This window comes from Sturnira hondurensis, unplaced genomic scaffold (assembly GCF_014824575.4).
Source record: "Sturnira hondurensis isolate 20B ecotype Veracruz unplaced genomic scaffold, ASM1482457v3 Scaffold0022542, whole genome shotgun sequence".
In the NCBI taxonomy this organism is placed as follows: domain Eukaryota; kingdom Metazoa; phylum Chordata; class Mammalia; order Chiroptera; family Phyllostomidae; genus Sturnira; species Sturnira hondurensis.
The window spans coordinates 182,453-326,631 of NW_028095173.1; the positions used below are offsets into that span (position 1 = coordinate 182,453).

General features: G+C 37.9%; 3 protein-coding genes, 1 long non-coding RNA gene, 1 other non-coding gene and 1 pseudogene across 9 annotated transcripts; 2 read left to right on the plus strand and 4 right to left on the minus strand.

The window, feature by feature from the left end:
* Window positions 1–15,362: 15,362 nt before the first annotated feature.
* On the minus strand, window positions 15,363–21,186 carry LOC118979526 (uncharacterized). The gene is made up of 3 exons (XR_005064935.1): window positions 20,891–21,186; window positions 19,402–19,407; window positions 15,363–15,372 (listed from the first exon to the last, which is right to left on the minus strand). It is a non-coding gene; the product is annotated as an uncharacterized LOC118979526 (long non-coding RNA).
* A 114-nt stretch (window positions 21,187–21,300) lies between these two features.
* Window positions 21,301–49,362, plus strand: ABRAXAS1 (abraxas 1, BRCA1 A complex subunit). Of its 2 annotated transcripts, XM_037035627.1 has the most exons (9): window positions 21,301–21,485; window positions 23,579–23,669; window positions 27,425–27,461; window positions 33,976–34,042; window positions 36,000–36,193; window positions 38,060–38,179; window positions 40,898–40,982; window positions 47,722–47,836; window positions 48,200–49,362. In XM_037035627.1, exons 1-9 carry the CDS (start codon window positions 21,399–21,401, stop codon window positions 48,628–48,630), a joined length of 1,227 nt encoding a protein of 408 aa, XP_036891522.1. In that variant the 5' UTR covers window positions 21,301–21,398; the 3' UTR covers window positions 48,631–49,362. The 2 variants fall into 2 exon arrangements, with proteins under 2 accessions (XP_036891522.1, XP_036891524.1); XM_037035629.1 differs by lacking the exons at window positions 21,301–21,485; window positions 27,425–27,461 and having other exon boundaries at window positions 23,588–23,669.
* LOC118979543 (ferritin heavy chain-like) lies at window positions 37,114–37,709 on the minus strand (annotated as a pseudogene).
* A 2,042-nt stretch (window positions 49,363–51,404) lies between the features above and the next one.
* MRPS18C (mitochondrial ribosomal protein S18C) lies at window positions 51,405–57,454 on the minus strand. Of its 2 annotated transcripts, XM_037035599.1 has the most exons (6): window positions 57,253–57,454; window positions 56,412–56,464; window positions 54,179–54,262; window positions 53,188–53,245; window positions 51,604–51,663; window positions 51,405–51,519 (listed from the first exon to the last, which is right to left on the minus strand). In XM_037035599.1, the coding sequence occupies exons 1-6, from the start codon at window positions 57,350–57,352 to the stop codon at window positions 51,443–51,445; spliced, it is 432 nt and encodes a 143-aa protein (XP_036891494.1). In that variant the 5' UTR covers window positions 57,353–57,454; the 3' UTR covers window positions 51,405–51,442. The 2 variants fall into 2 exon arrangements, with proteins under 2 accessions (XP_036891494.1, XP_036891495.1); XM_037035600.1 differs by lacking the exon at window positions 53,188–53,245 and having other exon boundaries at window positions 51,427–51,519.
* Window positions 57,455–57,514: 60 nt separating this feature from the next.
* On the plus strand, window positions 57,515–111,940 carry HELQ (helicase, POLQ like). Of its 3 annotated transcripts, none has more exons than XM_037035596.1 (18): window positions 57,515–57,936; window positions 59,189–59,906; window positions 65,610–65,788; window positions 66,433–66,633; window positions 67,058–67,130; window positions 72,713–72,810; window positions 73,940–74,038; window positions 75,317–75,462; window positions 81,908–82,147; window positions 85,929–86,070; window positions 86,780–86,884; window positions 88,911–89,169; window positions 91,344–91,501; window positions 94,235–94,333; window positions 99,183–99,356; window positions 101,704–101,817; window positions 104,238–104,372; window positions 110,868–111,940. In XM_037035596.1, exons 1-18 carry the CDS (start codon window positions 57,751–57,753, stop codon window positions 110,958–110,960), a joined length of 3,219 nt encoding a protein of 1,072 aa, XP_036891491.1. In that variant the 5' UTR covers window positions 57,515–57,750; the 3' UTR covers window positions 110,961–111,940. The 3 variants fall into 3 exon arrangements, with proteins under 3 accessions (XP_036891491.1, XP_036891492.1, XP_036891493.1); XM_037035597.1 differs by having other exon boundaries at window positions 99,246–99,356; XM_037035598.1 differs by lacking the exons at window positions 57,515–57,936; window positions 59,189–59,906 and adding an exon at window positions 60,297–61,646.
* LOC118979570 (U6 spliceosomal RNA) lies at window positions 66,167–66,273 on the minus strand. Its single transcript, XR_005064942.1, has one exon. It is a non-coding gene; the product is annotated as a U6 spliceosomal RNA (small nuclear RNA).
* Window positions 111,941–144,179: the final 32,239 nt, after the last annotated feature.

Sequence of the window (144,179 nt, forward strand, 5' to 3'; positions counted from 1 at the left end):
TGCTCTCTCCTTGGGGTAAATTCCAACCACAGATCCCTCCCCGCCCCTCCCCCGTTCACCTAACACTCAAGCGCACTGAAAGCTGCAGAAAAACGCCAGGCAAGCTTTGAGTAAGCTGACAGAGCCTCCTGGATATTATCACACCTTGTTAGCGCGGATTAGAACAATGAAGGGCAAAACTCTATCTATGCAGGTATTTACTTCACTGTGGAGTCCATGTCTCTTAGAGAAGTGATCTGACTTTAAGAATGAGCATGAGAATTGGGATGTTGGGAGTGAAGCAGACAAGAAAATTACCGCCAAGGTTTTCCAGATCACCACTGAATGGAACCAAAATTTCATACGGGTCCTTTTCAGGAATTATTTCAAGGTGGAAAAACTAGGAGGGCCAGCTAACTGAATGGAAACTGTTGATGGCAAATAATGCAAAGAAAGTGACCCCTGGCCAGTGTGTGGAGAAAGTGGGAAGCAGAAAGGATGAGAAGCCCAACTTCAAAGATTGTAAATGATTGTCCTCTGCACCTCCTGCCAGCTAGGTATCACAAACCCCCTTTCCCACGGAGGAGAAAAAAGGTAGCTTGGTCATAAAAAAACAAGTAATGAATGAAGAAGTTCAAGCACTTGGTTTCTCAAAATTTAACTTCCGCCAGTTTACAAAAACAAGGACAGCACAATTGCCAAAATCTTTTGAAAGTCCTTGCCGAAAATAAACATGGATTTAACACAAAATCTCAAAAATTATACTGACTCACTTAACACAATACGTTCAGGCCCTCTTTTACTTGCTAAGGAATGCTGAATGACTGTACCAAAGTTTACCCAACCAAGTCCCCATATAGGCAACTTCCTGTAAGGGCAGCCTCTTTCTGCCCATCCAGACACAGGTGCTGAGTGCCCACAATCTCCATTGATTACTGTTGCTCACAACCAAACTCCATGAAGTAGTTTTGGGTTTTTTGTTTATTTGTTTTTGTTTTTCTATTTTGGAGGAATATTGTCCAACAGAATGGTAGAATAGTAATAGTGTAGAATTTGGAGTCTTAGATTGACTCTAGCACAGACACACAAATTTGAGCAATTCAGTCCTGTGCTTCCGCCTTCTCATCAGTAAAATGGATTTTTTTTAGGGTCAAATGTAATTGTGTTTTAATTGCTTTGTGAACAACAAAGCTCTGTGCAGAGATCAGAAGGCAGCTGTACCTTCACTGTGGGTAGGTACAAGTTCAAAGGGTCTCCATCTTTTTCTCACCTAAAACTCAGGAAAGCCAAGATAGGTTCACTTTTGCAGTGACCATGAAGGGAGGGGAAAAGAGAAGGAATGCCGGAGATCCCACTGCTCCCTTTCACTCACCTCACTCCTCCCCCTCCTTGTTTCCCTGAAGCTCTTTCAATCAAACCTAAGTAGGATCCTCCCTGCCTTCTGGCTGTATTCCCTTTATTTACTGTATTCATTTCCTAAGGTTGCCTTAACAAATTACCACATATTTAGTAAATTAAAACAATAGAAACTTATTCTCTCAGTTCTGAAGGCCAGAAGTCTGAAATCAAGGTATCTGCTGAGTCAGGTTCCCACCAAGGGCCCTAGCAGAAAACCTTTCCTTGCTTCCCTCCAGCTTCTGGTGGCTCCCAGAAAGCATCTGGTGGCTTGGGTTTGCATAACTCCACTCACTGCCTCAGTCTTCACACGGCCTTCTTCCTATGTCTTTTCTTCCTTCCTCTTTAAAGACATTTATCATCTTATACTGAAGGCCCTCCCTTATCTGGAATAAACTCTGTTGGAGATTCTTGCTTACTCTACACAAACCTTTTTGTTAGGGTGGGCAGGGATAGGAGGAAGCTCCGGCTGGACTTTCCCAAGACGAACATCCTCATAGTAACCTGAAGTCCGAGGAAGAGACCACCAATGCTGTATTGCTTCTTTGTTTAGAGGACACCAATCCCCACCTCCCACAGGGAGCCAATGAAAATAAAACCCCACTACATTGCCTGCTTGGGCGCGACTTCTCTGGGCCTCATCCTGCATACCGGGGAACCTCGCCCAGGTGCACAAACCACAATAAAGCTCTTTATTGCCTACTTTATGGCTGATTGGCATTTCTTTCTCAGCGGAGCCTAAGAAAACCTCTCACTTTTTTCGAAATGTCACATTTACAGGTACAGGCATTAGGATCTGGGCATACCTTTTAGGAGGATACAATTCAACCCACTACTCTTAACATCTCTGTAAACTAAGATTAATACACCTACCTGAAAAGGTTCTTATTAGGGTTGGAGGTTATATATTTAAATTTTAGCTCACAGTAAACATTCAGCAATGAGGTTTTTCATTTTCAGTATGTTATTGAACCAAAGTTCATGAGCCTGACATTTCAAAGGGCAAAAACAAAAAATTTAAGAGTTTGGAGGAAGGAGAGATTTATTGATAGAGAAGGTGCCAACTGAGGAGATGGGAGATCTAATGGTGCCTCACATCCACCTTGCTTGATAGATCAGATTAAGGGATTTTTTAAATTTATTTTTTATATATTTTGTTTGGTTTTTTTTTAAGATTTTACTTATTTTTAGAGAGGATGAAAAGGAGGAGAAAGAGAGGGAGAGAAATAGCAACATGCAAGAGAAACGTTTATGGGTTGCTCTCACATGCTCCTGACAGGGAACTGGCCCGCAGTGCCCTGACTAGGAATCAAACTGGCAACCTTTTAGTTTGCAGGCTGGCACTCAATCCACTGAGCCACATCAGCTAGGGTTGGTTAAAGGATTTTATGGGGTCAGAGGAAACAGGTATGCAGAAGGTAGGGAAATTTTAACTGGAAATCCTTGGAACATGGCCATTTATGGTAAATGGGCATCCACTTCACGTGTTTCTAGACAATAGGACCTTGCCTTCTAAAAGGGTTCTAGTGTTCAAGTTACCTGCTGGTCTTTTGGTTCCATATGGTGTATGTGGGGGCAGGGGGTGGGGTGGGTGGAAACTTCTGTTTAAGGTGCAGCCAGAGGTCAAAATTCTCTACTCTACACAAGCTTTAGCTTCATGTATGACTTGCGGTTTTGGTGTGTTATCTCTAAAAAGCAACTCAGTATCTTGTCAAACAGGACAGGACCACTGGTTGTATGGTTACAAGTAAAATCCTGTTTTTCACCAGTTGTCCTAATATATATTTTAGTAACATTTCCTTTCACTCTAAAAAAATGTCCTGGTTTGAGTAACAAATCACATGGTTCCTTTATGCTTACGTAATTTCTAAGATCCCTTCCAGTCCTAAAATATTAGATTCTTTGACAAAACTCACTGTCAAGTCCATGCATGACCCCTTGTCAATATGTGAGGCAAAATGTAGTTGTATTGAAGAATGACAAAAAGGACTCAACATCTAGTCCATAACTTCTCAAACTTCACTGTGGGTAGGTATGCCTGGGGCTTTTGTTAAATGCAGATACTTAGTCAGTAGGGTTGCAAGGGGGATGAGATTCTGTATTTCAGTGAACTCCCAGTTAATGCTGATGTTGGTCTGCAGACCCCACCTTGAATAACAAGCCTGTAGAGCATGTACAAAGAGGGGAGTGTTACATTTAACTGATATCAAAAGTCCATGGGGTCTTGGTAAGTTTCTGGGAGGCCAACATAAAAAAGAATTGATTCCAAAGAGTTGGGCCTTACCCAAGGACTGATATTTGCATTTTCTTTCTTCTTTTGCTGTGATAGCAAGTGTGGGCAATGGGAACAAAGATGCTTAGGATAAAAAACTTTAAGCAAATATCAGTACTTTCATGAATAGATATGCCAATGGCAAATAAGATATAATAATTTGAGCCAAGTTACAAATATTGATTTAATTTAAGAGGTCAAACAGAGAAATCCAGGGGAAGCAGGTTGCTGAAGCATTTCTTGCTTCCCTTCTCTCTTTGACACCCCTCTTTTCTCGAACTTCACAACTTACTTGGGTCTTCATCATATCCTGCCTTGATTTATGTATTTGCTTCATCAGGAAAAACATACTCACCTACAACTCCCTGCCTATATTCCACTCCTTCTCTATCTACCTGCATGGAATTTTACTTCATGCTACACTATTGTTCAAAGGTTCCCTAATAGTCAAAAATTAAAGTCCAAATATCAAATATCTTAGGTTAAACCTTAAAGCACTCCAACTTTAACTTCTATCACAGTCCAACAAAACCTTTCTCACCTCCCCTGGTTTCTGCAAGATATCTTCTTCTCTGGGTCTTTGATCACATCACAGTGCTCTCCCTTTAACCCCCACTTTCTGCACACCTTTCTCCTGGTCTCTCATTCAAATATTCCTCACTCCAGGTCTTAGGGATCCAGCATGGGGACCATGCAACATCTGCAACATCATGCAACCGCAAGTTGCTGAGATGTCTATTCTGATGATGCATTCCAGAACTGGGGAAATAACCACAAGACAGATTTGGGGACTCACTGGGCCCACTGTTAGATGAACCTGAGCTAAAACTCTACTGTTTCCCATAGGCTCCTACTTTCACTGATAGAGCAAAATGATACTTTGGGTCTCAGGGAGTTAGTGTCAATTTAGAAACAGTGTCCAGTATTCCCTGGAAAGTCTGATTATTTCCCTTTATTCAAAGTACAGTAACTTTGGTAAATGGCCATTTGTCCTGTGGACGAAAAATGGGCTACACACCAAACCCGACAAGCTCAGGAAAGGTTAGCATGGCAAGCATGACAGACTCAGAGACCTAAAGTAACCACAAAGGACAATCTGAAATTAAAACTTCCTAACTAAAAGTGAGTCTTGGTGGGTAGTCTGCACCTAGGCTAGTATTTTCCTTGACAAAGGTCAAACTTTGCCTTCATTGAGCCTATTATCTTTTTGCATCTATGACAACATACCTTTGGAATGTCAAGGTGTGCAGACCCCTCCAGGCGGTCACTGAAACTGAGCCGAAGACCACAAAAACCCGTCATTGTTATTGTTCTTTTAAATACGAACTGTTAACTATCCTATACCCACTTATATAAAAGAAGTATGTGTCTATTCCTTTTACTTTTTATACAGTCCCAGAGATTCTGCCCCACCTTTGCTTTCTCCCACCTCCCTAATTTATCACCAGTGGATTTCATGTTACCCCCATACGTCTCCTCCTTTTATTATAATGTATAAAATACATTAAAGATTTCTGGCCAAGATGGAGGCATAGGTAGACATACCGTGCCTCCTCGCACAAACAAAACTAAGGACAACGAAAATTTAGAAACAAAAAAACAACCATACTGACAGAAAATTGAACTGTACGGAAGTCTGACAACCATTCATCCAGACCAGTAAGAGAGGTGGTGTCAGCGGCCAATGGAGAGAGTACTCAGAAGGAAAAAGTTGTAGCTGGCAACCCGGGCGCTCAGGTGGCAACTGGCAGACCCAATGAGGCATGCAAAGCAGCTGGCTGACCATGGTCCCACATTTGCACACAGATAAACCAGGTGAAAACTGGCAGTGAGACAGACCGCACAACCCAGGGCCCAGTACCAGGAAATAAAGCCTTAAAACACCAATTTAAAACACCTGTGGGGGTTGAGGTGCCAGGAGAGACTTCCAGCCTCACAGGAGAGTCTGTTGGAGAGACCCACAGGGTCCTAGAATGTACACAAGCCCACCCACCCAGGAACCAGCACCAGAAGGGCCCAATTTGCTTGTGGGAAGCAGCAGAAGGGATTGAAATCCAAGAGAAAGCAGAGCAAGTGCCATTGTTCCCTCTCTGACCCTACCCCCACATACAGCGTCACAACTCAGCAACTGGGTTGCCCCACACTAGTGAACACTGAAGGCTCCACCCCTCATTACATAACAGGCCCAACCAGACCAAAAAAAAAACCCAAAAAACAAACAAATAAACAAAAACCCCTCAAATGGAAGAGTAGATCAAAGCCCCAAAGCCAATACTTTTAAGTGACCAAGAGATAGCCAACCTATCAAACGCACAGTTCAAAACACCGGTGATCAGGATGCTCACAGAATTGATTGATTTTGGTCACAAATTAGATTTAAAAAATGAAGGCTACACTAAGTGAAATGAAGGAAAATGCACAGGGAACCAATAGTGATGGGAAGGAAATGGGACTCAAATCAATGGAGTGGACCAGAAGGGAGAAAGAAACAACCAAACTGAAAAGAATGAAGAAACAAGATTTCAAAAATATGAGGAGAGGCTTAGAAACTTCCAGGACATCTTTAAACGTTTCAACATTTGAATTATAGGGGTACCAAAAGGAGAAGAGGAAGAGCAACAAGTGGAAAACTTATTTGAACAAATAATAAAGGAGAACTTCCCCAATTTGGCAAAGGAAATAGACTACCAGGAAGTCCAGGAAGCTCAGAGAGTCCCAAAAAAGATGTACCCAAAGAGGAGCACACCAAAGCATATCATAATTACATCACCCATGATTAAAATGAAGGAGAGAATTCTAGAAGCAGCAAGAGATAAGGAGACAGTCGCCTACGAAGAAGTTCCCATCAGACTGTCAGCTAATTTCTCCAAAGAGACCTTATAGGCAAGAAGGGGATGAAAAGAAGTATTCCAAGTCATGAAAGTCAAGGACCTACATCCAAGATAGCTCTATCCAGCAAAGTTTTCATTTAGAATGGAAGGGCAGATAAAGTGCTTCTCAGATAAGGTCAAATTCAAGGAGTTCATCATCACCAAGCCCTTATTATATGAAACATTAAAGGGACTTATCTAAGAAAAAGAAGATAAAAAATATGAACAGTGAAAGGATAGCAAACTCACAGTGATTAACAACCACACCTAAAATAAAAGCAAACAACTAGAACAGGAGTGGAGCCACAGAAATGGAGATCACATGGAGGCTCCACAACAGGGGAGTGGGAGGAGAGGAGGGGGAGAAGGTACAGAGAATAAGTGGCATAGACCTTGGGGAGAAAAGAGACAGGGGGACGGCAAGAGTAGTATGGGAAATGTAGAAGCTAAGGAACTTACAACACATGGACATGAACTAAAGTGGGGAATGTGGGCAGGAGGGGGTGTGCAGGGTGGAGGGGAATGAAGGGGGGAATGGGACAACTGTAATAACATAATCAATAAAATATATTTTAAAAATAAATAAAATAAGGTGCAAAACTGCCATTCTCTGCAGCATTTTCTAAATTTGTTGAGATTTTGCTTCCCAGCAATTGCCATCAGTTTGGCTTAAATAAACTAAAAAATTCATACAGGTTTGGATGTTCCTTATTTTGACAGTCCCTTTAAGGAAGACTGGGAGACTGATTAACAATATAAAACTTTAGCAGTCCTGGTGGAGTGGTCCTGGGTCAAGTTTGGAAATTCACTGATGGACCACAACTATCTGTTTAGTAGTGATTCAAGTTAGACTTTCTTTACTAACCTAGAACTCTTCCACTGCTATAGAATACAAGTGAGAATCTGCTAAACTGCCCATCTACTTACTTTGATCACCTAGACAATGCCACAGGTTTCTTTGAATCAGACTATCTGAATTACTACTTTGACTCTGCTATTCATTACAGTCATCATACTCACCTTGTCTTTGGCATTCAGTGCATTCACTTGGCCCCTGCCTTCCAGGAGGCCCATTATCCTTATTACATGTAGGGATCTCAGTTCAATGGTGGCAGTTGCCACTGTAAATCCTGACCTAGGAAGAAGAGCAACCACAGAGATATTCAAGGAAACTGGGGCTTGCCTCACAAATTTATTTCTCACAGTGGAGATAAAAGGTATATGTCTTTGGACCTTCCCAGGGTGAGTGAGCAGATCTTACATGATACATATTCCACTGTAACATCCAATTTCCCTAAGCCTTTGTCTGCTTTCCTCTATAGTGCACCAAGGCAGTTCTAGCATCTCAACTAATTTAGTGTAGAACATCACAAAACTGATAACTATTCTACTGAGATCCTCTGCTAAGACCTCCCTTAAGCTCCCAGCCTCTAAATCCCTCAAGACATAGTCATGAACATGAACAGTAGCATGGTGGTTGTTGGGAGTAAGGGGTTGGGGCAGTGGGTGGAGGTGGAAGAAAGTATAGGAGAAATAAATGATAATTTTAAAAAACTTAAAAAAAAACCCTTTGCCCTGACTGATATGGCTCAGTTGGTTGGGTGTCACACTGCTAAGTGTAAGGTCACCAGGTGGATTCCGGGTCAGGGCACATGACTGGGTTGTGGGTCTGGTCCCCAGTTGGGATGCATGCAAGAGGCAACCAATCAATGTTTCTCTTCCTCTCTTCCTCCCCCTCCCCCTCTCTAAAAAATAAATAATTTTTTTAAAATAAATAAACCATCTGGCGCCCTTCCCCTTCCCCTCATCTTCCCCACAGGCATGTTACCTTTGCCTTTCTCCTAAGCTCCAAGGGCCCTACTTTTGCTTCTGTAACTTGTTCCCTGAGCCTATGCAGCCCAGCTGGCTCACTTCTACTATTGCCGTAACTTTCTAAATACACTTTTTCTTACAATTTGAGTTCTTGGCTCTGAAATCTTTCTTTGCCAAACTCAAGAGGTGAGGTCCAACTTTGCCACCAACACTGCCGATAGCACATTTGCAGCATAGCACATCTCCTCATGGGTCACACTTTGTACCTAACCTTTCAAAACCTGCTGGGACTTGAATTTAGTTACAGGTTGAGATGCAAAGAGTGGTGAAGGCAGGTTCTGAGGAGAATCTGAAGTGTCTTATAGGGCAAGTACTTGCAAGTTCTTCAAGCAGAGGTAGAAGGCTGCTTCTACTGGCAAAAAGGATTCAGCAGAATTTAGGGGTTCAATGTCCTCATTTCATTAAGGTCTGCCCATATGCCCCCATGTCAATGTTCAGGATCCTGTTCTTTCTCAATCAATGCCCTCACTTTTGTGTTGAAATTCAGCCACCCATAGAATAAGACTCTAGGGTTCTGGCTTTCAGAAATCTTGGTCCACGTCTATAGGAGATCAGGTTTCTTTCAAGGAAGATATAAATCTCAGGTCATTTATATAGACTCGACCTCAACCTGAGAATCTGAAGACCTGAGTTACCTTTCCTTTCCATACTACTGGAATGCAGTTAGAAACAACCAGCTAATCTCAATATATTCCTTAGATTGAACAAAATGCTCTAAAATAGCAAATAGATGGTCACCCAGAATCTTGTTCTCTATTGATATTAATTAGGAGTATCCAATCACTGTATTTGGCATATCTCTTACCATTTAATAAGGACTACCAGTGTCCTGATTACCACTGAACAGAGAATCATTAGTGCCTTTAAATCTAATCAGATTAGACCAGCTCCAGAAAACTCACCCTTAAGATTCAGTTTCTCTATAGCCAGTTCCACTAGCAAAATGTCAGAACTATAACAGAGAAGTGAAAGAGTGGGAGATATATGCTATATTAAGAGATTTACTGCAAAGAATCACTTCTATGATTGTGGGGGCTAGCTAGGCATGTCTGAAATCCATAGAACAGGCTACCAGGAAGGGCAGGCACAAGTAGTTTCAGTCCACAGGTGGAATTTCTTCTTTTTCAGAGAATCCTCAGATCTGCTCTCAATGGGCTTTTGGACTGATTAACTCAGGCCCACCCAGATGATCTAGAATAATTTCCCTTACTTAAAGTCAACTGAATATGGACTTTAATTACATCTACAAAAATAACTTTATCTAGATTAGTGTTCCACTGAATAACTGAGGACTGTAGCCTGGCCAGGTGCACACATCAGAAAGATGATCAATCACATGTGTGAGAGAATACAAGTGAAAAGGGAAAGTAACATCCTAATATTAGTATAAAATTAGTTGCAACTTCATGCACCCTCTAGAGGGTCTTGGGACCTCCAGGAGTCCCTGGGATATACTTTGACAACTACTGATCTATATAAAAGGTTTGCATAAAACTATTTCTCTGATAAAAATACCATTGTGTTTAGGAGCACATTATTTATAGTAGATTCTCTCACACCTTATACATTTGATTTATGTGAATCAAATTATATGACTAGAAAAGTAAAAGAGCAAAAATGAAATGGTGGCCATTCTACTCATGAAGCATTGGGAGACAGGGAACATAAATCTGCTTTTCTTGAGACATCTCAGTTCTTGTGAGGAGGAGGGGGAGGTCTCAAAGTGTGGACATCTCCCCTGCTGAGTATCATACTGGTGTTTAAAGCTACAGTGCATATTCTCAAACTGCTTAGCCTTTAAAGTCAAACAACAACATCATCTGTGCTCAGCCCAAGAAGCAATACTACAGAGAAAATTGACATGCTGAGGGGGAGCCTACTGGTCTCCAGGATGGAGAGTTCCTAGGAAACTTTTTAAGAATGACTTTGACATACTCAAGTTTGACTTTATGGATGGGCTTGCAGCCTGACTCTTGGACCCAAGATGTGACCACATGGATTCTAATTTACAGTCTGTCATAGGATCTGATATCTGATGCTACTCTATCAAGTCTCCAAAAGTAATAGTGAGAATAATGGTGAAAATTTTTCATCCCAAGGCAAATTATTATGATATAATGATATATCTTTTTATTGAATTTATTGAGGTGACATTGGTTAATAAAATTATATAGGTTTCAAGTATATAACTCTATAATACAATATCTATTATATTATACAATATCTAATATATTATTATATTATATTATCTACTATATTATATATCTATTATGCATATTGTAATGTGTTTATAGTAAGTAAACAAGTCTCCTTCCATCACTATTTATGTCTCCTTTATCCTCTACTTCTTCTGATATAGTGATATATTCAATGCATACTTGCTGAATTGTACAGAATGTCCCAAAGCAGCAAGAATGCATCTTCAAGAAGGTTTTACACACAGGGAAGGGAAGCTTATGACTAGAAAGCCCAGGCTCTTTTCCCAATCTACTTATTCACCAATTATGTGTAAATCAGCAGTCCGAAATGAGGGGGTCTTTACAAAGACCCATTCAATTTGTTAGAAAACTTGAATAGATTGTCCCCATACTAAAATATTCACACTAAAATTAGAATTCCTGGATTCTTGTTATCAGGCAACACTGAGCTCACATTCCTATAGGGCATAACCTCTCCAGTGTGCTCTGTCTCCATTCCTCTCGTGGTCTTTGTCATCACCATGGCATTGATGGATTTCTTATGGTAGAGTTGAGAGAAAAGTGACATTTACTTTGCACTTAAGTACTTATTAAAATTTTGTTTAATCCCAGCCTACTTCTTCATTTTCATTACCATATTTTTTGGACTATAATACACACTCCCCCCGCCGCCTCCCCCCACCCCGCAAATTTGGGAGGAAAAGAGGGTGCATCTTATCGTCCGAATGCCGTGTACCTGGCTCACAGGGTGGAGGAGGTGGCCTATGTTATTTGTGTTATTAAAGATTTTACCACATTTTTTGCTTCAAAAAAATTTCCCCTATTTTCCTCCTCTAAAACCTAGGCACCCCTTATGGTCTCAGTCTGAAAAAGTCAGTACCTGCTTAGACTCTTGCAGTACATTTTAATTTGAATGTAGATAAACTTCAGCGAGCCCTGGTTAGTGAGAATTTCTTCTACTAGGAATTCTATCACCCATCACTACCAAAGCTTTAGATTCTCAGTATTCCTAAGAACTGGATTTTATGAAAAAGTAGGTGTTCTTTTTTTTCTCTTCTTCCTTCTTTTATTTTTAATTTTTGTTAGAAACATTAGAGAAGGAGTTTGATGGCAAAGTTCCCTGTGTCCCCAGGACAATACTAAGACAGAAGACCCTACTATAGAGTTTGGTATCTCTGGGGAAGGCGGGGAGATGATGACAAAGGAGGGTCAACTGGAGAATAATAAAAATGTTGGCATAATTTTCCACTTACTTGGAAAATTATGAGAAACTACTTACTTGGGGAGGGTATTCCTCACGTAGTTGTAATCACTTTATCCCTAGTAATATCCACTTTTATATAATTTACCCCCTTCCCAAAGTATTCCTCCAGTTTTAAAAAATCTTTACATTATTATAATAATCACTAAAACGTTTAACAGATTGCTTAAATTGACTTTATATTTGAATTTCCTGGATAATACCAATATTTTGCTCTGATGCTGTTACTATATGTAGTCTTCTGACCTTACCTGAAAATGGGTAAAGCCCTCATCTCTCTTGGAAAAGTACTGTATTGTATCTACACACACATATACATGCATGTACACAGGTCTTTGTGGTTTGGTGATTTGAGGCATGGTTTCATGATTTATAATTCTCTAACGGCATAACCAATCACACACCAAAATTTATTCATAATTGGAAAACTTGTCATAGAGATTGATTTTCTGCCCTTAGTATTCACATTTCAGGGAAAATTTTAAAAGTTTTAAAAGTAAAAAATTTTAAAGACCAACTGCAGCTGACCATATATTAGGAAGAGTGGCAATATGTGAAAACTAGGATTTTAAATATTATTTGGAGCATACCTTCCCTAACGAAAGCAGTATAAAAATAAGTAAATTAACAGTTAAAGAGAATAGTCAAATTTATCCCAGGATTAGTTTTGGAGTCTTTCATTCTGGAAGTTCCTAAGTTAAAAACCTTTTCAAATTATGAGTTGTCTTTGATTAATGGTTGCTGTCACTACCCTGTAATATGTAGTGCTAAAGTTCACTTCTGCATTTTGAGCACAGAGCAACTAACTGAAACCAATAATTAAAAAGAAAACAACCTGGTGACTGATTTATACCTCAGTGTACTCTGGCCTCTGAAACAAAATCTCTTCAATTATCATGATGACTGTAATAATACACTCACTATTTATACTGCTTCACTAATTATTCTTATTTGTCCCCTCCTGGTGTCTCCTCCATGGAGTCTTGGGGGGAAAAACACTCCCCTCATCAAACCATCGTTATACTGAGCAAAGTTTGAAATAGGTAATGGTGTCAAGCACTTCCCAGTGTGACTTCTATGCTTCAGTTATTTCCACTATTTTTCTAGCAAACAAAAACTTTTTTGTTTTACTTATATTTAAGTCCACCAGGTACTGTTCTCAGTAGAAGACTAACAATATTTTGGGTAGGACCTCAATATTAGTGAAAAGAGAAATGGTAATCCAACCATATGCATGAGTAAAGACAGGTGAAGGCTTCTCCCCAGTGCTACTCAAAGTGGAGTCCCTGGAACCATGGGAAACACGGACATGTTTCAAGGGTACATAAGTACTCTGTGAGTAAGCAGTGGCCACCCATTCTTTAAATTCAGTATTTCTTAGGTTAGAGTACATAAGCATCTTCTTAGATATCTGAGAATTCTCTGGGTTGAGCATCCCAGAAAGGTGGTGCTATTGTTCTGAATATGATGAATTTAAGACTATAGGAAACATTCTTTAGAACCAGGAAAATCCCAACCTGATTCTATGACTAAAGGCCATACAAAGCAGATGGTTCACAAACACATATACAACGAATCAATTAAAAACATCAGGTTGTTGACTTCTGACTGAAGTCTCAATCTCTTATATTTTTCTACTGACTTACCTTTACAAAGTGTCTGGGGAGCATTTTCTCTGTCACTCCTACCTTGAAAACATGGTGACCCAGTCTCCCCCAGCACCCCTAAAGCCAAAGTCATGCAAGTGACTGCACCGAAGAGGTTCTGCAAGATTGCCTGGGAGTGAGCTATTCCAATGAGACATGTCCCGCCTGTAAAATTACTATGCAGTGAGAGGTGGTGAGACAAAATATCAAAAATGGGGACCCACCACTTCCTTCGTGTGATCACCTCCATTTGAGATAGCTGAAACAGCCCTTGGTTTTAAGATTTCTAAACTTGATTTGGACAAGCTTTTGTGGTCAGTTCAAACTAAATAAATTCACAGGAGACTATAATGTATATACTTTTCTTTTTATTTTTAATATGTATTATTGATTATGCCATTACAGTTGTCCCATTTCCCCACCCTTCATTCCCCTCCCCCCTGCACACCCTCTCCCCTACCATTCCCCCTTTCATTTATGTCCATGTGTCACAAGTTCTTTAGATTCTATATTTCCCATAGTATTCTTGCCCTCCCCTGTCTATTTTCTACCTACTGTCTATGTTACTTATTCTCTGTACCTTCTCCCCTCTTCTCCTCCCACTCCCCTGTTGCTGACCCTCCATGTGATCTCCATTTCTATGGTTCTGCTCCTGATCTATCTGTCCTCTTAGTTTGCTTTGTTTTAGGTGTGGTTGTTAATAGCTGTGAGTTTGCTGTCCTTTCACCGTTCATATTTTTTATCTTCTTTTTCTTAAATAAGTCCCTTTAACATTTCATATAATAAGGGCTTGGTGATGATGAACTCCTTGAACTTGACCTTATCTGAGAAGCACTTTATCTGTCCTTCCATTCTAAATGAAAGTTTTGCTGGATAAAGCAATCTTGGCTGTAGGTCTTTGGATTTCATGACTTGGAATACTTCTTTCCAGCCCCTTCTTGCCTGTAAGGTCTCTTTTGAGAAATCCGCTGACAGTCTGATGGGTACTCCTTTGTAGGTGACTGTCCCCTTATCTCTTGCTGCTTCTAGGATTCTCTCCTTCATTTTAGTCTTGGCTAATGTAATTATGATGTGCCTTGGTGTGTTCCTTCTTGGGTCCAACTTCTTTGGCACTCTCTGAGCTTCCTGGATTTCCTGGAAGTCTATTTCCTTTGCCAGACTGGGGAAGTTCTCCTTTATTATTTGTTCAAATAAGTTTTCCACTCGTGGCTGTTTCTTTCCCCCTTCTGGTACCCCTATAATTCAGATGTTGGAACATTTAAAGATGTCCTGGAGGTTCCTAAGCCTCTCCTCATTTTTTTGAAATCTTGTTTCTTCATTCTTTTCTGTTTGGTCATTTTTTTCTTCCTTCTGGCCCACTCTCTTGATTTGAGTCCCAATTTCCTTTCCATCATTATTGGTTTCCTGTGCATTTCCCTTCATTTCAATTAGTTTAGCCTTCATTTGTTCCTCTAATTTGTGACTAAAATCAACCAGTTCTGTGAGCATCCTGATCACCAGTGTCTTGAACTGTGCATCTGAAAGTTTGGCTATCTCTTGGTCCCTTAGAATTATTGGCTCTGGGGCTTTGATTTGTTCTTCTGTTTGAGCCATAACATTTTTGTCTGTCCACGCCTGTTATGTATGAAGGGGGGAGCCTTAGGTGTTCACCAGGGCTGGGTGACCCAGTTGCTGGGTTGTGATGATGTGGGGGCGGGGTCAGAGAGGGACAATGGTGTTTGTTCTGTTCTCTCTCAGATTTCGGTCCCCTCTGCTGCTTCCCGCAAGCAAACCTAGCCCCCCTGGTACCAGCTTCCAATTGTGTGGGCCTATGAACCCTCCAGTAGCCTGTGGGTCTCTCCAATGAACTCTCTGCGAGCCTGGGAGCTTCTCCCAGCACCTCAACCCAGAGAGTTTTTCCAATTGGTGCTTTTAGGCTTTAATTCCTGGTGCTGGGACGTAGCCTGTGCAGTCTGTCTCACTGCTTGCTCCTTTGCCTGGTTTATCTGCGTGTGAATGTGTGACCACAGTCAACCAGCCGCCTTGCACCCTCACTGGGTCCGCCCATTGCCACTCCATGCCTGGGATCTGCCAACTGCAGCCTGGGTTGGTCCAGTACAGCCACTTTTTCCTGGGAGACCCCACTCCCCCAGCTGTTGACTCTGCCCCTCTTACTGGTCTGGATGAATGGTTCGTTGTTGTCAGACTTCCATACAGTTCGATTTTCTGTGTTTTGGTTGCATTTTTGTTACTAAAACTTTGTTGTCTTTAAACTTGGCTGTGCGAGGAGGCACAGTGTTTCCCCCTATGCCTCCATCTTGGCTGGAAGTCTGTATATATCTTTCTAGTGGCCAGGATATCTTTAAAATATACTGTTAAGGTAAAAGATATTATAAGGCCAAACTTATAATCAAAAGAAATGAGAGCAAGAGACATGCATAGTGTGAAGGGTTCTTTCACCCAGGACCAGTAGAAACCTGGAACAGAATGATTGCTATGTGACTAAAGCATTAGTTACCACTGCCTGGCCTCTCCTGATCAAGTTACAGGATAACCACCCAAATCAGCTTCTCTGCTTTCTCTCTTTTTCCTGACTTTACTTGGAATCCTGGCCTTTATTCTTTAAACAGGTTTCTTGAGAGTCAGTGAGGTCACCAGTTACTTTCATGTAAGTCACATTCTGATAACTCTTCTGGAAAATTTATTCTAGTCATGTTTATGTGTGTTCCTTACATCTCTTTGGTACCTACATTTACTAGTCTTTTTCTCATGGGTTTTTTTTTTTTTCACTATGAATAACTCATTACGTAGTTTCTTTCATTCCTTAAATCAGTTTTGGAGAAATGTGAGAATTCTCATTAGGGGAGAAAATGATGCACAAAGAAATAAATATACTGGGGGAGGAGATATAAGGGGACTAAATGATTATGAAAACACACAATACAAATTATTAAATAAAAAAGAAATAGCCCTGGCTGGTGTAGCTCAGTGGATTGAGCACAGGCCTGTGAACCAAAAGGTCGCTGGTTCAATTCCCAGTCAGGGCACATGTCTGTCTCTGTCCTTTCCTTCTCTTGTGTCTAAAAATAAAAAAATAAAATCTAAAAAAAAAAAAGAAAGAAAGAACTAGCCCTGGCTGGTGTGACTCAGTGGATAGAGTGCCAGCCTGTGAACCAAAGGGTTGCCAATTCGATTCCCAGTCGGGGCACATGCCTGGGTTGCAAGCTGGGTGCCCAGTAGGGGGAGCATAAGAGGCAACCACACATTGGTGTTTCTCTCCCTCTTTCTCCCTCCCTTTCCTTCTCTAAAAATAAATAAATAAAACCTTTAAAAAAAGAAATAAATACATATATTATTTTCATTCTTAAAGGTTGTTCTTATTTCCAAATTCTGGTGACTTTGGGCTCTCTATATAATTACTTCAAATAATTATTTACCTATTCATTTATTGTTAGAGAGAGGAGAAGGGAAGGAGAAAGAGGAGAGAAACATCAATGGGTAAGAGAAACATTGATCAGTTACCTCTGATATGCACCCTGACTGGGGACCAAAACCACAACCCAGGCATGTGCCCTGACTGGGAATCAAACCTGAGACCTTTCACTCTACAGAACAATGCCCAACCAACTGCACTACACCAGTCAGGCCATATAATGACTTTAAAAAAAATAATATTAAAAATCCATTCATTCGATAAGCAAATATGGAAAACATACTATGTATATGCCAGATATTATAATAAATCTTGGGAATTTAAAAAAGAATTAAATAATCAAGAAGAAATTATGTGAAGAAATTAACTGGAGTCCATAAATTCGGAATTACTTAGAATGAATCCACTCTTTTTCCTTCTAGTCCATTTTCCACTCTGCTACTGGAGCAATCATTTTGAAAGCAAGCATCAGCATATTTTGGTTTACTCTGCCTTACAGTCACATGCAACACATCAACATTCCAGCATAGACTGGGTTGTGCCAAGTTGAGTCCCATTCCTCTTTACTGTGTCTTCTAGCAGAAGATGAAGACTTGGGTCCCTGGCTCTGGAGCAAAAACTCTGGATCTCCCACAAGTAATTCTTGAATAAGCCCACAACCACCTCCCCAAGGGTAAGCCTCTTTTGCTATAAACTCCAGGTATAAATGAAGGCATTTCTCACCATAGAAGCAAAGGAGTCTCAGTGTGCAATAATGACTCAACTATATACAACTATTCAGAGATCAAACATAGCACTAAGGTTTGTGTCTAAAGCAACTACACTCTTTTTAAAAGACTTTATGTATATGTATATGTATATGTATGACCTGTTAGAGACAGGGGAAGGGAGGGAGAAATAGAGAGAGAGAAACATCTATGTGTGAGAGAAACATCGATCAGGTGCTTCTCCCAGGCCACCAACTGGGAACCTGGCCCACAACCCAGGCATGTGCTGTGACTGGGAATTGAACCTGAGAATTTTCTCTTTGTGGGATTATGCCCAACCCACTGAGCCACACCAGTCAGGGCAACTTCTACATTCTTATTTTTCTCCTAAAAACAAACAGTAAGTAACTTGCTTCTAAGTAACTAAAAACAAAAATAAGTAACTTTATTTTTATAATTAAAGGGTCGGTTCAGGTAATTTCCCAGAACAAAGAACCACTTCACAGTTAACTCAAAATAAGAATCCAAAATATATTTTAGTTTTTTTCCTCAGCTCAGGCAACCCTTTCCTTAAGTTTTGGTTGGATCTTCCACACATGATGTTCCTTTCGATGGGCAGTCTTTGTTTCCACTCTTTTCCATTTAGATCCTTGGGAAGACCTTCCCTAATCCCAACACTAGGGGGAGGAAGTACCTTAGTTATATCCTTGCTGCTAGCTTTATTTTTCCTACAAGGCATTGATCAGAATCGTGATATGAGAGATTTTGTGGGGAGGGGTTGAGAGAAAATACAGAAAACTGTAATTGAAAAATAAAATAATCTAAATAAAAAAAAAGAGACTTTGTCCTTAATGTTTCTGTCTCTATCTAGATAACAAATCATTTCTTATTCAACGAAACGTCAGTAGCTAGCATGGTTACCTGATTCAACAGTTGTGAATTCATGAATTCAAGGAAAGCATCCCTGGCCTCCAAAATTTATTCATTCCACATATATTGAATGTCAACTTTGACCTAGACACGATTTTAGGATTTTTTTTAAGATATATTAAAAGAGTTCTCTAAGTTGGAAAAATAAAATCCATACCTTTTCTTAAGTAAAATTGAGAGCAGCACAAGGAAAAGTTGTAATCTAACCAAAAAATTTATAAAGCATTATTCAAACATATTCAAAACTTTGAAATTTGGGTAACTGAAGGAAATCTATTTCTAATTTTAAAGAAAATTTTTAAAAGACTTTTTATTTATTTATCTTTAGAGGGGAAGGGAAGGAGAGAGGGAGAGAAATATCAATGTATGGTTGCCTCTCATCCATCCCCTACTGGGAACTGGCCTGCAACCCAGGCATGTGCCCTGACTTGGAATCCAACCACAGTTGTTTGGTCTGCAGGCCCACGCTCAATCCGCTAAGCTACACCAGCCAGGGCCCTATTTGTAATTTTTCAAAAATAGTTCTTGAGGTGAAGATTCCAGAGTTGCTCTATTTTTCGGGTTTTTCTGAGTTATCCTATGCTAATTATAGATAAGGCAAAGTAAAACCAAGGAAAAATTGTTTTCACCAATACTTTAGTATTATTTGAACCAATTTATCCATGTTATTGTAGATTATTCCTTGCAGCATTCAGATGTCCTGTTTCTTTAGTTTCCTTTCATCTAGAACAGTTCCTTAGTCTCTTTGTTTTATGCCATTGCCATTTATGAAGAATACAGGAATTATCTAAGAGAAAATCTGTGACCCATAAAATTGGCAGAGATTCCATTTTATGATATTTCATTTTTTTCAAGGCACTCATTTCTTATCAAATTGAAAAATTAGGCCCTGGCTGGTGTAGCTCAGTGGATTGAGCGCGGGCCTGCGAACCAGACGATTGCGGTTCGATTCCCAGTCAGGGCACATGCTTGGGTTGCAGACCAGTTTCCCTCAGGGAATGCACGAGAAGCAACCATACATTGATGTTTCTTTCCTCTCTCCTTCCCTTCCCCTCTATAAAGATAAATAAATAAAATATTAAAAAAAAGAAAAATTAGAGCAATTTTACTATAGGACAATTGGATGATATAAATTATATAAAAAGCTTGACAGATTTCAGTTTTATGGTTCTAGGTGGAGGAAGTGTTCCCAATCAGATATAATATCTATTCTCATAAAGGATTCAGATAAAGGAAACACAATTTCTTTACATAAAGCCTGTTTAAACATTACAATTTTCATTCAAATTTTTACCTTAATCCTATTGTCAATAGTAAGACTATTATCGTTATCAATAATCTTACACATTTCTATATTCACTCATACTAATTGTAGCCCATATTGGAGCTTCACCAACAGGTTTGGTACAAGGCATGAGGCTCCTGTATCAAGAAATCTCAGAAACTTTTCTTCATCTCCCTGACCATTTTACCCTCTACTGTATGTTAGGTTTTGGGTTGAAAGCCACAGAGCACCGACACTTTTGTTAGTCTTTATCTTAATTTAACTGAGTATTGGCCTATCAGGGGTGTCCAACTTTTTGGCATCTCTGGGCCACACTAGAAGAAGAGCTGTCTGGAGCCACACATTAAATGTATCATGCCATGTAATCACAAAAAACCCTCAAGTTTTAAGTGAAGTTCTGATTTTGTGTTGGGCCTCATTCTTACCTGGTAGATGATTCCTGGTCAGGTATTGATTATTTTCCAGTTTTTAAAATTTCTCCAAAGTGGGGAAATAGAGCATGACTTGTTTGGGGCATTTTAATGTTGAGGGAACAACAGGGGGTCCATTTGGCCCACCCAAGCTTTCACAGTGCTGTATTAGGACCTTTAAAAAAATCACATCACGTAAGCTAGGTTAAGCTATGATATTGTAAAAATTAGGTGTATTAAATGCATTTTCACCTTAGGATGTTTTCAATTTACAATGGTTTTATCTATTTGGATGTACGGTAATTCCATCGTATGTGAAGGGGCACCCGTAGTCTGATACTTCACTCTTACAATCATTTAAAAAACATATCTTTGCATATCGTGTGTGCATAAATTATTAAGCCCTGCTCTTCACATTCCCCTTATAATTTATATCAAGTGCTCCAACACTGTATGGTTAATACCTGTCATTAATCTGTCAGAACAATGTTTAAAAGTCTATGTTTTCTTTAAATTAACCGGGGTCCATAACTTTCTAAAATAGCAAGCACTCAGCGAAATCCAAATTCTCTCCCCCTCCCCACCCCCCACGAATATCACTGGAGAGTTCTTTGGAAAGACAATCCCTAACACTCGAATTAGTATTCCAGTACCTCCGTTAGGTAAACAGCACCATCGTGCAGTTTGAAAACCATAAACGCGGCATATCCGTTGTGATACTGCAATGTCACTAAGCCATGCTTCCCTTATACCATGGGTCCCTCAGAGCAGCTGGCCACCAAAACGCGTTCAGTACGTTCCCAAGAGGTGCCAACCAAGCAGCCTAAAGGCCTAAGTTGTCAGAGAAGCGAGGATACGACCCGAGCTCGAAGAGGGGTAAAGAAGAGCAAGCTGCAAGCCCCACCCTCCATTGCCACCAAGCAGCACACTCCCCAACACTACGCGCCCGCCCCTCCCCGGCGTGACCCAACGCGGAGAGCGCCGCGCCAGTGCGCCGCGCGTGCCCCGCCCCTGGCTCGGCCCCGCCTCCTCGCCTCTTAGCCCGCTCGCCTCTTCGCCACCTCTCTGCGGGTTTCTTTGCTGAGGAGCCGCTTCGCTGATAAAGTTCCCGGCCTGCGGCGCTCCGTCGTTCTGCTTGTGCCTCGCCACGGTCGCCTAAGCATGGAGGGCGAGAGTACGTCGGCGGTGCTCTCCGGCTTCGTGCTCGGCGCGCTGTCCTTCCAGCACCTCAATACCGACTCGGACACGGTGAGCCCAGGGGCGAGGCGGCGTCCAGGGTCTCCACAAAGAGGCGCCTTGCCCCCGCCCTCCGGGCCCGCTAGCTCCCTAGCGGCCGCCGTAGCCCCGGCCTCAGCCCTCTGGACTTTTGCCTACTTCTGCACTCTGGCGGCGCGAAATGTCCCTCCTGCCCGCTAGGTCTTTTGCAGGATTAGCCCTCCCTTTTAAAAAAATTATTATTTTTATTACGTTTACTGGGGTGACAGTTAATAAAACTATGTAGGTTTCAGGGGTACAGTTCTATAGTGCATCATTTCTGTGTTGTATTGTGTGTTCTCCACCCCAAGTCATGTCTGCTTCCATCACCATGTAACCTCCCCATGCCCGTTTCCACTTCCCTCCACTCCCTTAGCCTGCCCTCTTCCGAGCAGTGTTTGTCTCCGTGCCCCTCCCTATTCCAGTGACCCACATGCGCTCCCATGTCTCACCTTCAACAGCCCTTCTTTTCTGTTTCACCTTAGTTGTGAAAGAGTAGAAACTTCACAGAGCATTATTAGCCTGCTACCGCCAGAAGGTGGCCGGTTTACTGGTTTACTTTCCGTTGCTTCTAACTACCTACAGTACTTCCAAAGACAACTGAATTTTTTTATGCAGAGCAGCTACTGTGCATGTTTGTTCAAGTGGTAGTGTGGTTAAAGGAATGAGAGATGTTGCATCCAGTGACTATTTGGGGGGAATTCTTAGTGGATGAAAAAGTTCAGTTTGGTATCAGATAACTGACTTTTGCATTAGTGTTTAACTTATTAATTTGTAAGGCTACAGCCAGGTCCTTTTCTGATGCTTTCAGTTATGATTTAAACATTTATGCTCAAATATTAAATGTTTAAATGTTTATTTTATACTGATTGTTCAAGTTCAAAACCACTGGATAAAGTAGTGAGGTACTTTTTTAAATATAGTGCCTACTTTTAAAAACTTGTACTTTTATTAAATTAAACAGCATAAAACTTTGAGCCTAAGAAATAGTGCCTTAGAGTGTTTAGTAACTTGCGAATACCATGCTGAATAAACTCTAGTAATTTCTTAAATAACCTTGTAGATTATACCTAGAAGGGAGCAAATATATATGACAATTTTAAATGTATATAGCTGTGGAAATTATTTGGGGATATCTTATTGTAAATATAAACAGAATGGGTCCTGTAGTGTAAAACTTAGCTGTTGGAAAGTACCGTACGTAATGTTAGGCCTTTGTCTCTCAAATCTTTTCCCTATAGTCTTGAAAGGTGATTTTTTAGATAGTTATACTTGCATTGTCCCTGCTTCCTTTCCCAGGATTTGTCTAGAGTGCGGAGTTCTGGATTGATCTTTTTTGTCTAGTAAACACTCATATTTTGGAAACATCCTTTTTGCGCTCTTATTTAATGAAATGGGGGGGCGGGGGGTGGCATTCATAATTATAAAGAAGACAAAATCTTCCTTGTCTGTCAAACACAATGGGTCTTTAAATGTATCAAGAGAAAGAATGGAATTCTCCCAAACTCAAAAAAATCTCCACTGGTAAAAATGCATGTATTTTTTAAAGAATTCAAGGACTGCAGCTCCCCTTTTAGAAAGCAGATTGGTACTGAATTTCAAGTCTTTAATATTTTGCATGGTTTTTAATCTAGAAGCATTGATCATTGCATCATTTCATAGCTCCAAAGCCCCCATTGGCTCACAGAAGTATGTGCCATTAATTTAGAGTCCTTGGCTAATCATTTGGGGTGTCCCATTATTGGAGTTATCCGTATCTATGATTTCCTTACAAGTGGGATCCTTCAGGTCCAAGGCAAACTGCTCTGCTCTTAGATCCTCAGGCATTGTGTCCTCATTTCTGGCTTTAAGCCTTTCATGCTTCCAAATGTGCCAAAGTCAAAGTGGTTTACAATCTCTTCTGCTCATTGGTATTTGACTGTTAATGTTTCCCAGCCAACCTGGAAGTGTACCTGGTCTTTTCTGTGCCCCCAAGTTAGAAGCACATACTGTATACATTAAGTATCAGTACTCAAGATATTGGTTAAGTGACTATCTGTACTATCAGTATATTTCATATACTTACTGCTTCTTATTTTTATCCATAGGAAGGTTTTCTTCTTGGGGAAGTGAAAGGTGAAGCCAAGAATAGCATTACTGATTCCCAAATGGATGATGTTGAAGTTATTTATACCATAGGTGAGTCACTTATTTCTGTGTCTCCTATTTTTGATGGTTTGTGGTGAAAGAGATCAACATAAGTTACTTTTTAATTTGATAGGAAAAAAAGCTACAAAATTTAAAAAGCAGACTTTAAAAGAACATATTGCCCCCATGTCTCAGTTAAAGTTGTGGCAATGGCCTAGTCTGAAGTAGGAAACAATATAGGACATAAGCAGATAAGATCACTGTGGAGGAGCAGGGATGAAATAGCACCTGCATATATTTAAGTGGCAGAAAGATGGCCAAGCAAAAGGAGACGGAACCAAATTTCAAAATCAAGAAAAAAGGTAAAAGCTTGGACAAAAATGTTAAACATTACCGAAAAGTTGGAAGATGAGAACTGAAAAAACTCCGACTACGAACTTTAAAACCTTATGTAATTTCTAGAGTGTAATGGGGGAAAAAGAGATTGCAAGGGTTTGAGGAGTAAGTAGTGAAGTAGCTATATCTGGTGGCAGCTGTTTTTTCAGGGGAAAAAGGAGAAAGAGAGTTTTAAAACATATAAGGAGTTTTCAGATTAATATATACAGTTTTGTTTTGTTTTGTTTTTTTTATTTTCTTTGTCCTCACCGAAGATAAGGGTTTTTTTGTGTGTGTTGAGGGGAGGGTTGTTTGTTTGTTTGTTTGTTTTAGAGATCGAGGAAGGGGGAAAGAAAGAGAAACATCAGTATAAGAGAGGAAAATAGATGGGTTGCCCCCCATACATGCCCCGACTAAGGATTGAACCTGCAACTTCAGTATGTGCCCTGACCAGGAATCAAACCCTCAACCTTCTGGTGTACAGGATGATACTCTAACAAACTGAGCCACATGGCCAGAGTTGATTAACATATACAATTTTTTAAATCATTTAAAAAACAAAATTGGTGTACTTTATAAAAAATTTGGCATGACATTATGCTATGGTATGACCATTTTTCCATGTTCAGTTATTCTCTAAATATCATTTTTATAACTATATTGTATTCTCTGTGGCTGTACTCTCATGGCACTATATAATTTCAGTAGTCCTTTAAATAAGTAAATTATGATCAGAATTACTTTCAGTTTTTTAGTATCATAAGTTACACTACAGAAAACATTCTTGTCCATATCTATTATAGACATTTTCCTGGGAATGTGATTATAATGTTGAAGGATATGAACCTTTTTAAGGCTCTTGATCTGCACTCACAAATTGCTCTCTGAAAAGAAAGATATCAGTTCATTTTAAAACTACCCATGTTATTTTGTTTGCCATTTTAAAAGATTAAAATGGGAGTACATGTATATGTGTATAAATGTAGTATATATGTGTAAAGTAAATATATAAAGTAAATTTAAACTTACTAGTCTCTGTGGCAACCACTGTTGGTTTCATGAGTATTTTACTCATTAGCAATACACATAACACGTGTGTGTGTATTTTTATTTGCATAAATAGGATCATACTGTACATCGATAAATACCTCTAATATGTCAGTAGTGCATTATATTATAGTATCATAATCTTTGCCAATTTGATAAGTAAAAAAAATAAGTCATTTTAATTTGTATTACTTAATTACAAATAAGGTTAAGAGTTTATGTATTTGATCTGGAGAGGTGCTTTTTCTTTTAATTGGCATGCTACTCGGAGTATGTAACATATTTTGAGGAGTCTAATTAAGCAATCATTTATTGAGCAACTTCATTGCACCACAAACAGTGCTTAGCTTTAAGGTGTCAGGGGAGTGCTGTAGACACACTTAAGTATTTGCTCAAATTATGTTAAAATGTTAGATTACTTTTTTTAAAAAATATTTTATTTATTTATCTTTAGGGGGGAAGGGAAGGAGAGAAGGAGAGAAATATCAATGTATGGTTGCCTTTTGTGCATCCCCTACTGGGAGTTGGCCTGCAGGGAACTGGCCTGCAACCCAGGCATGTGCCCTGACTGGGAATCGAACCGCGATCGTGTGGTTCGCAGGCCCGCACTCAATCCACTGAGCTACACCAGCCAGGGCTTTAGATTACTTTTTTTTTTAAGTTTTATTTATTAATTTTTAGAGAGAGGAGAAGGGAGGGAGAAAGAGAAACATCGATGTGAGAGAAACAGCAATTGGTAGCCGCCTTCGTGCCCCAATTAGGGACCAAACCTGCAAACCAGCCATGTGCTTTGACCGGGAATCAGACCAGCAGCCTTTTGGTCTGTGGGATGATGCTCATCCAACTAAGCCACACCAGCCAGGGCAAATGCTAGATTACTTTAAGATACATGGTAACAGATAAAATCCAAGATATACTTGGATTTTTAGAGTTACTACATTGCTTTGGTTAATCATATTTTCATTTTTTAAAGATTTTATTTATTTATTTTTAAGGAGGGGAGCAGAAAGAGATAGAGGGAGAGAAACATCAGTGTGTGGGGACTTGGCCTGCAGCCCTTTGGTTCACAGGCTGGCACTCAGTCCACTGAGCCACACCAGCCAGGGCAGATTTTCATTTTATATGTTTCCTATCTACACCAGAAAGAGAATGTTTGGCTGTTAACAGTTACAAAGATTTTTTGTGTTCAGTGTTTTTTCATACAGAGGAATTTATCTGAGGGTAGTATACATTTGCTAGAAGAAAAATGTCTAAAGAAGATGATCACTTTTCCTATTTAATTTATTTTTATTTTTTTATTTTTTAAAGATTTTCTTTATTTATCTTAGAGGGGAAGGGAAGGAGAGAGAGAGACAAATATCAATGTACGGTTGCCTCTCATTCGTCCCCTGCCGGGAACCGGGAACTGGGAACTGAGAACTGGCCTACAACCTAGGCATGTGCCCTGACTGGGGATCGAACCGCGATCGTGTAGTTTGCAGGCCCACGCTCAATCCACTGAGCTACACCAGCCAGGGCTAGATTTATTTTTAATGATGAGAATAAAACTAACCTCATAAAAAGATGTTTTGGCCCTGGCTAGGTAGTTCAGTTGGTTAAAGCATTATCCTAGTATGCCAAGGTTTCTGTTAGATCCTGGGTCAGGGCACATGCAAGAATCAACCAATGAAGCCCTGGCTGGGTCGCTCAGTTGATTAGACGTCCCAGTATGCTGAAGTGGTGGGTTCAGTCCCTGCTCAGGATACATATGAGAAGTCAACCAGTCAATGTGTAAATAAGTGGGACAGCCAATCAGTCTTTTACTCCCTCTCCCTCCCTCTCTTCTCTCTCTCAAATCAATAAATTTAAAAAAATAATTTTAAGAATCAACCGATGAATGCATGAGTGGGTGGAATAACAAATCTATATTTCTCTAAAATCACTTTTTTAAAAAACAGATGTTTTGTTTTCTTTCCTTGATAGTTTGTAGTTAACATTAACAAATCCTTTGAGAGGCAGCTACTTGGGATAACAAAAGATAATTCCATTAACAGCTGTTATTATCAATAGGGGAAAATTAGAACATACCTCTTTTTAGAATTTAAATGAAAATGTAGCAGCTTTGAAATGGTCTATTGTGTTATTGTTAGTAACATGTAGGAGTATACCACTCTAGTTAGGAGTGAGGCTCTTTGAATATTGGTCCTACACTGGTTTGGGAGAGCCATTTAATATCTCTGCCTGTTACCTCATCTTGAAAATGAAAGGAATGATAACATCTGTCTCATAGGTTTGTTGTGAGGTTTAAATGAAGTAATAGTAATGTACTTCTCAACGCAAGGTGTTCAACAAATGTTACTTAAATGACAATTAATGTGATTATAACTAAAATTTCTTTTTTCCAGACATTCAGAAATATATTCCATGTTACCAGCTTTTTAGGTGAGTAGTAAGAACAAGTAAGTAATCCTCTGTGAAAATTACTTTCTGCAAGTGAAGTAATTTTTAAAACTAACAAAGTATCATTGGTACACATGGTGGTACCAATTAAAATGAAAAGACTTTTTAAAAAATACAGGAAAATTCACTTGTTCATTTCAACTCTGTAGATTAGTTCATTCTCTGTATTTTTAAAAACTTTTTATTTAAAAGATTTTATTTACATGGATCTGTTGTTCCTCTCATGCCCTGAACTGGGGACCCTGCTCACAACCTAGGCATGTGCCTTAACTAGGAATCAAACTGATGACCTTATCATTCGTAGGCTGGCACTTAATCCACTAAGCCATAGATGCCTATGTTGTTCCCTGTATTTACATGTTTGCTTTACCTAGTCTCGACTACCTCTCCCAGTACCAGTTTAAAATGAAGATTGCTTTTGCTTCTCATGCCCACTCACCTCATTGCATATTATAACCTAGTGACACATTCTCATACATCAACAAAAAAAGCAAGCTTTGTTTTATGCCTTTTTATTCCAGTTTATCATCTATTTCCTCATTTATATAATTTATATTTTTCATTGTTATCTTTTGTCTGTTAAGCAGTTAGTTTCTTTTTTTAACATTTCAGCAATTGCATTTTTAAAAATATATTTTATTGATAGATTACAGTTGTCCCATTTCCCCCCCTTTAATTCCCCTCCACCCTGCACACCCCCTCCCACCCACATTCCCCTGTTTAGTTCATGTCCATGTGTCATAAGTTCTTTAGCTTCTACATTTCCCACACTACTATTGCCTTCCTCCTGTCTATTTTCTCCCCACTGTCTATGCTACTTGTTCTCTGTACCTTCTCCCTCCTTCTCCTTCCACTCCCCTGTTGCTAACCCTCCATATGATCTCCATTTCTGTGGCTCTGCTCCTGTTTTAGGTGTCCGCTTAGTTTGCTTTTGTTTTAGTGTGGTTGTTAGTAACTGAGTTTGCTGTCCTTTCACTGTTCATATTTTTTATCTTCTTTTTCTTAGATAAGTCCCTTTAATGTTTCATATAATAAGGGCTTGGTGATGATGAACTCCTTTAACTTGACCTTATCTGAGAAGCACTTTATCTGCCCTTCCATTCTAAATGAAAGCTTTGCTGGATAGAGTAATCTTGAATGTAAGTCCTTGCTTTCATTACTAGGAAATACTTCTTTCCAGCCCCTTCTTGCCTGTAAGGTCTCTTTTGAGAAATCACCTGACAGTGTGATGGGAACTCCTTTGTAGGTGACTGTCCCCTTATCTCTTGCTGCTTCTACGATTCTCTCCTTCATTTTAACTTTGGGTAATGTAATTATGATGTGCCTTGGTATGTTCCTTCTTGGGTCCAACTTCTTTGGGACTCTCTGAGCTTCTTGGATTTCCTGGAAGTCTATTTCCTTTGCCAGGCTGGGGAAGTTCTTCTTTATTATTTGTTCAAATAAGTTTTCCACTTGTTGCTCTTCCTCTTCCCCTTCTGGTACCCCTATAATTTGAATATTGGAACATTAAAGATGTCCTGGAAGTTTCTAAGCCTCTCCTCATATTTTTGAAATCTTGTTTCTTCATTCTTTTCAGTTTGGTTGTTTCTTTCTCCCTTCTGGTCCACTCCATTGATTTGAGTCCCATTTCCTTCCCATCACTATTGGTTCCCTGTGCATTTTCCTTCATTTCACTTAGTGTAGCCTTCATTTTTTTAATCTAATTTGCGACCAAAATCAACCAATTCTGTGAGCATCCTGATCTCCGGTGTTTTGAACTCTGCATCTGATAGGTTGGCTATCTCTTGGTCACTTAAAAGTATTGGCTCTGGGGCTTTGATTTGCTCTTCTATTTGAGCCATTTTTGGTCAGAGCCTGTTATGTATGAGTGGTGGACCCTTAGGTGTTCACGAGGGTGGGGCATCCCAGTTGCTGAGTTGTGACCCTATATGTGGGGGTGGGGTCAGAGAGGGAACAATGGCACTTCTTCCACTCTCTCTTCAATTTCAGTCCCCTCTGCTGCTTCCCACAAGCAAATTGAGCCCTTCTGGTGCTGGTTCCTGGGGGGTGGGCTTGTGTACTTCTAGGACCCTGTGGGTCTCTCCAACAAACTCTCCTGTGAGGCAGGAGAGATTCCCTCTCCTGGGAATCTCTCCTGGCACTTTTTCAATTGGTGCTTTTAGGCTTTATTTCCTGTCACTGGAGCCCTGGGTTGCACAGTCTGTCTTGCTGCCCATTTTTGCCTAGTTTATCTGCACACAAATGTGTGACTGGTCAGCCAACCACCTTGGGTGCTCTGCTTGTTTCTTCCCCTTGCTGGGGTCTGGCAGCCACTGCCTTTTTCTGCTGGGACCCCTCTTTGCTGGCCACTGACTCCGCCCCTCTTACAAGTCTGGTTGAATGGTTGTCAGACTTCTGTACAGTTCAGTTTTCTTTCAGTTCTGGTTGTGTTTTTGTTTCTAAATCTTTGTTGTCCTTAATTTTGGTTGTGCGAGGAGGCACAGTGTTTCTACCTACACCTCCTTCCTGGCTGGAAGTCCAACAGTTACTTTCTTTAACCTGATTTCTGTTGCTTCTCCAGGGTGGAAACTTGTGCTCTTAGTCCTACAGATAGCAGTTGATTCAGACACCAGCCAGCACTGTCCACAGCATTATGGATGAGATGAGAAATTCACATGGACTACAGAGTCCTGTGGAGGAAAAGGGACGTCATGGCCACTCTCAAGGGGAGAGTGCCCCAATCCTTGCCTTGACAGGCTTTTATTGCTTTTCTGGGTACATTACATTGAGGATGGTCCTCATTTACTATGCACAGATTCGATTTAGGTGGTTACCTTTTACAGAAAACAAAGGAGAGGATGCCACTAATCACATCACAGAAGAAGGATATTTGCAAATGCAAAGGGAAAAGTGGTTGAACTCATTACACTCATCCTTAGAAGGCTTAGCATAGATTTTAGGAAGTCACTTTAAAGATATGCAGTAAACATTTACTGCCTCAATTCAGGGTGAGGGAGTTTTAGCAAAAAGCAAATCTCAACGTGGTGTAGGTACAATGCAGGCCTGATTCCCCATGGGAGAACCTACCCATGGGTGTGGGTCCTGTGCAGCAGACCTCGCTTTCCACTAGGAGCTGGGCCCACACCACACAGAATGGTCTCCTATAAGTAGTAGCACTATTTTTAAAAATAGGCTGTGATATTTTTAAAAACTTTTTATTGAGATGTTGTTACATATAGAAAACTACACAAATGAATTTTCATAAAGCACACATCTATAACCACAACCTGGTGTAGTTTTAACAGAATAGCTTTATGGTTTATGTAAACCATACATGAAAAATCAGCATTATCTTACAGTCATGCTGGATGTACTCGTCACTAAGGTTGCGTAAGGGTTGCAGTGGAGCATGTTTAAGGTGAGAGATTTATGGTAGAGCATGATGGAAATAAAGGCTTAGTAGAGCCTTAAACTGCTGTACCAAAAGAGGTACAGCTCCTATAGTGCCTTATCTACAATGACAAAAATAATTGTTGAATGACTAAGGTATTCTTGGTGGAGATTCATTAAAAACCAACAAACTCCAAAAGGTTATGGGTTCAATTCTCAGGGCACATATCTAGGTTGTGTGTTCTATGGTCAGGCTGCATACAGGAGACAACGAATCACTGTTTCTCTCCCCACTTTCCTTTCTCTCTAAAAGCAAAGAAGATATAATGTCCTCAGGTAAGGATTAAAAAAATAAACCCAGCAAACAATTAAGAGAGTTAAAAGTGATTCATATCTTCTGGTGACTATCTTAAATAAATAGACCAACTTAATAAAGTCTTCGACCTGGGGAAACCATCTGACCCAGTGACCAGAAACCTGTGCCTCAAGGGCATAAGGAGAACCACCTAAAATGGCTCTCATTCAAAAAAGTTTATCACACATTTTGTTTGTCCTTAGCAACAAAATGATAGGCGTAAAAAGTCTGTGATGTAACTAATGCCATAGGACTAATTAGTGGTAGAGCAAAAACTAGAAGAATTAGGATTTCTTGAGTTCTAGTCTAATATTACACCACAGTTTTCCCTTATTTTAAAATAAGTGAACATGTGAAAAATAGAGTCTTCTGTTACCATAATTCTGGGACTCCAAACTGGATAAACTTTAACACCCAGTTTTATGTTCTAGCACATAAACTGTGTGGCAAAGTTATGGCCCCATGACCTGTTCTTTATTTGGCACTCTATCTATGAATCATTAGTATATTAAAGATTGTAAAAACAAACAAACCACAAAAAAATGGAGGGATATGCAGCAGAGACTATGTGTCCAGCAGAGCCTAAAATATTTACACTCTGGCCATTTACAGAAAGTTCAACACTGCTCTAATAGATTGCTTATCAGAATTTTCCATTGAAATATACCGATTCACCTCAGGAATCTGGAAGAAGTTCTTGGAAAACAGCTCATTGAAGCCTAAAACTTAGTCACTTAAAAAAAAGCTTACACAATTTTTTAAAATTTTATTTATTTATTTTTTAGATTTTATTTATCTTTAGAAGAGAAGGGAAAGAGAGAGGGAGAGAAATATCAATGTATGGTTGCATCTCTTATGTCCCCTGCTGGGAACTGTACCCTGCTGGGGGATTGTCTTGCAACCCAGGCATGTGCCCTGACTGGGAATCAAACCATGATCCTTTGGTTTGCAGGCCCATGCTCAATCCACTGAGCTACACCAGCCAGGGTAGCTTACACAATTTAACATGAATTCTGCACAATACAGGATAGGGCAAAAGTAGGTTTACCGGTTTCAGTATGCAAAACAGAGTTTGTTCTTGTATTATTACTTATTAATTATTGTATTATTTCACATATTAATAACTGTAAACCTACTTTTGCCCCACCCTGTGTATCTGTGTCTATCTTAAAATGCCCCCTTCCCAAAAATGTCATTTAAAATCGGTGCTGGCATAGATAAGATGTACACTTATCCTATTGTTTCCTGTATACCCTGGTGTATTGCCTATGTCCCACTTTGAGAAGCTCAGAAGCAGACCATCCTAGAGAAATACAGGAAAAAACTCTTGTATTTAGAGCTTTCATGTTGGGATAATAGTAAACTACAGGGATCTGGGATCTGTTTGATGAACTGACTAGCCCCCCCACTTTGGTAGGTGGAACACTTTATTTTTCCAGTAAAAAATTTTAATGTAAGCCTTTGTAAGTTAAAAAGAAAAAATAATAGCCCTGGCTAGGTGGCTTAGTTGGTTGGAGCCTCATCTCATACACCAGAAGGAGGCAACCAGATGATGTTTCTCATATTGATGTTTTCTGTCTCATACTGATGTTTTTTCTCTCTCTCTCTCTTTCTAAAAATTAATAAACATATCGTCAGATGAGTATTTAAAAAAGAAAAACATATCGCCTGTTAGGATATACAGGGTCTGGCACAAAGAACACCCCTTGTGTTATTACAAAGTCTTTTATTACAAAATCAGAAGCATGTAATTCTATAACGTAACAATATCACACTCAAGCACACCTTATGACATTTTAGGTGAAATGTTCAAATTAAAACTATAAATTATACCCATTTTACTGCCCTACCAACAACCACACTCAAGCAGGCTTTACTTCTGCTAGACCTTGTATCTTCAGTTCTATGTAACTTAAGTTTTTTAGTGTAAGATTACTATTAAAAGCCTATTACAGTGACTTATTTAAAAGGGTTACTATTAAAAGTTTATTACAGTAACTATTATTTGTAAAGGATTTTACATAACAGTTATTGCACCATCATAGAAAAGAATATTGTTTATCTCAGTAAATGTTAGTAGGAAAATATTACTTATATTCTGTTATTATTGGAAGGGAAAGACAGCTGGAAGTAAATGCTTTAGAATTTTTTGGAATTATCTTTGAATTCTTTTTACATCTTTGACTTTCCAACTACAGAACAAAGACCTCTAAACTAAACCAGTTCTTTGTCCCTCCCTCCCTCCCCTTCAAAAAACCCGCAAACCAACCAACTCCTGAAACACCTGAAACACTTCTCTTAATTTAATGCAAGTTTTGCTTTTGGAATTAACAATGAATAAATTGCCTTTTTATTATTGTGCTTCATTACTCATTTTACACATTTTTATATGTACCTATATATTTTTTAAGTTGTCATAAGTAAATTATGAATGAATTTTGAACCGGTTATGTGAACTTATAAATACTTGTATTTAATGAATAGTTTGTTTTGTTTAAAAAATGTGATATGCAAACTTACCTCTTGAGATAAGAGAAGTTAGAGAAGTTACTCCACTCCTTTTCCTTTTTCATGGCTTATGAACTCTATCACTTTAAGTCTGTCACTTTGAGAACTTTCTCTACTATTTATTTTAGAACTTCATCTGACATACCAGTGGGTATATGGATTTTGGTTGAGTAGTTAGCTTAGGAGAAACTAAAATTAAAGGTTACAATAAAATCATTCACATTTTTAGTTTATTTGAGATGCCTTTAATTTTGGCTTTTACAGCTTTTACAATTCCTCTGGCGAATTAAATGAACAAGCCCTGAAGAGAATACTATCAAGTGTCAAAAAGGTACTCCCTTGTTTACTTTGTCTTTTTTATAGTATTATTTTTCAGTTCCTAAAAATGTGTAATATGTTGACAGAACTTTTTTGCAGCATGTTTCTTTACAACGTCCTCCTAAAACACAGGTAAACCTTCCTCCCACCCCAGAAATTTAAAAGGGCTGCTGTGAAAGCAAAACTAGTCATTAAAAGTATTATTCTTGTTTTCATCCTTCCCTTGACTATTCTGATGAACGTTGATCTCTTCCTCTTCTGTCTTCCCACCATATCCCTTCCCAGTACTATTTATTCTAGGATTTAATCCATTACTGTTTTTACATAGCTATAGTTACTAGTTTTTATATTGCAGGAACAATTTTCTATGCAGCGCCTTATTTGAATCCTCTACAGCATTCTTGGTGTTCAGTTAAAACTTGAATGATCAAAGTATATTTTTCTTTTCCAAATACAAAATTATTTCTGGGTCCTATTTTTCTCTTAAAATTTTTTGATGCCTGAGTTCAAAATAAAAGTAAATTCAATAGAAGTTTCTTTCAAAAAAAATCATTTGATGAAAATGCATGGGCTTTCCCCTAGTTATATTTGGGTAATATTTAAAATTTTACCTGTAGCCCTGGCCATGTGGCTCAGTGAGATGAGTGTTGGACTATAAACCAAAAGTTTGCCAGTTTGATTCCTGATCTGGGCAAATGCCTGGGTTGCGAGCCAGGTTTCCAGTTGGGGGTATATAAGAGGCAAATGATCGATTTCTCTCCCACATCAATGTTTCTCTCCCTCTCTTTCAACCTTCTATCTATAAAAATAAATCAAATTTAAAAAAGGAAAATTTACCTGTAAAAAGTTTCAGTTTTTTTAAAGTCATTTTAATTTCCTCAATTTAAAAGAGCAAATGTAAAATTTAGTTGCTAAAACTGTCACAGTGAGATCTCTAGGCAAAGTATTTATTTTTCTTTTTTTTTTATAATTACTAAGTTTTCAGCAAATGAAATTCTATTTTTAGTTTAAAAAAATACAGGCTTAGTAATACTAAAAATACACTTCTTTAGCATGTTATAGATTCCAAAACCTCAACTTTGTGGGATAGGTGATACCATTCCCATACAGACTTCAGTTTTAAAGTTATTGGGTTTAGCAAACCAAGTGTCTAGATAGGAAACTAACTTGTTTTTTTTGACTGTGTTAATCTAAATTTTGACTGAAGATGAAGATTTTAAGATAGCAAATGCCATTAAAGAAGTTAATCTTTTTTCCCCCACCCTCTAATCTATATTGAATAAAATAGGCCCTGGCTAGGTAGGTCTGTTGGTTGGAGCACTGTCCTGATACACCAAGGTTGCAGGTTCAATCCCTAGGCAGGGCACATAAAAGAAGCAAACAATGAATTCATAAGTAAGTAGAACAACAACTCATTGTTTGTCTCTCTTTCTCTCTTCCTCTGTCGCTCTCTGTCTCTCTTCCCCTTCCTCTAAAAATCAATTAAATAAAAAATAATAATTAAAAGAAATAGAGAATAGCCCTGGCTGGTGTAGCTCAGTGGATTGAGGGGGCCTGCGAAACACACGATCACGGTTCAATTCCCAGTCAGGACACATGCCTGGGTTGCAGGCCAGTTCCCAGCAGGGGACTCATGAGAGGCAACCATACATTGATATTTTTCTCCTTCTCTCCTTCCCTTCCCCTCTAAAGGTAAATAAATAAATCTTAAAAAAAAAGAAATAGAGAATAAAATTTAGTCCTTAAACTGAATGGAAAGTAAGTTAATTGCAAGACAGTTTGCATAGTTTACAAAGTGTAAAGTGTATATTTAAGTGTAAGTTTTGTTTACTAAAATTTAGCAAAATATTGCTAAATATTAAGAAAACCATTTTAAGGCCATCAATTTTATTGCTTAATTATGACAGTAAGATACAATAATTGTAACTATTAGTTACACACCTGATATTTTTTTCTATATTTCCTTCCAGGATGTGGTGGGTTGGTACAAATTTCGACGCCATTCAGACCAGATCATGACATTTAGAGAGAGACTACTTCACAAAAACTTACAGAAGCATCTTTCAAGCGGGGAACTTGTTTTTCTGCTATTAACACCAACTATAATAACAGAAAGCTGCTCTACTCATCGGCTGGAGCATGCCTTATATAAACCTCAGAAAGGGTAAATGTTGGCCAGTCACTGGCAATCCTCAGCTAATGAAAAAATATACCCAATATTTTCATAACATTTTTTTGTAGCTTACCAGGTGTTTTCATACATTGCTGCATTAGATTGTCATATAAATGCTCTGAAGTCTATATTAACCATCTGGTTTTTATAGATGGAAAAATGAAGGTCAGATAAGGAAATTAGAAGCTCAGTATGAAATGTTGACTTATGTTTCTGGCAGTGAGGGTTTGCTATTAGTTAACATAGGGTGGAAAAAATATGTATGCAAAATATTGGTTGCTGAAGGATATACTGTAGAACTTGAACCTACGTACTTGAGCTGGTAACCTCGGCCAGGAAGCAAGGTAGTTCTTTTTTTTTTTTAAGAGAGATTCTTTATTTTTAGAGAGAGGGGAAGGGAGGGAGAGAGATAAGGAGTGAAACATCCATGTGTGAGAGAAATATGGATCAATTGCCTCTTCCGTGCCCCCACCTGAGGATCTGGCCCACAATCTAGGTATGTTTCCTAACTAGGAATGGAACTGGCAACCTTTCAGTTTGTAGGTGGGTGTTCAATCCACTGAGCCACACCAGCCAGGATGAATGTAGTTCTTGATGATATACCAAAAGGAGTTAATAGGGACTTCCCAAAGGTCATATAAACAGTGTCTTCATGGAACCTGAGAATTAAGTTAAAAGAGTATCAACTAAGGTTAATTTCATTCATAGAAGATAGGACAAATCTCAACAACATTGCCTTATTTGGGGGGGAGAAGGGGTACCAAATTATTTGAAGGAATGGAACAAATGAAGGATGTAAGTGGATGATTGGTACAAGTTATAGAAAAGGCAAAGGTAACTCCAGCATGCACATACTGCTTTGGTGACCAGGATGTCATGCAGGTGGCTGTGGGAAGGCAGCCTGAGGTTTATTAGCCCTCTTTACTGTCTCCCAGAGTATACTTGTCAGAGAGACAGTCCCATGTCAGATGCCCCCAACCTGAACAAGTTGGCCACATGGTCCCCCAATTCTATAATGGATTTCACCTACTCATTCAAGTTGTGAGTCTCAATGAAGTCACACAGATGAAGATCTTTTTTTTCAGTGGCCAGTTTGTGCAAGTCCAGTAGTGACTGATTCACACTTTTTTCCAAGTGTAATGCACACTCCATTGCATTCAGCCCATTCTCCCAGTCATTGGGTTTTGGTTTCTTGATATCCTGGAGGAAGATTTGACCACCTCATTGGTTCTGCACCTTCATCAGTTTCTCAGTATGTTCCCTCTCCTCATGAGATTGATGAAGAAAGTACTCGGCAAAGTTCTTCAAAGTCACATCATCACAGTCAAAGTAGTAAGACATGGACAGGTAGACGTAGGAAGCCTAGGGCTCTAGGTGGTTGATGGTGGCCTCCAAGCCCTTGTGGTAGTTGTGCTAATTAGTTAAAATAGCCATGAATATTTTTTTACGTAATTATTTTGCACTATATACATTTCACAACTTTTCGCCCCTCCTCCACACACCACATTTCACAACTTTTTTTTTTAAGATCTTATTTATTTTTAGAGTGGGGAAGGGAGGGAAAAAGAGGAGAGAAACATCAATGTGTGATTGCCTCTCGAGCACCCCCTATTGGGGACCTGGCCAGCAACTCTGGTTCTCAGGCCAGTGCTCAACCCACTGAGTCACACCAGCCAGGGCTACATTTCACAATTCTTAGAAACCATTTTCAAGTAAGTAAATTCTGTCTTGGGTAAATAGTAAGGAATGAGATTTTTTGTTTTTTAGTCTTCTAGGAGAAAAGTAATCTATACTAATAAGTAGATGCTAATCTTTTACTTTGTTCTAAGTTTATATTTTAATGTTTTATTTTCTCAGACTTTTTCATAGGATACCTTTAGTGGTGGCCAACCTGGGCATGTCTGAACAACTAGGTTATAAAACTGTATCAGGTTCCTGTATGTCCACTGGTTTTCGCCGAGCAGTAAAAACACACAGGTGAGATTCTTCAATTGCTTCCCCATTGAACTTATTCCTGTTCTCTTAACTGAAATTACTTTTTTGTTACACAACAGCAAAATAAAAATAACAGGAAAACTGACTAATTATCACATCACTCAAATAAACTAGACTGTTTTTATTTTTTCTATATTCCTTTCTAGTATTTGTCTATTTATAAAATACATAATGGGGGATTGCATTTTTAAAAAAGATTTTACTTGTAGAGAGAGGGGACGGGAGGGAGAAAGTGAGAGAAATATCTGTGTGGTTGCCTTTCATGTGTCCCTCACTGGAGACCCAGACTGCAACCCAGGCATGTGCCCTGACTGGAAATCTAACTGGCAACCCTTTGGTTCACAGGCCAGCACTTAATCCACTGAGCCACACCAGCCAGGGCAGGGGATTACATATTTTAAAATATTTTCTAAGAATAAGTAGGTAGCCTCAAAATAATAATTTCCTAAGGCAGCATTTCATATTAAAGAGATGAAATTAGACTACATAATAAAGACAAAAAATGAAGCTTTTCCCAAGACTCACAAACACTATAGGCTTCTAAGTTAAACATTTTCTGGTCTTAAAGGAATAATTTTCAGAAATAACACTGATACCATAGGATACTTCTGGAGTATAAGCATTATGAGAAACTGTATTTTATGTTCCCACAGTGCTTAACAGCATCTTACAGAAATTAAATACCACATTTCATTGATTCTAAGATGTACACTTTTTAATATATTTTATTGATTATACCATTACAGTTGTTCTATCTCCCCCTTCATTTGCCTCCACCTGCACACTCCCTCCCCCACCATTCTTCCCCCCTTAGTTTATAACCACGTGTCTCAAGTTTTTTAGATTCTGTATTTCCCCCACTATTCTTGCCCTCCCCCCTATCTATTTTCTACCTACTGTCTATGCTATTTTCTGTACCTTCTCCCCCCTTCTCCTCCTCCCACTCCCCTGTTGCTAACCCTCCATGCATTCTTCATTTCTATGGTTCCACTCCTCATCTAGCTGTCCTCTTGGTTTGCTTTTGTTTTAGGTGTGCTTGTTAATAACTGTGAGTTTGCTGTCCTTTCAGTGTTAATATTTTTCATCTTCTTTTTCTTAAATAAGTCCCTTTAACATTTCATATAATAAGGGCTTGGTGATGATGAACTCCTTGAACTTGACCTTATCTGAGAAGCACTTTATCTGTCCTTCCATTCTAAATGAAAGTTTTGCTGGATAAAGCAATCTTGGCTGTAGGTCTTTGGATTTCATGACTTGGAATACTTCTTTCCAGCCCCTTCTTGCCTGTAAGGTCTCTTTGGAGAAATCCGCTGATATTCTGATGGGCACTCCTTTGTAAGTGACTGTCCCCTGATCTCTTGCTGCTTCTAGGATTCTCTCCTTCATTTTAGTCTTGGCTAATGTAATGATGATGTGCCTTGGTGTGTTCCTTCTTGGGTCCAACTTCTTTGGGACTCTCTGAGCTTCCTGGACTTCCTAGGAGTCTATTTCCTTTGTCAGACTGGGGAAGTTCTTCTTTATTATTTGTTCAAATAAGTTTTCCACTTGTGGCTGTTTCTTTCCCCCTTCTGGTACCCCTATAATCAAGATGTTGGAACATTTAAAGATGTCCTGGAGGTTCCTAAGCCTCTCCTCATTTTTTTGAATTCTCATTTCTTCCTTTCTTTCTGGTTGAATGTTCTTCCTTCTGGTCCATTCCATTGATTTGAGTCCCAGTTTCCTTTCCATCACTATTGGTTTCCTGTGCATATCCCTTCATTTCAATTAGTTTAGCCTTCATATGTTCCTCTAATTTGTGACTATAATCAACCAGTTCTGTGAGCATCCTGATAAATAGTGTCTTGAATTGTGCTTCTGAGAGGCTGGCACTTTCTCGGTCGCTTAGAGTTATCGGCTCTGGGACTTTGAGTTCTTCTTGCGCCATCTTTTGGGCTGTTCGTGCCTGTTACTTAGCAGGATCGGGGCCCTAGGTGTTCACCAGAGCAGGGCAACTCAGTCGCTGGGTTGTGAAGCTGTATGTGGGGGCGGGGTCAACGAGGAGCAATGGCGTCCTGTCTGCAGCCTCCCGCCGTGGCCCCCACAGGTCCCGCAGCTGCCACCGTCACCGGGGCCTCTGCGTTTCATCCCACTGCACGCGAGTATGCCACCGCCATCAGCCCTCACCCCCTGGGGCCTGCGTGGTCCATCTCACTACACACGAATGTGCGACCATGGTCTGCCCCACACCCTGACTAGGTCCTGGCCAATTGCGTGCCTAGGTCGGGGGATCTGTCCTGCCCGACCCTGCTCCGCTGCTGGCTCCGCCCCTCTTAATGTCCCAGTTGAATGGTTCGTTGTTGTCAGACTTCCGTATAATTCAATTTTCTGTTCTTTGGCTGTGTCTTTGTTCTCCAAACCTTTGTTGTATTCAAACTTGGTTGTGGGAGAAGGCACAGTGTTTCCACCTATGCCTCTATCTTGGCGGAAGTCCCCTAAGATGTACATTTTTAAATTTACCACAACTTGGGGTGCTTTAATAACAATGTCTTAGAATTTTTTTATTCATGCTATATAAAATAATACTTCCTCTTTCAACAAATGATGCCTTAAAGTCAGTAAAATATGATTGTGATTCTTCCATAGCTCAACTACAGGTAAGTTTTTCATCGTATCATTTAATGAATTCTGTACACTTACCTGAGGAACTGGTAATTTTTACAGCCCTGAATTCTTTAAAGCAGATGGATCTTTAAAAGAAGTACACAAGATAAATGAAATGTATACTTCTTTACAAGAGGAACTAAAGGTAAGTTAATTTTTCAACATTTAAAGACCACCTCTAGAATTCATATTAATTTGATCACTGAAATTTTTTAAGGATATCCAGACATTTGACTAGATTTATATTGTAATTTTTAGTTTAGCTTCAGTAACAAAGACCTCAATCTCAGTGGCCTACAAATACAAAACTGTATCTCACACACATTGTTTTGGGTCCCACTCTGCTCCTGTTTTAAATGTCACCTTAATTCTGAAACCAGAAAAGTTGGCATTCGTGTTGCCTATCACTACCAGAACAAATAAGTTCAGATAAGGATTGAATCTTAATATTACTTTATTTAGATGCCATCGATCTGAGAAGATGGTGGATTATGTACCTTAAAAACCATCTTAACATTTTACCTCAAGCTGACTGTTTTTCTAGGGAGAAGGAAAATGTACATAAGGGGATGAGTCCTACTTGATCATGTGTATGATCTTTTTAATGTATTGCTTGGTGGGGTTTGCCAATATTTTGTTGGGGATTTTAGTGTCTATGTTTATTGGTGATACTGGCCTCTAGTTTTCTTCTGTTGTGTCTTTATCTGTTTTTGGGATTAGGATGATGCTGGCCTCATAAAAAGAGTTTGGTAGTCTTCCCTCCTCTTGGATTTTCTGGAATACTCTGAGAAGAATAATGGTTAGCTCTTCTTTAAATGTTGTGTAAATTCTCCTGTGAAGCCATCCAGTCCAGGACTTTTCTGTGCCAGTTTTTTTATTACTTCTTTGATTTCACCAGCTGTTTTTGGCCTGTTCAGGCTTTCCACTTATCCATTCAGTTTTGGAAGGTTGTATATTTTTTAGAGATTTGTCCATTTCACCCAGGTATTCAAATTTCTTGGCATATAGTTGTGCATAGTAATTTCTTACAATCCTTTGTATTTCTGTGGTATCTGTTGTAATATCTCCTCTTTCATTTCTTCTTTTTTAAGTATATTTTATTGACTGTGTTATTAGAGTTGTCCCATTTTTTCTTTCCTTATTCACCTCTGACCTGTACCACCCCCCACCAGCATTCCCCTACCTTAGTTCATGTCCATGGGTTGTACAGATGAGTTCTTTCATTTCTCCATTTTCTATATTATTCTTAGCCTCCCCTTGTCTATTTTGTACATACCAGTTACTCTTATTCCCTGTATCTTTCCCCCCATCCCCCTCTCCCTGCCAATAACCCTCCATATGATTTCTATTTTTGTGAATCTGTTCCTGTTGTAATTGTTTGCTTAGTTTGTTTTTGTTTTTAGGTACAGTTGTTAATAGTTGTGTTTATTGTCATTTTACTCTTTATAGTTTTGATCTTTTTCTTATCTAAGTCCCTTTAACATTTCATATAATAAGAGCTTGCTGATAATGAACTCCTTTCATTTGACCTTATCTGGAAGCACTTTATCTGCCCTTCCATTCTAAATGATAGCTTAACTGGATAGAGTGAACTTGGATGAAGGTCCTTGCCTTTCATGACTTTGGATACTTCCTTCAAGCTCCTTATTCCCTTTTTGAGAAATCAGCTGATAGACTTATGGGTATTCCTTTGTAGGTAACTATCTCCTTTTCTCTTGCTTTTAAGATGCTCTTATCTTGAATCTTGAGTAATGTGATTATGATGTGCCTTGGTGTATGCTTCCTTGGGTCCAACTTCTTAGGGCCTCTTTGGGCTTCCGGGATTTCTGGAAGTCTATTTCCTTGCTAGATTGGGGAAATTCTCCTTCCTTATTTTTTCAAATACCTTTCAGTTTCTTGCTGTTGTTCTCCTCTTTCTGGTACCCCTATGATTCAGATGTTGGAATGTTTACAGTTGTCCCAAAGGTTCCTAAGCTTCTCCTCATTTTTTGAATTCTTGTTTCTTCATTCTTTTCCAGATGAATGCTTTATTTTTTCCTTCTGCTCCAAAACATGGATTTTAGTGCCAGTTTCCTTCCCTTCACTGTTGGTTCCCTGTATATTTTTCTTTATTTCACCTTGCATAGCCTTCATATTTTCCTCCATTTTGCAACCATACTCAGCCACTTCTGTAAGCATCCTGATTACCAGAGTTTTGAACTCTGCATCTGATAGGTTGGCTGTCTCTTCATCTCTTCTATTTTTAAAGTTTTGATCTGTTCTTTCATTTGGGCCACATTTCTTTGTCTTGGCACACTTGTTATGTTGCAAAGGGCAGAGCCTTAGCTATTCACCAGGGTGGGGCAACTCACGTCGCCACAGGTTGTGGTGCTGTATGTCGAGTAGGAGTCAGAGGGAACAATGCTGCTTACTTGCAACTCAGCCAGTTTTCAGTCACTTCCCCTGCTACCGACAAGCAAATTGGGCCCCTCTGGTGCTGATTCCTAGGTGGGTTGTTTTGTGTATGTTCTAAGACCCTGTTGGTCTCTCCAGTGAGCTCTCCTATGAGGCTAGGAGTTTCTCCTGCTACCACAACCCCCCACAGGTCTTTACAGTCAGAGGTTTTGAGGCTTTATTTCCCTCACTGGACCCCTGGATTAGGCAGTCTGTCTCGGTCCCGTTATTCCTCCCAGTTTATCTGCATGCAAATGTGGGCCTCCAGCCACTCTGGCTGCCCAGGCCTCCAACCGCCACCTTGCCTCGAGTGTTCTCTCTGCCGTGGGAGAGAACGGGCTGACTGCCCATCTCCACCCCTCCTACTGGTCTGGGTGAATGTTTCTTCTTTAACTCCTTGGTCGTCAAGACTTCCATACAGTTCGATTTTCTGGCAGATCAGCATGATTTTTCATTTTTAAATTTGTCATCATCCTTTTGGTTGTGCAAGGAGGCAAACTATGATACCTACACCTCCATCTTGGCTGGAAGTTCTAGTGCCATCTGTCTCTTTCCTTTCTATGCAATCTTGTTTTCTTCCCCTGTCCTTTGTCTCCAGGCATACAGCAGCCATTTTGTGCCTAGATTCTCCCCACACCCCACCCACTCTTCGTTTCTGATTTTGTTTGAGTCACCTCTTTTTTCTTGATGAGTCTGCTTAAAGGCTTGTCAATTTTGTTTATCTTTTCAAAGACCCAGATCCTGGATTTATTGATCTTTTGAATTGCTTTTTTAGTCTGTGTTATTTAATTCTGCTCTGACCTTGATTATTTCCTTCCTTCTGTTCACTCTGGGCTTTTTTTGTTGTTATTCCTCCAGTTCTTGTAGGTGTAGGGTTAGGTTGTTTATTTGAAATGTTTATATCTTTTGTAGGTAGTCCTGTGTCGCTATGAACTTCCCTTTAAGGACTGCCTTTGCTGTGTCCCAGCTGCCTTCGACTGTTGTGTGTTCATTTTCATTTGTTTCCAGAAACTTAGTGATTTCTTCCTTATTATTGACCCATTCATTGTTTAATAGCATGCTAGTCAGTTTCCATGAATTTGAGTGTTTTTTTTCCTTTGACGTTGGTTTCTAGTTTCAGTCCCTTGTAGTTATGAGAAAATGCTTGATATGATTTCAATTTTCTTGAATTTGTTGAGGCTTGTTTTGTGTCCTACCCTGTGGCCTATCTTTAAAAATACTCCATATGCCTTTGAAAAGAAATGTGTATTTTGCTTCTTTGGGGGAAAAGGTTTTATAAATATAAGTCTGTTTGATCTAGGGCATTGTTCAATGCTGCAATATCCTTGTTGATTTGTTGTTTGGAAGATCTATCCATTTTGACAGTGGGGTGTTAAAATCCCTTGCTATAAATGTGTTGCTGTCAATATCTTTCCTGAAGTCCTCCAGTATTTTCCTTATACATTTGGGTGCTCCTGTGTTGGGTGCATATATGTTTACAATATTTGTCTTCTCAATGGATTGTTCTATTCAGTATTATGAAGTGTCCTTCTGGGTCTCTTTTTATCACCTTTGTTTTGAAGTCTATTTTGTCTGATACAAGTTTTGCTACCCCAGCTTTTTTTTCCTGTCCATTTGCTTGGAATATTTGTTTCCAGCCCTTCACTTTCAGTCTGTGTGGGACTTTTGTTCTGGGGTGGGTCTCTTTTAGGCAGCATGTGTGCAGGTCATGTTTTCTTATCCATTCAGCTATGCTATGTGTTTTGATTGGAGTATTTATCCATTTACATTTAGGGTTATTATTGATAGGTATTTATTCATTGCCATTTTACCCTCTTTGTACCTGTGTTCCCCTCTCTCTTTTTCTTCCTCTCCTTAAAGCAGTCTCTTTAGCATATCTTATAGTGCTGGTTGGGTGGAGGTGTATTCTTTTAGCCTTCTTTTATCTGGGAAACTCCTTTATTCGTCTTCCAATTTAATTGAGAGTCTCACTGGGTAGTCTTGGTTACAGGCCTTTGCTTTTCATTACTTGGAATATTTCTTGCCATTCCCTTCTGGTTTGTAGTGTTTAAGAAGTCAGCTGCTAGCCTTATCAGGGCTCCCTTGTGTGTTACTTCTTGTTTCTACCTTGCTGCCTTTGAGAGTCTCTCTTTGTCTTTGAATTTTGTCATTTTATGATGTGTCTTAGAGTAGGCCTCTTTAGGTTCCTCTTGATTGGGACCCTCTCTGCTTCCTGGACTTGTGTGACTTTTTCTCATCAAATTAGGGAAATTTTCCATCATTTATTTTTCATGCAGGTTTTCTATCCCTTGCTCCTCTTCCCTTTCTAGTATCTATATCATATGGGTATTATTATGTTTCATGTTGTTCTGCATTTCTGTTACCCCTCTTCATTCTGAGTCTTTTTTCCTTTTCTTGCTCTTTCTGGGAGTTTATCTACCTTGTCATCCAGCTCACTGAGTTCAATCCTCTGCTTCATCTAGTCTGCTTTTGATTCCTTCTACCTTGTTTTTCCATTCAGAAATTGTATTCTTCATTTCCTCCTGGCTCTTACTGATAGTTTTTATGTCCTTTTTAGTGCTGTTATAGTTTGAAGTTACTTTCTTGTAGCTTCCCTATAGTTTTGGTTATTCTCACTGAATTCATTCAGCTTCCTTATAACCATTTATTTGAATGCATTATCTGGTAGTTGACTTGCCTCTATTTCATTTAGCATTCTTTCTGAGGATTCCTCCTTTCCTTTTGATTAGGGGTTGTTTCTTTGTCTTCTCATTATTTTATTAGACTCTTCTTGTTTGCTTCTGCTTCTTACTCTGTTTTGATTCCCTGACTTTGTAGTATGGACTTCTACGGTAGGAGACCTGTGAGATTCAGTGGTGCATTCTCCTTGATCTCTTGAACTTGATGCTCTCAGATGCCCTTTATGCCATTTATGTTGGCTCTCTGGGTGTAACTGGGTTTTGATTGTTGTTGCGTTGTTCTTAGATGGGTCCTTCCCTCCAGCTGGTTGACCGAGGATCACTCCACCCACCACATCTTATATGTTGTTGTGCAGTTGCAGTCAGGTTGTGCTGAAGCTGATTCTTCTGTCTGTGCTAGGTTATAAGGCTTCTTTCTCACCATTATAGTTAGTTGTTTTGTTCAGGTTGATTTCTCCACAATTTAGTTGTAATTCAGTTGGTCCTGGGAGGAGGCTAGCGTGGCTTTTGTCACTCCTCCTCCATCTTGCCTCCATATTTTGTTCTTTTTAATGGCATATTTCAAAGAATAGTACATTAGAACTCTTATGTTAAAAGTATAACTTGAGCTACAATAGGGAATGTAGGGAGGTATGTTACAGTAACTGTAGGCAGAAAACAGCTGAGTTTCCAGAAGGAATTGGAACCAGGATCTAGAGTGTCATCACAACCTTCTCTCTCCCCGTGTCTGCACATTGGGTCCCTTCAAAGTATCTACAGATCTTTGTTTATTCATCCACTGGCTGACCAGAGAATGGCTAACTCACAACTATAGTTAGATCTCTTGTATTCAAGAGATTAGGGTTTCCTGATCTGCTGTGTATTATCTCTGCTTGGGTAAGCTAGGATGAAGTTGGTGAAAGGGTTATTTGTGAACCCCTATGGCAGGGTGAACAGGTTCATGATAAATATGCTGAGCAGACATCTCTAAAAGTATCCACTAAAACTGGCTATACCAACCTTTTACCCCACAATTGGAAAGTAGTTACTTTTGATTTGATATTATATTAAAAAGCATTTTATTATTTATATTTTATTATTAAGTTACATTCCCAAAATGAAATCACTGAGTCAAAGGGCATTAGTACTTCAAACTGATTACATATGAGATTAGTGTACTTTTCAAAAGTAATTTCTTTTATAGGAATTATGAAATTCCTGTATGAAAATTCTTTCATAACAGTAAAATGTAGTCACTTTTCTTTAAGGTTAAATATCTGCATTAACTGTGCACCTCTCAAAATAGTATAATGATTTTTGTTTCAAACCAAGTTAAATATTTGTGTATTATCAAGGAAAAAAATTGATATGATAAAGCTATTATATAAATGGGAAGTTATATCTAGAAAACATTTTATACCCATTAAGCACCATACAAATGCTCTGTAGGTATAAAATAGCAAAATTAGTTTTATAAAGAGCAAATAGCCCTGGTTGATGGCTCACGGGATTGAGCTCCGGCCTGAGAACCAAAAGGTCACCGGTTTGATTTTGAGTCAAGGCACATGCCTGAGTTGCAGGCCAGGTCCCTAATAGGGGGGACACAAGAGGCAACCAAACATTGATGTTTTTCTCTCTTTCTCCCTCTCTTCCCCTCTCTAAAACTAAAATCTTTTTTAAAGCAAGTAATAATTGATATTGTGTACCATGAAGAATTTTATATTATTCTTGAATCCAGATGGTAGTACAGAACTTGGAATTTTATATATACCCTTAAATTATTTTATTTTGCAGAGGATATGTAAAAAAGTAGAACACAGTGAAGAAGCAGTAGAGAAACTGCTAAAGGATGTGAACAGATTAAAACGAGAAATTAAGAAAAGGAAACAAGCACAGAATCAAGCAGCACGTAAGTAAAAATTTTATACATCACTACTTTCTGTGCCTAAAAAAAATTCTGATTTGTATTATAGATGAGCAAACTGCACTGATGAACTTGTCCACCTTAAGACTAAAAGTAATTATTTTATATACTCTTAAATCCCACTGAACAAGGAACATTATAGGTGTACTCTGTTGTTATTAAAGAAATTATAATATTCTCAGAATATTATGGCATATAAATTATAATTTGGGATTATGCAAATTATTTTTCTCAGGTTAGAGAATTTGACAAAATTAACTGTTTTTGACTCAACTTTACTAGCAAATACATAATTGTAAAAGCTTTGTAGAAATACTGTATGTTGAACTGTTATTTTATTTTGTTTAGGAGAGAAGAATGTCCAAAAAGACCCTCAGGAGAACATTTTTCTTTGTCAAGCTTTACGGACATTTTTTCCAGATTGTGAATTTCTTCATTCATGTGTTATCTCCTTGAAAAATAGACATATTTTGGAAAGTAGCTGTAATACCAACCACCAACTCAGTGTGGTAGACAGCCTGACCCTAATGGTAAAATACACCGACATTCCTGAAGCTAGTCCAGCTAGTAGTGCACAGCAAATGACGAAGCGCAAAGCTTTAGATACAGATGACAGATGGCAATTCAAGAAGTCACGGCTATTAGAGATAGAAAACAAACCATCTAAAACAGATACTGATAGTAGTAACCAAGAAAAAGCATCCACAAGCAGCCCAGACACAGATGAGATTGAGAAAATGAAGGATTCTGATGACTATCCACAGTCTCCTACATTCTGATCCTTTTATGCCAAAAGATTTTGATTGGCTGAAGGGTAAAGCCAAATATTTCTATTGTTCTATGTACAGCTGTTTGCACTCATACATAAATTTCTAGTGCATTTATTTTATAAAGGACTTTTAAAACCAAAACCTTTTTTGTCCCTTTTACTAAACTGTTGAAGGAAAGTCTAGATAGATGTCTTTTAAACTTGTACAGCAATCTTTAGAATTGGTAAAGTTAATATGAATACTTCTTTTATTTTTTCTAAGTCATTGCGATTCCAACTTATAAATAATTATGACTAGGGTTGTCAGATAAAATTCTGGACTATACAATGCTAGGGACATAACTTGTAGTTAAAAGTTATTGTTTACGTGAATATGTCCCAAGTAAGTAGTTTTACTTGTGAAATCTGGCAGTTCTAATTATGCCGTGACTATAATGCAGCACAAATAGTGTGGATTCTGTAAAGTGAAGTACAAAATGCTTTTGTGTTTTTTACATTTCACAGCAGCCTCTCATTTCCCATATTACTCAGTTGTCCTAACTACACCTAATTTGACAACTATTTTTAAAGCTATTTTTATTGTCCTTCCAAAGCATTTAATTTAGTTTTTATTGCAACAGTAGCTTACTTTTCAATGCTCATTTTCATCAATACAATAACAAATACAAATATGGGAACAAAATAGCTGCTGCTTGGCAGTGCAAACTCAACACGTAGGAAAGTCATGGGCTTGAGTTTTAGGGATAATGTTTAATGTAGTTTAACCCAGTTTAATCTAATGAGTTGGTTAAGTGGAGCTTACATAAGAGCTCTTTGTGTTTTTGTGTATTTCTTTTTTTCATAATTGTGAGAATCTTAACATGAAGCCTTCACTTTGCACTCACTGGATGAAATGCTGAACACACTGACTACTGCTTTTCCATCTGTTTCTTCCAAATAGAGCAAATTTGTAGCTACTATAAAAAATTATCATCTTTTATCTATGTTAGCATGCATTAGTTACCATGGGGTGCTTATTGAAGCCCATGTAATATCAGGGACAATTTTACAATGAATTTCTTCTGGGACTGTCTGGTTACATAAGCAGCAGTTTGATGCTGGTGGAGGGCAGGAGGGGAAATAGGTCGTCAGTGTGAACCCTATTAAAAAGTAACAGCAAACATCACCAGAGCATATAAAACATAATGACTAAATGTAACTAACAAATGAACAAAACTGGGCACATGGGCTAGATTAGGAATGTTAGAGGCAATAGATAGGCAACATACATGCACATGTCTTCTTTAGCTTGAGATTTTTCAACAATCCTACATATTTACTCAGACGAAGTCTAAATGTGTCTCCGTGTAAAGTTAAACTGGCTAAAATGCCAGAGGTACAAAAGCATTTAGCTTATACTGTTGCACAATACATCTCCTTTGAAGAAAGCAATACTACACTTTCGATGAAAGGAGCTTGCTCAGATCATTACACAGCTGAACTTCCACAATTGAGTTTGATGATCCAACATTTAGGGTATTTAATGAAAAGGGGGAAGAGTCCATACAGGAAGGACTCCAGTTTTTCTCAATCTTTTGGCAATGACATAATAGATTGCCTTTAGATCAGTTTATTTAAAGGACTCTACCAGTTTAAGGACAGACTAGTTCAGGAAAAAATGTTAGGTCCTGTGACAGCACCACTATCTAACTAATGTAACATCTTTACAAAGGGAAGATGTACTGTGCTAGACATATATCTGTATTTGCTAGTTACAAAATCTCCCTGAACAATTTAAGGTCCAAACCCTGTCACGTTGGAATTGTACATTATATAAGCATTCAACTTTCCTGTACCCAAATCCCTAAAATCCCACTTACAAGACAGAACCTGTACCTAAAGTAAAATTCCAATACAAGTCATCCCTTCCACATTTAACATCCCATTATCAACACGTAGGGGACTGGTTTGTTTTGGCCTGGCAAATATGACTCAGCTCTGTATGGAAAACCTAAGTGAAATGGTGGGCAGGAGCCAGACCTTCAAACTGAGTTTTCCTGTGGGAATGGGACCTAGAAAATGCATAGATTGTTATGGCTTGCTCTTGCTAAAACTCCATCAACCTGGTCTAAAACAAATGTGTGTTGTCTATCTTAAAGGTAATTTCCAAAGCCTGTATGAATTCTCCCAAGGACAGAGTTAATCCGCTTATCACCATTCCCCTCTGCATGTTATTTTCATTTTCTTGACTGTACCTAAAATGTAGACAATAATATTCTATGTAATAGATAATAAATCTTTTTCTTATGTAAGACCCCAGGAAAACAATAAAAGCCTGTCTATGCAAGGGTCAAGGTGCTCCCCTCTTGAGGGAGTGGCCGAGGCACCCATAGGCACTCTCCCCTTGAGAGAGTAGCCATGCCATTCACTTTTTCTCCACAGGATTGTTGTCGCCTGTGCATTCATTCTCACCATATGCCACAACAGGTGGACTCTGCTGGCCAGGGTCCACCACATTAGCAGTCTATTATTTTATAGGCTATTTGTAGACCAGATATAAGTGACAGTGCTACAGTACCAATCTTTTTATTCATGTGTATGTAAATGTAACCAGTATTAACACTTCAAATAACCTGGTTTTATTTATGAAGATTCATTTGAGTGGATAGGAAGTACCTCTTTACTCCTAAAACACTTTTTCCTTGTAAGATTTCGCATTAAGAGCTAGAGACTACAGTTGGATAAGACTTACTTTAGCGTACTAATTTTCTAAAGGTTATTAAATCTTACAGTTTGAGTCAACAATTTATTTTAAAATAAGTTTATTGATAACTTTATACAATTTACTCCCGATATTTGATGTTACAAACTTTAGGATCTTTGAGGTACACAGGATCCTTGTATGTAACTGGCATAAACCCTGTAAAAAGATAATTAAAGTTCTTTACTAAAGAAAACAGGCAAAATTTTGATTAGCTCAAGTCACTTTTCCAGATGCTCTTACCCATTATTTGAGCTCTCTTAATTGCTTTTGTGATTTCTTTTTGTTTCTTCCCACAAAGACCTATAAAATAAAATGCTTTCTTATTCATATAAAAATGCCAATATTCAAAATGTATAACAATTGTCTAAGTAAAGGAAGGGTTGGGAAACCTGTAAAGAGCCAGATAATAAATATTTTTAGCTTTGCGTGCAATACAGTCTCTATCATAACTTCTCTATTCTTTTATTGCACAAAGGAGCCAGCTATGGGTGCCATGTAAACTGAGCTACTTGCAAAAATAAGTGGCAGATCCAATGTAGCCTAGCCTATGGGAAATAGGCCCGTGTTTATAAATAGTCTTTAGGAGTAATTATAGTATACACCAAAATACCAACACAACTTTTTAAGCCCAGGTTTTCTACACATTGTCAGTTCATAGTTACCTGTGATAAGAAGGCATGTAAAATAATACCCTTTTGGACTAAGATGCTTTCTTAAATAGTAAGCTTTCTAATAGTGATTTATAGCACTATTTGAAAATTTGCCTTTTTTCCCCCAACTCTCCTTAGGGTTATCTATACATTTAATGTGATTTCAAAGAAAAGATTGGCTCCCCCCCCCTGCCCCTGTCAAAAGTGTAAATGCCAATTCTCAACTTTATACATAATAATAAACAAGCAAGAACAGCCAGGAAAACTCTGAAAAAGAATGAGGGTTATAACACCTAGCAGATACTAAAAATTAAAGAGAATATTTTTATTAACAGTAAGGATGGCTTTCATAAATTTGATAATACTCAAGGAAGTCATTAAATAAGTAGAACACAAAATCTATGCCAAGAAATAATTTTTCACCAATTACATCACACAAAACTAAAAAGTCACCCTAGTGAAGAAAAGCAAGGGCACAGGTACTGACCAGTCTATGCTGAGTGGGGAATACTTCTGTGAGCCCTATGGGGAACAATATGGCAACACCTATCAAAATTCTGAATACATATTCCTCAAACTTGAGTCCACTTCAGAGCCCCTTTTCATACTCTCTCAATTACAGCACTCTGTATATACAAAAATAGTTTACACACCTTGTTTCTAAATGAGAAAAACTGAAAAACACCTGGATGCCCATCAATAAAGAAGTGATAAAAGACATTAGGGAATATCTCTACAATGACATATTATACAGCTATTAAAAAGACTAAGGCCCCTTTGTACTGATTTGAAAAGCTCTCTAAGTTTACAAAGCAAGGCATGGAGTAGTATGTGTGATATGTCTCATTTATATAAAATCAGGAAATATCTCTGTCATTGCTTCCTTATGCAATAAATTATCTGGAAGGATGTATGAGACACTGAACACTGGTTGCCTCTGAAGAGGAAAATAGCATCTGCCTTGTTTCCTTGGAACAAATCTTTCTACATTTCTTGGAAGACACTGAGCAAAAAGAGATGGCTAGATTTCAGGAAATTTATAAGTTATCCTCGTATCACTGCTGAAACGAAAGAACCAATCTATAAATCAAAGTTATAGAACTGGATAGAACACTAACTTGCCAGTTTTCTTAAATAAAATTATTTAAGTTAACTGTAAGACAAAACAAAATACCTGTTATGTGCCTTCCATGAATGCATCCAGTAAATGGAGAAATAAACTGAGATAAAAGCTGTTGGAGTTTCATTTGGAGAGGAAAACAAATTTACATTAATACATGTGTTACTCAGCCTTGACTGTACACATTTCAAAAAGCATAGCTCATGTCAACTTCAAGTTATAGAAAGTTTATTAATTCCAGTCAAATGTCATATGAAAAATATTGAACTATGCTCATCCTATTAATAGGTCATCTTTCAAAATAACTAATATAATTATTAAAGTTAATATCTTACCCAGTCTGTTCAAAAGTCTGTACAACAGATTAACGAACATATTCTTTCAGTGATAAAACTTTTCTTGACTCTTTTTAGAGACACTTTTCTAATATACTGCTGCTTACAACAAAGTACTAAACATTTCATCTATCACGATAGGCTGTCACATAATACCGAATTACAGTGAGGTACTTAAGAGGTATAGGTATATCAGGTAATTTGCTGTAATTACATTTCATTAATATAAATTCTTTAGCATTTCTCAGGATCCAGGCAGTGTTCTTGGCACTATGCATAATCCTCCTAATATGCTGCTTTTTTAAATGTCTTGGCTTTTCTGCCTTTAAGTCAGCTATCACTTTATTCTGTTGTCAGTATACTTAACTCCACCATCATTCTCTACCCCAGATTTGCCACTTAACTTGCTGAGAGCTGTAGAACAGATAAAATTGTATTTGAAGCAGTGATGTCAGTGAGGTACAGTAATCAACTTCACCAGAGGAGCTTTCTCCCAACTACTCACCTCCACATGCCATAGTGAGGTATTATTAGAATAAAATAGAGATGCCTTATATGTAGAAATATAACCAGATTTGCAATTACAATGTTGCTAAAACAGCTGCCCCTGCACAAAGTCTGTTATAAAACTGACCTGATTCTCTTTAATTAAGACTAATAAAGAAGCAAAATCCTAGAATGAAGTATAGTGAAGTAAAACCAGATCTCACCTGTACATTCTTATAATCTACACGTTTTCCACACAAGATACATTTTTTAAGAGGCTCCTTATAAGGATTTTCCATTGGAACGGGCTAGGATAAAGGAAAAAAATCTGGTAACAAAAGTTTAATGTGTGAAACTTGAATATATATAAAAAAACCCCTAAACCTTAAGGCTACCACATTTAAATCTATCCAAAGGATTAGTTCTGTCTTTCTTACTATGAAAAGGAATAAATACAACAATTTGGCTTGCAAAAGAAAAAACAAGTACTTCTGAAAAGGATTCACCATTATAAAGATTTCACTGCTTGTCCAAGTTTTGTCCAAGTTATCTTGTTTTGGTTTGGCTAAGGAGGAATCAAGTCATGGAGGTTCTAGGATAAAATACAATCTTTGGAGGAAAAAAAGGGTTCAAGGGAGAAAAAAAAATCAAATCTGCACTGATTCTCTCCTCAAATGTTCGTCCAGGTTGTAGGTAACTAAAAATTCTTTTTTAAAAATTGAGTTTGAGAGAGAGAAACACATCAATTTGATGTTCCACTCACTGATACATTCATTGGTTGCTTGTATGTGCCCTTATGGAGATCAAACCTACAACCCTGGTATGTTGGCATGATATTCTAACCAACTGAGCTACCAGGTCAGTGCTAAAAATTCTTAACTTAGATTTAAATTTGAAAGATCTTATAGCAAAACATTCCATATGCAATGGTTAAGTTAGTATTAATTCCCAAATCCATCCCCATATTCCTCTATCAGATGTTTTATTATTACTTTTGTTACAAAAAAATAATGAGCTGCCCCTGGCTGGTGTAGCTCAGTGGGTTGAGCGCGGGCCTGCGAACCAGACGATCAAGGTTCGATTCCCAGTCTGGGCGCATGCCTAGGTTGCAGGCCAGTTCCCAGCAGGGGATGCACGAGAAGCAACCATACATTGATGTTTCTCTTCCTCTCTCCTTCCCTTCTCCTCTAAAGATAAATAAATACTTTTTTTAAAAAATAATGAGCTCTGGGGGTTATGGCTCAGTGGATTGAGTGCCCACCTAGGAATTAAAAGGTCACCAGTTGACTCTCAGGACACATTTCTGGGTGCGGGCCAGGTTCCTAGTTGGGGCCGTGTGAGAGGCAACCGATTGATGTACCTCTCACTCATGGATGTTTTTCTCCCTCTCTTTCTCCCTCCTCTCCCCCATCTCTAAAAATAAATGAATAAAATCTTTAAAAAAAAAAGACAGTGAACCCATGGCTTAATATAATAAGGCCCACTGATTATAATTTTATGGCTCCCAGACTTCTTTATAAGTTTGTGTCAGCATTAGGTTCTTCCTTTTCTTTACCACTGTCTCTATCTATCACAATGCTTCCCCCCTACAATGAGTATTGGCATCTCCAGTCTAGAGATTCTTAATCTAGAAACAGCTTTGAAATCTTTGAACCCCTGTAGTTATAGGTAAAATTTCAAATGAGTGGGACTGTATGCCTTTTTCTGAAAGAGCCCATAGCTTTCATTAGTGTCTCGGTGGGGTTTATAACCTAAAAAGAAGTTCTAGTAATTCCTTTCCTCCCTTGAAGTATGGTGTGAATTGAATAACCAAGACAGAAGCTCAAAAGACTAGTTATTTTTTTTCAAATCCTCATACTTTCTTAAACCAATTTATATTCAGCTCATGTGTACTGACCAACTATAATCCTTCCTTACACTGTACTAAGTGCTTTGTATGGTCTGATTAGTGTCGAAATATCTTGGCAAGTAGTAAGGCCCAAATCCAGTTCCTAGTACTTAAAATCCATAAAACTACATCTACATGTACAGGTATGAAGCTTTCATTTTGATCCCTCATTTATTAAGATACCCTTCCCCCAAAAGTGATGAATGGAGCAAAAATAAAATTGAATTTGATATGGGGAAGAGATCCAATCTGTAAGTAAGCTTTTGTACAATGCCTTTGTTGGATTTTCACCACCCACCCCTCCACTACAACCTGTTTTATTTCCCAAAGCACATATCCTTAAATTTAAGATCTAGGAAGAAAAATGTGGTATTACAGAAGCCATGCTTCTTGCTAGGAATCTAAGAATTCTCTTCAAAACTCAAGTGACTTCTCAGCAATGAACTGTAACTTTCAAACTCCGACTCATTAATTGTTTTGTCCCCTAGTTGAAATCTTCAAATAGCTAAAATATAAGAATTTGGTCATATCTGCAAATGTTTTATAAAAAGGAAGAAAAAAATTCTTACCAGGTCCTCATTGCTGGTTACCTGTTGATACTGTGAACAACTTCTCCATACCACTGCAATTAAACAAAAACAGCAACAAACTAATTCTTTTTGTTACTTGAGTAACAAATAAATTGTTTTTACGGAGGTAAAATGAATCAAGGGACATAAAATTAAAGATACCGGAATATAAAAGACAGGTTTTATATTCATTACACACACAGTATTTGGATAAAAACCTTTAGATTTGAGGCAGAGGAAGGCAATATGGATGTGCTTTCCAGAGCTTTGGAAAAAAGGGAACATACACCATTTCCCCACACATACAATCTCTCATGTGTTCTCTTCCAATATTTATTTTCCTTCACTCCATGGTTAGAAATAGACTTTTCATGAAATACTTAGGGAGAAAGCAAGAGAAACGCACTGTCATACCAAAAAGAAAATGAGTAACCGACCCTCCAGAGAGTAGTTATTGATAGAGAAGCACACAGAAGATAAAAGTGCAGAAATGACAAATTCGATGGCCTATGTCACAATTTCGCCCTGATTTGGGGCCTCTGTCATCTGGAATTTGCTGCTGCTGGAAAAGTCCCTTCCCTACCAAGCTTACCCGGAGATCTTGGGCAAGTTCCTGCCTCTTTTTAATAATAACTCCATTACTCTCCAGCACGGAAACACCTCACGCCCCTTAAACTTTAAAGTACTAGTCAAGGGCTACTACATATCCCCACCTATCTTGGAGAGACTTACATAGTCTGGAAACCAGCGTCGCTTAGCTAACGGTGGCGACTCCACCGACCTAATTCGCGCTAAGGCAACGGCTACAGTGCTACACCGAACACAGGATATGGGGACTTACCGGCGTGAGTTTCGGGATTTGGGAGGCTGACAGAGGCTGTTAAGAAGTGCGTCAATTTTTTCCTCCCTAGACCACTGCAAACAGCAACCACAGACACCATGGTTCCCACGTCCTCCTCTTCCTTTCCTCTTTCTAAACCGTCCTCACAAGTCCTTTCCGGTGCCCTTCCCCAGCAGGCTAGAGGACTCCCGTCAAAGGTTCCGCCAGTAGACGCCCGGGATTCGAAAAAAGAGTTTTCAATGCGTTTGCGCAACCCCTTTACGTTCCCATTCTCAGCGCGCCGAAAGCCCGCGACACTTACGATTGGACGACCAGAAGGCGCGCTGCTCCGTCTGTTCCTCCGCTTCCGGCCCGAGAGCAATCCTTTTGTCTCTCTCCAAGGTGGATGGAGAAGGTAGTGACCTTAGTCGCTGTTGCTGCCGTTGCCCTGTCCTCAACTACCCCCTCCACTGGTTTGGCTGCCGGGGCACGGAACGTCGTTCGGGCAGAGCCCCTGCCATGGATGAAGATGGTTCCCGCATCCGCCGGCGGGTGTCAGTACGCAAAAGGAACCGTCCTAGCCTAGAGATCCTTTTTGCCGTGCCCACCGCTACGGAGCTCAGTCCCGGCGTTGAGGAGGAGAAGGAGGAGGAGATGGTGGCTGGGAGCCTGCGAAGGAAAACTGTGGGCGTGCAACCGGTCGAGGTACAGACCCACTGGCTCTCACATTACCCCGAGTTTCTCATCCCATTTCCCACCTTTGGGGCAGTGATACAAACCCAGCTCTCCTACTACTCATACCCAGGGAAAAAGGAATGGGAGACCAGGTATAGAAGGCATGAAACTTGAAACTCCAAAATTTTGACAGCTTCCTTCTCAGGTGCAAACAATTGCTCAGTTTTGTTAACCCTGTTAATTCTCACTTGTGAGGCATTGCCTTGTTATCCCTGTTTTATATATATATATATATATATATATATTATATATATATGAAACTTAGATCCCTAAGACATAAGTGGCATGACTGACGCAAAGTTGGACTTCGAAGTCTCCTTTGCTTCTGCTTTACCAATAAAATCTCCCACGTATTGCAGACCAATTATGTGCTAGGTACTTTAAGCTAGTTACATTAACCAGATTTTACTGCAGAAATCAGGCTCTGAGAGGTTAAACTACTTTTCTGACTCCAAATCCTGTTTTTAATCACTGCACTGTATTGCTACCTTTGAGTTTACAACTCTTCTATTTAGTAGACGACCTTAAGTCAATATACAGACTCTCCCTCTTGATTCCAAATTTCTAGGGACAATCCCCTTAGAGATTGTCCAGTAGTACAAGCATGGTTTTGTTACAGGCCACTCTGTAGATCGGAGCCTGGGAGGAGAGAGTTAGTGCAGTATAGGAACTTCTGGTGAGATAACATCCCCATAGATGTCTACCAGTCTTGCTACCTACCTCTTGAAGGATTTGGCATTGACTTAAGAATTAGGATCCCAGCATCATTATACTTCAGGAGTGCAGTTTACGCAAATCACTTACCCTCTCCAGCTCTCCGTTTCTTCATCTGTAAAGTGGGGGTGATAATACCTATTTCATATGATAATTTACATTTAGATCTGTGATTCATATGTGACCATTTAGTTAAAAACCTGGTATAGCCCTAGGCTGAAACTTTTATTCTTTTTTTAAAGATTTTATTTATTTATTTATATTTAGAAGGGAAGGAGAGAGGGAGAGAAACATCAATGTATGGTTGCCTTTTGTGCATCCCCTGCTGGTAGTTGGCCTGCAAGGAACCGGCCTGCAACTCAGGCATGTGCCCAGACTGGGAATCGAGCCTCGATCCTCTGGTTCGCAGGCCCACGCTCAATCCACTGAGCTACATCAGCCAGGGCTTGAAACTTTTATTCTTAATGAAGCAAGAATTGATTATAAATTTTTTTTGTTTTCTTTCTAGAATCATGAGAGTGAAGAGGACATGTTTGGTGACTATGATAGCTTTGCTGAAAATTCTTTCTTAGCTCAAGTTGATGACCTGGAACAAAAATATATGCAACTTTCTGAAAATAGGAAACACGATGCAGACCTTGCCTCTACAGATCTTTGTTCAGAAAGCATCAAACATAACAATCTCAGCATTACTACTGTAGGCAGCTTTATTGAATTAAAAACACATGAGCACGCAAAGAACCAGAGTGGGCACAAAGATGTCTCAGTTGAACCTGGAGCTGATCTTTTGTATGAATTGCCTTCTTCACAGGTTTTATACTTTGAAAATTTGAAGAACTCTTCAAATGATTTGGGTGATCAGTCTACTAAAGAGAGGGATTGGAACCCATCCTCTCACAAGACTGTGAATGAGGAATTGCCCCATAATGGCATAGAGCAACCCCAGCAAATTGATGAATCCTCTTCTAAAGTCAGAACTAGTTCAGATGTGAATAGGAGAAAAAGCCTTAAAGATCTTCTAAAAAGTACCATGACTGGAAATGCAAAGGCCCAAACACCAATATTTTCGAGGACTAAGCAGCTCAAAGAGAACCTCCTATCTGAAGAAATCAATGTTGCTAAGAAAACAATTGAGTTGTATTCAGATGATCTTGGTCCTTTTTATTCATTACCCAGCAAAGTGAGAGACCTTTATGTTCAGTTCAGGGGAATTGAAAAATTATATGGTAATGCTTTTTGCTGAAATGAAAAAGATTTTGCCACCATTACCATAGTATTAGTGCAAATCAATAGAAAACAGATCCTTCCATGGTCATGTATCACATCCTAAAAACAAAGCTTCAGTCCTCTCTCAACCTGTTCCTATCCTGAACTTTCCTTCCCTTTGTGGTCTCAATTCTCAAACCTGTTATCCTTGCTATCTCCTTATTCTCACCTCAAATAATTCCCAACCCACTCCAACTCTGGGTTTTGTGTGCTTAAGATAAAATGACTAGGGCAGGGGTGTCAAACTCATTTTCATCAGGGGGCCACATCAGCCTCATGGTTGCCTTTAAAGGGAAATAATTTTAGGACTATATAAATGTAACTACTCCCTAACTATCAATGACTTGAAATTACATTCAGCCCTTTGAAGGCAACCACGAGGCTAGTGTGGCCCCTGGTGAAAGTGAGTTTGACATCCCTGAACTAGGGTGTCTAAACCACTTAATACCTTATTCTTATCTCTCCTGACTGCTCAGTAGCTTACATGACACAATTGACCAGACTTTTTGAAACACTTCCGTATTTCTTGTCATTCCACTCCTGGTTCTTTCTCTGATTGCTTAGCTGTTCAGTTATGTTAGATGGTGTTTACTGACTGCCTATGTCTTCGCTACCAAAACTTAGTTCTTGAAATTTCTGTAATTACTGAGACATTTTGACTGAACGAAGTCATTATTAGTAATACCACTGATTAAAGCTATACACCTTTCAGACAGCTGAAGTTAACACTTAAGTGCAAAGAATGTTAGTAACTATTGTGTAATGTTTTTTCAAAATCCTGGATTCTTGCCTATATTTCAAATATGCATCATTTTGGACACAGAGGGTACAATTTCTGCCATTCTGGAAGATCAGCCTATCAACCAGTCACTTGATAAGAATTTCTGAAGCTTATGTTAGTATCTTAAGAACCATATGAAAACATGGGTTCTCAGCTCAGAGAGAAAACAATTAGGTTGGAGAAGTAGGACTACTTAAGACAAGTCTAATGTAAGACTCTACAAGAGTCTAATAAATTCTAAATTGTGAGGTTTGTAGTTTAAGAGCTAATGGTGTGTATTGCTCTTGGAGATGTTACCCTTTTTTCTCTTTGCTCTTCTAGCACCTTGTTCTTTGTTTACTCTGCATCTTCTACCAGAACGAGCACCCTAACACAGGGCTCTATCTAATTCATCTTTTTATGTTTCTCAACTGCTGGGGGTTGTCCACCTGCTTAGGAATTCTGGCCCTGTCAGTTAAACACAAGTTTAACACACTGAGCCTTAGTTTCTGATCTATTACAAAGGTATGCTGACGGTAATAAAATTAGTAATAGTTGTTTTTCAAATTCTGTGTCAAGGACATGCCAAATTAGATTTTGGTAATGGCTATAGTAATTAGTAGCTTTGAAGTATCAACTTTGGTAAGTAACTTTTTAAATCTCTTGTAAATTTAGCTTAATGATGTGACCACTTTGAAACATAAGTATATGTGCTAAAGCAGTGGTTCTCAAAGTGTAGTTCTTGGACCGCAGCATCAACATCACCTGGAAACTTGTTGAAATGTGCATTCTCAGGCCCCATCCGAGACCTATTGAATCAGAACCTCTGGGAGTGTAACTGGCAAACTGCTTTAACAAGCCCTCCAGCACATTCTGCTGAGCCAGAAGTTTGAGAACCCCTGAACTAGAGAACCTCAACTTTATACAGGATTGGGCAAAAGTAGGTTTATAGTTGTAATACAAATAAATGATATACTAATTAATAATGCAAGAATCTCTGTGTACTCAGAACTAGTCCCATACTCAAACCTACTTTTGCCCACCCTTATAGTGTGGTGGCTTTTTATTGTAGGATTACATGCTTAGTGTGTTTTATATAAATAAGAACTAAGTTACCATATTTTGCCATGTGTAACATGCACTTACATTTTTGGCCTAAACTTTCAGGGAAAAAATTATTTCATTTTTTAATTCAAGTATTTATTTATTTATTTATTTATATTTAGAAACAATACTGATTATTATATTCCAGGGGGTTTTTTTGCATACAGATATTGTTATTTCTAGAATTACATTGTTAATGCATATGCATAAATAAAAGAATTGAAAGCATACAGAATTAGTACTACCCATGTATAATTCACGCCCTTATTTTTCCCTCAAAAATTTCGGCAAAAAAGTGCACATTATACAGTAATTTACTTTTTTAATGTTTGAAGATAAATAATACCCCTAATATTTGTTATTTTGGCCATTTTATATTTTAAATCTGAGTTGTATAAAATGTAGATGTGGTCAAGTTATATTTCCACACAAACATCTGCAGTTTGATAACTAATGGGTGATACCAATCTGAAGTACTTTTTAATATTTAAGTGTTTAAGGAATTTTGAAAATCTTTCAATCTTTTTCTGAAATATTCAAAAAACAGTACATAGTCATTGGAAATATTCAAGAACCATGAAAAATGGACAATAAGTCACCTGTAACTGCCATTTATATATAATTATGTTTAATACCTTTGTAATATATCCTGTCAACCATTTCTTTAATTTGGGGGGAAAACAACATATTAAAGTCCATTTTTCTATTCATGTATTGTTTAATAATATCTGTACATTACTAGTATGATACTATCCAACACATTTATAAACTGCTTTTTTTCACTTACCTGTATATTGAGCATATAGAAATGAATCTATTCCCCCAGTATCAAGCTGCAAAGAAATTACATCATATGAGTGTGCAAAAATTAATTCAACTCTTATCCCCCGATGGCTTTTTGTTATATATAAACAATGCCATGGTGCACATTCTGTACATAATCTTTATATAGTCCTTTATTTCTATGAGTATAGAGTTCTAGAAATATTAGTAATACTACTAGATTAAAGACAATGTGCAGGGGTTTTTTTTCTGAGAAGAAATGGTTTGTTTATTTTTTTCCTTTTATAATTTTTTATTTAATTATTGTTCAAGTACAGTTTTCTGTCTTTTACTCCCATCCAAGCCCACCCCCCCACCCCGTGCTCCCCATCTCCCTCCCATTTCCACCCCCCTTAGTTTTTATCCATGTGTCCTTTATACTAGTTCCTGTAAACCCTTCCCCTTTTCCCCTGAAATTCCCTCCCTTCTCCCCTCTGGTCACTGTCAGCCTGTTTTCTATTTCAGTGTCTTTGGTTATATTTTGCTTGCTTGTTTGTTTTGTTGTTTAGGTTCCTTTGCTATTTCACTCAGCGTAATGCTTTCCAGTTCCATCCATGCTGTTGCAAAGGGTAGGAGCTCCTTTCTTTTTGCTGCATAGAGTTCCATTGTGTAAAGGTACCATAGTTTTTGGATGCACTCATATACTGATGGGCACCTAGGTTGCTTCCAACTCTTGGCTATTGTAAATTGTGCTGCTATGAACATTGGGGTGCATAGGTTCTTTTGCATTGGTGTTTCAGGGTTCTTAGGATATACTCCTAGCAGTGGAATTGCTGGGTCAAAAAGCATATTCATTTTTAGTTTTCTTAGAAAATTCCATACTGCTTTCCAAAGTGGTTATACCAGTCTGCAATCCCACTAACAGTGAACTAGGATTCTCTTTTCTCCACAGCCTCTCCAACATTTATTGTTTGTTGCTTTGTTTATGATAGCCATTCTCACCAGTATAAAGTGGTATCTCATTGTGGTTTTAATTTGCATCTCTCTGATAGCTAGCGATATTGAGCATCTTTTCACGTGTCTCTGGGTTCTCTGTATGTCCTCCTTGGAGAAGTGTCTGTTCAAGTCTTTTGCCCATTTTTTAATTGGGTTGCTTGTCTTCTTAGAGTGGAGTCGTGTAAATTCTTTGTACATTTTGGAGGTTAAACCCTTGTCTGAGGTACCATTGTTAAAGATGTTTTCCCATACAGTTGGATCTCTTTATTTTAATACTGTTTTGGTTTTTTTTTAAGATTTTATTTATTTATCTTTAGAGGGGAAGGGAAGGAGAGAAGGAGAGAAATATCAATGTATGGTTGCCTCTCATGAGTCCCCTGCTGGGAACTGGCCTGCAACCCAGCCATGTGCCCTGACTGGGAATTGAACCGTGATTGTGTGGTTCGCAGGCCCGCGCTCAATCCACTGAGCTACACCAGCCAGGGCTATTTTAATACTGTTTTCTTTAGCCATGCAGAAGGTTTTTATTTTGATGAGATCCCATTTGTTTATTCTTTCCTTTATGCCCCTTGCTCTAGGGGACATACCAGTAAAAATGTTGCTGTGAGAAATATCTGAGATTTTCCTGCCGGTGTAATTTTTTATTTATTTTTAGAGAGAGGGGAAACGAGGGAGAAAGACAGAGAGAAACATTAATGCAAGAAACCTCAATACGTTGCCACTCATAGGTCCCTTGATGGGGTGCTGAACCTGTAAGTCAGGCGCTTGCCCTGACTAGACTGGAAATGTGTGACCCTTGGCTTTGTGGGACAACACCCAACCAACTGAGACACATTAAGGCATGTGCAATTTTATTTTGGTAACTGCGAAATTGCTTTCCAAAAAGATTGTAGCAGTATATGCTTTCATAAACCACACACAAGAATGCCTCTGTCTCCACTTTTGTTAGCTAGACTTTATATTAATGGGCCTTTTTCAGGGTGGGGGATAGTTATTTGGTTTTTATTTATTTTGCTAATCCACTAGGTAACAAGCATCTTTTCATGTATTATTTGTGTTTCTCTACAGTGAAATGTGTTGAAACATAGTTTCCCATTTTTCTAGTAACAAAATACTGGTACGCAATTTGAAGACATCTGATGACATCCATGTTTGTCAAATTATCCTACAAAGTGTAAGAGTTATACTAGTTATCACAACACGTCTTGAATCTGATGTGATGGTTTTCATGAATCCCACCTTGCTAAATTGTGGAAATCCTATATGTCCCTATTAATAATCTTTTAAGGATTAAGCTGTCAGTTTAAAATGATATTCAGGCCTTTCAAAGTTCAGCTCCCCACAAGAGCTAAGTTAGTCCTTTGTAGTTTGCACAAACTTCATACTTTTTCTTCTTCTCCCCTGGTTCTCTAAGATGGTGTTTGGTTGAACGAGAAAGGGAAGCTTACAGTTTCCTTGTACAACATAAGAGGAAAGCCTTAGAATTCACACAGATCAGGTACTATCCTGTAGCTCCTCTGATGTTCCAGATGATACCTATCGCCCCTGCAGGCACTGACCTGCTGGGATTTTAGACCTAAGTTTGCTGCTAGTGGGTAGGAGAGTTGGTTGGCCATCCCACTGACCAGGCCTGAATTAGAATCAGACTCTCACTGGCAGTGCACATAACACTTTGGGTATTTTCTTTTCTTTTCCTTTTCCTTTTTATTACTTTATTATTGTTCAATTATAGTTGTCTGCATTTTCTCCCCACCACTACTCCTCCTGAGCCCAGTCAAACCCACCTTGATGCTCCTCCCCCTTGGTTTTGTCCATGTGTCCTTTATAGTAGCTCCTGAAAACCCTTCTCCTCACTGTCCCTTTCCCCTCCTGTCTGTCTGCTGTTAGATTGTTCTTCATTTTGACATAACGTTGATATATAATTACATTTATCATTATGAGGAGATTGCTACACGAGGTGGCATTTGATTTTTCCTTAGAAAACTTTCTAAGATTGAGACTTTTAGGGGAAAATAATGCTTTCTCCCCCCCTCCCCCACAGAATGGCAACATACTTGCTTAACACTGAGTTCTGTGCAAGAAAGAAAAAATTTAATATATTCCTTGCCAACAAGTGGTGGAAAAACCCTTGTGGCTGAGATTTTAATGCTACAAGAACTGCTTTGCCGGCGGAAAGATGTTTTAATGATCCTACCATATGTGGCAATTGTCCAAGAAAAGGTGATTTTTAAAAAATAAGTAGTATTTGTTAATGTTATTAAGATATTTTGACAGTAAGATATAAAAACTAGCATAAATGTAACTATTGACTAAAAAGAGGTATTTCTAATAATGATGGAGAATTAATATTTTTAGAATGTGTTAAAAGCAGTATGGAGTACTTAACTGAAAATCTTTTCTGATCTGAACTGGTGGATGGATTAGGCTCTATTATAAATGTTCTATTGATATTTAGTTTGCTTTCAATTATTTTATTAAAATAAATGAGTTATGATTTTTTTAATCAGAAAAGACAGTTGAAATTTTTCTCATTAATTAAGCAGTTTAACAGTTGTGTTCATTTTGCAAAGATCACATTAATCATGATGTTTCTTTTTTTTAAATATGGGATGCTTCACAGATTTACATGTCATCCTTTCGCAGAAGCCATGCTAATCTTGTCTGCAGCAGTCCAGTTTTAGTGTATGTGCTGCCTAAGCAAGCACTGACTGTGACATTTCTTAGATGTTTATGTCTTACCTGTGAACCTGTTCCTATTGATTGATATTAAACACAATATTTTAGATTTTTTAATCCCAGTGAGTGTTTAATAATTAAAGTTCTTATTTATCTGTTTTGTTTGTTTATTTTAACTAATATTCTAGATTTCAGCTTTGTCACACTTTGGTATAGAACTCGGTTTCTTTGTTGAAGAATACGCCGGAAGCAAAGGAAAATTTCCTCCAATTAAAAGAAGGGAAAAGAAATCACTATACATTGCCACTATTGAAAAAGGACATGGTCTGATCAACTCCTTGATTGAAACTGGAAGGATTAACAGTCTGGGTCTGGTTGTTGTAGATGAGGTGGGTTTCTACCTTTATAACTTAACAACATTTTTATTATACTAACAGTTATTATTATATGGATCTGCTTAGTACCTCTATTAGAATAATTTATTTAATATATAGATGGTACAGATGAAAACTTCTCATGTTTAATAATCTTAAATTCAATTTTGTGTCAAGTGTTTCATGAAGAGTGAATCTATAGTATGTGTGTATTCAATTTTATAATAGCATGTACAAATCCCAGACGTGTCAAGATGTTGTCCCCAAACCTCAGTAATTTAAAATATCAGTGAAATAATGTATATATGCTCTAGTTCTTATATCCAAAATGCTTAAGAGTTATAAAGTAAAGATTACTTTATTTCATACAAATACATGCATGTTTTATATAGGCATTATATGCAGATTTACTTTTTTCCCTTTTTTAAAATATCTAAAGTTGCACATGATTGCTGAAGGAAGCCGTGGGGCTGTACTGGAAATGACCCTAGCAAAAATCATCTACACTAGCAGTAAGTATTTTTTTCAATTCTGGCCACTAATTGATTTATTATCAAGAAATCTATAAAAGTCACCCTGGCTGATGTGGCTCAGGGTATTGAGTGCCAGCCTAGGAACTAAAGGGCTGCCAGTTTGATTCCCAGTCAGGGCCCATGCTTTGGTTGTGGGACAGGTCCCCAGTAGGGGGTGCAATAGAGGCACCCACACATTGATGCTTCTCTCCCTCTCTCCCTCCCCTTCTCTAAAAATAAATAAATAAAATCTTTTAAAAAGCTCCATAAAAGCCTTATTTCTATCACCAGCTAGATTTTGTAACCTAGAGTAATTAAGCTTTCTGCCTTAGATTTTGATTTTTATGGTAAGCTTATAAATTTTTGTCAGAAGAGTAGATGAATAAGGATAATTGTGAAGGTAAATGAAATTAACATTTAAAGGTGTCCCTGTCATTATCCTTCACTTACTAGCTACGTGTGCTTATTACAGGTGACTCAACCTCTCTTTCTTCATCTCTCAGGTTGGGGTAATGATGGTACTGACACAATGGGATTGTTGTGAGGATTATGAGTTAGCACACATAAAGCATTCAGCAGTGCATGTAGCACTCAGGAAGAATTTGCTGCTGTTGCCACCATCAGTATCATCATCACATACTATACCAGTAATGCAGTATAATATATGCAAGTGTTCAGTTGCTATTCTGCAATATCTGATAGTCTTTAAATGTACATGAAATATTTACTCTACATGTCTTCTCTACTATTTAATGATATGCAGTACAAATAACTTAGCTTCTATATGAAAAAAATTATTAACTATGAAGGTCAAATCTTTAGAATTGTTATTTTTTAATTTAACAGCAATGCTATTTAGATATATTGCAGCACTTTATAATCAATCATTCAAAAATATTTGTTGAGTATATGCCAGGCTATACACTCAATAGATACTATTTTAAATGCTGGGGATACAGCAGTGAATAAAACAAGGTCCCTGTCTTCATCCAATATATTTTAGTGAAAGTGAAACACAATGAGCAGATAATCAAGAAAACACATGGTATGCTAAATGGTGACAAGTTCTATGGGAAAATACAAAGCAGAGAAAGAGGAGAATGATCACCTACTCATTAAATCTAGTGACAACTGACTGTCCTTGTCACAATTTTTCTTCAGAACTTGCCTGTTTATCTTTTTTTTTCCTTTGGATGCTGCCACATTAGTTTCTCTTGTTCCCACTATTTATGTGTAAGAGGAATCATATGTTACCATGGTAAAGTAGTATAGCATAATGGCTAAGGAGAGACTCTAGCACTAAATTCAAATTCTGGCTCACTTTTTAAAATTGTATTTTATTGATTATGCTATTGCAGTTGTCCCAGTTTTTTCCCCTTTACCCTCTTTCACCCATGGCCCCCCACTCCCTCAGGCAATCCTCACACCATTATTTATGTCCATGCATCATGTGTATAGGTTCTTTGGCCACTACATTTCCTATACTGTACTTTACATCCCCATGGCTGTTCTGTAACTGCCTATTTGTACTTCTTAATCCCCTCATCTCCTCACCCATTCCCCTTTGCCCCCTCCCACCTGGCACCCATCACAATGTTCTCTGTATCCATGATTCTGTCTCTGTTCTTTGCTTAGTTTGTGTTTTTAAATTCCATTGTCGATAGATATGTATTTATTGCCATTTTATTGTTTATACTTTTGGTCATCTTTTTCTTAAATGAGTCCCTTTATCATTTCATATAATAATGGTTTGGTGATGATGAACTCCTTTAGTTTTCTCTTGTCTGGGAAGCTCTTTATCTGCCCTTCGTTCTAAATGATAGCTTTGCTGGGTAAAGCAATCTTGGGTATTGGTCCCTGCTTTTCATGACTTTGAATATTTCTTGACAATCCCTTTGGCCTGCAAAGTTTCTTTTGAGAAATCAGCTGACAGTTTTATAGGAACTCTCCTGTAGGAAACTAGCTGCTTTTCTCTTGCTGTTTTGAGATTCTATTTGCTTAAACTTTGGCATTTTAATTATGTGTCTTGCAGTGGGCCTCTTTCAGTCCATCTTCTTTGGGACTCTCTTTGCTTCTTGGACTTGCATGTCTATTTCCTTCACCAAATTAGAGAAGTTTTCTTTTATTATTTTTTCAAATAGATTTCCAATTCCTTGCTCTTTCTCTTTTTCTAGCACCCCTATAATACAGATGTTGGAATGCTTGAAGTCGTCACACTGGCTGTTTACACTATCCTCATTTGTTTGTTTTTTTCTTTTTGTTGTTCTGATTAGTTGTTTTTTGTTTCATTATGTTCCAAATCATTGATTTGATTCTTGGCTTCATCCACTCTACTGTTGTTTCCCTGTAAATTGTTCTTTATTTCAATCAGTGTATCCTTCATTTCTGACTGGGTCTTTTTTATCCTTTTGAGGTCCTCACTAAGTTCCTTGAGCATCCTTATAACCAGTGTTTTGAACTCTGCATCTGATAGATTGCTTATCTACATTTTGTTTAGCTCTTTATCTGGAGCTTTTATCTGTTTTTTCATTTGGGCCATGTATCTTCATGTCTCTTCATACTCTTCTTGTGTTTGTTTCTATGTATTAGGTAGAACTGCTGTTACTCCTTATCTTGGTAGTGTTCCCTATGTAGTAGGTGTCCTGTAGGGTCCAGTGGCACAGCCTCCCCATTCACCCAAGCTGAATACTCGAGGTGTGCCATTTGTGTGGGCTGAGTACACCCTCCTCTTGTCATTGAGCCTATATTGCTTTTGGCAGGTCAATAAGAGGGATTTACCCATGCCAGTCAGCTGCAAGGGCTGGCTGTGACTACTGACCACCAACCTCCACCCTCCTTGGAGAATCATTTATGCAAGGGCAGGTTGGTGATACTCCAGTGTGGTGTGTAGCTGTCCAGTTGGTGGTACTCCAGTGTGGTGTGTAGCTGGGTGTGCAGCTCTGGAGTTTCCTAGGTGGCAGAGGCCAAGGTCAGCCCCCTCTGTATTCTGCCTGGAGCTACCCTACTGAGCTATAAAGCAAGCGGAGATGGCTGCTCCTTGTGCTGGGCTTAGAGATTTCTAGGCAAAGCCAAGCTATGCATCTACACTGGCTGCGGGTAGTGGAGGGCCTGAGGCCACTTAGCAAGAGGTATGGGGCCTGGAGGCTCACTGAAAACAGCTGTTGCTTGTTTGAGAGGATTTAGGGTGTTGTGAAGCATGAGCCAAGACCAGCCATTCACGTAGAAAAATCACTGTTAACAGCTTGGGTGGGTCCCTAAGTTGGGTGGTATGGACTCTCAGGGGATCTTTGGCATGGGACAAACAGTGTTAGCCAGGTTGATAGAGTCTCAGACATGGCGTCTGCCTTCCAGCTCTGTGGCTCTGGGGGAGGGTTCAGAAAAGGGATAATGGCCTCTCTGCCTTTCTGTCTGTGAGAAAGCTGTCCACAAGTTCTTGCCTCGATGCCAGACACTTCAGTACCTCCTTGTGTGGAAATGGTGCCTTTCAAGCTGCTATCCTGGCGCTGGAGCTCAGAGGGAGGGAGTCTGAGCAAGTCAATGCATGGGTTCTTTAAGAGGAACTGCTTGGGATTCCACAGCTTCTTCCAATGACTCAATCCCTGCTGGGTTTTGTAGCCAGCAGTTGCAGCCAGAGTTCTTTTACTAGAGTTCTTTTACTAGAACTCTGGGCTTGGGGGCTTGGGACTCCTGGCTCACCAGATATGCCTCCCAGATTTTTATCCTGCACACATGCATGTGGGACCAACCTGTTCGTGTCTCTGCCCCTCCTACCAGTCTGGGTGGATGTGGTTTATTTAATCCTGTAGTTATCAGACTTCCATTCAAGTTGATATCTAATGGTTCTCAGTGGTGGTTATGTAATTTTGATGTAGTTGTGAGAGGAGACGAGCTGTGTTTACCTGTGCTGCCATCTTGACCAGAAGTATCAAATTCTGGCCCACTTTTAACTATGTATGTGACCTTGGGCAAGTCATAGTAACCATGCCTCTGTTTCCTTATGCTTCAAAAATGAGTGATAGTAATAGAATCTTCTTCCTGAACTGCTGTAAAGATGGCATGAGTTAATCTTTGTAAAGCATCTAGCATAGTACCTGCATATAATGCACGTGTTTGCTATTGATATATATTTGTCTTTCTATCACTGGTGCCTTAACTTACACTTAATAGATATTTAAATGAAATTAATCTCTTCTGTTTTCTTTCTTGCTCTCCTTTGTGACACCTCATTCTAAGCATGTTTATTATGTACAGTGGTGTTACCAAAGATTCATCTTGGGCTTTTTTACCCATTAGTCTATTTTACCATTTACAGTTCTATCATAGTTTCCCTTTGTTTCTGCATAAATCCCAAATTCTTTGTCATAGTATTTCTTTCTTTCTCTTTTTTTATCCTCACCTGAGGATATGTTTTTTTGTTTGTTTTGTTTTGTTACGTTTTTAGAAAGAGAGGAGGGAGAGAGAAAGATAACGAGAAACATCAATGTGAGAAAGAAACATCAGTTGGTTACCTCCCCTACACACCCCTACTGGGGACTAAACCTGCAACCTAGGCATGTGCTCTGACTGGAAATAGAACCTTTTGGTGTATGGGATGACACTCCAACCAACTAAGCGACCTGGCCAGGGCAGCATAGCCTTTCTGGATTTGGCAGCATGCTTACCACTTCAGTTTCATAGTCCATCCTTATGGAGTAGGAAGGGACAGCACATATTTTTCTTTCAGATAATATGTTGCGTGATAGAATTCAAGGCAAAACACAGCAGCAATGAAGAAGCCTAGGCTAAGAAGGCTCCTTTGTTTTTTTTGATTCAATAGCTGGTCTGTGGAAAGCAGCAATTTCATAATGCCCAGGAAGTAAGTCATGCAGCTTCATGAGTTTCACTTTACCTTTATTTATTTTTTTAAAGATTTTATTTATTTATTTATTTTTAGAGAGAGGGGACAGGAAGGAGAAAGGAGGGAGAGAAACATCAGTGTGTGATTGCCTCTCCTGCACCCCCCCCGGGGACCTGACCCACAACCCAGGCATGTGCCCTGACTGGGAATCAAACCTGCAACCTTTTGGTTTGCAGGCCAGCACTCAATCCACTAAGCCACAACTACCAGGGCTCCACCTTTATTTTAAAATAACGAAAAGTTAACCTGATAGCAAGATCGCAAAAGGACTTTTCATGTGGCAAGAGTTCGGGACACATTGAGCCCTGTGATGTACACTGTACATCTGCATATATGTATAGCCAAAACTGTGGGACCTGTTATAACTCTTCATAATGATGGTCCAGATAGTCAGCATCCAGCATAGTTATACTCATTATTGTTGTTTAGAACTCTTAATAAAGACCATACTTCTTGCCAAGTTTGATATTTTATAAAATTCTTGACAGTAACTTTTAGGAAATGAGAAAAGTTTCATTCTTTAATTGCCATATTAATACTCTGCTAATATATTTGTATTTTTCTTACCTCCCTCCTCCCCTTTTCCAAATCACTCAGGAAAAATTTACAACACAGAGAAGTTGCTAAAGTTACTATTATAATACACTAAATAACAAATTTTTTAAATACTTTGGGTTTTTTTTAGAAACAACTCAGATTATTGGTATGAGTGCAACATTGAACAATGTTGAAGACCTGCAAGAGTTTCTTCAAGCAGAATATTACACCAGTCAGTTCAGACCAGTAGGTACCTGAGGTTTGCACTGTGTTGGTTTATTATGTATCATCTTACTTAGAAACAAAAGTAGCAAATGTACCATAGAAAAATATTCTATAGAATAGTGAAGGGCCATGATTTCACTCACTATGGCTATAGCCTAGTAAGAATTTATAGAGAATGTAAAACTCTGTGGGGCCAGGGCTCTTGGCTTGGGTCACAATTGTAAGTGCTGCAGTTGGAATAGTGGCTGGCTTAATTAGTCAATAAATGAATATTTGTTAAATGAAATTTCAGGCCCATTCTAGTTGTCCACTTCTTGTTCTCTAAGGTAAAAGTCTTCATTCAGTTAAAATTTGGTGATTTATGTTTTGAATTATTAGCACATTAAAAAAGTTACCTTAAAATATTTATCCTTGGTAGTTATAATGCTTTTAAAATAAGTTTAGACTTTTAATGGATTTAAATTTAAACTCCCTAATGATAGTATTCCCAAAAAGCTTAAAGAAAATAAATAAACATATCTGTCTGTAGTATTAGTGTGCATGTTCAGTCTTTGAATGGGTTTTCAGAAAATGATTTTTAGGAATCACCAAATTTTAATTTGAAAGTTGATGTTTTTACACTTGAGTCACATGTGAAAATTTAAGGATATTTTATGACCTTAATTGTCTAATTAGATTCTATTCTTTTGAAAATTCAAGGAGCTATATTTACAAACTTTTTTGTCTATAAATATTTAAAAATAATATGGTGACAGGTGGAATGAAAACTGATGAGTAATAAAACAGAAAGTTTTAGATCTTGAGGAATACCACAAATAACCCAGTAAAAGATAAAGAGTATGAACACTTAACTCTTCTGTAATTATTGTGAAAAAGAAAATGTGTGGTTTCTGCTTAGATATGTAGCTCTTCAATTCAAAAAGATATTTTAAAGAGACTAACCCCTTTTTTTATTTAAGGGGAAAAAGATACTTAAAAAAAGAAGAAATGGTAAAGAAAATACTTTTAAGTTAAAGCATCTTTTACATACCTTAGAAAAGCTAAAATTTTTCTATAGGTATACTTTTTTTATGACACATTTTATGAAATTTATAACTCTGGAAATAGGAATTTGTTGTGGTATTAATTGCAAATGTCCCTTTAATTCAAGGTTGAATTAAAAGAATATCTGAAAATAAATGATGCAATATATAAGGTTGACAGTAAAGCTGAGACTGGCATGACATTTTCACGTCTCCTTAATTATAAGGTAATATTAATAACCCTTGAACTCTAGGTTCCCAGACATTGTGCCCAAGTCCCCTGGGGTACCACAGAAGATTTATGAGTACCATGGAATATTTTAGATTTTTTGAGAGAAACCTCTGATGCTTGAAATCTGTTGGGCAACATACAAACTACTGGTCCAAGGTAGTTACTTTCTTTTTCAACATCAGACCACACTACATTCCTTTCTATCATATCATATCTTAGTGAAGTTGGGATTTGGTTTTGGGGTTTTGGGGCTTTTTTGCAGTTACTATAAGCAAAAACCATGTGAAAATCAATATGGGACCAGAAATGAGGGTAGCTATATTTAATCTAGTTCCAAGGTTCCAAAGACTGCAATGTGCAGTTGTGTACATATCCCATTAGTGGGCTGTTGTGGTTATGTAAGAATAATAGAAACATATTTTTCATTCAGCTGATGTATATTGTTTATGCAGACAGCTGCTAAGTCGCAAGGAAATATATACTTATTAAATTGTTTAAACCTAACTCTCCAATTAATAGAACTGTAAAATAATTCTTTTGGCCTTGGAGCTCCATGAACCAAGAAAATTTGGAGACCCCTCCCTTAAATGTTCATTCACTTAGCAATAAAAGAAAAGAAACATTTATGGGCTATTTAATTCAGATATTGATCTATGAACATGTTATTGTCTACTGTGTTAATGTTCTGTGACATATGATATTAATAAGGGAAGAAAGGGATTTTACAACAGTTTTAGAATTGTACGAATTCTAATTCATAATTAGTTTTAGAAAGTCAGAAGTGGGATTTTAAATAACTTTATATTTTCATGTTCTTTGACTTTCTTATGTCTGCTTTATAAATATATTTTTATTTCTTAAAATGTCCTGTAGTATGATTGAATCTCTGTTTTTTAAAACTAGTACTAATTATTAAAGGTATACCTTATTTATGTAGTCCTTTAACTATTATTAGGATCAATCTATGTTTCTGTCTGTGCACTTTTTTGTACTGCTTTGGTGAAGATAGGCATGCAGTGGAGTTATTAATAGTATTACTATTTTTACTTCTTTAATTAAAAACTAGATATATCTAACAAAATCCTAATAACCTAAGAGAAAAGTGAGACTTAACATTTTTGTGTGTAATATAGATTTCATTTTTTCTTTGAATGATCAGACTTACTATATCAGAAATTCAAATTTATGGATGATTTACTTATCTTCCAGAGCACACTGGTAAAACAACAGGCTTTTATGGTTGCTAACCTTGTTGCTATATCTCATTATGCAGTATTCTGACACTCTGAAAAAGATGGATCCTGATCATTTGGTAGCATTGGTGACAGAAGTTATTCCCACTTATTCCTGCTTAGTTTTTTGTCCCACTAAGAAGAACTGTGAAAACGTAGCAGAAATGATATGCAAATTTTTAAGCAAGTATGTTAATCTTTTAAAAATATTCTGTTCTCTTTTATATTTGTAATAATTTACATACTCTGTATTCTGTTTATTGAACAAGCACTAACTACTTCTTATGGAACATTATGTTAAGTTGTATTAGATTCAAAAGGCCTTGACCTTAAAGTTTACTTATGAAATTTACATGTGAAATAGAGAAAAATTCTAAGACCACATGTAAATGAATGCTAATGTGAGTAGAGTGGATATGGTCAATGATTCTCAGCCTTGGCTTCATTGTGAATCAGAGGCTTTTAAAAATGCCCAAGTTGCATCCTAGACAAATCAGAATCTCTGAGTATGGAACCTAGGCAAGTACAACTTACAGCCAAGGTCAGGCACTGGCTTAGACAGTCAAAGGACTAATCACTGAAATCACTATGGGGATCTTATCTTCAGCTTAATTTTCTTTCTTTTTAAAAGATTTTGTTTAGTTTTTTTCTTAGAGAGAGGGGAAGAGAGAGAGAAAGAGAGTAAGAGAAACATCCATGTATGAGAGACACACCAGTTGGTTGCCTCTCATACGACCCCTGCTAGGGACCCAGCCTGTAGCCCAGGCGTGTGCCCTGACTGGGAATTGAACCAGTGACCTCTTGGTTCTCAGGCCAGCACTCAGTCCACCGAGCCACACCAGCCAGAGCATGCCTTGTAATTTTATGGTATTCTAATATCAGCTTTGTTATACTCAGAGATAAATATAGGGTGATTTTATTTTTATTTATTTATTTATTATTGTTGACACTATTACAAATGGCCCCCATTTCCTCCTCTTTGCTCCCCTTCCCCTCCCCCGTCCCCCCACTATCAATCACATTGTTGTCTATGTGTCCATGTGCTATACATATATGCACATATGTTCTTTGACTAATCTCTTCACTCCCTTCCACCTTCTCCCCTCTGAGATCTGTCAGTCTGCTCCATGCATCCATGCCTCTGGTTTTATTTTTGTTTGCCAGTTTATTTTGTTCATTAGATTCCACATGTGAGTGAGATCTTATGGTATTTGTCTCACTCTGGCTGGCTTATTTCACTTTGCATGATATTCTCCAGGTCAGTCCATGCTGTCACAAAGGGTAAGAATTCTTTCTTTTATATAGCCACATAGCATTTTTTTGTGTAAGTGTACCACATCTTTTTTATTCACTCATCTACTGATGGACACTTGGGCTGTTTCTAGATAACACCGCTAAGAACATAGGAGTGCATATATTCTTTCTGATTGGTGTTTCAAGATTCTGTGTATATAATGTGATTTTAAATATGAACAGTTCAGGTTTTTGCACCTATTTGACCCATGTATGATTTTAGCATTTTTTCAGACTACTTTTTGGCCCCTTAGGCCATTACTATCACTATTCATAGACCATTACTCAGGATTCTAATCTAGTTGTCTTCTACCTCCTCTCCCAATCTTACTGTCATGGACTGCTCTACAATCAAGTTAAGTTTATTGAAGAGCGCAAAAAAATCTCCTCATTTTGTAACTGATTGCGTGCCTTTACAATGATGATATTGATTATAAAAGCCTGATAGCATTAAATTATTATTGAGGCAGTTTGTTCAATCTCAGTAAATTGCTCGTTTTCTCAGAATAATTTAAGGTAATACATAGCACTTGCTAAGTAATGTAGAAATATAAAGACTAACAATTAACTGGGAGTCATGAAGTTTATAAGTTATACCCTTGAGTTATTTTGCCTTTTGATAATAATAGTTTATTTGGGTCTTAAATGTTTATATTTAATATTGAAGCATGTAAAAATTTACCTCTCCAGAATCCTTAGTTAATGAGTTGTAAAGGATACTTGGTACTTTCTTATAGGAGTAAACACTTTCCTTCCAAAGGAAAATTTCCTCTATGCTATATTTTTTATATTATTTGCTGCTTTTGTAAGCTGAGTGTTTTGAGTATAGCTTAGCAACTTTTTTGTGGCTAACTAAAATGTTACCATATTGAAAGAATACTTTTTAATATTATTCTGTAATTTAGATGTAGACGAAATGAAATCTAAATGGATTCTCATCTCATTACTAGCTTTAAAACATGACCTCTTGAAACTCCTATTTGTATCTTAATTATTTGCCTCCTTATCATAAATTTTGTGGGAAGCAGGTACAGGAAGTGCCTTTCCCATCTGGGCAGTAGAATATGGCTGTATGACTATTTAAGTACAAAGACTGCAGCAGGTTATTCCCAAATGACTGTCTCCATCTCTAGGAATATTAACTTTTTTGTAGCTATTACTTCCTTTAACTTTTAGTCAAGAATGTCTTGCCCTGGTCAGTGTGGTTCAGTTGGTTGGGCTTCGTCCTGCAAAACAAGAGGTCACTGGTTTGATTCATAGTCAGGACACATACCTGAGTTCCAGATTCTGTACTGGTCAGGTGTTTAATTTAAGAGGTGGACTTCCGGCCAAGATAGAGGTCTATAGGTAGACACACTGTGCCTCCTCACACGACCAAAATTAAGGACAACAAAAATTTAGAAACAAAAAAAAAAAACGACAAAAGGCCCTGGCTGGTGTAGCTCAGTGGATTGAGTGTGGGCCTGCGAACCACATGATCGCAGTTCAATTCCCAGTCAGGTTACATGCCTGACTTTCAGGCCAGTTCCCAGCAGGGGACTCATGAGAGGCAACCATACATTGATACTTCTCTCCTTCCCTTCCCCTCTAAAGATAAATAAATAAAATGTTAAAAAAAAAAGACAAAAAAAATTCTAAACTTTTTAGAAACAAAAAATTTAGAAGTCCGACAATTGTTCATCCAGACCAGTAAGAGGGTTGGAGTCGGCGGCCAGAGGAGAGGGGTTGTGGCAGGAAAAATCAGTGGCTGGTGGACCCCAGGTGCTCAGGTAGCAGCTAGCAGACCATAGGCGTGTAGGTGGTGGCTGGCCGACCCTGGGCACAGGGAGGCAAGGAGCAGACCCAGTGAGGCGCATACACAAGGTGGCTAGCTGACTGTGGTGACACACTCTCGCAGAGATAAACTAGGTGAAAACGGGGAGCAAGACAGACTGCACAACCCAGGGCCCCAGCGACAGGAAATAAACCTTAAAAGCACCAATTAAAAACACTTCTGGGGGTTGAGATGCCAGGAGAGATGCTCAGGAGAATTTGTTGGAGAGACCCACAGGGTCCTAGAATGTACACAAGCCCACACACCTGGGAACCAGCACCAGAAGGGCCCAATTTGCTGTGGAAAGTGGCAGAAGGGACTGAAATCTGAGAGAGAGTGGAGCAAGCGCCATTGTTCCCTCTCTGACCCTGCCCCCACATACAGGGTCACAACCCAGCAACTGGGTTGCCCCACACTGGTGAACACCTAAGGCTCCACCCCTCACTACATAACAGGACAACCATACTCCAAAAAAAGGCTCAAACGGAAGAACAGATCAAAGCCCCAGAGCCAATACTTTTAGGCAACCAAGAAATGGCCAACCTATCAGATGCACAGTTCAAAGCACTGGTGATCAGGATGCTCACAGAACTGGTTGATTTTGGTCACAAAGTAGATGAAAAAATGAAGGCCACACTAAATGAAATGAAGGAAAATGCACAGGGAACCAATAGTGATTGGAAGAAAAATGGGACTCAAATCAATGGAGTGGACCAGAAAGAAGAAAGAAGCAACCAAACAGAAAAGAATGAAGAAACAAGAATTCAAAAAAATGAGGAGAGGCTTAGGAACCTCCAGGACATCTTTAAACATTCCAACATCTGAATTATAGGGATACCAGAAGGGGAAGAGGAGCAGCCACAAGTGGAAAACTTATTTGAACAAATAATAAAGGAGAACTTCCCCAATCTTGCAGAGGAAATAGACTTTCAGGAAGTCCAGGGAGCTCAGAGAGTCCCGAAGAAGTTGGACCCAAGGAGGAACACACCAAGGCACATCATAATTACATTAGCCAAGATTAAAATGAAGGAGAATTTTAGAAGCAGCAAGAGATAAGGGGACAGTCACCTACAAAGGAGTTCCCATAAGAGTGTCAGGTGATTTCTCAAAAGACACCTTTACAGGCAAGAAGAAGCTGGAAAGAAGTATTCCAAGTCATGAAAGTCAAGGACCTACATCCAAGATGGCTCTATCCAGCAAAGCTTTCATTTAGAATGGAAGGGCAGATAAAGTGCTTCTCAAATAAGAAGTTCAAGGAGTTCATCATCACCAAGCCCTTATTATATGAAATGTTAAAGGGACTTACCTAAGAAAAAGAAGATAAAAAATATGAACAGTAAAAAGGCAGCAAACTCACAGTTAATAACAATCACACCTAAAGCAAAAGCAAACTAAGCAAACAGGAACATGCAGATTACATGGAGGGTTAGCAACGGGAGTGGGAGGAAGGGGGAGGGACAAGGTACAGACAATAAGTAGCATAGATGGTAGGTAGAAAATAGGGAGGGCAGGAATAGTATGGGAAATGTAGAAGCTAAAAAACTTACAACACACAGACATGAACTAAAGTGGGGAATGTGGGTGGGAAGGGGTGTGCAGGGTAGAGGGGAATGAAGGGGGAAATGGGACAACTGTAGTAGCATAATCAATAAAATATATTTTTTTAAAAAGAGGCAGCAGATTGATGTTTCTCCCACATTGGTGTTTCTCTTCCTCTCCCTTTCCCCTCTCTATAAAAATAAATAACACCTTTTTTAAGTCTTATTTTTAAATATTTTTAAATTTTTCAATTATCATTGATGTACAATATTATGCTAGTTTCAGATGCACAACCCCGTGATTAGACATTTATATAACTTGTGAAGTGATCACTCCAGTAAAACTAGTGCCCATCAGATACTAGACAGTTATTATAATATTATTAACTATATTCCATATGCTTCACTTCACATCCCCATGACTATTTTGTACTTACCAATTTGTACTTCTTAATCCCTTTACCTCTTTCACACAGACTCCCCTCCCATCTGGCAGCCATCAAAATGTTTTTTTGTTTCTCATCTGCTTGTTCATTTATTTTGTTTTTTAGATTCCACATATAACTGAAATCTAAAGAATGTCTTTTAAACACTATTTTCTGACAACTTCCACGGCTCTGGTAATATTACTTCCCCTAAAACGAAATCTCCCAAAAAATGATACTTCAGTGCTGCTTAGCTTAGAATTCAGATCAAGATCTGACTCAGCTTACTTCTCCATCCTATTTCTTCTACTTTTCATGCACCCTGCAATTCATCCAAACTGAACTACTTCTTTTTGTTTATGCCTCGAACTTCCCATTTTCAAGCCTTAGGTCATGTTTTACCCTCTGTCAAGAATGCACTTTTCTGCCCCTTGGTTACCACTTCTCTAACACCTGTTCTTCAAGACCCCGCTCAGATATCAATTTCTCCCACAACCCTTCTTGATACAACCATATCTTATCTGGTCAGTTAGGACAATCCCTTCTCTGATTGGGAAAATTATATGCTGATTATCCATATTCTCACTTCTTATATGAATGAGAAGTGTTCATTCTATACATCCCTTTCAGGACCATGTTCACTGGCTGGAAAATAGTCTTTTCTCCCCTAATAAGCTGTTCCTCCTAATTCTTGCTCTAAGATTCTTGACCACTTTTTTCTCAGTTCTTTATTGTTCTTTTGTCTCTTTGCCTCCCATTTCTCAACTTCTTATGAAATTACTGGCGTTCTTCAGTGAACAACAGCCAGAGCTCTATTCCTTCCATAAAGAAGACCAAAACAACAGGACTATGTGTATTATATTTTTATCTTGGATGATACGTGTTTGCTACTGGTGTTTAGAAGTCGTTGCTTTACAGTCAATTGGTAGCTAGTTCTACATAGCCTACTTTCTTTCCTTAACTGAATTTAAAGTAACAGGTGTTTCTAGATTCAGAGACATTGTAGGATATTATTGAATTTTCTAAACTGCTCATGTCCATACAGTCAATATTTTACATGTACTACTAATAATATAATTTAATAATATATTTCCATCTTAGAAAATTTATGATTAGAACAGAATAAATCATCTTTAAGAAAGGTATATCTAGTGAAAAATAATAATAACATCTAGAACAGCGGTCTAAACCTGGGTCTAAACCTAGCGTCCGTGGATTCATAGGAAGTACAGGAATGAACTTCAGAAAGTCCATGAACTCTGAAATTAAATGCAAAGTGTTGTGTTTTTATGAGTTGTTTTTTTCCTTTAGCTTTAATTGGATTTTCACAGCTCTCTTATCTACAAAAAAAGCAGTTGATAGAGATTGCCTACCAGTGAAATCAGAATCAAAATTCTAAGAACATTTTATGCACTTATATCAATAAAATTAATATTTTTAAAAAGTATTTACATGAACCTACTAAAATTAAAATTATAGGCACTTTAATTTGTTGTTGTAAGATCAGTGTTCATATTTTTAACAGATTTTGTCTGTTAAAATTGTTGTCATATTTTGTCCTAGGGAATATCTAAAACACAGGGAAAAAGAAAAACAGGAGGTGATTAAGAACTTGAAGAATATCAGCAGTGGCAACCTGTGTCCTGTTTTAAAGCGCACTATCCCATTAGGAGTTGCTTATCACCATAGTGGTTTAACGAGTGATGAAAGGAAGCTCTTGGAGGAGGCCTATTCCACTGGAGTTCTCTGTCTTTTAACCTGCACGTCCACCCTAGCAGCAGGTGTTAACCTACCAGCTCGAAGGTGAGATAAAAGTAGCTGTTGTCCAGGCTCAAAACTTTTCAGTTCCTGTCTGCCAGGGCTTTTGTTGTTATTTTATTCTTTCTTGGTAGTAGGTGAGATTTTTTTCTCAGTTTTTGCTGAGTTGAACATTTAGTTTATTTCCTTTAATATATTAATGAAAGATAGTATTAGTAGCTTTCCTGTTATTAAAATTTCTTCTTTCCTTTGTGCTATCCCTATCTGGTTTTGATGTCAAGGTTTATTATCCTGCTTCTGTAGAAACAGTTGGAAAGCTTTCCACCACTTTTTATTACCTGAAAGAGTTTATTTACCATAGAGATTTCCTTGAAATCTTAGAGAATTCACCCGTAAAGACTTTCTAATCTAGTATTTTTTTAGAGTAGATCCTTGATTACCTTTTCAGTTATTACCAATGCTGTATCCTGCACTTTTGATTTCTGTTCTTTGTAATTTGTGACTTTAAAATTTGTGACATTTTTTCAAATAAAGGGTCAATTTTTATAAATCATGAGTGTTAAAAAGTACATATTTTCTGTTGCATGTACAGTTTTCTATATCTCAGTGAGATCACAGTTATTAATTATGTTGTCAGCTCCTGTTTTTTTACTATTTGTAATTCTTTAATCTGTAAATTTCAGAGAAGTGTGTTAGTCTCCCACTTTAATTATGGAATTGCCTATTTCTCCTTTTTGCATTTCTAAAAGTGTTTGCTTTGTATTTTAAAATTATTTAGGTGTAAAAAGGTTTACTCCAAGTATGTTACTACTGAATTGTACCTTCTGTCAATATAATAGGTCCTTATCCTTCTAACTTAGTGATTTTACTTTAAATACTAGAACTATATTTTTTTGCCAAGTAGATTCTTTTTTATTCTTTTATTTTCAATCTCTGTTACTGATTTAGTTTTTGAAAAACAAAGGAAGTAATATATCATACTTACGTTATTCCAACTGTTAAAATTTTAAGTCATAATCAAACATGTTTTTCTATTATTGTAGAATTAATCATTACATCCTTTCTTGACCATGTGTCTTACCATTTGTATATCCTCTTACAGTACTCTGCCTCATGCATGTATGTTGCAATTGACTAAAATTTCAATTTCAGATTTTTTATTTCATTCTATAATCAGTAACTATTTAAACTTACCCATATATCATACTTGTTTGTTTGTTTGCTTCTTTTTGATTATCATTCCCTCTTTATTCCACATCTTCATTCTGGGATTCATTTTTTCTTTTGCCTCCTTGAGTAGTTACTGTTTAAGCACTGTACCGCAGAATAGCTGAAGTCTTTGCTTAAGTACTGAGTCTTTGCATAGCTGAAGATGTCTTTATTTTAGCCTCATACTTTAACACCTTGTTAGAATTTCAGGTTTCATATTTTTTCCATGGAGATTTTGGTGTATTGTTTCTAGTCTTTCAGAGCCAGCGTTGTTCATTTTTGTTTTGGTGGAGGTCCACTGTTTTTCCTTTTCAAAGAGCTTTTAGACTTTTCACTTTAACTTTAAAATTTCATCATACTGCATACTGTATAATAATAATTGCAGCTATTACACTCTCTCTCCTATGTCATAATAGCTTTACCTATGTTGACTTGATTGATCTTCATGACAACTCTGTGAGGAAGGTCATACTTTATAATATTAGCCACATTTTACAGAAGGAAAAACTAAGGTGCTGAACAATTAAATAATTTGCCTAACTTCATGCCCAACTAAAACAAATTTGAAAGCCAGTGTTTGAACCCAGGAAATTAATTCTACAGTCCTCTTTTAGCTACTTTTCATTTATAGATCTTAGCACTTGGGTATATGCTTTCAATTCCAAGTTTTATGCCTTTTAACATCTAAGTAATTTTTTGGTTATTTTAACATTTGTTTCATTTCATTATCTCTGTTCTCTGCTTTTGTAACTATTTTCACAGGGTTGGAACTTTGTAGATTGAGTTTTTCAATCTCTTTTCATTTCATTGTCCAATCTATTTGAGCAATGTAATCTCTTTAACTTTACCTTCTATGAGGCCTGTCCAGAAAGTATCCAGCCACTTACTATGAAAAATAGAGATATTTGCTAAAGAAGATACAAGATACAATAAACATTGTACATAGGGCAATGACACCTGAGTCTCCTTTAAAGTGGGCACCTTGGGACCTCAGCCCAGTTCTCCCAATCACCATCAGTTACCCCATCATATTTTCCTGAATCTCCTTGATGGTCTGAAATTTCTTCCCTTTCTTTCTTTTTTTTTTTTAGATTTTACTTATTTATTTTTACAGAGAGGAAGGAAGAGAGGCAGAGAAACATCAATGTGTGGACTGGGGACCTGGCCTGCAAACCAGGCATGTGCCCTGACTGGGAATTGAACCAACGACCCTTTGGTTTTCAAGCTGGCACTCAGTCCACTGAGCCACACCAGCTAGGGCAAATCTCTTCCCTTTCAAAGGTGATTTTAGTTTTTGGAAAAGCCAGAAGTCTCAGGGCACCAAATCTGGGCTGTAGCGGGACTGAGTCACCTGGGTGATTTGATGTCTCACCAAAAACCTCTGTGTGAGACATGATGCATGAGCCAGTATGTTGTCATGTCACCAGTTGACCATAGCATAGCCTTCTGAATCATCTGAAAGTTTCCACAGAGGAATGTTAAAGCTTTACACAAAAGTCAATGCAAATTTATTGCTCTACTCACTCAGTCATTTGAATGCAACTGCCACACAGTTCAGGTTTTTACCACCCCCACTGACTAATACAGGGAAGTAGTCATTGTTCACATGTGTGTATTCCAGTCCACTCTCCTTGGCTGGCAGTGTTGTGCAAACCATTATTATCAATCATTGGACTTTTTCTGGGCAGACCTCATGTATAACAATATTAGTTTTTAACTGTATCCTATTAGCTATGTTCATTCCATTATTTGGTTCTTCTGTTGAATTTTTTAAATGATTTAAAATTTTTTCTGAACTTCCAAGAGCTATCTTCTTTTATTGCTCTTTTTAAATTAAAAAAAAAATTGAATACAGTACCCTCTAGGGTTTTCTGTGGACAGTTATTAGAATTTTTCTTTTCTGTTCCCTGTATTACCTGCTTCTCTCATACATCTGTCTGTTCTTTGTATTCTTGTGGGGGGAGTGGTTTGTTATGTCATTAGTTTACTTCAAATGTTTGGTAATCTTTGTTGTCCACTGAGGTTTGTAAATAAAGGAGTTAGTTAGTACAGGTAAATATTGTATTTTTTCTCTCACCTTTGAACAGGAAAGCTGGTTACAGACTTCTTCTATATACATGAACAGGATGAAATCACCCTGTTTGTAGGTCAAAAACATTTGAAATCCGTCATTTTATATAGTTGACAGTAATACAAATTCATAAATAAATATGCATATATTAGTGGTACATAGTGAGAGTTTTCATTTATGGAGTATAAAATAAATCTTTGAAGATTATTACTCTAGTGGATTGGTCATAAGCTTTACAGCAAGGCTGACTTAAGTTCAAATCATGTTTCTGGTAATTACTAACTTTGTGAGTTCGTATAAGCCAATTAGCCACTTAAAAAATAAAATAGAATATTATTATTACATAGAGTTGTAAGAAATACACATAATGTACATAAAGAACTTCTGTGACATCATAGATTTTTGGTAAATAGTAGTTACTTTTATTTTAAGTTAATATGTCATTAAATTTAATATCACATAGATATAATGAAGTTAGGAGCTTAAAAATAGGTGCTATTGCTGTACATGAAGACTCAGTTTTAATTAATTTTATCTATTCCATAGAGTTATTTTGAGAGCCCCCTATGTTGCTAAAGAATTTTTGAAGAGAAATCAATATAAACAGATGATTGGCAGAGCTGGCCGTGCCGGAATAGATTCTGTTGGGGAGAGTATCCTTATATTGCAAGAAAATGACAAGCAACGGGTAATAATCGGTTTGTTGGTTGGTTGTTTTGGTTTTTTTTGGTCTTTGGTCCAGGCCTTGGAGGGGATCCTCTTTTAAAAATTATTTTTAATATTGCCCTGACTGCTGTGGCTCAGTGGATTGAATGCTAGCCTGAGAACCAAAGGGTCACTGGTTTGATTTCCAGTCAGGGCACATCCCTGGATTGCAAACCAGTAGGGGGTGCATGAGAGGCAACCACACATTGATGTTTCTCTTCCTCTGTTTCTCCCTCCCTTTCCTCTCTAAAATTAAATAAATTACATATTTTAAAAAATAATTTTAAAATACTTTTTAAATAATGTTTTCTTTTCTATGATTAAGAATTAGAGCCCTAGCTGGTGTGGCTCAGTTGGTTGTAGTTCAATTCCTGGCCGGGCCCATGCAAGGAGGCAACCAGTCAATGTTTCTCTCTTTCTCTCTCCCTCCCCTCTGGAATGAGAATAAAATAAACCTGAAAAAAGAATTAGAGTAATTTGAATGTTTTTGTATTTCAGGTAAACAATGAAAAGTATTTTTCTATTTACCTTTCTTCTATTTTTATGAGCACAACTGCTAAATTTTTTTTTTGGTCTTTGTGTTTTTTATCTTCCCCTGCCTCCACAGATGTACACAAAATATAAAATTTTATACAGAACACCATTTGTTTTTTATAATAATAGAAAATATAATACTGTTTTAATTTTTGTAGGTATTGGAGTTAATAAGCAGACCACTGGAAAATTGTTATAGCCATCTTGTTCAAGAATTCACCAAGGGAATCCAAACTTTGTTCCTCTCATTGATTGGTTTGAAGGTATTTTTTAATGTTTTAAAATCTTATTGCTGTTACCTTAGATAGTAGAGCTTAAATAGTTATGAAAACTGTAAAGTATGAAAAATACTGACTTTAATCTGATGTGGAAAAGAACAGTCTGTGACATGATAAATCTGAATCTGAATTTATATGTGCATTTTTCATCTTTGAGTTGTGAGGAATATGAAAAATCAACAAATCATAACTGGGCATCAATTACAAGTAAGCGACTTTGGTGGATACTGTGGATACACAAGTTGCTGCAAAGACATGAATCCTGAGGCGTCTCTGTCCTTGTTAAGAGTAAGATTCAACTATAGTCCTATGACCATTCTAGGATATTTTAAACATCTGTAAGATAAATATAGCCTTTATCAGCAGAAAACTTAAAAAAAATTTTAAAAGGCCTGACAGGAAAATACTCTTTTCCTAAGATTAGACATTAACTTTCTTTTTAAGGCTTACTCTTGAGTTAAACCTCTTTTTTAGGATTATTCTTAAGCAAAATAAATTTTAACTTTGTGCCCAGTGTCACTCTGCCACAAAGTGACAAAGCCAAAGTTTGAAGTAGCTTTGTCCAAATACAAAACCAGTGCTCTTAACCTTTCATGCCATCTACCTTCACCCATAGCTTTGTCTACTTAACTCCTACCCACCTTCAGATTTTTACCTAACCATTGCTTCCTCAGGGAAGCCTCCCTCTGCCTATGATCTAGTTGGCCTATTGTATACTTTATAGAACCACAGACTGTACCCCACTGTAATGTAAGCTCTATGAAAGCAGAGTCCAGATTTATTTTCACTTATCATGAATCTCAGTGTGGTGCATGTGGGTGGTACTCTTGAATTAATTAATGGGTTGACTTTGGAGTTGGGCATGGGTGAACTTGCAGGTTGGGGCAACAGTGGAGAATCCAGCTTTAAGAAGCTGTGGAGGCCAGAGGCAGAGGCTGACCCAGTAGGTGTAAATCACTATGTCTAAAAGTTTTTCACAGAGAGGTAGAAAGGTAACATAATGGTAGCTGGAAGGAGCAAGTAAATGTTTTTCTTTAACCCTGAGTGTTAGCTGTAAGTAACCAAGTACATTGATAATCAAAAACCGAGTATTCTTGAATATCTTAGAAGTGTAATTTTAGCCTAATTGAATACTATATTAAGAATAATTTTCATTAAAAGGAGAAGCCATAAGAAATGTCTGTGCTTCATAATATTTCTGTTATCCCTTATATTGGTTTAATTAAAAAATGACTGGACTACTTAAGTTTTCCAGTTGAAATATATCAGAATTATGAGAGAGAAGTAAGGCTATTGATTGGCTATGTTTTAGCATAGCATGCTGATTTCATTGCAGTTGCCTAATATAAAATTATTCTAATTCATTGTCAACTCTACATCTAACTACCATATGGAGGGTTAAGTATTACTGATGATTGCCATTAAAAGGTTTAAATGGTGAGTAACAAGAGGAGAGAGAAAAGGGCAGGGAAAGGAGATAGAAATGAGACCAAAAATAGGTAGAAAACTGCTACTTAATTTTAGGTAATATATCAGAGAAAGTATTGCCTGATCCTGTTTCAGTGGAGACTTTTAGGTGTGATTTCCATGTGTTTCTTTGTTTCTTGTTAAACGTACTTTTTAGAATGCTTTCACAGTTGTTTGGAAAGGAGTGAAAGGAGGGTTTTTAAAGGAGGCAGCACTGCAATTAGTGATAATTGGTTGAGAAGTAAAGAGAGCACAGCTTTGGAGATACTGTGAAAATTATTCAAAAACAAGGAATTTTTATATAACAAATGTGTTGTTTTCATAAAAATATAAATATGATAACTTTTCTCTCTTAAAATGTTTCTCTTGTTAATTTTAAATGTTATTATCAAATTACCTTTTATATGCAACTATGTAGATTTTTGACTAATTTTTTTATTTAAATACCTTTGAGGTGTGGGAATGAATTACCTGAATTAATGTATAATCAAAATGATGTCTTAAATTAAGGAAAATGCTTCAATGATGTCCTGAATTGTTTCAGATTGCAACAAATCTTGGTGACATATATCACTTTATGAGTGGTACCTTTTTTGGTGTCCAGCAAAAGTTTTTGTTGAAAGAAAAAAGTCTCTGGGAAATAACTGTTGAATCACTTAAATACCTGACAGAAAAAGGACTCCTACAAAAAAACACCATTTTTACAGAAAAAGGACTTACACAAAAAGATGCTATTTATAAGTCTGAAGAATGGTTCCAGTTTAGTTTTCATATTACAAAGTTGGGACGAGCTTCTTTCAAAGGTAATAGTTTACCTAAATTTTATTTTACCTCAAATAAAATTTTAGAAAATCTTAGTTTACCTAAATCTGAGGAAATTCATTGGAAAAAGTAGAAGTTAATTTATTCTGAACTTTAAATGAGATTTGTAACTTCATATTAATAATATTAATCTTATAAACTGTTAGGCTACTATAACTTTAAAAAGTTAAAAATGTTTTTAATTACAAGTAATTTAGAATACTGCAGAAGTAGCCCTGACTGGTGTGGGTCAGTGGACTGAGTGTTGGCCTGCAAACTGAAAGGTCACTGGTTCCGTTTCTGGTCAGGGCATGTGCCTGGGTTGTGGGCCATGTCCCTGGTCAGGAGCATGTGAGAGAGGCAGCCAATTTCTCCTCCTCTCTGTCTCCCTCCCTTCCCCTCTCTCTCTCTCCCTTCCCCTCTCTAAAAAATAAGCAGTCTTTTTTTTTAAAAAAAAAAAGCACTGCAGAAGTATGTAGAGAAAAAGATGTTCATCCCTTGTTCACACTTCCCTTCCCCAGGGATCACACAAATGTTACTATTTTACCAAGAATAACAATTTGGTGTATGTCTTTTCAGGTGGTTTCTGTATATTTCATTTCAAAACTTAATACGTAGATATATACAGGTATAAGGTTTTTTTAAAGCTTCTGTTTTTAAATAGTCATCTATATTATTCTGAAACAATATAGATTATTGCTTTTTTTGTTTCTTATCTTGGAGATTGTTGCATGACAGCGGATAGTTTTTTCTTAATGACAACTTCATAATGTACTTAATGAAAAATAATAACACATGTCTGTTATTTAAAAAATCCTGCCCCGGCTGGTGTAGCTCAGTTGATTGAGTGCAGCCTGTGAACCGGAGGGTCACGGTTCGATTCCCAGTCAGGGCACATGCCTGGGCTGCAGTCCAGTTCCCAGCAGAGGACACACCAGAGGCAACCATACAGTGATATTTCTCTCCCTCTCTTTCTCCTTCCTTTCCCCTCTCTCTAAAAATTAAAAAAGAAATAAAATATTTTCAAAATAAAAATAAAATTTAAAATATCCTTAGTATTCAGAATTATGTAAAGGAAAATCCGATACTTCTGTACCATTTTCACTCACTCAGTAGCTACGACAGTTAACAATTTGATATATATGTATATATATATATATATATATATATATATACATATATATCCTTGCAAATATTTTTATGTGTATATAAGCACATAGTTTATTTTAATTGAACTGTAGTGTATGTTTTAGCAGCTTGCTTTTCTCACTTATAAAGTATCATGAACATCTTAACATGTTAATGTCTTTAAATCTACCTTATTTTGTTTTACTATAGTTGTCCATAGTATGGAGGCCATAATTTCTTTAATCATTCCCCTATTGATGATGCACTGTTTGTGAGTTTTCTAAATGATAAACAAGTTTGCATGGCCATCTCTATTATATATTTTGGGTGTATGTGGAAATGTGTTAAATTGCCGAAAATAGAGTACGGTAATTGGGTCAGAATGTATGTACTTAGGAAATGATGTATTCTATCAAAATGACCTCCAAAATACCTGTGCTAAATTACATAATAAGAGATTTCGAATACTGTTTGCTATATTTAGATAACTTTTAAACAAGACTTTCTTTAAAAGTCACCTCTTTTCCCCTTTGGTAATTATGAAAGGTGAAATACTTGTGTAACAGAGGAGACCCAAGTCAGGGGACTCCCCCACTCCTCAGTTCTTGCCTTGCTCTTGCTCTCAAGAGAAGAATTCAAGGCAACACATACAGTAGAAATAAGATGGCAAGTTTATTTATGAAATATGCTTAAGCACAAAGCCACAAGTGGGCACCCAGCTAGTCTGAGAGACCCAAATGTTGGGGTTTAGGATTTTTGTGTCTGTAGACAACTTCTAGGTTCCCTTTCCTCCTACCCTTCTAGACCTTGGGATTAATACATGGTTCCAAAGACTTCTTTCCCAGCTAGTGGAAAAGGTACATACAGAACTTCAAGGACTCCCTTCCTCCTATACTACCATAGTTTTTCTTGTGATGTTTGGAATGCCTGGCAATATCATCTGACCAGACTCAGGACTGCTGAGTTAGTGAGTGAGGCCTGTCTCCCTCCCCCTCCCCCTCCCCGCCTTGGTTTACTGTCTACCTTGTCTAATACTTGTATCTTTTAGGAACTATAGATTTGGCTTATTGTGACATTCTATACAGAGATTTGAAGAAAGGTCTTGAAGGCCTTGTGCTTGAAAGCCTTCTTCATCTAATTTACCTAACTACTCCCTATGATATGGCTTCTCAGTGTGACCCTGATTGGATGATATATTTCAGACAGGTGAGCATATAAGGTTCTTCAATACAGGCTACTTAGTCTATTAATGATGAAATTATTTTTGTCAAGTGATTGTTTACTTTTTCTATTAAAATATATTTGAAATTGGGTCTTCAGTTCTTTGCATTTTTTAAATAGTAATATGGCAATGGCATTTTTGGTTCATTCAACTTAAATATTACTTTTCTGTTAAATATAAATATGTCATTATTTAATAAAATAAATAAGGGTACAAAAAAGAAAAAAAGATCATTCCTGCTTCCATTTCCCCAAAGATAGTTACCATTCTGGTTTGGTGACCACTGCATTTTATAATGTCTAGAATCTAAATAAAACCACAAAGGCCATCTCTGTTGATTGAGAGTTTAATTACACAAAAGCTCTATCAGAACCAAGAATGATGATATACCAGACCTAGTAATATTAGTAACTGAGAAGGAATGTCAATTTTATCACAAGATACAACTGGTCCTATTTATTACAAAAGCAAGTAGTAGAATGCAGCCTATTACAATTTTACCATAAATAGAATAGATGCATGAACACATATTAGGCAGAAGTAGTATGCAGCTTTTAATTGCAGGAAACTAGCTTTATTTCTAATGTCATGTTTTATTTTTTATTTTTTTTACTTTTTTATTGAATTTATTGTGGTAACATTGTTTAATAAAGATTATATAGGTTTCAGGTGTACAGTTCTGTATATTGTATTGTGTGTCCACCGCCCCAAGTCAAGTCTCCTTCCATCTCCACTCTTCTCCGCCCCCATCCCACGGGTGTTTCTTTTTTAAAAAAAATATATTTTATTCATTATACCATAACAGTTGTTCTATTCCCCCCTTCATTCCCCTCCACTCTGCACACCCCTTCCCCACCATTCTCCCCGCCTTTAGTTTATGACCACGTGTCTCAAGTTCTTTAGATGCTATACTTCCCCTACTATTCTTGCCCTCCCACCTATCTATTTTCTACCTACCATCTATGCTACTTATTTTCTGTACCTTCTCCCCCCTTCTCCTCCTCCTACTCCCCTGTTGCTAACCCTCCATGTGTTCTTCATTTCTATGGTTCTGCTCCTGATCTAGCTGTCCTCTTGGTTTGCTTTTGTTTCAGGTGTGGTTGTTGATAACTGTGAGTTTGCTGTCCTTTCACTATTTATATTTTTCATCTTCTTTTTCTTAGATAAGTCCCTTTAGCATTTCATATAATAAGGGCTTGGTGATGATGAACTCCTTGAACTTGACCTTATCTGAGAAGCACTTTATCTGTCCTTCCATTCTAAATGAAAGCTTTGCTGGATAGAGCAATCTTGGATGGAGGTGTTTGGATTTCATGATTTGGAATACTTCTTTCCAGCCCCTTCTTGCCTGTAAGGTCTCTTTTGAGAAATCAGCTGACAGTCTGATGGGCACTCCTTTGTAGGTGACTGTCCCCTTATCTCTTGCTGCTTCTAGGATTCTCTCCTTCATTTTAGTCTTGGCTAATGTAATTATGATGTGCCTTGGTGTGTTCCTTCTTGGGTCCAACTTCTTTGGGACTCTTGAGCTTCCTGGATTTCCTGAAAGTCTATTACCTTTGCCAGACTGGGGAAGTTCTTCTTTATTATTTCTTCAAATAAGATTTCCATTTGTTGCTCTTCCTCTTCCCCTTCTGGTACCCCTATAATTCGGATGTTGGAACATTTAAAGATGTCCTGGAGGTTGCTAAGCCCCTCCTTATTTTTTTGAATTCTTGTTTCTTCATTCTTTTCTGGTTGGATGTTTCGTTCTTCCTTCTGGTCCACTCCATTGATTTGAATCCCAGTTTTCTTTTCATCACTATTGGTTTCCTGTGCATTTCCCTTCATTTCAATTAGTTTAGCCTTCATATGTTCTTCTAATTTGTGACTATAATCAACCAGTTCTGTGAGCATCCTGATAAACAGTGTTTTGAATTGTGCATCTGAGAGGTTCACTATTTCTTTTTCACTTAGAGTTATGGGCTCTGGGGCTTTGGGATGTTCTTGAGTCATAATGTTTGGTCTGTTTGCACCTGTTTTGTATGAGGAGCTGAGCCCTAGGTGTTCACCCAGGCGCAGCAACTCAGTCACTGGGTTGTGATGCTGTATGTGTGGGCGGGGTGAAAGGAAAACAATGGCGGGGCCACACTGTTGGTCCCCCTGTGCACGAATGTGCGACCGCGGTCAGCCTGCCCCGCACCCTCACTGGGTCCGCGCTGCTACCCCGGCTGCCTGCACGCCTGGGTCGGGGGATCTTTCTTGCCTGTCCCTACTCCGCTGCTGGCTCCTCCCCTCTTACCAGTCCTGGTTGAACGGTTTGTTGTTGTCGGACTTCGTATAATTCAATTTTCTGTTCTTTGGCTGCGTCTTTGTTTACTAAACCTTTGTTGTTTTCAAACTTGGTTGTGGGAGAAGGCACAGTGTTTCCACCTACACCTCCATCTTGGCGGAAGTCCCTAATGTCATCTTTTAAAATTATTCCTGTAACTATATAATGCAGTTAGTTTCAAAAGCTTTCCCTCTTCCCCCACCAAAGTCTTCCAATATTACAAAGGATTTGTGGCTGTGACTTGAAGTAATTCTACTAAAGTATGTTGTATTTTAATAATATTTTTAAGTTTTCTCTATTTGTAAACAATTATATTTTTTAATCTTAAAAATATGAACATGGGATATAGGAAATAATGGATTTGGTTCAAACGGTATTTTTAAACTTATAATTTAATTTTTCTGTATAGTTTAACCAGCTCAGTTCAGCAGAACAAAATGTGGCTGCTCTGATTGGAGTCTCTGAAAACTATATTGGGAAGAAGGCATCAGGTCAAGCTATCAAGAAGGTACCATAGTGTTTTCTTTCCTTCCTAAATAACTAAGTTGATTTAACAAAATTAATGTTGTAGTATTATCTCCCTTGTTGACTTGATGTATTTGTTTCATATTTGTTTTCTTTAAATTAATATAATTCCTATTTTACTTTTTAGAACATCTGAGGACCAAAAATTTAGACATTTTTAAAAAGCTATTTCTGGGCAGTGTGATGGCTTTTTTTTGTATCTCTGTATTCTAAAATATTCTGTCATCTACATGTAAGGCTTTTATCATAGGGAAATGTAAACCTTATCAATCTGTTTTTTCCTAGCCTACTTACTGCACAGTATAAACATTACAAGTAATATTGTAATGTTACTTGAAATAAATTCACTTCAAGGGAGAAAAATTTATTTTCTAGAAACTTTTTATTAGGTATTTTACTTGATGTCAGAGATTCTAAGATAGGACAGCTTTGAGGTTTTTATTGTCGGTGGTGTTGGTTGTCCTCCAAGAACTTCTAATCTACTATTTCACCTACATAAAATATTCTGGAAGGTTGAAGTGGATAAACTAATACTCTTTTGTTTGATATTTTATATTTTGGGAGTTTTAAAGTTCAGTCAGCAAGCATGAAGCAAGTGTCTAATGCATGTACTATGAGAGGTGGAAATAGCTCTCTGGCGAACATGTCTTCAAATTCCTTCAGTTAATGTCATTTTTTTACCTCATAATACACACGTTTTTTCACTTTTAATTTTCTTTGAAACTCCGGTCTTCGCTGAAACCTAATTATCTTCCTATTATTTCCCCCTACATCTTTTCAATTTACATAGATATTACTGATTTCATTTTGAAAAATGGAAGATGGTGTTTACTTTCATTTGAATTGAATGGTGCAACTGTCCCATGTTTTGCTATATCATAAAATTATAAATATATAGTACTTCAATGTTTGTATTGTCACAATATTTAGATTGAGTCTTTTACCTTAGAAATGGCTATATAGTTTAGACCCTCAAAATGTTGAATAAAAATATTTGTTCAACTTTTTATAACCAAGTTTATAATATAAAATAAACACAAAACCATATTTTACAGATCATGTTAATATGAAACTTACTGCCAAATAATAACCATTTGCAAAATTCCATTAAAATAATACATCTTTTAAAACTTGAATTAGAACTTATTTTTGTTATATTTTATAAAATATAGTCAATAAATGTTTATTCAATTGATAATTATATTTTTTAAATGGGATGGGCATGAATTTTTCTTAATTACAAATGAATTAATTACTAGTTTAATGTTTGAAAGTATCTTTATTTGTAATTCTAGAGAACATAATATTTACCTAAATTTATTTTTTTAAAGATTTTAAATTAATTTATTTTTTCTTTTTAATATATTTTATTGATTATGCCATTACAGTTGTCATATTTCCCCCCTTCATTCCCCTCCACCCTGCACACCCCCTCCCCAACAAACTCCCCCTTTAGTTTATGTCCATGTGTCACATGTTCTTTAGATGCTATATTTCCCATACTATTCTTGCCTTCCCCCCTGTCTATTTTCTGCCTACCATCTATGCTACTTATTCTCTGTACCTTCTCACCCCTTCTCCTCCTCCCCTGTTGCTAACCTTCCATGTGATCTCCATCTCTATGGTTCCACCCCTGATCTAGCTATCCTGTTAGTTTGCTTTTGTTTTAGGTGTGGTTGTTAATAACTGTGAGTTTGCTGTCCTTTCACTATTTATATTTTTCATCTTCTTTTTCTTAGATAAGTCCCTTTAGCATTTCATATAATAAGGGCTTGGTGATGATGAATCCTTGAATTTGACCCTATCTGAGAAGCACTTTATCTGTCCTTCCATTCTAAATGAAAGCTTTGCTGGATAGAGCAATCTTGGATGGAGGTCTTTGGATTTCATGATTTGGAATACTTCTTTCCAGCCCCTTCTTGCCTGTAAGGTCTCTTTTGAGAAATCAGCTGACAGTCTGATGGGCACTCCTTTGTAGGTGACTGTCCCCTTATCTCTTGCTGCTTCTAGGATTCTCTCCTTCATTTTAATCTTGGCTAATGTAATTATGATGTGCCTTGGTGTGTTCCTTCTTGGGTCCAACTTCTTTGGGACTCTTGAGCTTCCTGGATTTCCTGGAAGTCTATTTCCTTTGCCAGATTGGGAAAGTTCTTCTTTTATTTCTTCAAATAAGATTTCCATTTGTTGCTCTTCCTCGTCCCCTTCTGGTACCCCTATAATTCGGATGTTGGAACATTTAAAGATGTCCTGGAGGTTGCTAAGCCTCTTCTCATTTTTTTGAATTCTTGTTTCTTCATTCTTTTCTGTTTGATCATTTTTTTCTTCCTTCTGGTCCACTCCATTGATTTGAGTCCCAGTTTCCTTTCCATCACTATTGGTTTCCTGTGCATTTCCCTTCATTTTAATTAGTTTAGCCTTCATATGTTCCTCTAATTTGTAACTAAAATCAACCAGTTCTGTGAGCATCCCGATCACCAGTGTTTTGAACTGTGCTTCTGATAGGCTGGCTATCTCTTTGTTGCTTAAAAGTATTGGCTCTGGGGCTTTGATTTTTTCTTCTGTTTGAGGCATAATGTTTTGGTCTGTTTGCGCCAGTTCCACATGAGGGACAGATCCTTAGGTGTTCACCAGGGCGGGGCAACCCAGTTGCTGGGTTGTGATACTGTATATGGGGACAGGGTCAGAGCGGGGCAATGGTGTTTGTTCTGCTCTCTCTCAGATTTCAGTCCCCTCTGCTGCTTCCCACAAGCAAATTGGGCCCTTTTGGTGCTGGTTCCCAGGTATGTGGGCTTGTGCACTCTCCAGGAGCCTGTGGGTCTCTCAGCGAACTCTCTGTGAGCCTGGGAGCTTCTCCCCGAATCTTGACCCCAAGAGTTTTTCCAATTGGTGCTTTTAGACTTTAATTCCTGTCCCTGGGGCCATAGCCTGCGTGGTCTGTCTTACTGCTCGCTCCTTCACCTGGTTTATCTGCTTGTGAATGTTTGAAAGTGGACAGCCAGCCGCCCTTTGCCCTCACTGGGTCCACCTGTTGCCACCCCACACCTGGGATTTGCTAATGGTCGCCTGAGCACTTGGGTCAGTCTGGTCCTGCGCTTTTTCCAGTGTGACCCAGCTCTACCAGCCACTGACTCCACCCCTCTTACTGGTCTGGATGAATGGTTTGTTGTTGTTGGACTTTGGTACAGTTCAATTTTCCATGTTTTGGTTGCATTTTTGTTACTAAAACTTTGTTATCTTTAAACTTGGTTGTGCGAGGAGACACAGTGTTTCCACCTTTGCCTCCATCTTGGCCGTAAGTCCAATATTTACCTAAAATTTTAATTGATTTCTCCACATTAAAGAGGACACCCATACCCTCTTTTCTTTAAACATTTCTTATAAAAGACCTTGAAAGTGGCATAAAGCATTTTATCTCACCTTGTAATTTTATCATTTTTCTTGACTTAGAAAATGCTTTTTGAGCAAAATCTACATTGACTCAAGTTATGGTTAATAACAGGTACACTATAATTGGAAAATTAAAAAGCAATCTTTTTCTACTTTTTGTTGAACTATCATGTTTTTTAGCTTAATGCTGTTTAATAAATGGTTGATTCAGTATCAACATGCAGAATCTTAATTCATATATTCTTCAATATGTCAGTCAGAGTTCTCATTTCAAACATTCTAGTACTATAGAAGAGGATGTAATTGTAGATTTTATACCTACTTTTTCAAAATCATCCTTTTCCCCTGCCCTCTTATTTGAAGCATGAGTTTACTTAGTTTCTAAGTTAGCTTAATATTAACTATGAATTACTTTACATAAAAAATAGTTACTAGACACCACAGGCAAAAGCAAGTGCACAGAATAGAAATTGTCAACTACATATAGCATTTTTCTCTTTCAGTGTTTTAACTTTGGAAACATTAATTATTTATCATGATTATGTAGAAATCATAGAATCTAATATTTACTCTTAGTTTATAATATAGATAGGCTATTAACACATTTATCTAAACAAATGCATTTGTCTAATTTATAAACACATTCACACACGTATATATAACCTATAAATACCACAGGAAATGCAAAATTCTCCCCAACTCCTTCTCTTCCTATATTCTTTCCTAGGGCTGCTGTCATAAATTAGGGCAAACTGTGTGTCTTAAAACAACAGAAATTTATTCTGTCACAGTTCAGGAGACTAGAAGTCTACGAACAAATGTTGGTGGGGTGGCTTCCTTCCAGAGGCTCTAAGAAAGAAACCATCTTGCCTGTGTTCTGGCTTTCAGTGGTTGCTGGCAACTCTTGGTTTTCCTTGGCTTGTAGATGCATACCTCCCATGTCTGCCTCCATCTTCACATTGCCTTCTTGTCTCTGTCACTCTGTGTCCCCTCTTATAAGGGCAATTTTTGTAATACTTTGTATTAAATAAACAACCCTAAAGGGCCCACTGTAAATCTAGGATGAGTTCCACTCAAGATCTTTAACTAATCACATCTGCCAAGATCCCACTCCCAAATAAGGCCACGTTCACAATTACCCGGGTTAGGACCTGAACACCATCTTTTTTTAGTAGGACACAGTTCATCCTACTCCACTCCCTATAGGAAGAAGTTTAATTTAAATTGGAAACAATTTGGCATATTTTCTTATACTTGGAAAAATGATAATTGATTTTAATTAGTCTAAGGTACATGTGTTAGAACTTAGTTTTATTTCTACTGAATCATTATTTCTTTGTTCTCCTGTAGCACAGTTTTGTTTACTTTACTTTTTGTCCAATTTGAATATAATGTACATTTTTAATAGATTGAGTACATAAATTTATTTGATTGTGTCTTTCTAGAAGGTGGACAAGACTATTGTGAACAGACTATACCTGTCTTTTGTTCTTTATGCCTTGCTCAAGGAAACCAATATTTGGAGTGTGTCTGAAAAATTTAATTTGCCTCGAGGATATATACAAAGTCTCCTCACCGCAGCTGCCACCTTCTCATCTTGTGTGTTACATTTCTGTGAGGTAATTCCGTTACATAATTGATAGACGCTCTGTGCATCTTCTTATTTTAACTATTACTAAACTCATAAACCAGTTAGTATTTTTCATTGTTGACTTATTCTATTACAAAGCACGCCGAATTTATTTAAAATATACTTTTGTTTTTATCCATTTATAAAAATACTATATACATACTAAGGTAAAGATTCAAAAATGACAAAATCAGCTAAAGTATCTAATGAATAAGTAAAAAGCACCTAGTTATTATCCCGGTACTTAAAACCACCACTAATAGTTTCAGGTATTTGGAATCAACTCTTAGAATGACATTTCTCCACTGATGTACATTGTTTGTAAGTGTTCTTCTCATGAGTGATAACCATGTGAATGTTTGATTAATAAGCTACCAGTATCCAACAGCTACTGTTATCTACTTAGTTCCGTGTTCTTTTGATTGCCTCAGTAATTTACCATTTTTGCTTCCAGAGTCAGGCAGCTACTTTTTACTTTAGGTTTCTACAACAAATGTTCATTTTATAAAGTGACTCAAGGAGAAAACTTTGTTTTTAGCCATATGCATTTGGGATGGGTTTGTTTGAGACTTTACTTAAAGAAGCTTTCAGAATTTCCTTGAATACAACAAAGCTTGCCAAACTTTTCTACTCAGATAACTTTTTGACAAATTTATAATATAAGTCACTTTTGCTGTATTTAAGTTTCTTGTTATTGGGTAGCATAATATCTTTTTCATATTTGTTTTTGTACTTGATTTTTTAAAAGAACTTTTTTCCCCGTGACTCCTATTTTTAAACGTAAAATCTGCTTCATTTTCCATACCTTAAATCTCCATATTCTGTGTGAGTATATGGCAGTTAACTCTGTCATACATACTAGTGAGTAAATAATCCAAAATACTTAACTTTGCATTGAATGATACTTATTTTAGCAAATTTATCTTTCTAAATATCTTCTACATATGCTGTTTTTTAACATTAGCTTACATTCCCTAATCCCATGCTAGCTAAGCAGAAGAAAAAAATGATGAGTAACAAGAAGCTAGCCTTTAAGCATTTAAAATATATTTTAAGTTTTCTATGTTGTTTTTCATATTTAAAGATGCTTTCCCTAATAGTCTATCCCTTTGTTTTAATTAGGACTATAAGGACTTCGGCTTTGTAGAATTGTTTGACTAAAAGAATATGTTGAATTTGAAAAAACAACTACTATTATTGGATGGTTGATCCTAGAAAATTTTACCTGACAACTTATACACTCATGAATGTGTTTTCAATATGTTAAAGGTTTTTTTTCTCTTAAATAGTTATGTGAGTTGTAAAAACTAGGACACCAAGTATATTAATTAAGATGCTTTTAACTACAAGTAACATAAAAACCCCCATCAAAAATTAAACAATAGGAAAAAAGGAAATCTTAGGTAACAGGAAAGCAAGAACTGAGGCAGTTCCACGGGTGATCAATTCATAGTTTTATGCACGGTTACCTTTTCTTTGCTTCACTCTCCCATCTTTAGTGCATTGACTGCTTTCTTAGTGGTCACAAAATGGCTAACCAATTCTGTTCCAAGCATCACATACTCTAACAGTAATACTGAAAGCTTTAAAAGGAACTTAAAAAATAAGCTGCTGTTATAGGAAATTTCAAGCATGTATAGAAAAAGACAAAATAATATAATAAATACTCATTTACCCATCCAGCTTCAACAATTATTGACTCATGGCTTCCAATGCTTTTATTGTATTAAGTATTTTTACACTGAGCATCATCTTGCATTGGAATCCTTCCATATTTAATATTTTGTCTTCAGGATGAATTCCCAGAAGTAGGAATTGTTTTCAGTCATTTAGGAAAGAAAAACTATGCATCCACTTGCTGGCATTTTTTTTATTTTATTTATTTATCTTTAGAGGGGAAGGGAGGGAGGGAGGGAGAGAAATATCAATGTATGGTTGCCTCTCATGCGTCCGCTGCCGGGAACTGGCCTGCAACCCAGGCATGTGCCCTGACTGGGAATCGAACTGCGATCATGTGGTTCACAGGCCCGCACTCAATCCACTGAGCTACACCAGCCAGGGCCACTTGCTGGCATTTTAATAAAAATGAATAGAACTCTTCTACTGACTTATATTTTAATTTTTTAATCATGCCAAAAAACACTTTATCAGATTCATCATAGTCTCTGCCATGTGTCCTGATAATAATTTTGTTTGGAATTATTATTTATCTCTGGCTTAACCCAAGTTCCAAAAGTTACATAAAGGGACATCCTCTCTGAGCCCCCTACCATGAAAAGTAAACTTTGAAATAACTTGCCAGACTTAAATTCTGTATATTTCTTTGTGTTCTGCAGGAACTTGAGGAGTTTTGGGTTTATAGAGCCCTTCTGGTAGAACTTACCAAGAAGTTGACTTACTGTGTAAGGGCAGAATTAGTCCCACTCATGGAAGTGACTGGAGTTTTAGAGGTCAGTAGCTTCCCAGTTTCCCAATTGAGATGTTTTCAACTAACTGTGAAGTTTTGTCACAGGGTAAGTGACAACAACAGCCTTATGGCAGTCTCTTTTTTTTTCCAATCATTTGCTGCCATGGCCTCCTAGAAATCCTCTTTTAATCTAGAAGCACAAACATGTAAACAAATAACAGTAGGGAAAGGTGATGCTCCCCTAGTATATGTGTGCTCCATTCATCCTTAACATCTCTTCTTTCCTCCACTTGAGTGAACAAGTACCATCTGTTGTTTAGACTTTGTGCTTGTTTAAGGTACCGTAACTAGGTGGTAACAAGGCTTACTTACATATTTTAAGAGACTTAGAAGAATGTATTCTCACCTGGTTTTTCAGCTTTCTCTTTTTACCAGCCCTTAATTTAAATTTATTCTGTTACTCATTTCTTGAATTAGAGAAGCTCTTCTGCATGGGAACATGCACATGCACACACATACCACACAACAGTCCCCTGAGCAGATAGTAAGAATATTTTAAGGATATTAGACTAGAAAATTTTCATTAGGGTCTAAAATAATGCCCCTAGCTTAAGTGCCATAATAGATTTCTCATTGCTGATTGCAACACACAACAGTTGATGTAAGCTGTGCCAAGGCTATTTTTCAATCATATTGGAACCACCCAAATACATCTTTTTTTAGGAAAATTTTTAAATTACTTTATTGTTGTTCAGTTACAGTTGTCTGCATTTTCTCCCCACCACTACTCCCCCTGACCCCAGTCAAACCCACCTCCCTCCCTTGCTTCCACCCTCCTCCTTGGTTTTGTCTTTGTGTCCTTTATAGTAGTTCCTGAAAACCCTTCTCCCCACTGTTTCCTCCTGCTCCCCTTTGGCTATTGTTAGATTGTTCTTAATTTCAATGTCTCTGGTTATATTTTGCTTGCTTTTTTTGTTGTTGTTAATTATGTTCCAGTTAAAGGTGAGATCCTATGGTATTTGCCCCTCACTGCCTGGCTTATTTCACCTAGCATAATGCTCTCTAGTTCCATCCATGCTGCCCCAAAGGGTAGGAGCTCCTTCTTTCTCTCTGCTGCATAGAATTCCATTGTGTAAATGTACCATAGTTTTTGATCTATTCATTTACTGATGGGCACTTATGTAAGTTGCTTCCAGCACTTGGCTATTGTAAATTGGACTGCTATGAACATTGGGGTGCATAGGTTCTTTTCAATTGTTGTTTCAGGACTATTAGGGTATAATCCCAACAGTGGAATTGCTGGGTCAAAAGGCAGTTCCATTTTTAGTTTTCTGAGGAAATTTCATACTGTTTTCCACAGTTGCTGCACCAGTCTGCAATCCCACCAACAGTGCACTGGGGTTCCCTTTTCTCTACATCCTCTCCAGCACTTGTTTGTTGATTTGTTTGTGGTGGTCATTCTGATGGGTATTAGGTGGTATCTCATTGTGGTTTTAATTTGCATCTCTGTTAGCTAGTGATGCTGAGCATCTTTTCATAGGTCTCTAGACCCTCTGTATGTCCTTCTTGGAGAAGTGTTTGTTCAAGTCTTTTGCCCATTTTTTAATTGAGTGGTTTGTCTTCCTCGAGTGAAGTTGTGTGAGTTCTTTATATATTTTGGAGATCAATTCCTTGTCTGAGGTATCATTGGCAAATATGTTTTCCCATATAATTGGTTCTCTTTTTATTTTAATGCTGTTTTCTTTAGCCGTGAAGGAGCTTTTTAATTTGATGAGGTCCCATTTGTTTATTCTTTCCTTTATGTCCCCTGCTCTAGGGGACATGACATATCAGTGAAGATGTTGCTGCGTAGAATGTCTGAGATTTTCCTGCCAATGTTTTCCTCTAGGACGTTTATGGTGTCATGACTTACATTTAAGTCTTTTATCCACCTTGAATTTATTTTTGTGTATGATGTAAGTTGGTGATCGAGTTTCATTTTTTGGCATAGCTGTCCAGATCTCCCAACACCATTTGTTGAAGAGGGTATTTTTACTCCATTTTATGTTACTGCCCCCTTTGTCGAATATTAATTGACCATACAGACTTGGGTTTATTTCTGGGCTCTCTGTTCTGTTCCATTGGTCTGTGTGCTTGTTTTTATGCTAGTACCAGGCTGTTTTGATTACTGTGGCCTTGTAATACAGTTTGGTATCAGATATTGTGATCCCTCCTGCTTTGTTCTTCTTTCTCAAAGTTGCTACAGCTATTTGGGGTTGTTTATAGTTCCATATAAACTTCTGAAGTCAAATACATCTTTTAAAATATATTTTCAAGATTCTGATGTGATATCTCTTCATGTTTACTTTATTATCTTAGTGTATTTTTATCTCTTGCGTGTCAAATTTTTTCTTTTATAGAACATTTAGTTATTTTTTCCAAATCCCAAATTCTGATCCTACTGGTTTTTGTAATACTTTTCAGGGTCGAGCAAAACAGTTATACAATGCAGGTTATAAAAGTCTAACACACTTGGCTAATGCAGATCCTGAAGTGCTAATAAGGACAATTGATCACTTATCAAGACGCCAGGCCAAGCAAATTGTTTCATCAGCAAAGGTAAGCAAACTATTTTTTAATCTTTATGACATTTTGTGTTATTATCTCCCTGTGCCTTAGACATGAAAACAAATAGACCCAAAAGTATTAAACTCATAATATATGGATAAAAATAGTACATGCGTTATGATAAAAGGCTATGTAAAGAGAAAAAGGACCTCCTATAAAACACAATTTGAAGAGCTCATTGAGGTACAGGGAAGTCTAGAATTCATTGAATTCTGTCTCCTTACAGCCTTTCACAGAAGTCCTTGCCTCAGCACCTTCAACATCTGGTTTTCTCGTTTTTGACAAGGAGCTTACAACCTCAAAAAGTACATGGTTCTGTGTTTGGACACTTTTAGTATCACAAAGAGGATCCCATTAAACGAGGCTCAATTTTGCCTTCTTATAATGTTGACCATTGCATTGTAATACTACCCTCTGAAACTATTCCATTCCTTCATTCATGTGGTAGTTTTTCACATATTTAAAAACAGTTCTCACTATTAACAAGGGGTTCTCTTTTCTGTTTGTTTCAACTGTTTTAAATAATCTATTACTGTCCTAGTTACCCTTTACTAGATGCAGTCCTGTATGTCATTACTCTCCTGCTCAATGTAGGTGAAGCCACTACACAGCAGTTTGGGATTATTTCCTTCTTGATTTCAACTGTAGTTCTATTCTGATAGCCTGAAATTGCTTAGCTTTTTAAAAAACTACATTGCTACACTATTGTTATATACAGATCAGAATGAGCTAAAAATTAAGTTTCCATCTAACTTTTTTTGAGTAGTGCTCACATTGTTTATATTATCTTCATTGATTTTTATAAAAGTGCCATCACTATTATCTTCAATTTGATGACACTAAAACTGACCTTGTTCTATTAGATTGGGAATGTGTAGTGTTCATAGTGATGAAGTTATAGTAATTTTCATTGCAATAGCAGTTAGCACTCAGCCTAGAGTAGGTGTTTAATATATGTTTGAATGAATGAGTGAATGAATGAATTAATAAATTAATTAATTAATTTCTTTTAAAGAAATTAAGTGGTTTACCCAAGGAAACACAAGATAAGTAAGTTGTAGAGCCAAGACTGTGGAGTTAGACTATGTTATTAAGAATACGGCCCTGGCTGGTGTGGCTCAGTGGATTGAGTGCTGGTCTGCAAACTAAAGAGTCACTGGTTTCATTTCTAGTCAGGGCACATGCCTGTGTTGCAGGACAGGTCCCCAGTAGGGGGAATGGGAGAGGTCACCACACATTGATGTTTCTCTTCCTCTCTTTTTCCCTCCCTTCCCTGCTCTAAAAAATAAATAAACAAATAAAATGTAGGCAACTGTAATTGAACAACAATAAAATAATTTTTAAAAATCTTTTAAAAAGAATGCAAATGGAGCTATAGTAACAATGGACAAAAGGAGTGACTTTAAACTTTAAAAGTTTATTAGACAAGTTCAAGCATAAGCAATTCATAGCTGATATGGGGAATCAGTGTTGTATCCAGGAACCCACACAATTCTGTGTCATTCTCAATACATTGCTTCTACCTTATGCACTAAGTAAGATGTGCTTTTTGCTTTGCTGACAGCTTGAAAGAGAAAAAATGGATATTCCATGCAGGATTTTGAATAGTGGAGTAGGGCAGAGGCTGCAAACAGGGGAATAAGAATGAAAATAGGAAACCAGTTAGGATTATATTGAGGTCATGCAGTTTTTTGTGGTAATACCACAGAAATGATGTGCGTCCTCCTTGGAACACTGTCCCAGGAGCCAGAGGGTGTCAGTTGGTTTCATTACTGATAATACTATGATCATTTGATTAAGTAAGTGTCTTTTGCCTTTGTAACTTAAAACAGCTCTTTCATTTTATTCATTTTTCGTGAATTAGGAATTCTGGAAGAGTTCAGCTGGGTATTTTTCCTGGAACCTCATACAGTTACAGTCAGATTTCAAGTGGAACTGTAGTCATCTAAAGGCTTGACTTGATTGGATAAACAAGATGGGTCACTCACATGACTGGAGTTGAAAAGTACCATTATTCTGGGGCTTTCCATGGGGCTTGGGTCTCTAATTGCGTGGCAACCAGGTTTTCTTTTATTTTTTAAATTTTTTTCAAGATTTTATTTATTTTTAGAGTTAGGGGAAAGGAGGGAGAAAGAGAGGGAGAGAAACATCAATGTGTGAGAGAAACATTGATTGGTAGCCTCTCACATGCCCCCAACTGCGGACCTGGCCCACAACACAGGCACGTGCCCGACTTGAGAATCAAATCAGAACACAGCCTGGCACTCAATCAACAGAGCCACACCACCCAGGGTACAACTGGATTTTTAGAGGAAATGTCCACAGAGTAAACATTTTGAGAAATCAAGGCAGAAAAGAGAAGAAACCTTCTGAACTAATTTCAGAAGTTATGTAGTCTCCTGTATACAACTGGTTACTAAAAGGCCATTAAAATCAATTCAGATTGAAATGAAGGGGAATTAGACCCCCATCTCTCCATGAGGGGAATGCCAAGTACTTTTCATTCATCTTTAATGTTTGGCCTCTGGTCACAAATTATTTACATTTCTCCCACATACAAAATAGGTTCATCCCTAAAAGATTTATTCCTTTATGGAATCAGACTCAGGCTGGACCTCAATGTCCTGTACCCCTTCTAAATCAAGTCTAAGTGATAGACCACCTCCACTGGTGAAACAGAGATAGGATAACCACAGTCCTATTCAAAAAGAGGGGAAATGGGTGGTACATCTGATGTCCAACCAAGTGTATATGGCTAGATTTTTTATTAGGACCCAGTTCTGCTCTCTGAGAATGATTCTTTCTAGCTCCAAATTCCCTCATCCGAATCATTCTTTCCTTTTTATAAGCAATGGCGCATGTCTGCAGCTAGGTAGCTTTCTCAGTCTGCTTCCTCTCTGTAGAAGTTCAAGGGTTCAGAGTTTTTTGTTTTATTATCTCTGTCTCTTTATTAAATCTGGTATGATGTCCTTTAAAACCTTATGAGTTTATTATTTACCTATTTTTAATTTCCACATAGCTTGAGTTTCTTACAGCATGGTTCCTGGGCTTTGAGAAGGGAGCCTCTTTGGAGAAGAGGCCTTGGAATGGTCTCATTCTAAGAAACCAAGATGGAAACTTGCAAAGCTTCTTTTTGGCAGAGCTGTGGAAATCATGCAGCATTATGTCCACTGCATTCTATTAGTTACAAGTAAATCACCAAAGCCAGCACACATTGAAGAGGAGAATTAAATTCAATCTGTCAGTAGAGGTGTCAGAGAATTTCCAATCATTTTTAATCCACCACACTCATTGTAGCCTTCACCCTTCTCATGTTTTTAGTTCCTTTCTCCAACAGTGAAAAACTTGACTCCTCTTTTCATTAATATACTTACCTTTTTTGCTGAATCCTAAAATACTTGAAAATAATTACAGAATTGTTAAAGCAGGCTACTGAGGAAAAAAACTTACTAACTAGAATTCAGTATCTATTTACAGCTCTTTTTGTCTTTAGTCTGAGAATACGTAATTGAAATAATATGCCTAAGTGTTACTTTTTAAAATAGGCAGTCATATTACTCATTTGAAACACAGAGTCTGTTTGTATTCCATTTTATTTGCTCACCCCAGTCCTTATGAGTGAGTTCTTTGTTTTTGACTATATGAAACATGAACCTATTTTCTTTAGCTTTAAATTCAAATAGTTTTACCAGGATATATCTTCATTTTCTTTTATTTATGGAAGCTTCCTTAGGTTGTAGTTTTAAATATTAGCTCTGATCCATTGCTTGATTTTTTTAATTTTTTAATTTATTGATTTATTTCAGAGAGAGAGGAAGAAGGGAATAGAGGGCAAAAAAATGATTTATTGTTCTACTTATTTATGCATTCATTGGTTGATTCTTGTATGTGCCCTGACTGAGAATTGAACTCGCAACCTTGACATACCAGGATGACACTAACTGAGTTACCTGGCCAAGGTTTTATTTTTATTTTTTAACAACTCCAATTATGTACATGTTGGGTCTTCTTTGCCCATTTCCCCTTCAATTTCTCTGATTCTTTAATTCTTTCTTCATCTCATGTTCATTATCTTGATTGTTTTCCTGCTTTTTATCCCCAGTGATCTTAATTGGGTTTTTATTCAAATCTATTCTTCCCTGGACACCTCATTATTTAGTTTTTATTTCTGATATAATTTGCCTTTTTCTTCTATTTTGTTCCTGAGCTTCAACTTTTGTTTCATTTTTTCTGTTTTTGGTCCATTTCTGTTACTAGTTTTAGATTTCTTATTAAGGATGTGTTTTTTCTCCATGTCTCCAAGTGTTTGTTTGAGACTGCTTAATTCTGTTTGGAATATTGTGTTACAGTGTCATGGTTTCCTTTCAAGGAAGGGAATATTTATAAGCTGAAATGCTTTGATTGTCATTTTCTCTATTCTTTTTATAGGATAGTCTTGTATAATGAGAGCTGCTTATGCCTCTGCATCTCTTAGACCAGGATGGCCATTTGGAGTGATTAATGAGAATCCTATTCCACAGTCTCTCTTCTGTCAGTGTAGTTTCATTAATGGGTGCCTTGTGGTGGGAGAGGAATGCAAGGAAGAGTGGTGTTCTTTGATTTTTTAAATTTTCATAATTTTCCTACAGGTTCCTAAATTTTGCCCTCTTGTGTCCCCTCACTGCCCAGCTTCCAAAGGATACCTCTCCCTTTCACTCCTTCTTTCCCCTAGAGGTATTGCCTTTCCAAAACTGCCTCCTAGAGTTTCACATACTTTAAATCCTTTCTCATAAACAATGCTTTAATCTACTAATGTCAAAACAAATTTGGGTTCTTAACTCCAGCTACAAAAGAATTTAGACCAAGAACACCCATGAAAGCAAAGTCAGATTTATTGAGGTTCTTCAGAGGGTGAGAAAACCAAGATAAGTTCCCAAGCTGTACACCCCAAATGTGAGGCCTCATGGGTTTTTATGGCTTGGTAACACAGAAGTTGCCAGGGTTAAGGAAGTAAGTTAGCATACTTTTCCTTTTCGAAATAATTATGTCTAGGTACATGTCAGCAAAGCAAAGCATTCTGGGATTGTGCAGCACTTCTTATAGGATGCGGAAAGGGACTTTCCTAACCAAGTATTGAGTTTGTCTCTGATTTGTGGCTTGGCTTTAGATCTGAAAAACAAACTTTAAAGAAATCAGGCTAGTTTCTGGACCATTGTTCTATAATTACCTATTGATAACTGCCATGGTTCTGTCAGGGCTTAATTCAGTAGTTAATTTTGGGGAACATTTTATTCTACCCATTTCGCTAAGATTCTTTTCACAGTGTTTTTGTACTTAGGGTAGCCTTTCTCTACCTGGAGGTGATTTTGTTTAATCTGAGACCCTCTGTTTTTCCTCGTCCTTGTTTCATGTGTGTGTTTGTTTTGTTTTCTCAAACCCACCTTGATCTCTGCAAACACTTTGGAATGAGAACTTAAGAAATGGCTCTGTTGGAAACGGGTGGATTTTTTTTAACTATGAATAATTCAAAGTTGATGGTGTCCTCTTCATTCAACTATTGCTGACACAAGTTTTGGGTATTACTTGTTGATTTGTATGGTTTTTAGAGGACGTATTGGGAGATTTGTTTCACATGGTTACCATTACCTCAGCTGCTGGAAAACTTATCTGAGTACATTTTAGTCTATTTCTCTATATAGATTATGTATAATCTATATAACAATATAGATTATATAGATTACAAGCATCATATGTAATGCTATGCTTTATATCAAATTGGTAGAGTGGATTTTTCCCTTTCACTTTGTGTCATATGATTTTTTTTCCCTCAGTATGATTTTGCTGAATGTTTTATTATACAATTTTGTAACAGAAGTAGTACAAATACTTTACCCCAATATACACAAAACGCAGCTATGATAACTACCAACATTTTATTTCAGGTTTCTAGAAAAAATAGAGGAAAAATCATTATTTGGTAAATAGTTATTTATATCTACTATGTGCCATCTTTAGAAATATTTTGTTTGCTCATTATGTTTCTTTTGAAATTTACCATGTTAGTTTTAGGAACTTGAATAAATCTTCTCTTTGAAAAAGTGGTAGGTTTTCGAAAGATAGCATACTAAATTTTAAGGAATAATAAAATATATATATGAAGGATAACATTTTCAACTTCTAATTAAATTTTTGCAAAATTGTCCTAGGTTTTATAGATTAAAAGCTAGTTTTAAGTGGTTGAGTCTTCAATTAAAACAAACCTTTGAGAGTATTAGAGTTCCTTTATTTTTTTGGTTATACCAAATGTAGCAATCAGCTAAAATGGCTATAACTATATGCTTCAGCTTCATTTACTATGATCGCTTTTTCAAGTGGCCATTTTTCAATCTCATTATTACTTTTAATGTCTAGATTGCTGATGTGTAAGGATTCAGGTGGTAAAAAATGATAGCATTTCTCTAGCAGTGCATATTTTGGTCTCATGTCTTGATGTTTTTATTATTGTAGATGCTGTTGCATGAAAAAGCAGAGGCTTTGCAAGAAGAAGCGGAAGACCTATTGAGGTTACCTTCTGATTTCCCTTCCATTGAAAAGTCATGAAGCTGTCTGATGAGCATTTTCAAATATGAATTATTTTTTGTACATATGTTTTGTTAACGATTTCTTATAATTTATAAATGAAAAATACATTTTAATTTTACATTCAGAACTGTGGATGATGTTCGAATATACCTGTCACCCATAACTGCAGTAACCTTCCCAGTAATAATCCATCTTACTCAAATCTTATACATTATACAATATCTGCTCAAAAATGAAATCCAACTTCCTCAACCTTGCTGCAGCCTACCTTTATAGACAGACCTTTCATCATCTCTTGCCCATTTATTTCATCAAACTGGACTATTTAAAATTCCAGAATTTTCCGTGCAGTTTCCAAACCCTTCATTTCCTAATTTCTTTATTCTATTCCAAGTACATAGAAAATTATCTTTAAAATGTGCTACATACTTCAACTGTCAACTAAAAATGCTGAAGTTTCTGTCTCCTCTATGAAAAAGTTCAAGTTCATTCTCATTCCCACCCCATACATGAGTTCTTGCCCTTCTTTAAGTATTATGAGCCCCTCATTTATGTCCATGTATTTTTTTACGCTTTTCCAATAAATATTTATTATTAGTTAAGCCATGATTCAGGATCCCAGGATGGAATGTGCCTAGGTCCTCCTCCACCATCCTGGGAGAAAAATGGAGGACAGAGGAGAGGTGGGTGGAGCCAGTTGAGCTCTTCCCAGGAAATGGGCCTTCTGCGTGGCAGTCTTCTAAGGCCCACACCTGGGATGTGGACCATTTGCACATGGAAACATCATCCTCTTTAATGGTCATTGTCTTCTCACAGCAGCAGAAGTCCAGGTAATCCTGCCAGCAGTTCCTTGTCTGGTTCTGGTTGGGGAAACAGCTCTCAAAAGGGACAGTCACAATTCTGGATTTGGTCTTGATCTCTTCTGCCACTTTGCTGACTCTTAAAAATGCCCTGAAGCAGCTTGCAGCCAAATGTGACCTTCAGTGAAGACCAGCCTGTATCTTTTTATTTATTTATTTTTTTAGATTTATTTATTTATCTTTAGAGGGGAAAAGAAGGAGAGAGGAAGAGAAACATCAATGTATGGTTGCTTCTCATGCATCCCCCGCTGGGAACTGGCCCCTGCTGGGAACTGGCCTGCAACCCAGGCACGTGCCCTGACTGGGAATCGAACCGTGATCATCTGGTTCGCACACCCGAGCTCAGTCCACTGAGGTACACCAGCTAAGGCCAGCCTATGTCTTTTTAAATGCTGTTAGTTTCAAATCTCCTGGGAGGTGGAGACCTTTTTTATCATCTTTGTATGGCACATATCACCTACCAGAATTTACTGTAGAAAGTAGGAAACTTTGTGGAGAATTAAAACTACTCAAATGAACAATTTAAAGATTCTCTTCAAACACACCTAAATATTGCCTCTCCCCACTCCCTTTTCAGAATTGTAGCTCAAATGTAGATGACTGGTTAGCTCCAGGAAAAGGGTAATAACTACCGATATTGAATAATACTGAACTGGTTTACTTAAATTCTTACCTGTTCAGAACATTCATTGAAGACTTTGCAAATAGATTCACAGTCTAAGTTCTTCAGCCTTAACATTTTCTACCATTATAGCCCTGGCTAGTGTAGCTCAGTGGTTGAGCGCGGGTCTGCGAACCACATGATCAAGGTTTGATTCCCAGTCAGGGCACATGTCTGGGTTGCAGGCCAGTTCCCAGCAGGGGACTCACGAGAGGCAACCATACATTGATATTTCTATCCCTCTCCTCTTCCCTTCCCCTCTAAAGATATATAAATAAAATCTTTAAAAAAAAACATTTTCTACCATTATAATGTAGTAATTTACCTTCTAATTTCCATGTGCCAGGCACTTTTATATGTGCTTTATGTGACTAGTTTGGTCCTTATAACAACACTGTAAGAGATAGTATTATTATCTCCATTTTACAGATAGGTAAACTGAAACATAGGGTAATGAAAATAACTTGCTATTTTATCAACTTTTTAAAAAATATTTTATTTACTTATCTTTAGAGGGGAAGGGAAGGAGAGAGGAAGAGAAACGTCAATGTATGGTTGCTTCTTGTGCATCCCCTGCTGGGAACTGGACTCTGCCGGGAACTGGCCTGCAACCCAGGCATGTGCCCTGACTGGGAATTGAACCGCAATCGTCTGGTTCACAGGCCTGCGCTCAATCCACTGAGATACACCAGCCAGGGCTTATTTTATCAACTTTTGCTCTTCCTGTTTCATACCTTCTACTTTTTTTGAGTTCAATATGTTGCTCCTTTTCTATCTACCTATACAAGGTATTCAGATAATTTTTTACCGGTTTTCCTTTCTACCATGTATGTTTAAGATATACATTTCTTTAGAAATTGCATTTAGAGGTATCCTAAAATTAACACATTGCACTTTCATATTTATCCAGTCAAAATATTTTACATTTTAATGTTGATTTTTTTTAACTTCCAACTATTTGGAGATTTCCTAAGTATAATTTAGTTGCTCTTTCATGCTTTAGTTAATCAAAGATCAAAAAACATATCCTTAAAAAATATCGTCTTTTGAAATTTGTTAAGATTTGCTTTATACTACAGCATATAGTTATTTTGGTAAATAGTCTTTATTTTCAATCTGTTTTCTTGAAGTTCATTCTGTACTTTTTTTTTCTGGACTCTCTCCGTATTTACTAATTGTCTTTACAGTGTCTAACATATGGTTAAGTCCATATATTGGGCTGTTAATTCCATTATTGTAGTTTTCATGTTTACAATTTCTACTTGATCCTTTCAATAGCTTTGAATTCACTGCTGAACCTTTCCACTTTGTTATTTAATTTCCTGAATAGATTAATCATAGCTATTGTAACATCTGTTTCTAAATTCCACTGTACATATTAATCTCTTATAATGCCTGCTTATTTTTTGATTAAATAAAGAACAATTTGTATGTGAAAATAAAATATAAATAAATAAATAACTTGCTCAAGGTTATGTACAAATTAGCTGCAGGGAAAGGATTCAGACTCAGGAAGTCCCAGCCTAAAGTCTGTGCACATAACCATTTTAAAATACTGTCTTGGTGGAATTTGCCTACTCTACTTCTACTCTACTTCATTCCTTCTAAGTGTTCTTTTCACCTGGCCTTGAATTTATCCCTAGCATTACAGCTCATTTGCATACCCCTCTCCTTACAAATCACAGTATGGCATCCTAATGTCTTAGGAGAACCTCAGATTTCTCTGCACATATTCCTTTTGTTCCAGCTAAAAAGACTTTAAAAGCTTGGTTTGGCCTTCAGTTTTAAATCTAGAAATTCCAGTATTATCAGCTTACCCAAGTGAGGCTGTAAGTGAGCCTGATTCTTAATAACCAATATATTAAAGGCTGATTAATAATCCCAAATTAACTTATTTTGTTTTCCTTTTTTTTACCCTTCCCCCCCCCCCCCACTAGTCCCTTCCACCTCCCCTCTGGTTACTGGGTATTTGTTCTTAATTTCAATGTCTCTGGTTATATTTTGCTTGCTTGTTTGTTCTATTGATTAAGTTCCACTTATAGGTAAGATCATATGGTATTTGTCTCTCACCACCTGGCTTTTTTCACTTAGCATAGTGCTCTCCAGTTCCATCTATGCTGTCACAAAGAATAGGAGCTCCTTCTTTCTTTCTGCTGCATAATAGTCCATTGTGTAAATATTTTTTGATCCATTCATTTACTGATGGGCACTGAGGTTGCTTCCAGCACTTGGCTATTGTGAATTGTGCTGCTATGAAATTGGGGTGCATAGGTTCCTTTAAATTGGTGTTTCAGGATTCTTAGGGTACAATCCCAGCAGTGGAATTGCCAGGTCAAAAGGCAGTTCCATTTTTAGTTTTCTGAGGCAATTCCATACTGTTTCCCACAGTGGCTGCACCAGTCTACATTCCCACCAACAGTACCCTATAGTTCCCTTTTCTCCACATCCTCTCCAGCAGTTGTTGTTTGTTGATTTCTTTTTTTCTACTTATTTATGCATTTATTTGTTGATTCTTTTTTATATATATAATTTTTTATTTAATTATTGTTCAAGTACAGTTTTCTGTCTTTTACTCCCTGTTTATTTCTTTATGATAGCCATTCTTACCAGTGTGAAGTGGTATCTCATTGTGCTTTATTAATATTAGATTAGAGATGGCAAGGTTGTGGAGGGGATACCTTTACAAAAAATAGAATACCTGTATGTGCAGACCAGGATAATCTCCCATCGCCCCATCAGTGTTTCTCTAGGTCAATTTAACTAAAAGGCTGTGTCAAGTGTAATGGGGAATTAGCCCAAAAAGATATTAAAATGGAAAGAAATTAAAACAGTTCTGCTCCAGAGAATAAGAAACAGTAAATCAGTGGGAATAGAGTAAAGAATAAAAGCATACCTAAATACATTTAAGAATTTAATAAACATGGTTTTTCGGTTTTAAGTGATACAAATCAAAGGATTCAGCTTAAACAAAAAGCAGTGTTTCATGGCCACATTCTCAAACCACAGCAACAATAGAACTGATACGAAGGAACTGAAGGTACCTTCTTTGATACTTCAGTGTAGTCAGATGACGCCATCAAAAACCACACATTCAAATCTTTTCATTTACCTAAAATTTAATTTGGTTTAAGGAGATAGTTAGATATTCAGTTGAATATTTTTCTAAGACATGAAGTAGCCATTTGTTCCAACTCCATTCACTGAGTTATCCATCATTTTTATCGTGACGAAGTATTAACTGTACTAGTTATTGATATCTCTGCCTACCACCCTTTTCCCTGACTTCTGAAAAAATTAAAACACAACCACAGGAGTGGGCAAAGAACCTTCTCCCACAAGAATCACGACCGCTTTTGAAGTCCATGTCATTATGACAAAAGTAATAGTATACCTAAGCATTATTATATAGGGTTTTTAAATATTCAGTAATTTATAATCATATATTGATAAGTATATATTTTGTTACTCTCAGTGATAAATAATAAAGATAACAAACTACCGTTTATTGAGGGCTTACCACAGACCAGCACTAGGCTAAATATTTTATGTATTTTATATACATTTTCTGGATGATTCCGTATAGCCACCTGAGGACTGTGTTATTTCTTTACCCTATGTTACACCTGAAGAAAGTGTGACTTGCCCAGGATCACCCATCAATGAGTGGCAGAGCCTAGACTCACATCAGAATCATACTGATAATTCTTTGTTTGACTGTGTTTATTTGTATTACAAGGTACATTATGTGTTTTTGGAAAGAAGTCAACCAAGATGGCAGACTGAACATATGTATTAGCCTTTCCACATCTCTAAATTCCTGTTAAATGATTGAAAGTTAAAATTCAGTGCAATAGATTAGCATGCTTCATGTTCTTCATTTTGAATTTTTTAAAGTATATTTTATTGATTATGCTATTACAGTTTTTTCAATTTTCCCCCTTTATCCACTCTCCACCCTGTACCCCCCAGCCCTCCAGCATTCCCCCCTCCCTTAGTTCATGTCCATGGGTTGTGTATATAAGTTCTTTGAGTTCTCTGTTTCCTATACCATTTTGACCACTCCCTGTCTATTTAATTCCTACCGATTATGCTTCTTTTTCTTTGTACCTTCCCCCCGGTTCTTCCCCTCTCCCTCCCTACTGAAAACCCTCCATGTGATGTCCATTTATCTGATTCTGTTCCTGTTCTAGTTGTTTCCTTAGTTTTTGTTTTCATTGTTTTTCTTTCTTATTTTTTTTAGGTTCATTTGTTGATAGTTGTGAGTTTGTTGTCATTTTACTGGTCATAGTTTGTTATCTTCTTTTCTTAGATAAGTCCCTTTCACATTTCATATAATAAGGGCTTGGTGATGATGAACTCCTTTAACTTGACCTTATCTGGGAAGCACTTTATCTGCCCTTCCATTCAAAACGAGAGCTTTGCTGGATAGAGCAATCTTGGATGTAGGTCATTGCCTTTCATGACTTGGAATACTTTTTTCTAGCCCCTTCTTGCCTGCAAAGTTTCTTTTGAGAAATCAGCTGACAGGCACTCCTTTGTAGGTAACTGTCTTCTTTTCTCTTGCTACTTTTAAGATTCTCTCCTTATCTTTAATCTTGGGTAACTTGATGTGCCTTGGTGTGTTCCTCCTTGGGTCCAACTTCTTTGGGACTCTCTGGGCTTGCTGGACTTCCTGGAAGTCTATTTCCTTCACCAGATTGGGGAAGTTTTCCTTCATTATTTGTTTAAATAAGTTTTCAATTTCTTGCTATTGCTCTTCTCCTTCTGGTACACCTACAATTTGGATATTGGAACATTTCAAATTGTCCCAGAGGTTCAAAAGTCTCACTTCATTTTTTTGAATTCTTGTTTCTTCATTCTTTTCCAGGTGGATGTTTATTTTTTCCTTTTGTTCCAAATTGTTGATTTGAGTCCTGGTTTCCTTCCTGTCACTGTTGGTTCCCTGAATATTTTGCTTTATTTCATTTTGGGTATCTTGCATTTGTTCTTCCATTTTGTGACCAAGCTCAATCAGTTCTGTGAGCATTTTGATTGTCAGGACTTTAAATTCTCCATCAGATAGGTTGGCTATCTCCTGATTGCTTAGCTCCCTTTCTCAAGTTTTGCTCCATTCTTTCATTTTGGCCCTATTTCTTTGTTTGGGGCAGTTGATAAGGGGGTGGGGCCTTTGATAGTCACCTGGCAGGGCAACACTCCTTGCTGTGCTGTGGGGCTGCCTGGCAGGGAGGGACCAGAGAGGGAACAGTGCATCTCTCCTGGGCTGTAGCCCACTTTCCAATGAACCTTCTTGTGAGACTCAAGAGTTCTCCCACCGTGGCAACCACAATAGTCCACAGCTAACTCTTGAGTCTGTTTCCCCTTAAGTCAGCCCCACCCATGGAGCCCGCTGCCTCGAAGCAGCCAGCCCTCCATGCATGGTCTGCTACCTTACTGGTCTGGTTGTTCTGTTTTACTGTTTCTTTAATTCTGTGGTTGTTGGAGTTTTATATATGTTGATTTTCTGGCACTTCTGGTTGTTTATTGATTTTAAATTGGTTGTTATCCTCCTTTTGGCTGTGCGAGGAAGTGAAGTGTTTCTACCTATACCTTCATCTTGGCAGGAACTTTCGTTTTGAATTTTTAAAATAATCTTCTGACCTTTTCTTCACTAAATAATTGCAGTTACTCAACCAATATGTGGCCATTTGAAGTAGTTCTAGAAGAAGTCACTGTTGTCTTTCGGGAGAATATAAGTATGTAATGTATAAAGTTTTTGCAATTTAGAACTGTAACAGTCACTGTGGAAGAAACGAGTGGTTTTGCTCTAGCTGAACCAAATGTATTAGATGATTAAGCCTTCCCGATGTGAGATGTATGCACAGAGATAACAACAGAAGCTTCAGTCAGAGGTCTGCACTAAAACAAGTGAACCTGGCAGCAAAAGTTAATGCACTGGCAGTATCTAGTGTTTAAATTTTGGCACGTTACATACTCCTTAATGTTCAAGTGTATGTTTTGTTACTTCGAATATTTTTTAAAATTAACCAGTTTTTCTTGTTTTAAGACTTGGACTCAGCCCTGGCTGGTGTAGCTCAGTGGATTGAGCGCGGGCTGGGAACCAAAGGGTCGCTGTCAGATTCCCAGTCAGGGCACATGCCTGGGTTGTGGGCCTGGTCCCCAGTGGGGGCCATGTGAGAGGCAACCACACATTGATGTTTCTCTCCCTCTCTTTCTCCTTCCCTTCCCCTCCTTCTAAAAATAAATAAATAAAAGCTTTAAAAAGAAAAAGACTTTGACTCAAAGATAGAGTGTATGTTGTCATTTGGGTTTTTTGTACTATTTCCATTATCATTTAGTCCCCTTATATCATACATATCCGCCTCCCCTCTGTAAACACCACACCATTGTCCATGCCCAAGTCCTTTCTCCTTTTTGCTCAATCCCTCTATCCCCTCCCCACTCCCTTGGCTGCCATCCTGTTCTCTGTGAGTCTGTCTCTGTTTTACTAGTTCAATTTGTTCATTGGATTCCACATATGAGTGAAATTGTGTGGTATTTGTCTTTCTCGGACTGGCTTCTGTCACTTAGCATAATGTTCTCCAGGCCCATCCAAACTGTCAACAATGGTAAATTTTTCTTTTTTATGGCCAAGTATGATTCCATTGTGTAAATGTCCCATGGTGGTTTTACCCACTCATTTATTGATGGACTCTTGGGCTGCTTCCATATCTTGGTAATTGTAAATAATGCTACAGTAAACTAGGGATGCTTGTGTTCTTTCAAATTTGTGTTTTGGGATCCTTTGGATGTTCCCAGAAGTGAGATTGCTGGGTCAAATGTAGATCAATTTTTAATCTTTTGAGTTACCTCCATGCTGCTTTCCACAGTAGCTGCACCAGTCTGCATTTCCACCAACAGTGCAGAAGTGGTTCCCCTTTCTCCACATCCTCAGCAGCATTTGTTGTTTTATGATTTATTGATAATGACCATTCTGAAAGGTGTGAGATGGTATCCCATTGTGGTTTTAAGTTGCATTTCTCTGTTGATTAGTGACGATGATCATCTTTTCTTATGTCTGTTGGCCGTCTGTATGGCCTCTTTGGAGAAGTGTCTGTGCAGGCCCTTTGCCGATTTTTTAATGACCTTGTTTGTTTTTTGGTGTTGAGCTTTGTAAGCACTTTATACATTTTTAACCCCTTATCAAATGTATTGGCCAATATGTTTTCCCATTCTCTGGGTTGTCTTTCTATTTTGTTGATGATTTCCTTTCCTGTGCAAATTTTTTTTGGTTTGTTATGGTCCCATTTGTTTATTTTTTTTTCTTTTCCTTGCCTGGGGAGATATATCCAATAAAAAAAGATTTATATGATCAATGTCCAAAGATTTTGCTGCCTATGTTTTCTTCTAAGATTTTTATGGCTTGGGCTTTAACATTTCTTTGGTCCATTTTGAATTTACTCTTGTGTGTGAATAGTCTAATTTCATTTTTCTGTACGTATCTGTCCAATTTTCCCAGCATCATTTATCAAAAAAAAAAACAAAACCTCTTTTTAGCCCATTCTGTGTGCTTGCTTCCTCTGTCAAATATTAATTGACTATAAAGGTGTTAGTTTATTTTTAGTCTCTCTATTCTGTTCCATTGATCTATGTGTCTGTTTTTATGCCAGTACCATGGTGTTTTGATTACTGTGGCCTCATAGTATAGTTAGATATTGTGTAGCATGACTCCTACAACTTTGTTCTTCTTTCTCAGTATCCCTGTTGCTACATGGGGCCTTTTGTGGTTCTAATAGAAATTTTTGAAATATTCGTTCTAGTTCTGTGAAATATCAGTTCTAATTCTGACATCATTGGAATCTTGATAGGAATTGTGTTGAGTCTATAGATTGCTTTGGGCAGTAGGGACATTTTAATTACGTTAATTCGTCCTACCTATGAACATGGTATGTGCTTCCACTTGTTTGTATCTTCCTCAGCTTCTTTTTTCGGGTCTGATAATTTTCTGAGTACAGGTCTTTTACATCCTTGGTTAGGCTTATTCCTAGGTGTTTTATTCTTTTTGAAGCAATTGTGAGTGGGATTGATTTTTAATTTTCCTTTCTGTTAGTTTGTTATTGGCATATAAAAATGCAGCTGATTTCTAAATATTAATTTTGTATCCAGCTACTTTGAGAATTCAGTTATCCATTCTAGTAGTTTCTTGGTGGAATATTTAAGATTCTCTATGTACAGTCTCACGTCATCTGCAAATAAAGACAGATTTACTTCTTCCTTTCCAATTTGGATGACTTTTATTTCTTCTTGTATGATTGCTGTGGCTAGGACCTCTAGTACTATGTTGAATAAGAGAGGTGAAAGTGGACACCCCTTGATGCAAACCCCAGCTGTGGGGTCTGCGGCATTATGGATGAGATATGAGACATGAGACAAATTCACATTGACTACCGAGTCCTGTGGAGGAAAAGGGACAGTACAGCCATTCTCCGAAGAGGAGAGCACCTCAGAGCACTTTGGCCACTCTCTCAAGAGGAGAGCACCCAACCCTTGCCTTGACAAGTTTTTATTGCTTTTCTGGGCACATTACATAATGGTCCACATTTACTCTGCACAGGTTCGCTTTAGGTGGTTATCTTTTACAGAAAATAAAGGAGAGCATGCCACTAATTATTTCAAAGAGGAAGATGTTGCAGACCAGGGGGAAAAGTGATTGGCTGGCTACACTTTATACTTGGGAGTTTTAGCACAGATCTTAGGAAGTTACAGTAAAAACCTCCTGCCTCAATCCAAGGCGAGGGAGTTTTAGCAAAAGCAAGTCTCAAAGCAGCCTAGGTACAAGGCAGGCCTGATTCTCCACAGGAGAACCTATCCATGGGTGTGGGTCCTGTGCATNTGGTTATCTTTTACAGAAAATAAAGGAGAGCATGCCGCTAATTATTTCAAAGAGGAAGATGTTGCAGACCAGGGGGAAAAGTGATTGGCTGGCTACACTTTATACTTGGGAGTTTTAGCACAGATCTTAGGAAGTTACAGTAAAAACCTCCTGCCTCAATCCAAGGCGAGGGAGTTTTAGCAAAAGCAAGTCTCAAAGCAGCCTAGGTACAATGCAGGCCTGATTCCCCACAGGAGAACCTATCCATGGGTGTGGGTCCTGTGCATTGGACCTCACTTTCCATTAGGAGCTGGGCCCACACCACGTAGAACAGTCTCCTATGGCCCCTGTCTTATTCCTGATCTTGAGGGGAATGCTTGTAGTTTTTACCCATTGAATATGATGCTGGCAGTGGCTTTGTCATATATTGCCCCTTGTTTGTGTCCCGTGCTCTATTGCCCCTTTGCTAAGATTTTCATCATAAATAGTTGCTGGGTTTTATCAAATGCTTTTTCTTCACTTATTGATGTGACCGTGTGGTTTTTATCATTCATTTTGATTATGTGGTGAATCACATTTACTGATTTGGAATGTTGTACAACCTCGTATTCCCAGAATGAATTCCAGTTGATTGTGGTGTATGACCTTTAGAATATATTGTTGTATCCATTTTGCTAATATTTCATTGAGGATTTTAGTACTTATGTTCATTAGGGATATTGGCCTGTAATTTTCTTTTCTCGTAGTGCCCTTACCTGGTTTTGGAATTAGGTAATGCTGACCTTGGAAAATGAGCTTGGGTGCTTTCCCTCCTCTTGAATTTTTTGAAGGAGTTTGGGAAGGAGAGGTGTTAGTTCTTCTCAGATAGTTTGGTAAGTCACCTGTGATGCAGACACCAACCCACAGTGTCTGCGATGTGCATGGATGAGACAAGACAAATTCACATGGACTGCCGAGTCCTGTGAAGGAAAAGGGACAGCGTGGCTTCTCTCTCAGGAGAAAAACCCCAGAGCACCTCAGCCACTCTCTCAAGAGGAGAGCACCTTGACCCTTGCCTTGACAAGCTTTTATTGGATTCAATTTGCACAGGAATACAGGGTGTATATGTAAAGTTTGTCAATCATTGCCAGGCAGAAATTATTAAACAATAGACAACATTCAAAGAACTCTGAGAGATTATTCTGAGTCAGGGTCAGATAGTTAAAGGGCCATAAAACTTTGGGAAACAAACTCATTTCAAATCTGTACTTGGACCTTTATCATTTAAATTGAGGGTATTAGCAAAGCAGGTTTCATATGATTATATGCATTCTTTCTTAGGCCTTATCACCTCAGGGAACCCACCCATTCCAGAACAGGGCCTCACCCACCTCCAGCATTGTTTCAGGCTTAAGTCAGGCGAGGAAAGTAAGGCAGCCAAGAGATTAGGAGTCTTCCTACAGACAGAATGGGGACTCAGGCTATGTCAAAGCTAAGGGGTGAGGGTCCATCATTCCCTTTTTCTATAGCCCCCCAAGTCCTTCCCTGAGGGCTCCTTTGTGACCATGCCTGTCTTGGGTTGTCCCTCTTTTGAGTAATCTTACCCGTCATTGGCTAACCAGTCACCCACCTGGGGCCAAGCAGGGGGCAGAGGTGGTGCTCCTGCAAGGAAGATAAGCTTTGTCTCCTAAGTGGCTTATGGTCCCAAGGTCCTTTACTCAGCCTGAGCCATGAGGGGTTAGTTTCTGAAACCAGGCAGGGCAGTTCCCAACACACCTGTGAAGCCATCGGGTGTAAGGCTTTTTCTTGTTGGGAGTTTTTGAACATTGCTCAGTTTCACTAGGTGTAATCTGTCTATTCAGATTCTCTAGCTCTTCCTATTTAGTTTTGGAAGATTGTATATGTCTAGGAATTTATCCATTTCATCCAGGTTGTCCAGTTTGTTGGCATATAGTAGTTCATAATATTTTCTTACTATCCTTAGTATTTCTTTGGTATCAGTTGTTATTTGTCCTCCTTCATTTCTGATTTTATTTATTTGGGTCCTCTTTTTTTCTAGGTGAGTCTGTTTAAAGGTTTGTCCATCTTATTTATCTTTTCAAAGAACCAACTCTTGGATTCATTGATCTATATCATATTTTAGACTCTATTTTATTTATTTCTGCTTTGATCTTTATTATTTCCTTCCTTCTGCTCACTTTGAGTGTTGTTTATTGTTCCTTTTCGAGGTTCCTTTAACTGTAAGGAACTTAGATTCCTTAGATTGTTTATTTGAGTTTTTCTTGATTCTTGAGATGATCCTGTAATAATACTATAAATTCCCCTTAGGATTGCTTTCCCTGTGTCCCACAGATTTTAGATTGTTGCGTTCTCATTTTCATTTGTTTGAAGGTACCGTTTGATGTTTTCCAGTGTTCTTGTGGTTGATTTTTAGTTTCATAGCATTGTGGTCAGATAAAATGCTGGATGTGACTTCAATCTTTAATTTATTGAGACTTGTTTGTGTCTTAGCTTGTGGTCTATCCTAGAAAATGTTCCATGTATATTTGAGAAGTTTGTATATTCTGCTGTTCTCCAGTGAAATGCTCTAAGTATATCAATTAAATACATTTCATCCAGGGTGTCGTTGAATGTCTTTTTTTGTCAAATATAAGTACTGCTATCGTAGCTTTTTGCTCTTTCCATTTGCATGAAATATCTTTCTCCATCCTTCTACTTTTAGTCTGTGTGTATCTTTCTATCTAAGGTGGGTTTCTTGGAGGCAGCATATATATGAGTTTTGTTTTCTTATCTGTCCAGCTATCTTATGTCTCTTGGTTGTAGCATTTAAGCCATTTGCATTTAAGGTGACTATTGATGTATACATCTTTAGTGCCATTTTATTGTTAGACTATTTTCCTGTTTTTTTTCTTTTTTCTTCTTTTTCTCTTTCTTAAAGCAAGCCTTTAACATTTATTGCAGTACTGGTTTGGTGTTAGCAAACTCCTTTATCTTTTTCTAGTCTGGGAAGGTCTTTATTTCTCCTTCAATATTAAATTATGTCTCTGCTGGGTAAAGTAGCCTTGGGTATAGGTCCTTGCTTTTCATCACCTTGAATATTTTATGCCACTCCTTTCTGGCCTGAAATCTTTCTGTTGAGTAATGAGATGACAAGTCTAATGGGTGCTGCCTTGTAGCTAACTACCTGGTTTTCTCTTACAGCCTTTAGGATTCTCTCCTTGTCCTTAAGCCTTGTCATTTTAATGATCATATGTCTTGGTATAGGCCTCTTTGGATCCAACTTGTTTGGGACTCTCTAAACTTCTTGAAATGTGCAACATTTTTCCTTTACCAGATTAGGGAAGTTTGGGGTTATTATTTCTTCAAATGGGTTCTCCATCCCTTGCTCATTTTCTTCTCCTTCTGCTATTCCCGTGATGTGGATGTTGTTATGCATCACGTTGTTTAGGATGTTTCCTAAGCTCTCCTCATTTTTTAAAATTCTTTTTCTTTTCTGCTCTGCTGAAAAAGAAAAAAAATTGTTTTTTTTCTACCTTGTCTTCCAAAACACTGATTCCATCTTCTGCTTCATCTATCCTGCTGTTTATTCCTGCAGTATATTATTCATCTCAGATATTGCATTCTTTATTTCTGACTAATCCTTTTTTATGGTTTCTATGTCTTGCTATGTCATGTTGTTGTGTATCCTTATAGTCATTATTCTAAACTCTCTAGCTGATAAATTGCTTATTTCCATTTCATCTAATTGTTCTGGGAAATCTCTTGTTCTTTCATTTGGGGTCTATTTCTTTGTCTTTCCATTATGGCTATTCCTTTGTATTTTCCACCTTAGATATTAAACTAATAAGCCATTAATAGGATCATTGTTAATCTAATCAATCTTTAAGCAACAGTCAGGTTTAAGCACCACAGGGTGGGGCAGAGTAATCCCTGTAGGTGGGGCTATTGCTTTCCCTTAGGCTATTGACATTCAGAGAGCATTGCTCTGCCAGAGAGAGATGTTTCCTGCAGTATGGGGCATGTCTCAGCACATGGATTCTGGTGGCTCTTCCTTCCGTTCTCTCCCCAGGGCCACCAACCCCAGACTCTCCACAAGCATCTCTAGTCCACTCTACCCTCCCTTTGCCAGCATCCAGGATAAGTGGCTGCAAATGAAATTTTGTGCTTTGTCCCTTTGAAAAGCTCTCTGCATCTCTATCCAGCTTTCCCTGGGTGACAGAATGCTGCTTTTCACAACTGGATATCTGTGTTCCTTTCCCAGCTCTGGTGCTATAGGCTGGAGAGCCCAGCTTGGGGTTTAGATCCCATATTTCTCAGGGGAACCTCCTGGCCACCGAAATATCCTTCTACCACTTCAGCTGCTGCCTGTGGGAGCCCAGCCAGCCCTCTCTTGTCTCCTGCACTCCCTACCAGTCGTGTTGTGCTGAAGTGTTTTCTTTTGTCCATCTGTGGTTATAAGGCTTCTTTCCAGCTCCCATCCATTCAAGGTGATTTGAAGAGATATTATTCAAGATGATTTCTCTATAATTAGATTGTAATTCCCAATTGGTCCTGGGAGGAGGTTAATAAATGTAGCTTCCACTTACTCCTCTGCTATCTTGGATCAAAAGTTCCAGAATCTTTTTGGTACTCCCTGGGCTCACAGTAGGGCTTTTGAAATCAGTCTTAAATTTTTTAGTAACTAAGTTTCCATTTACCTTCATTTATCCTCATTTATGAGAATAATAATTCCTTAAATGGTTCCCTGGTGGCCTGAATAAATCGATACCCCTCTCACATTGCCTAATTTGCATCCTGAGCATGATTTAGCCACCCAGCAACATCTAGAATTCTATTTTTATTAATCTCATTATTTTAACCTTCTAGTTACTTTGGTGGCTTTTCTTAGAGTAGCAGTATCGTATTGCTTGGATAAGAAAAATACTAAGGCCTCTGCACTAACACGGATTATTTTAAGTTGCTATATGAGAATACATTTTCTTATGTAGAGTGTCATTTTAAATGTAAAGGTTGTGATATTCCTATGTGCAGACAGTTTAACAGGTATATTAATTTCACACTAAAGTCACCAAGTGTTCATTCCCTGGGATATTGTCATTCACACACTACAGTGTGTTTGCCTACTCTTCATGCCTCCAAGAACTGCTCCTCTCACCCATTCACAAGGCTGATTCTGTGCAGTAAATTTGTACTGTGTGATAGCCACTGTTTCCTGTCATAGTTGATTGACCAAGGACAGGAATACAATTTAAACTTGGTCATTTCTTTCTGGGAAATTGAGGCCTAGAGACCTGGGAGAGTGTCGTATGCAAATGGATGTCCTGTGAACACGGTTCTAAAGCTACTGCTGTGGGCCAGCCATCCTGCACCTCATTGTTTCGCAGGGAGTCTGTCTGGAGAGAGAGAGACAGAGGGCAGGGGAGAGACATAGATGGACCTGGCCAAGCAAAGCAAAGGTACATCATGGCTGAGTGGCACATGAGAGACAAAGCAGCTGATTTCTTATAACTTTCTGCTTTCAGCCCCATGTGAACCTGAGTGCACATCCTGTTCCTGGACTCTGTGAAGTGACCCTGCATTTTTTAATAAATGCTCTCATTCATCCTGGGTTACTTTGCTTGGGTTTCTCTTACTTAAAACCCAAACAACTTTGACAATGAAATAAAGGCCATTTACTAAATAGTAGTCAGAGAATCTGGATCATAAAAAATTAAATTACTTAGGGACAAAAAGTAATGCAATGTTGGATGAAAAAGATCATAGTCTAAACAGTTTTTTTTAGGTACTACTGAGTTAGGGTTTCCATTGCCAGCTTAAGACAAACATAGTGCACAGTAAGCTCAACCTACAAGATGAAAATGAACATACATAGAAATAAGCACATTGTCATTTTCCCCCGATTTCCTAGAAACTTTTACTTTCCAGTGGAGATTTGTGAATTCTGTGATATACTCCGTTCAGCAGCTTAGTTCAGATCTTTTAACAGACATTTAATAAGCTTTCAGATTGTGCCAATAGTGGGGATACAAGAGAACTAACCATATGGGAAAACATTTACCAATGATACCTCAGACAAAGGGCTTGATCTCCAAAATATATAAAGAACTCACGTGACTCCACTCTAAGACAAGCAACCCAATTACTTGAACTGTTCAATCCAAGGGACTTGAACAGACACTTCTCTGAGGAGGACATACAGAGGATCCAGAGACACATGAAAAGATACTCAGTGTTACTAGCTATCAAGATGAAAATTAAAATCACAATGAGATACCACCTTACATGAGTCAGAATGTCCATCATAAACAAAGCAACAAACAAGTGTTGGAGATGATGTGGAGAAAAGGGAACCCTAGTACATTGTTAGTGGGAATGCAGACTGGTGCAGCCACTATGGAAAACTGTATGAAATTTCCTCAGAAAATTAAAAGTGCAACTGCCTTTTGACCCAGCAATTCCACTGCTAGGATTATATCCTAAGATCCCTGATACACCGATGCAAAAGAACCTATGCACCCCAATGGTCATAGCAGCACAATTTACAATAGCCAAGTGCTGGAAGTAACCTAGGTGCCCATCAGTAAATGAATGGATCTAAAAACTATGATACATTTACACAATGGAATTCTATGCAGCAGAAAGAAAGAAGGAGCTCCTACCCTTTGCAACAGCATGGATGGAGATGGAAAGCATTATGCTGAGTGAAATAAGCCAGGTGGTGAAAGACAAATACCATATGATCTCACCTTTAACAGGAACCTAACCAACAAAATGAACAAACAAGCAAAATACAACCAAAGACACTGAAATTGAGAACAGGCTGACAGTGACCAGAGGGGAGAGGGGAGGGAATTTCAGGGAGAAAGGATGAAGGGTTTGCAGGAACAAGTATAAAGGACACATGGACAATAACAAGGAGGGTGAAAATGGGAGGGAGGGCTGGGGTGGGTGGGTTCGGATGGGGAGAAAGGCAGAAAACTGGACTTGAACAACAATTAAAAAATATATTGTGGATACTAGATGAATGTATCCCCAATACAAGATGAATGGGCACTCTAGAGGAGTGCCCAACACATAAAGATTATCAATATATGTAAGTTCCCCTCCTGTCCTTTCTCTGCTGTTGGGGCTGGGGGAGATATGGGGGATGACCATGAAGATCAGCTAACTGGTCTCGAGAGGCCACCTTCTTTGGAGTCTCGTACAGCAGAGAAGAACTGAATCAGAGACCTCGGTCTCATGTTTTCCCCACTCAGCAGCTTTTGAAGGAACCCTAGATGATATGATGGTGGGTACATGCCTGTCCAGCATATCCATCCCCATGTGGAAGTCTCAGAATCAGAGTTTACCATTGCAAAAATAGTATAGCAACAATAATTCAATACAAATAGATTCAATGAACTTAATCTATTTTTCATCTGTTACCCTAAGATTAACTCACCACAAAGCCCTATCAAAGCAATACAGACAGCTTCTAGATTGTATCTGACACAAATTCCTATTTGAACAAGGCCTAAATTGTTTTGTTGTCTGTATTTATTTCATTGATAAAGAATCACAAGATTTGTATTTCAAGTTTATATATTTTTGACAAAATATGAAATACTTTTCTACAAAAACTAACTCTGAATGTTGAATATAAACTCACTGAATGTTAACAATTCCCTTTAAAGTGATTTAAAGGGACAGATCTAAAAAGTCATTTTTTTTTCCTTTTTTTAAATTTAATTATTTTTCAAGTACAGTTTTCTGTCTTTTACTCCCATCCAAGCCCACCCCCCCATGCTCCCCATCTCCCTCCCATTTCCACCCCCCTTAGTTGTTGTCCATGTGTCCTTATACTAGTTCCTCTAAATCTCTCCCCTTTTTCTCCTGAAATTCCCTCTCCTCTCCCCTCTGGTTGCTGTCCCCCTGTTCTCTATTTCAGTGTCTTTGTTTTTATTTTGCTTGCTTGTTTGTTTTGTTGTTTAGGTTCCTGTTCAAGGTGAGATCATACAGTATTTGTCTTTCACCGCCTGACTTATTTCACTCAACATAATGCTTTCCAGTTCCATCCATGATGTTGCAAAGGGTAGGAGCTCCTTCTTTCTTTCTGCTGCATAGAATTCCATTGTGTATGTGTACCATAATTTTTGATCCATTCATTTACTGACAGGCACCTAGGTTGCTTCCAACTCATGGCTATTGTAAATCGTGCTGCTATGAACATTGGGGTGCATAGGTTCTTTGGGATTGGTGTTTTAGGGTTCTTAGGATATAATCCCAGCTGTGGAATTGCTGGGTCAAAAGGCAGGTCCATTTTTAGTTTTCTGAGAAAATTACATACTGTTTTCCATAATGGTTGTACCAGTCTGCAATCCCACCAACAGTGAACTAGGGTTCCCTTTTCCCCATAACCTCTCAAACACTTGTTGTTTGTTGCTTTGTGTATGATAGCCATTCTGACTGGTGTAAAGCGGTATCTCATTGTGGTTTTAATTTGCATCTCTCTGATAGCTAGCAATATTGAGCATCTCTTCATGTGTCTCTGGATCCTCTGTATGTCCTCCTTGGAGAAGTGTCTGTTCAAGTCCTTTTCCCATTTTTTAATTGGGTTAGTTGTCTTCTTAGAGTGAAGTCGTGTGAGTTCTTTGTATATTTTGGAGATTAAACCTTTGTCTGAGGTATCATTGGCAAATATGTTTTCCCATACAGTTGGTTCTCTTTTTATTTTAATACTGTTTTCTTTAGCCATGCAGAAGCTTTTAATTTTGATGAGATACCATTTGTTTTTTTTTTTTTTTTTTTTAAAGATTTTTTTCTATTTACTTATCTTTAGAGAGGAAGGGAAGGACAGAAGGAGAGAAGCGTCAATGTATGGCTGCCTCTTGTGAGTCCCCTGCTGGGAACTGGCCTGCAACCCAGGCATGTGCCCTGACTGGGAATCGAACCGCGATCATGTGGTTCGCAGGCCCGCGATCAATCCACTGAGCTACACCAGCCAGGGCGAGACCCCATTTGTTTATTCTTTCCTTTATATTCCTTGCTCTAGGTGATATATCAATAAAAATGTTGGTGCATGAAATATCTGAGATTTTCCTGCCAATGTTCTCCTCTAGGACTTTAATGGTGTCATGGCTTGTATTTAAGTCTTTTATCCACCTTGAATTTATTTTGGTGTATGGTGTAAGTTGGTGCTCAAGTTTCATTTTTTTGCATGTAGCTGTCTAATTCTCCCAACACCATTTGTTGAAGAGGCTATCTTTACTCCATTTTATGTTATTGTCCCCTTTGTCGAATATCAATTGACTGTAGAGAGTTGGGTTTATTTCTGGGCTCTCTGTTCTATTCCATTGGTCTATGTGCCTGTTTTCCTGCCAGTACCAGGCTGTTTTGATTACAGTGGCCTTGTAATACAGTTTGATATCAGGTATTGTGATCCCTCCTACTTTGTTCTTTCTCAAAATTGCGGCTGCTATTTTGGGTTGTTTATGGTTCCATATAAATTTTTGAAGTGCTTGTTCTATGTCTGTGAAATACGCAATTGGTACTTTAATAGGTATTGCATTGAATCTAAACTGCTTTGGGTAGTATGGACATTGTGATGATGTTAATTCTTCCAATCCATGAACACGGTATATGTTTCCATTTGTTTGTCTTCCTTGATTTCTTTCTTCAGTTTTATGTATACAGGTTTTTTACCTCCTTGGTTAGGTTTATTCCCAGATATTTTATTTTTCTTTTTGCTATATCAAATGGGATTTTTTTCTTGATTTCTGCTTCTGCTATTTCACTGTTAGTATACAAAAATGCCTTTGATTTCTGGATATTGACTTTGTAACCCGCTATTTTGCCAAATTAATTTATTAGTTCGAGAAGTTTTTTGGTAGAGTTAAAAAGGCATTTCTTTTGTGAAATTTCCTGTCTGAATTTGAGTATCTTTGTTTATTAAGTTGTATTTTTTTTTCTGTAAAAAATCTGTACTGTCTGAAGTACATTGCTAGGGATGTCATAACAAAGTATCAGAGACTGGGTGGCTTGAATAACAGAAGTTTATTTGCTCACATTCTGGAGGCTAGAAATGTGAGATACACGTGTTGCAAGTGTTGGTTTATTGTGGGCTCTCTCCTTGGCTTGTAGATGGCTACCTTCTGCCTATGTCTTCAGGTGGTCTTCTTTCTGTGTGTCTGTGTCCTAACCATCTCTTCTTATAAGAACATAAGTCATATTGCATTAGGGTCCGTCCCATTGACTCCATTTTACCTTAATTACATTTTTAAATTCCCTATCTCCAAGTACAGTCACATTCAGAGGTACTGAGGTTAGGTATTCAATGTAAGAATTTAGGGAACACAATTCAGCCTGTAACAATGTCCTCAGCACAATAAAGAAGGATTTTTCTTTTACAAAGTGCTTTCCTGTGTAGAATCTCCTGTGACCTTCACACAGGGCAGGGTGATCCCCAGTTTACAGTTTTAGGAGCTAAGGTTCAGGGAGGCAAGGGAACACCCTCAGATCTACACAAGGAATGAGTTAACTGGGGTTTAAGCCCAGGTTTTCTGAATCATTGTCCAGTTCTCCTAGGGCCCTGACTGTGAGCTTATAGATGGATATGACAGTTTCACCCGGTTTTCACTGAAACCTTTGCAGAGAGGTAATGTGGGCACAGGAATTTGAAACTTATGACCAGCAAGATGTAGTTTAATTTTATGGTTATAGTGAAGAGGAAGAGAACTGCCTGGTGCATGCCAACTCAGAAGGACAAGAGGCACAAACAGAGGATCTGGAGTTGTGCGCAAGGAAGCAGAGAATCCGTGTCTTCAAAGACTTCACAGTGTTCCCCCAATCTACTCACCCAACTTATCTATATCATCAAATTGACAAATATTTTAAAGTATTTGTTTCATCCACAAAAGTAGACAAATAGAATAACATCAATAACATTTTTCACTAAATATATTGTATTATGGTTTTACTAACTAATTGCCTTTAATCATTTAAATGGTAATGTTCCCAGAAATGGAAGAATATTATGGTAGTTTCTAAGTCACCCCATAAAGATGAAGTTATTTACTGATTTTTAGCACATTTTTCTAATGTGCTGGAAAAAATGAATAGCTTTTCTGATACATGTAAGTGCACAATTAAAACACTATAAAATCCAGCAATAGATTTTTACTAATAATGTAAAGATACATCCTAATATATAGAAATAGGAAGTATATAATCCTGGTAAGCAGTTGAGGAGTGTAAATGAGCTCTATGCCTAATGGTTCACTCCGCTCTAAAGTCATATGTTAAGGATGAGCTCATTATTTGAAATTAATTTTGGAAGTCAATCAACACAGACAAGAGAATGTGTAAAAACTATACATGGTGCTGCCCTTGTGGGTGTGGCTTAGTTAGTTCAAGCATTGTCCTGTAACTTAAAGGTTGTGGGTTTGATTCTGGTCAGGGCACATGCCTAAGTTGTGAGTTTGTTCCCTGGTCTGGGCTCACAGGGGACAATGCTCCAACCAACTGAGCCACACTAGCCAGGTCTGGGCACATACAGGAGGCAACCAATCAATGTTTCTCCCTCATATTGATGTTTCCCTCTTTCCCTTCTCTCTCTTCCTTTCTAAGATCAATGAAAAAAAAAATGTCCTTGGGTGAGGGAAAAAAAAAACCCTTTATATGGTACTTTGCAACAGTCTTCTCTCTATATGTTTGGAAATAATAATGACTATGTGTTCTGTTATGACAATGAAAAAGACCCTGTAAATCTATTTTTTGCTATTTTTTGAAAATTATTAAAAAATATATTTTAACATAAAATANGTTGTGGGTTTGATTCTGGTCAGGGCACATGCCTAAGTTGTGAGTTTGTTCCCTGGTCTGGGCTCACAGGGGACAATGCTCCAACCAACTGAGCCACACTAGCCAGGTCTGGGCACATACAGGAGGCAACCAATCAATGTTTCTCCCTCATATTGATGTTTCCCTCTTTCCCTTCTCTCTCTTCCTTTCTAAGATCAATGAAAAAAAAATGTCCTTGGGTGAGGGAAAAAAAAAACCCTTTATATGGTACTTTGCAACAGTCTTCTCTATATGTTTGGAAATAATAATGACTATGTGTTCTGTTATGACAATGAAAAAGACCCTGTAAATCTATTTTTTGCTATTTTTTGCAAATTATTAAAAATTATATTTTAACATAAGATACACATATAAATAAATTTTTATGAAAATATATTACTACCACCTTAGCTTCATCAAAAGTTATGTCCTTTGGCCTTTGTATAAGGCCAAAAGAGAGACATTGGCTATTGTGGCAACCTTAAAGCAACTCCAGGAATATCATCAACAACATGAGTTTACCAAATCCAGTAACCAGAACTTTATTGTTTTCCTTGATAAAGTGTGAGCAGCCATCACTGCATGAGCAGATGCATGGCAGAATTCAACCCTCCTTTCCCAGCATCTCCAAAAAGCTTGGCCCTCAAGCCTGTGCCAAATGGGTCTTTTTGTACTACCAATCATCTGCTTCTGGTCCTGTCAGTGGCTCAGAACTTCCTGGCAGTATGAAGACTGTGACACTTGTCCACCCTGCCAGCACTGCTGGCCTGAGCAGGAGTGAGGCAACACAGGCTCTCTTGCTAATTTTTTGGTGGATATTATAAACACCAAAAAGAAGGGGGAGAAAAGAAGAAAAGCAATGAAAGTTAAGTGTCTAAACATGACCTTTGTAGGTGTGCCAGTTATCAATTTATTGCTGCTCAACTCAAAATGTATCTACCCTTTATTATCTGCTTTGCGAGATGGGACAGACCCTTCAAATACTCCTCGTTTGTAACTCTTTGTTAGACTTTATTGATAGAAATTTACAGAAGGACTCTATGAAAGAAAGGGACTTCTCTTTCTGGCTCTGGTTCTTCCATTCTACTTCTCCAGCATTAGACACAGTTGTCCCCCCAGGCATAAGTAGCTCCAGACACAGCAGTCTCCCTGTGGTGGAGGGGGTTGGCCAGAGAGTGCGGGAGATGAGGAATTGAGGTTGGAGGGGGGTGGTAAATTCCCTTTGCCAGCAAGTGTGCCCACTCCCCTGTGAATGGGGCCTGATAACATCCCAGAGTTGCTGCCTTTGCTAGAAAATCTCCCTCAGCCACATATGTGCTGCCTAGCCTGCCCAGGAGGCTCTACCACTCTCTTACTTGCCCCTGAGTGGTACAGTGACTGACCCAGGAAGGAGGGTACAAATGATCTCAAAGGGACCTGAGTCTGTTACAGTTGGCACTCCAGAGCTTCTCTGTGGGATCAGACTGAGCTAAGCTGAAGCAGAGCCCACATGCTTGCTTCATGTTTTCCCTTATCCTGCCTGCTTCCCTCATTTTGCTTCTCCTGAGAGTGTTCCCCAATAAAGCACCTGAACATGAATTTGTATTTCAGGTTCTGCTGCTGGGAAACCCAACCAAAGGGAGGTCAGCCTGATAATGTTAATATCATGGAAGAGCTGAACAGGATAGAGGCCCTCTAAGCCAGGATCACTCCAAAGAGGAGTCTGAGAGAAGGCAGACCTGGGATACTAGTTCTGCTCCTCACTGCAAGAGCAGTGATCACAGTCTATGACTTCTCCAGCAGGGAAGGGTGAGCAAATGGGTAGAGAAGCCAGGGGTATTCAGCTGAATTAGAATCATAGAATTTCCCCCATCCACACTAAAAGAAAACCAAGAATGGGAAAGAAGCATCACTACAGATACCATCAAATTATTTTTTAGTGCTACATTGTTGTATTAGTTTCCTAGAGCTTCTGCAACAATGTCCGGGTACCAACCCTTCAGGAACCCAAACCCACGTCCTCTGCCCAGTGCTGGTCATGTGAACAGAATGAGACTGAGTTCAGTAAAGCAAGGTAGAAACTTTACTCATTGTCAAGGAATGTAGAAGGGTGAGCCCAGGACTAATGGTACCTTCTCCCCGAATAGGAGACGCCTTCTGTATTTATAGGCTATGGTATGGAATGATTGAATTCTTTTGGGCATGCAGGGAACAAGATAACAAAGAGGAGTTCTGTGGTCTTGTGCTCTGGTGTTGCAATTGTGCTCTGAGGGATCTAGGAAAGAGTACTCTGACATTTCAAAGAAGCTAAAGGCCTAAGACATGTCTACCCACTTTTAGTTAGGAATTTTTATGCTCCCTACCATCTCTGTGCCATAAACACTAGTTATTAACCTTCCTGTACCCACCAATATAAAAGAAGTATGTGTATCTCTGTTTCAGTTTTTAGCCAACCCCAGAGATTTCCCTGATTTGTTTTCTCCTGCACATTTTTTTTCCTGTGGTCACCTGTGATCCGGGTTTACCATTTTCCTATTCTAGAGCACTCTATTAGAATAGAAATGATGCCCACCCCTCAAACAGCAAGCCCAAGAATATACTTCTGAGTCCACTTAAACTGTTGACCTTACACTACTGCCTAAATGGTAAGAACAGATTTGTATTTAAGAGAATTCTACCATGCCCTGAACAGTCACATACATGAAAACTACCAATTTATGCTGATTTATAAGCAACACCAAACTGAAATGCTTAAATAAAATACCTGAATGACACTTGGAAGCTTTTTAATTCACAATATGGATGTGACAAATGTTCCAAGAGATGTGAAGAGATATGGGGTGGAGCTCATTCTCTCCCAAGCAAGTTGAGTTACTTCTGGCACACTTTCCCTTCAGTTCTAGCACAGACCTGCCAGAGCACCTATTACTAAGAGAGAGAGTCAAGCTACTCACTGAAGTTGCTGCAAAGAGCAGAAATCTGGGATGGATTCTTTGCTTAGTCAGCTTCATGGCCTGTATCAGACATGGAAAGCCAATCAATCACCATTTATGAATGAAAACACTAGACATTATGAATTAGTAATAGGCTAATTATGCATTTGGAACAAATAATGGGAAAGACTCATCCTCTGCTGAGTGGACAAGAGAGTTTCAGCAGCATCTGCTAGTATCTGCTCATTTTGCAGGAAAAGATAACAAAAAAGGTCACATCATCATTAGTCAGCCACCACTTGGAGTAATAGCAATTGCCAAGCTTGTTCTTCACCCCATGGAGCTTTTTAGTGAGTCATTGACCATTCTTACCTTTTTCTATGTGTGGACTTGTGTCTTCTTTTCATGTGACTCAAGGACTTTCAGCTCCTCCTGCAAGAACGCATGTTCCTCCAGCCCACCATCTTGACAAAGGCATGACTTTCTGGCAGCACAGTCTTAATGACAGTAGTGCTGGTGTAAATCTAGGAAGCCAGGGCACAGGGGAAAGCAGTGACCCACTTCGTGAAGCTGCTAGAGCTTCATTTCTCTGTATTTAGTTTCCCTAGCAGAGTGGCACAGACACCACCATGATTAACATTTAATTTAGATTTGGTGTGTCTGCACAGGTTGGATCAACTTAAGTGTTGCTCCCATAAAAGTTCAAGCCTCCTTGAGGGCATTCTGAACTGCATCAGCTCAGGCTCAAGCAATGGGTACAAGCAGCTTTTCAAGGTCATTCCAGCTTCTAAAGGCTGCCTTCTGCTGCAGGAATCTTAAAAGATGAACTTAAGACCTATGTGAAGAGCTGGAATAACTTAAGCAAAGTCCTCTTCCTGCTCCCCTGTGATCATGCTGAAAAACAAAACCAAGAACTAAAATTAAAGACCATGACATAAGTTTTATAGAGAAAGAATATAGAGAAGCAAACCAAATATCAATCTCAGCGATGGCATTTTAAAAACTGAGATACTTGGTGTATATATTTGTTTTTTGGTTTTTTTATTTTTATTTAATTCTTGTTGAAGTACAGTTTTCTGTCTTATACTCCCAGCCCTCCCCCTCCCAGTGCTCCCCACCTCCCTCCCATTTCCGCCCTCCACCTTAGTTAGTGTCCATGTTTATTTATTTATTTTAGAGAGAGGGGAAGAGAGACAGGGGGAGGGAGAGAAACATCAATGTGAGAGAGAAACATTGACCTGTTGTATCTCATACACACCCATCCAGGGACCGAACTCACAACCCAGGCATGTGCTCTGACTGGGAATTGAACCAGCCACCTTTTGCTATGTGGGACATGCCCAGCCAACTTGGGCCATACAAGTCAGGAAGTGATGCATTTTAAACACATACTGGAAAGTGGCAAAGATTCTCTTCCTGACCAAACTTTAGACTGCCTCCTATGAGTCCTCTTTCTAACCAGGTTGTAACTTTGGCCTATCAAAACAGTAGACTCTCAGCACAAACTACATTGTTCCCCTCCCCCACTGGGAGACTTGAACAAACACTAACATAGTGTCTAACAGCTCAGTATTGCACTCCTAATGTGACCCCTGTCCTGTTATGTGTCTGCCTGAGAAAAGTGCCAGAAGAATGACTATTTGTTCCAATCAAAACCTAGTCATAGACTGATAGGCCCCTGAACATCCACCCCTTTAAGGTGTTACTTTAGAATGCTTGGTTGTAAATCCTTCCTCCCCTGATTTGAAATATAGGTCTTCGCTGCCAGATCTGCCTTCTCAGGAGACTAAGACCTTCTATTTGAAATGCAAATATTCAAGAAAATACCTTCTGCTCTGCCTCTCAGATGCTGGGCACCTTGCTCTAATATACACCATTACCTCTTGTCATAAAAAAGACTACAGATTTGTTTCTCTTCCAGATAATCACCAATTAACAAACCCTCTGTCTGCTGGAACCCTCACTTGTTCCTTCATTCTCTCTTCAAAACTGCCCATCACCTCTGCACTAATCAGAATTAAACTCAGTTCACACCAGACATTTCCCATTGCAATGGTTACTAGTGAGTAAACTCTACCCTTACCACTTTAACTAGCATTCAGCTTATCTTTGACAAAGGTCAGATCTACATTTCATATCTTCCCTCAGGAGTGTTGGTTTAGACATACATAGGACAGTGTTAATAAGGTCAAGGTTATGAACTTGATCTTCATATGGCTCTGTTCATATGTCACATGTGTACACCTTTGTCAGGTACTTTATAAGTGCTTTTCATTGATCATGAGGGACACCAGGTAAGAAAGCAGAGATGGCTCAGCAGAAACCAATTGTTGCTGCTTTTCTTTTCTTTTTCTTTCTTTTTTTTTTTTGCGGGGGGCGGGGTTCTCATTATTGCATCAAGAGCTCAAATATACAGATGGTATGAGGTATAGCCTCCACTTTGTATACCTAAGCTAGAAGAGAACCGGCATGTCATCCCTCATGTTCTCCCCTCCCCCAAACAGCCTTCTTTCTTTGTCTCAAACATTCCTAATTCTCCTGTCCTTTTAGAACCTAATTCATTGTCTTGCTCTTCTACTAGTTCTTTCTCAAAGAATACTACCTGGAGTATTTACTGTTGGGTTTCACACTTCTCTCCGTCTAGTGACTATAAGCAATTATCTTCTGTACACTTTCATTTTGTTACTTCCAGTGGTTCATCGTTCATGTATTTATGCTTTACTACCCCTACATAGTCCATTTCTGTTTCATCAGGCTAAATACGTTGAAAATATTTCATAAAATGCATTTGAATATTTTTCTTGAATTTTCCAATGGCTTTGACTAATTTCAGCAAAATGTTGAATTCCTTCATCATTTCTAGGATAGGCAATAGACTGTTATTGTAACTCTCAAAGAGCTTACAAATCTTTTCAGAATCAAACCAGTGCTGCTGTACTTGGTACTAAGTAGTCTATGGCCTGTGGATTTTTTTCAATTTTATGTACTCATATGGTAATATATTTTACTACAAAAGAAAATCTTTTAGTATATAGTATTAAAATAGCTAGTTCTTTTTATTCACATTACTGCTAGCCTATATTTCTATAACTTTATGCATATCTCTTTATAATGATACATATTTTTTTGCCCATTTAAACTATTTTTATGTTCAGGAATACAAAATAATCCTTTCAATGGACATAACATATTTAACTTAGACTGTTCATATGCTAAGATCCAGAAGGGGTCCTCCAGAATGTTAATTTTCCAATTGTGTTCAATGCTATTTTCAGATGTATTAGTTTCTTGTTGCCGCTGCAATAAATTACCACAAACTCAGTGGCTTAAAATAAAGCAAATTCATTACTTTACAGTTTGGAGGTCAGAAGTCTCACAAGGATCTCAATGGGTTAACAACAGGTGTCAGAACTGAATTTCTTTGTGGAGGCTATGGGAGAGAATCTGTTCTCTGGCCTTGTTCATATTCTGGAGGATGCCTGCATTCCTTGTAATCAGGCCCCCTGCCATTTCAATCATATCATGGCAACCATTTATCTATTCTGTTTCTGAGTTTGGCTTATTTAGATTTCACATAGAAATTAAAACAGTGAACCTTGGTGGCAAGATGGCAATGGAGTAGGATAATTTATCTTGCACTACCTGCCAGAACCAAGCTCAAAACATAAATAAAGAGGCAAACATCCACCTGAAATAGACAACTGAAGACTACATGAAGAGGAGATACTTAACCAAAGGTGGGGAAAAAACACCTCAAGACCAGTGAATAGGGCAGGGATATGAAAGGGAGGCACTGCTTTCACAGTCAGCAAGCTGAGGTTTCCCCACAGCTGTGGGAGTTTCTCCCAGAGAGGAGGGAAGCCTGTGCCTCTGATTGGGCTCCCAAACACAGAGTGCCAGTGCTAAGATCATCTGCCCATGCAGCATCCAGCAGTGAAAGGCCATTTGTTTTTGTCACCAGAAAGAGACATAGCACACTAGAGACAAGGCCATGTTTTTTCTTGTTTTTTTCCTTTCTTTTGTTCTAAGAGGCCAGTGCACAGGCTTTGCATTCCCAGCCACTCACCTTTGGCTCAGGCCAAAGTGAAAAGAAAAAAAGGCTTAAAAAGAATGAGTATGCTTTAAGGGAACTTTGGAACACGTGAAATATAACAATATCTACATCATATGAATACCAGAAGGAGAAGAAAGTGAGCAAGGGAAAGAAAACTGGTTGAACAAATAATGACAGAAAACTTTCCTAACCTGGTGAAGGAAAAAGTCACACAAGGACAAAAAGCACAGAGAGTCCCAATCAAGAGGAAACCAAAGAGACCCACAACAAGACAAATCATAATTAAAATGGTAGGTTTTAAAGACAAAGAGAATCTTAAAGGCAGCAAGAGGGAAAAAGATGGTTACCTACAGGGCACTCTAATAAGATTGTCAGCTAATTTCTCAACAGAAACATTTGAGGTCATAAGGGATTATATGAAGTATTTTACAAAAAGGAAAGTAACAATCTCCAACCAAGAATACTGTATCCAGAAAGGCTATCATTTAAAATTGAAGGTGAAATAAGGAGTTTCCCAGACCAAAACAAACAAACAAAAAAGGCTAAAGGAGTTTATTAATACCAATCAAGCACTGCAAGATATGTTCAGGAGACTTCTTATGAGAAGACATAGTAATAGAAAGAGAGAGGTTCGTAAGTATAAAGGAATATAATAGCACTGAACAAGTACTTATCATTTAATGTAAATGGATTAAATGCTCCAGTCAAAATACATAGGAAGCTGAACAAATAAGAAAACATGACTCTATATGCTGTCTACAAGATCAACCTCAGAACAAAAGATTTACACAGTGTAAAATTTAAGGGATAGAAAGAAATATTCCATGCAAATGAAAACAAAAAAATTTAGTAGCAACACTTACATCAACAAAATAGACTTCAAAACAAAGGCCATAAAAAGAGACAAAAAAGATTACTGCATAATTAATGGGATCAATCCATCAAGAGGACATAACCCTTATAAACATATGCATGCCTAATATAAGAGCAATTAAATATATAAAGTATATCTTGTTGGACTTTAAGGGAGAGATCAACAATACAATCATTGTAGGGGATTTTAACACCACACTGTCACCATTGGATAGATCTTCAGACAAGAAATCAACAAAGAAACAGAAACCTTTAATGATACACTAAATCAAATGGATCTAATTGATATTTACAGACATTTAATCCCAAAGTATCAGAATACATATTTTTCTCAAGTACACATGGATCATTCCCAAAGATAGAACATGTGATAGGACATAAAATAAGTATCAATAAATTCAAGAAAATTGAAATCATATCAAGCATTTTCTCAGATCACAATGAAACTATGGATCAACCTCAGTAAAAACACTCAAAATCATTCAAATACACAGAGACTAAATAGTATGTTGTTAAATAATGAATGGGTCGTCAATGATATCAATGAAAAAATTAAAAATTACCTGGAAACAAGCCAAAAATGAACACCTAACAACCCCACACCTATGGGACACAGCAAAATCAGTCTGAAGAAGGAAGATTATAGCATTACAAACCTACTTCAAGGGGAAGGTCTCATATAGACAATCTAAACCTACACTTAACCATAAAAACAACAACAAACAAAGCCCAAAGGGAGAGAGGAAGGAAATAAATCAAGATCAGAGTGGAAATAAATGACATAGAGGCTAAAAAACAATTCAAAAAGTCAGTGAATCCAGGAGCTGCTTCTTTGAAAAGATAAACATAATTGAAGAACTTTTACCCAGACTACCAGTGTTGGGTTTTACTGTTGGGTTTCACCCAAACTTTTACCCAATACTACCAGTGTTGCTGCAGCCAGGAAGATCAGCAACACTGGTGTGACCAGTTTGAAACCACCAGGAGGCTTTTTATTTTTATTTTTTGAAGCAATTCTTTATTTTTTTTTCACTTTTATTTTTTTAAATCTTTTAACTCCTTTTCCCTCTCTTTCCTTCTTTCTTGTTTTATTCCTTCTTCCTTTCTTTCCCATTTTATCTCTTCTTCCTTCCTTCTTCTTTTTTTAAATTCCCACAAGTGAGACAAAAAAACCTGGAACTGTGAAAAGACCAGAATTGAACCCAAAGAGGGGGCATCCCAACAGCCAAGACAGTGAGACAAGTTACACTTTGCTTACAGAGAACTTGCAAGTTATTGCATATTTGTATTATTATTTTTCATCATTCTTACTATTTTATTAGTATTTTTGTATTCCTCTTCTTTCTGTTTAGTCTTCTTCACTTGGCTAGTTAAATTGTATTGTTTGACTGGTTTCCCTTGTTTTCTCTTTCATAGTGTATTGTTAATTTACTGTCTTCCACTTCACTTGTGTTCCATTAGCACACTACTCTAGGTCCCATACTTCCCATTCTTGTTATCCAGATCACATAGATTCTGTCATATGACTGTTGCTCCATTATTATTGTAAATAATAGTAGTTCCATACATTTGTAAATAATACACAGCACCCCGCCCAGATCTTAGCCCACTTCACAGTTTCCTGAACTCTATTACTGTAGTAGTTAACTCTATTCTCTCACACATTGTACCTATTCTCTATCCTTTACTCTCACTTTACCTCATAATATGACCTCCCACAAGCTCCCTGCTTTCTAGATCCAACTCACAAGCCTTCCCTCCCCAACAAAAGTCTTATCTTCTTTCCACCCTTTCTAAAAAGTGGCTAATTGGGTGGAATATCATGATTAACTACCATGTCCTCTTCCAACCATGTTGTCTGACAAGATCCAGGCATGGAGGACTCGAGTTCAAGGAATTTGTCTCCCTGGAAGAGAACATGGCATCCAAAATGGGTTAACAATTGGCTGCTTTATTTTAATTATTTTACTCTTGCTACTGAATATAGGCATTGTACTGTACTTACTTATTCCTGTGAAAATCACCCAAGAGGAAGGGACAGTTCAGGGGAAAACATTAGTATTCCCCATGGAACTGCCTGAAGAGATGGAAAAATCCCCTCTAATGAAATAGCCCCTGAATGTCTAAAAGTTGTTGGAGTAACAGCCCCTCCTTTACCTTGAATAAGAATATATATCAATTAGAATTAGACAGGTAAAGAAACAGGAGAAGCTGGTTAGCTACTACAAAGTAAGCATGTAGAAAGGATTACCGAGGAGTTAGAGTCCATAGTACATAAAGAAACATTTTAGACAGAAAGATAGATAGCTAAGTTAGACATCACAAAGGCCTTATAATAAATTTCCTAACCTCTGCTCGGTCTAGCATACCTTGTGCCCCATGACAAACTCTGAGAACTTTAATAAACAATAAGACATTCAGACTCTGTACATAGAGCTACTTCAAATTGTCTGATTAATGGTTTTCCTGGTCAAAACAACTTTTGTTTAACATAACTGAAACTATGGGAACTTTCGTACTTTTCCTGGTTACCTTTGCATTGATTTTTTCTGCTTAACTGATCATGCTATGCAACTGCAAATGTTAATCGCTACCAAAAATGAAAATATAAAAACCTGCTTGTACTTGTAATAAATGGAACAGTGCTTCACTGTCCTTTGAGGCGTGTTGTTGTCTGTTACCCATCGCCGATGCCTTACCCACCTTTCAAAAATACCTGGACCCTGCTGCAGCTGGATCGTGGCAATTAACACTATAGATAGCCAAAGGATCTCCTATCTCTTCTCTATCGGCTGCTACTGTAAATATCATAGAATACTCTCTTGTGTCTTAAACCATTTTGCCTCCCCCCTCCAACTGATCACAAAAAAAAGTAGGTGGGAGCTGTGAACACCAGGATACCTGCTGGAAGAGAAAACCTAACAACAAAGGAACCACCAACAGATAACAATTCTCATATTTTGCTCCTCCTTTCTCTTACCCTATTTTACCTTCTTTCCTTTTCTTATTTTTACTTTTAGTTTTGTTTTCTCTCTTGTTACAACTTGTTTCCATTTTGCACTCTTACTATTTGTCACCAGTCCAGCTTCTCAAAACCAATTTTCTTGTCAATGGCCATCTCACATTCTTTTTCCTGCTCTTAAAATAACTGCATTCTCTCTCCATCTTTATCAATCTCTGCTCATTGGTGGAGAGTAGAGTGGTTGTTGCTATTTTTCAATTTCATCTCCAGA

What these genes read in the sequence shown, in the direction of transcription:
- HELQ (XM_037035596.1), top strand. Translation starts at nt 57,751, where the DNA reads ATGGATGAAGATGGTTCCCGCATCCGCCGGCGGGTGTCAGTACGCAAA. An exon ending in GGATGATATATTTCAGACAG is followed by an intron (nt 91,502 to 94,234) that starts GTGAGCATATAA and finishes TTTTCTGTATAG; the next exon opens with TTTAACCAGCTCAGTTCAGC. An exon ending in GTGTGTTACATTTCTGTGAG is followed by an intron (nt 99,357 to 101,703) that starts GTAATTCCGTTA and finishes TGTGTTCTGCAG; the next exon opens with GAACTTGAGGAGTTTTGGGT.
- MRPS18C (XM_037035599.1), bottom strand. Translation starts at nt 57,352, where the DNA reads ATGGTGTCTGTGGTTGCTGTTTGCAGTGGTCTAGGGAGGAAAAAATTG. An exon ending in TAGATTATAAGAATGTACAG is followed by an intron (nt 53,246 to 54,178) that starts GTGAGATCTGGT and finishes AAACTCCAACAG; the next exon opens with CTTTTATCTCAGTTTATTTC. An exon ending in TAAGAGAGCTCAAATAATGG is followed by an intron (nt 51,520 to 51,603) that starts GTAAGAGCATCT and finishes ATCTTTTTACAG; the next exon opens with GGTTTATGCCAGTTACATAC.
- ABRAXAS1 (XM_037035627.1), top strand. Translation starts at nt 21,399, where the DNA reads ATGGAGGGCGAGAGTACGTCGGCGGTGCTCTCCGGCTTCGTGCTCGGC. An exon ending in TTATATAAACCTCAGAAAGG is followed by an intron (nt 36,194 to 38,059) that starts GTAAATGTTGGC and finishes TTATTTTCTCAG; the next exon opens with ACTTTTTCATAGGATACCTT. An exon ending in CGAGCAGTAAAAACACACAG is followed by an intron (nt 38,180 to 40,897) that starts GTGAGATTCTTC and finishes TAATTTTTACAG; the next exon opens with CCCTGAATTCTTTAAAGCAG.